Genomic DNA, 144,179 nt, shown 5'->3' with positions numbered 1-144,179 from the left:
GGCAGGAAGCAGGTGACACAGAGCAAGCACAGGGGTGAAGAGGCTGGAAGAGTGGACCTATTCAGATCTAGTTCAGGTAAGGCAGATTTAGATGAGAAATGGAGATCGCCATGCTGATGCTGTCGGAAAACTACACCTACCGCACACAGAGTGTCTCCTGCTCCTCCAAGCCCTGAAATACCTACAGCTTAATCTGAGCCAGATGTGCCCACAAACACATTCTCCCTCCTTCCTTGGGGCCCAGTATTTGTCCATGGAGGACATCCTTATGGATAAAAGTTTTAGACTGCCCCTGTGAAGAAAGCTGGGAGTCTAATTATACTTTCTTCCTTGCTTAGGTTTTAAAGGCACAGTGAGATGAACCCGGGAAATTGAACCCGAGGTTGGCAGAAATTAAGTCAGTCTGGCGCTTCCAGCTAATTCCTTTCTCTTAAAAGTCATGGTAAGACTGAATAGAATTAAGATGATTCTGGGCCAGGGAACTCAGGAATGTCATTGCTTTCCAAAATCAGAGACACTCACACCCTGAAGTCCAGAGAGAAAGTGCACTATGGATCAGTGGGTTTGGCTTCTAAAATCAATGCTATGAAGGCTGGGTGGTCGGTCAAGCAGCACTTCAACTGAATCCCCTACCATAAACAGCTTCAGACAGAAACAGGCCATGAGGTCTGATGTTTATCCTACTACTTCTAATTCCCAAGTCCTGGTGTCTCATTTCTCCACTCTCCAGACCACTGAAAGGAACAATGGAGCAAGGGAGAGGGCGCTACAACCAGGTCTACTCTGTGTGAAGGTGGGATGGTGGGAGAGAAAGCCAGAGAAACAAAGGAGGAACATGAACTTTTAATACACGATGGCTCCACAAATACAGACTCACTGGGGACTCAGTCAATCAGGACTCCTTCTACTCTGCTGTCCAATTATACTATTGCTTTAGTTTTTCAAAGCTTCCCAGAAAACTTTGTAGATTGTTAGAACTAGAAAAGAGCTCAGAGACAACTTGTCGGAAGTAATCAATTTTACAGAAGTAGACAATCAAAAATACTGTGGGACTTGCCCAAAGTCACGCAGCTCGTCAGTGGTAGAGCAACAGCTACAGTCTGGGTGTTCTTCGGCTGCCCAGCCCTTTCTACACTCCTGTCCCACCTGTATGACACTGTTTGGTGGTTCTTTCATAGATTTGATGGTTTTTATTTCCCCCTCAATAATGAGGCATTTACTGTATATATTTTTTAAAAGTCTTAAATATCTATGAGTGGTAAACAGCTTTACACAAGTCTAATACTGTGGAGTCACTGTGAGTGCACTCTGGAATAAATGATCAGATTTTGGCAAATGAGTTTTCTTCAGACTAAATACACAAATTCTCTGCAGGAGCTCAAATTGGGACATGTATTAATTAGCGAACGGTGCAGTTTTATCATGGATATGTCCCTAGGCTCTTCAAATACTTCCCTATAAACAAAAATCCTTGTTACTCTTACATATTATCATTTTGAAGTTCAAAAACAAATTAGGTCATGGATTTGAAATAGACCTTATAGGGGTCTAATTTCTCAGCAGGTGTATGGTTTAGCAGTGTTTAGAAGAAAGGACGGAGGGAGTGGAGGCCTGATGGGAAATGTGTGTCCCCAAAGCCTACAGCTCTAGAAGGTTTCACTCAGCTGTTAATTGCAAACCAAACAAATCCTCATCTTGTTCCAATTGAGGGGCTAAGTGTGTAAAATTTACATGTAAGGAAAGAGAAAAGGGGACCACCCAGCAGGAGCCCTTTCCTCTGCCCTGAATCCAGATCACCCTGAGTGATTTTACACTTTTTTATTATTACATCAGAGCCTTAAGGACATCAGGAATGCTGGGTATAACACAGAACTGATCTCTTTCAAACTGAGAGGTTTTGACATTATTGGCTGGTGAATATGTTAGGCAAAGAAAATGATGTGTGGATTGCCGAGATCTGTGATTTTTTTTTGAAAGATTTTCCTGAATTTTCAGTCTTTAAATGGGCAAGCCCTTCTTTTGGTCGACCGATCTGGTTCCTTTAGCAGGGTTTTTCCCAGCAGATGAAGGTCCCCGGGATGATCCCTCGTAGGGGCAAGGGCAGGGGAAAATCACTCTTGCACCTTCCACTCTCCCCAAACGTCTCTCAAACATTCAGGTAATGCCTGGAAAATAATGACATCAAGACCTTTGAAGGGGAAAGAATCCAACACACACTAGGCTCTCAAAGAGCAGAGAATTAAGATGAAAAAATAATCATACCAGTCTTGGTAACTGATATAATGATTTATTTGTTCACTGAGCAAATATTTATGAGCATCTACTATGTGTTAGGCAATCATAAACACAAAAATACATCTGTATCAGAGAAGGCTGGAATTTTTTGTGACAACCACCAAATTCCAAACTTTCAGCAGCTCAGCATGAATATTTCAAACCCAATGCTCAAGAGGCAGCCCTCCATTCCACAGCTACACTAGCTGGAACATGTGGCCTCCAAATTATTAATGAAGGGCACAAAAGGGTTGAAGGATGAATGGGATGCTTTATGGGCCAGGCTCAGAAGAGAGTTACATCACTTCTGACTGCAGCCCATTGGACAAAACTCTAGCACCTCCTAGCTTCTGGCAAAACTAAGAAACATAGGGAGCAATGGGATTTGTCGAGCACAAATAGTCTTTGGCACATATAATTACAGATTCTGACACATTTCACGTGGTAGAACCCCCATCTTCTCCAAGAATAAACCTATGAAGTGATTAACCACGAGACCCCTCCCCTTCCTAACAGTGGTGAAAAGGGAGATGACTTTCATCAACTTACTTCCTAGTCCACCCACTCTTCTGAGTGTAGACACAATTTGGGGCACTCCTTCTGACTCACATACATCTCCTGCCAGTCCACAACTATCAACCCATTGATTCTTGTTTTTCTATCATGATTCAGGTTCTTCACAAGTCTCACTCTGACCCATAACAGTCTCTCTCCAGTCACCGACTGGACTTACAGATTCTTTATATAACATATGTATATTCTTCACATACCATGCATACATTATTCACATAGCATGCATATATTCTTCACATAGCACATGTATATTCTTCACATACCATGCATATATTCTTCATATAGAATGTGTATATACTTCACATAGCATGAGTATATTCTTCATATAGCATGCATATATTCTTCATGAAGCATGTGTATATTCTTCACATAGCATGTATATATTCTTCATATAGTATGCATATATTCATATAGCATGTGTATATTCACATAGCATACATATGTTCTTCATATAGCAAGTGTATACTCTTCATATAGCCTGTGTATATTCTTCACATAGCATGCGTATATTCTTCATATAGCATGTGTATATTCTTCATATAGCACGTATATATTCTTCACATAGCATGCATATATTCTTCCTATAGAATTTGTATATTCTTCATAAAGCCTGTGTATATTCTTCATATAGTATGTGTATATTCTTCACACAGCATGCGTATATTCTTCATATAGCATGCCTATATTCTTCACATAACATGCATATATTCTTCACATAGCATGTGTATATTCTTCACATAGCACGCATATATTCTTCACATAGCATATGTATTTTCTTCACATAGCATGCTTATATTCTTCATATAGCATATGTATATTCTTCATATAGCATGCATATATTCTTCACATACCATGCATATATTCTTCACATACTATGCATATATTCTTCATATAGCCTGTGTATATTCTTCACATAGCATGTGTATATTCTTCACATAGCATGTGTATATTCTTCGCATAGCATGCATATACTCTTCACATACCATGCACATATTCTTCACATAGCACACATACATTCTTCATATAGCATGCATTCACTGAGCCTGAAGTAGATGCTTGAGAAATGGGAGCAGATGATTTACTTTTCCATCTCATACTGCAACAAATTCTTTCCTGCCTTTGCTTGCACTGTAGCCCCAGACTGGCATGGCCCCTCCTCTTCATGTATCTCAAGTCTTTCTAAGGCCTCACTAAAATTCTGCCACCTGCCTTAAGTTTCTGTCCTCATACACACTAACTTACATAATCATTTTTAAAAAAAATACTTCAGACTTCTTTTCATCAAAAAGATTATAAGCTCTTTAAAGGAAGGAAGAAAGCCAGGATTCATCTCATAGTTCCCCCAGCACCTTCCTATGGTGGTGGGTGCAGAAGCAGCTCTCCTGAACCTTCCAAGGGCACTGAACCACTTCCTTTATGTCACTCTGGAGAGCAAATTGTGCCCATAATTTTGCCCTGGAATCTGAGTGGCCCCAGAACACTCATGAAAAGGACTGGAAAAACAACAACAACAACAACACAACACAGGCAATAGGCTGAAGGAAGATAACATGAAAAAATGCATGTCTGGGCTTTCAAACGTGTTAGAGCTGGGTTCAAATTCTGATGTTTCTACAGTTGAGAGATCACAGGCAAATTACTTCTCTTTTCTGAGTCTACATCGCCCACTGAAAACATCCATTTGGAACATTTGCCTTTCAGTGGTGCTCTGAGGACTAATGGTGACATGTACATGAAGTTCTCAGTGCTTTTCTAAGTGAACCCTTAAAAATGCTTATACTTGCCTGGCACAGTGGCTCATGCCTATAATCCCAGGACTTCGGGAGGCTGAGGTGGGCAGATCACCTAAGGTCAGGAGCTCCAGACCATCCTGGCCAACATGGTGAAAGCCCGTCTCTACTAAAAATACGAAAATTAGCCGGGTATGGTGGCAGGCGCCTGTAATCCCAGCTACTCGGGAGGCTGCAGCACAAGAATCACTTGAACCCATGAGGCAGAGGTTGCAGTGACCCAAGATCATGCCACTGCACTCCAGCCTGGGCAATAGAGTGAGACTCGGTCACACACACACACAGACACACACACACACACACACACAACAGTGATATGGACCTGGACATTTTTCTCCTATTCTCTGTGTACTCTCAACCTGATGGTTCCTGCTTGCTTCTTTTTAAGTTTCTCTAACTTTACCTACGGTGAACATCAATCCTATCGAGTTTTTGAATTCCCTAGGAAAATGCCTCTGACTAAGTTACGTATGCAATACAATGCAACCGTGCTTCAGAGAGTTTTCTGGTCAGAATACTGTGAAGGTCACTGGCTCATCAATGGCTGTTTTTGGTTTAAATCTGGATCTCTGTCCAATCAACAGTGGCAATCATGTCAAGTTGACGAAGTCCAAAACTCAATGACTCATGTGTAAGGAATGGCCTGCACTTTAAAAAATAAAGAGATTATGTAACTAGCAGATACTGAGTTGTTGGTCTCAATAAATATTCACTGAAAAAATAAACGTGGTGATCTTTCACTGAGCTCACCATCATTGTTGGAATACCTCAGACACAAATAACTAGCAGAGCAGTACTTCCCCGGGCAGATAAATCACCTGTGGATCTCATTAAAACTACAGATTCTAATCCATCAGGTCTGGAGTGGGACCTGAATTTCTAACAAGCTCCCAGGAGATGCCATCATTGATAGTGCATGGACCACTCTGAGTGGTAAGGTAGAAGAGAACTGAATCAGTGACTCTCTCTTGCATCCTTCCTGCATAAGTGGTATATTAATGTTATTGGCAAATTCTTTTCCTGAAGCTTGAGAGAATAGAGTACCAACTTAAATTTTGTTTATAGTCCAAGTAGCAAAATTGAAAGAGGGTAATGCAGGACATTGGGTTACTTGCCTTTCCCAGTACCTGTTGTGTAACTGCACGCTTCATCTCTCTACATCTATGAGTACCTGTTCTTAGTGACTTAATATGTCCATTATCTAGTGTAATGCTTGCCACATACATAGTAGATTCTCAGCAAATATCTATTGAACAGAAATAAATTTCTCTTTGGTATGCCCTAAAATGCTTAGTGCACACAGCAGGCACTCAATAAAAGCTTGTTGAATGAATTAATAAAGACGGAAAGAAGTAATGACTGTGGTCCTGTGTAGAGTAAAATATTATTTCTCATCAAAATCATCTGAGCAAGATCATCTCTTAGGGCTGGATGGGCACTGAGGGAAATAACACTGATGTTAGACCAAGTCCTTGGAAATGAGTAGGCCTCAGCTGACAATCCAAATTGGTTTGGGTACCATCTGGTGCTATGATTGAAGCATTTTTCATGCTCACTAATAAAGAACTCAGACTGGCTTTAGGGAGGAATGGGTCAAACCAGTGACTTCTATGGGCTGAGCAGGGAACCAGCCCAGAGTGGCTGCAGAGGGCTGCCTCTTATTTGGGCTGCCATTTCCTCCTACCCATCGCCAGGAATGTGCCCTATAAGGAAACAAATGCAAACTCCAGGGAAGAGCTCCAGGGCCTAGGCTTTGTGAGGAGCCCACCAGGGAGTACCTGACTGCAGGCTGGAGCGTATGAAAAGCTCCTTTCTCTGCACTTGGCTCATAAAAGAAGCTTCATGGCTCCAATCCACCAACTCCCTGCAATCTCCGACAGCAGAGCCACTCCGAGACCTGCAGACAGGCAGGGGGACAAACGATGGGGAAATGCTGCCAATACGGGGAACAAAAGCTTGCTCACATTGCTGGAGTTGCACGGGATGTAGCCTAGGAGTTTTGCTTTCATGGAAAAGAAAACAAAAAAGAATATTTAGAGTCTGGGATGGAGAGGACAGAACAGAATTATTATTCTTCATGAGGAAAACCAGGGAAAACTGGAGGACATCACCAAAACAGAAGCGTTTTTATAGAGCCAACAAATTTCATTTAACAAAATGGTTGAAATTATGTATTCTTTCTTCAAACTTCACGTCTTTAAAATTAGATCCCCAGTGAAATTCTCAGAGAAAAACCATGGGAGCTTCTTTTACTCCCTCTTGTTTCTTTTGCTTTATTTCTTCTTTTCTCTTTTCTGCTCTGTCTGGAATGGGCTAAGGAATGGCAGTGCCTGTTGACAAAGAGATTGGTAAGGATCAGAATTGAAAGTCATTCTCAAAATTTAACTAGTAGCCCAAATTGAATTTAGAGAAGTGTCCTTAACTACTAATAACTAATAATAAATAGCAGTTTTTAACCACTTACAATGTGCCAGGAACTATTCATAGCACTTTACCCACACTAACTCAATTGTACAATCTACTCCTAGGATGGTATGGTATCGTAGGTGGGTACCATAATAATCAATGATATTTTAAACATGAAGAAATTGTAAAACAAAAAGTTGAAGTAACTGTCTCTGGGTCTCTCAGAGAGTAAGCCATGAAGTCCGGATTGAAAGCCAGTAAACCTGGCTTCAGAACCTGCTTGAACACCTCACTAGGCTGCCTCTGAGAAGGACCATCAGCCCTTGGTCCAGTCGCCATGGTGACTCCCTTCCATGCATCCCTCTCCAATCACTGGGTAGACAGCCTGACTTCCTCTGCCTTTGGTTTTGTCTCTGGACACCACCTCTTAATTATTCCCCTCTGTTTCATTCGTTGAAGTCAGCTCTCAGGCAAATGTCACCGAGGCTCCAGGGACACCCACCCGACAGCCCCATTCTGGTGTCCAAGTAAGCGCCTCTCTGTGCTCCTTCAACCACCTAATTTTGCCTCTCATTTAACCCATTCTACCCTCTTTTCTTCGTGATAATTTTTAATACCTATTTTCTGCACTTTATTTAGGTACTTGTCCATAATCATTCCACTGCCTTAAATCTACCTTATTACTCTCAAATCTTGGGTCAGTGTCTCCAGCACTATAATCTCCTCAAAAGTGGAAACTGTGGACATTCTGCATCTGTATTTCCCCCACAACATAGCAGAGATGTTGAGTGAATAAATAAATGAACAAATAAAACTACCATTGTCTTTCTTTACCTCTTATTCTTCTGATCCCAGAAAGTGGAAAATAATAATAATAATCTCATAGTTTAAACTTCTGGCAGCTAAGTAATGCTGGGATGAGTGTGGTGTGTGTATTATGAGGACATCAGGAACCTGAGATTATCACCCAAGTAAATGAGGCTCAGGGTTGACTCCAGTCCTTATTTTCTGCTGAGACATCTCTCTTCATTATCTTTTAGTCTAGGAACTCTGACCTCAATGACCCAATTGGAGTAGATTGCCGCTTAAGGTTTTCAGAAGTAAAAGTGTCATCCTTGGTGGGGAGGGAAGCAAGAGGGGAAGAGGAGGGTACTTGAAACAGAACTTTGGGACCAGTACAACTGCTTAGAGGCTCATGAAAACCAAAGAAAATGGAAAGAAAGAAGCATGTCATCTGAATTAAATTCCTGGAAGCCTCACGGGTTGTTTTTCTCTAGGTTTTCAGCACACAAGCTGGAAGTTAGAGGATGCTTCAATGTGCTCTCAGCTCAGGCACTCTGTTCTAACTGAGAGAATAAGAAGATAAACCTGTTCATCTCCCTCTGCCTTCCAATCAGTCTCTTACTTGATCTGCATTCAGCCTTCGTGTTATTCAGCATCCCCCCAGCAAGTTGTGGTTAAAAGAGTATAGGTCCTGAGGTTAAACAGTCTTCCATCCAAAGCCCTTTTCCAGAATTTGTTTATTATGGGATCTTGGACATATGATTTAATTTTTCTGGTCTGTCATAAGATGAAATGAGGCATCATAGACAAGTAGTTAGCTCAGCTCTGGCTCATGTAGTACTGAGTAATGTTGGCCAGATTCCCCACTTTTCTTCCAACGCCTCCAATTTTCTTCTTTGTTCTTTCCTTCTTCAGACCTTTTGTTCGTACATCTTTACAATCTCCCCTTAACGGCTTACAACTATTTTTTCTAAATTCTTAAGTTTAATTCCAGCTCCAAGTTGAAAGAAAAAGGAAACAGAAAAGTCATAAAGGTATTCAGCTTGAAAATTATAAATGGAAAAGCACTGCAAATCAGCCGTGGCCTGAAAGGAAATAAAATGTTATTGAGATTCTGTGAGTCTGGAGGCACCATCTGGGAGTAAAACTTGTGAAGAAGCAAATCAAATCAGTGTTTTCTTCATTCAGAAGATACTTTTGCCTCAGGGATCATAGCAGCCTTAAGCAATTTTGAGGGGTGGGCCCTGAAGCAGTGTGTATTAGAGAGGAGAGGGAACAAAACCTACTGTGCTGGAGCCCCTAATTAGACATGTGACTCCCACCAAATCAATTTGTCTCCCTCAGCCTTTGTTGCTTTGGCCAACCATCAAGCTCATGCAAGACTCCTACGAAAGAGCATAGCTAATTTCATAGCACTTGCTCTCCTGAATCTTATCACCATGAATATTCTGCAGGAAGGACTCCTGAGAATATACGCTATCAGGAAACTACCTTTTTACTTTGCTGCACTCTAGTAACAGGAAAAAGAATTACAAGAAGAGAAGATGTTAGGTAAGCAAGCTAATATAACATGTCCTTCAGGTTATAGTCTAAACTCAGGAACTACTCAGTTCAGTTTCCTATAACATCTCTGTTCGCAGTATGAGGAATGAGATATGCACAAATAACATATAAGGTAGATAAAGACTTATGCTTAAAGGAGGATGCATAGCAAGGAAGTTCCAAAGAAGAACAGCTCAGTCACTTCTAGGAGAGAAGTACCAGGAAGGAAAGCTTTATAGAGAAGGTAGTTTTTGAGTTAGAGCTTAAAGCCTGAACAGGATTTGTCAGGTGAAAATGGAAGGTAGAACAATCCAGCTGTGAGTACCACAAAAGCCAAGCACAGATGGGAAAGGATAGGATGTATTTTTAAAAGAGTGAAGAATTCAGCTGGGAAGGAGATAGAGAATATATAAGAAAATGATGAATGGAGGAATGGAAAAGGCCAGAGGAGGTGGGCAGGGAGGGTGCTGCATTTGAGATTATAAATTTCAACAATGGAAAGCCATAGAGTGGTGATGTGCGGAAGACAACTGAGTGTTCGCCTTCACATGGAGACTGATCTTCAGGGAAAAATATTTCCTCTCTCATATCCTTACACAGACTTTAAGTATTCTATGCTTTCCACTAAGATCCCACATTTATCCTCCCCATTTTATCATTGGATAGGTGAATTATTGATCTTAAAGTTGGAAGGGAACCCAGAGATTATGTAGTTCATGCTCCCACATTATTGATTTTAAAAGTTGAAGCCAGGCGCAGTGGTTCACACCTATAATTGTAACACTTTGGGAGGCTAGGCTGGCAGATCATTTGAGCTCAGGAGTTCAAGAGCACCCTGGCCAAATTGTCAAGATTCTGTTTCTACAAAAAATAAAAAAAAAAAAAATTAGCTGGGTGTGGTGGTATGTACTTGTTGTTCCAGTTACTTGGGAGGCTGAGGCAGGGGGATCACTTGAGTATGGGAGGTAAAGGCTGCAGTGAGCCACGCTTATGCCACTGCACTCCAGCGTGGGTGACAGAGCGAGACCCTGTCTCAAAAAAAGAAAAAAAAAGAAAAAAAAAAGAGAGAGAGAAGAGAAAAAAAAACTGAGACATAGAGAGCTCTACAAGGACTTTCAGTCAATAGAGGCCACATCTCTTGAGTCATACTCTAGGCTTTCTCTACCTCACCAGAATACATCTGATGATGAAATGACTTCTTCATTTCCCCTTTTTTTTCATTCCAGGGCTAGTTTTCTCATTAGCATTGTTAATGTACTTTGGAAACATGCCTGCTCTGCAATAGAGTAATGGCTTTGCTAAGCAGCAACTTCCTTTAAACCATTTTCCTTCTAAAGAGCAAAAAGAATACTTTGGCTCTCCTCCAAAGATTCTTGGAATATTTAATCTAGTGCGCTATCCAGAAAATGATGTTAAGTCAGCATGATATGCATGCTAGGATAGAGAAGAGTAAAGAAGGGGTGACCACCTAATAAAACACTGATAATTGGGTGAAATCATCTTTTGTAGAAGTCTTTGAAAATAGACTAGGGAATGCCAACCTATGCTTCATTGAGTTAGGTCAGAAGTTAACTGACTCAAGGTCAAGAAAATGAAAGTAAATGACATTGGTACTTTCAAGTCCAAAAGGATTTTTGTCTGATATGAGTTTTTATATTGGAACTAATTCAAGTCTTAAAATTAAAATTTATAGAATCTCAACATGATTAAATTCATTTATAACAGTTCATCATAGCAATTAAATAACATATTGTAAGAAATATGTGTATTAATTTCCAATAGCTGTACAACGTGTTACCACAAACTTAGTGGATTAAAACAATACTCATTTGTTATCTTACAGATATGAGCATGAAGTAACAAAGTACTCAGTGTTTCTCAAATCTAAGATCAAGGTGTCAGTTGGGCCACATTGTCCTCTGGTCCTCAGTATCCTCCTCCAAGCTCACACTGTTTGGCAACAGAATTAAATTACTTACTGTCATAGGACTGAGGTCCCCACTTTCTCATTGGAGCTTTCTTAGCTCTTTGGATCTGCCCTCAGATCCTAGTCACAAGACTTCCTCCATAGTGAGATTACAACGTAGCATTTGCATGTTTCCTGGCCCACAGGAAAGCTATTCATTTTCTCTTTTAAGGGCTCACCTGACTAGGTCAGACCCACCAAAGATAATCATTCATTTGATTAACTCAAAATCAACTGATCAGAGAATTTCATTACACCCATAATTCCCTTTCACTTTGTAACGTAACATAATTATGGAAGTGATATTTCATCATATTTACAGGTCCCATTCACACTCACAGGTAGGGATTATGCAGAGCATGTATCCCAGGTGGCAGAAATCTTTGGGACCATTTTAGAATTCTGCCTACCACAATTTGTATGTATCCTAGCCTTCCTTCTGGAGTATGAGCCTTTTCCGGACATGGATCAGAATTAAATTGTTAGTTGAGTTAATGGGAAAAAAGACTACTTGAAATTAGTTTCCCCAGGCTTTTAAATGTCTCTAGTTTATATCTGCTTGTGTTGAGATACTTTGGCACTAATTATAATTAAGCATAGATTTCCATAAATAAATGGCAGTTTGTAACAAAGATTTGCCAATATAGCTGACACCTTTAATAAAATCAGTGTCATGACTAATTTCTTCACACAGCTAGACGATTTAGCACAAGTATTTATTGAATACCAACTTTGCATGCACTGAGCAATGTGCTAGATTACATGGGGAACCAAATAAAAGACATCATCTCTTTTCTCAAAGAGCTCACAACATAGTAAGGAAGAGAACTCTAAAGCACATAAAGTAAAATTTAACAACACAAAACAGTTAATATTTATATCTACATTGAGTGATACAGAAACACATGGCAGAAACTTCCAGAGGTAGATCAAAGTTGGCTGAAGTAAGAAAAAGTTATAAAATTATATCCATTGTTAAAAACCAAGCAGGAGAAATTAGACTTGATATGTTAGAAAAGAGAGCTGTTGAAGGTTTCAATCTGTGACATAAAAAATGAAAGCTGTACATAAGGAAAGTGAGTGCGAAGAGGATTTTGTAGGGTGGATTGGAGCAGAAGAGGTTTTGAAATTCGGGAAATCACTTAGAAAGCTAATGCAGTAATCCGGATATGAAGGGATGAGGACCTGGACTATGTGGTAGTATCAGGACCAGAGGGAAGATTCAATAAGCTATGCTTTGAAAATATAACAGCATTTGGTCTAGGATTTTTACCTGATATGGGGGATAAGACAGAGTTGAAACTATAGTTTTAAATTTAGGTGGTCGTGGCAGAGATTGATGGCTATACATCAACACCCACTTCTGGTTTTGTTTTGTTTTGTTTTTTTCCTGGACAAAGTGATAGACCATATTTCCCATCTTCCCTTGAGATATGTGTGACCATGACACTGAGATTCAGCCAACATAAGAGAGCAGAGATTATGCAGCACTTCAAGATCTGAACTACAGAATCTCCTGCATGCAATCCTCCATGGACGGGGAGGGTCACCCTGCAGACTTCTCTCACCTTGTACTATGTATTCAATCGAGTCTGAACTATTATACATTTTTGTCTATTTATTTTAGAATTAAACCACTTTACCATTGACTTGGAATATGGTGGCACCACTAACAGAAGAAGAGCTGGGAAGAGGATGTTCATTTGGGGTTTCAGAGAATACTAAAAGTGGAAAGTCTTATAGGCAGCCAGTAGTACACAGCAAAATCAAAGCCTAAGAGAAAGGACTCAACAGTAAATAGAGATTTGTTATTTGCAAATTGAAGTTTGTTGACACTACAGAACAGGAGAATTCTCAGATGAAGAAAGTGTAGGAAAATGAGTAGAGTACTGTGTCTTAAATATTCACATTCTCATATCATACATAAAAGCATGAAAATGTAAGAATAAATATGTCAACTTAAGAGGAGGAAATATCACCATCTAAACAATACTGTTTTCAACTTCACGAACACAGTATGTCCTTCAATTTACCTAAATTTTGTTTAATTTTGCTGAACAATGTTTCATAGTTCTTGGTATACATGTTTTGTACTTCCTTGTTAAATTTATCTGTAAGTGCTTTATTATTTTTGATGCTGTTATAAATTTAAAAAAGTATTTCCTGGTATTAATTTTCAAAGTTCTGAAAAATAATTCAAAAATAAAAACATCATTTGCCTGTGTGAATATGTTCAGTTCTTGTGTTTATTACTGCTGTTTTATGTTTTGTCTTCTAAACCATTTGCAGTAAAACAACCAGGATCCTTCACTGCATGAAGAGAACAATTGTTAATGGTTTTATGCTAACTTCCGTTATGTTTATGTTAAATGTCATATTCATACATTGATTTATGAAGTAGTTAGGATAACTAGTCATTGTTTCTCCTGTAAAAAGTCTGTTCTGATGACATTTATTTTGTGTTGCCTATATTCGAGTCTCACATTTTGATAAATAAAAGTGTTAAAATATCTATCTATATACATATATTCACAAGAAGGAGTGGAAAAAGGGAGAAGAGCTAATAAAGAATTGAGAAAGGAGGGTTTGAGATATAGGAAAGCAACAAAGATAGCTTAGACGTAAAACCTTTTTGTTTCTGATGCATCTTCCACTGACCAACAACAGAGTAAGTCCAGATAAGAGCTCCATCATTAACCTAGGGACATGCAGTATGAACCAGCCACCACTAATTTATTGCCTAACTCTTTCATATTCATTTAACAGCCATTAACACTCAAATGAAGTTATTTAAAACAATGAATTGGCCAGAAAACAGATATCATTAGGGAAAAAGAAAAAGCATGACGTCAGGTTTATGTTAACATCATCACACCTGTCTTGACTAAATATTGACTTACACACATTTGAATATTTGTTTTACTTTGCCATCAGCATATCTTAGCATTTAACAACAACAACAAAAAATAAACATATTATCACAGTTGTCTATGTGAATTCCAACAATGTTTTGGTTGATGTTTTTCCATGAAATTGTTCAAGGTATATGGCTTCTATTAGCATTATATGGGCACAGACTCACAGTCAGTACCATAGACCAAAATAAATATCTAAAACCTAATTTTGACCTTGCAGTTTGTTCTATAGCAATCATTTTATGAAAGGAGTAATACATTTTGGTTTGTTCACAGCTTAAAAGTAAAACCCTGGCTAGGCATTATGGCTTACGTCTGTAATCCCAGCACTTTGGGAAGCCAAGGCAGAAGGATCACTTGAGCCCAGGAGTTCAAAATCAGCCTAGGCAACATAGCAAGATCCCCTGCTCTACAAAAATTAAAAAAAAAAATTACCCAGGCATGGTGGCACATACACATAGTCCTAGCTATTTAGGAGGCTGAGGTGGGAAAATTGCTTGAGCCCAGGAGTTTGAGGTTACAGTGAGTTATGGTCATAGCACTGCATTTCAGCCTGGGCAACAGAGCAAGTCCTAGTCTCTAAAAAACAAAACAAATAGAAAAAGTAAAAACCTAATAATGGGTGGAATTTAATTCTCAGTTCAGGAAACAAATATAAGTTATTTTGTTGTTGATAATAATTACATTTGGGGGTGATCATTAAAGGCAAAACGAAAAAAGTTCAAAGCAACAAAACTATATTTAAATTAAATGTCGATGGCACAGAAATGTCAAAAAAAAGAATAATTGCTGGGCCTGGTGGCTCATGCCTGTAATCCCAGCACTTTGGGAGGCTGAGGCAGGTGGATCACCTGAGGTTAGGAGTTTGAGACCAGCCTGGACAACATGATGAAACCCCATCTCTACCAAAAATACAAAAAAATTAGCCGGGCGTGGTGGCAGGCGCCTGTAATCCCAGCTACTTGGGAGGCCGAGGCAGGAGAATCACTTGAACCTGAGAGATAGATACTGCAGTGAAACGAGATTGCGCCACTGTACCCCAGCTTGGGCAACAAGAGTGAAACTCCATCTCAAAAAAAATAATAATAATAATAATAATAATTTCAGGTGGAAGGTGAAGAATATGATCATTTATATGTTTAAATAGCATTAAGATATTTTATTGATAATCTAGAATGTATCAGGCAGAGGTAGCCAAGTATTTAAAGAAGAAACCCTCAGGCAGACAGGAAAATGCCCATTGGTCAACCAGTCCACAAGGGGAGTGAACACAGCCTTTCAGACACTAGACCATATAGATCCTCACCCATTCTCCACTGAGACAATGTGTTCCCCGCATGGTGACTGGCGTCACATTTCACTTAGCTGGACGGGGAATAAAACTTCAAAAAGACATGGCTTATTTAAGGCCACATCTCCATGAAACCAAAGCAATGGATCATTGCAATCAATCCAGTCAAAAGAATCTGTCAAGTTGAGAAAATAAGCCAGATGAATTGTTTAACAATGCTGACAAAACTAGTGCATTACATGAGAGTTATTTGAGATGTTCACTCTCCCTTGGTGATTTTTTTTTTTTTGGCAATGAGTAACAACAGAGATCCTTGATATATAAGAAGACTTCACTTATTCTTTTTATCATGCAAAGCACCACTTTTCCTTTCTCTTCCTTTTTATACTGTATAACTTTCCCCCAACTTTCAGATAGACAAAATAACAATAATGGAAATGACTCAATGATCTTTTTAATTTCCTAGGCTCTTTCAACCTCTGTAGACCCCACTTTAATGCAAATCAAACTTGGGCGGACTGTACGTTACCTACTGAAAAATAGTTTCAATTAGAAATTTAATTACACTGTCTTGAGGAAATGGAAACGATAGTTTCTTTGAATTTTATACATTATGGAAACCTCCAAAGTACTATAAATCTGCTAATTGATTTCTGTACCTGTTATGTTTGATTAGGTGTATTTTATTGTCTTCTTGGTTTTAATTAACCCTGGGCTTGTCAAAATGCTTCCAACGACAAAGGATATATGATGAAGTGTGATAAACTCTATTAACAGAGGCTGACTTTTGTCAGTAATTGCTCTCCTGCACAAGAGTTATTAGAAATTAGCACATAGGAAAAAAAAGAAATGGTACTTTTGGTAACAACTTTTATTGGCAGTCATAAATCTGTGGATTGCCCCCTATGTGCTAGTGATAAGCAAATGTGAGTGACCATAGGGTCCTATAGAAGATCAATCACTCACTAGATGTCATATAAATATTAAGAGTGACAAAACAGCAAGAGTTATGAAGTCTGAGTGATAAGAGCAAAAATCATACCACCACCACTAATTGTTCGAATCAAAGAACTAGATCCAAAGAATGAACATAAATGTTAAAACAAAGCTACTAGAGTTGAGGCTGACCCAAAGCAGTTAATCAGTGTTTATGCAATTGATGGAAGAATGAATTAATCAGCCAATCAAGGAATTTTTCCAGATAATTAGCATTGTCTGTTATTCTAAAATCATTTTAACCATAACTTTCTACCATGCTGATCAATGCAGATCTTTCTGTTGAAAAAGAAAAGAGAAACATTTATATTCCACTAGTTACTGCTTTAGAAATGGAAAAGAGGGGAAGGGGTTGATTTGTTTGTTCAAACATAACATTGACTTTCGTTTTCCTTAAGGTCTAACATGGTAGTTCGATACCTGTAACACTTTTCCAGGCTTTTAATTCAGAAGATACGGGCAGAACCACTCCTCCAGAAAGGTATAGGAAAATTCTATTCAAGACTGGTATCATGGCAGAACCCTGAACATCTAGATGTGTGACATAATTTATTGTAATCAGAGGACTTTTCCTTATCAGGTTAGACAAATACCCATGATGCGTAGAACTTAGAAGCAAGCTCTGGGTAGTGGGGACCATGATGTTGCTAATAATCTGAAGGGAGCAATCATAGTTAGGAATATGGCAGCCAGCCTGAAGGAAGAATCTAGGGAGGAGCGCCAAAACTTATTTGTGGGCATGGACATAGAAGAGTGAATTTTCCGGATGGGTGCGTGAGAGGAAAGGGAATAGAGCAGCTAAGATTAGAAAGGTAAGAGGAGAGGCCTGGCACAGTGGCTCATGCCTGTACTCCCTGCACTTTGGGAGGCTGAGGCGGGTGGATCACCTGAGGTCAGGAGTTCGAGACCACCCTGGCCAACATGGTGAAACCCTGTCTCTATTAAAAATACAAAATTAGCCAGGTGTGGTGGTATGCTCCTGTAATCCCAGCTATTTGGGAGGCTGAGGCAGGAGAATCACTTGAAACCAGAAGGCAGGGGTTGCAGTGAGCTGAGATCATGCCACTGCACTCCAGCCTGGGCAACAAGAGCAAAACTCCGTCTCAAAAAAAAAAAAAAAGAGAAAGCCCTTCCATGCCAGGCTGAAGAGCCTGGAATTTGTCAGTAGTAGAGAGGCATCTGGTATGTTCCTGACTACTTGTTATGCACTACAGTGTGCTCCACATGCCAAATTAAGAGTGGCTTTGCCCTGAGAATCCTTCTAGACTGAGCTAGGTTGTCTTGTAGAGAGAATCCACAAGAGAAAGAGCAGAACAAACATGAGCAAGGGGTGTTGGTAGGGTTGACTGGTCTCCCCAGCTCCCCAGAAGCTGCAGAAGTGTCTGGCATCTAAGTTTAAAGAACATCAGCCCTTGAAGGTGAGATTATTGAGAGATGACCTGTTGGCCATTATACCACTGGCCCACAAGGACAGACATTACTATTTCTGCTTCATCACTGACACTGATTCCATGGACAGTACATGGCAGGTGAACCTGAGCCCCAAGAGCTAATGCAGCAATGAGCTGAGAAAGGAACAAAACACTGTGTCTAAAGAGTAGAAGAACAAGCCAAGCACCTCACTCAGATGGCTCCCTAATAAAGAACTCCTGAGGAGAGAGATGGCAATCTGAACCAAATAATGATGACCATTATTACACTGTGAGCCCATAAGGAAAATAAATTACAGCACAAACACTTTCTTGAAGTTGAAATATATGTTTTGAATTTTGAAATTCAGTAGATGCAACCCAAGAATTCTATATCCAGTCAAGATGGTAATCAGCTACCTACCAGGATAAGAGGAAGATATAGAAGAATTTAGAAAATATGTCACTCATATACCCCATCTGAAAAAAATATTAATAAAAAGGACTTTAAACAACTTTTGAATCCTAAGGAAAAACTTAAACTAGGGGAAAATTAAAAGGAGAGGAAAGAGAAGTGAGACAGGCACCTTGCAATATATGTAATTGAATGTAAAGGAATAATGACAGACTGATGGATAATCAGCAACATCACTGTTCAGATACAATTCTTAGAACAGAAAGCAGATGCTGTAGTGTAAAACCTAAAGACAGCTACCTCAGCCATACCTAGAGGTTGTAAAGGTGGGAGAAGCAAGAATGAGTTATAAAGATGTTATATTGTAGGGAAAAAGAGGAAAGGAAAATATAACCTAAAGATCTCATTGTATTGGGGTAGGGAAATCAGTGGATGAAGAGAGTGCCTTGGAAGGAGGAAATAGTTGGCATTTTGTTTTCCAAGAATAGTACATAAACATAACAAATGATTGTAGGCATTTATGAAATACTTGTTTAAGGAATAAATTGCAGGTGTTGAGAAACAGAAAAACACCATAAGTTGAATAGAAAATGGTTTTAGAATTTCCAAACAAGAGAAAAACTGAATAAATAGTGACAATTCAACTAGCATAAAAAATGTGAAACCCTAAATTAAACATAAAGTAGAATGGAAACACTAAAATTAAGTATATGCATTGTTTTCATTAAATGTGAATGTGCCAAAGTCCCTTACTAAAATATAGATTGAGTCTTTCTTGGTTAAGAAAAGACCAGATATATGTATTTTATGACTTTGTTACTCGAAGTGTGTGGAACTAGCAACACTCGCATCCCCTGAAGCCTGCTAGAAATGCAAAATCCCAGGTCCCACCCCGGACCCACTGAACAGAAACTTTTAATAAATGCAGGTCAGTCTTGCGCGTGTTAAAGTTTAGGAAGCGTTCATTTTATGATACATTTAAAACGATTTATAAAAGAACACTGAAAATAGAGCAGGGAGCAAAGAGGTACCAGACAAACACAAACAGAAAAGTTAGTGTGAATACTAATACCAGACAGGTAGTGTTTAAAGCTAATTGATAGATCAAAGAGAGAAATTGTGTGTTGATTTTTAAAAGCCCAATTTAGATTGGGCACAGTGGCTCATGTCTGTAATCCCAACACTTTGGGAGGCTGAGGTGGAAGAATTGCTTGAGTCCAGATGTTTGTGACCAACCTAGGCAACATGAGGAGGCCCCGTCTCTACAAAACCGTATTAAAAAAAAAAAAAAAAAAAAAAAAAAAAAATTAGGCTGGGCGCAGAGGCTCATGCCTGTAATCCCAGCACTTTGGGAGGCCAAGGTGGGAGGACTGCTTGAGCCCAGAGTTTGAGACCAGCCTGGCCAACATAGCAAAACCCCATCTCTACAAAAAATACAAAATCAGCAGGGTGTAGTCCCGGCTACTTGGGAGGTTGAGGCAGGAGGATCACTTTAATCCAGGACGTTAAGACTGCAATGAGTTGTGATTGTGGCACTTCATTGCAGCCTGGGTGACAAAGTGAGACCCTGTCTCAAAAGAAAAAAAAAACAACAAAAACTTAGCTGGGCATGGTGGTGCATATCTGTAGTATTAGCTACTCTCAAGGCTGAGGTGAAAGGATTGCTTGAGCCTAAGGATTCGAGGTTACGGTGAGCTATGATCATGCCACTGCACTCCAGCCTGGGCTACAGAGTGAGACCCTGTGTATGTTAAAAAAAAAAAAAAAAGCCCAATTTATTATTTTTTATTTGACCTCAGGTTCACAAAAATAGATTATTCATAATCCCTCATTCATGATACTTTCTCATCATTGATCCATTCACAGCCTACTTTTATTTAGTTAGCTGGATATTTTTATATCCAGTAGTTTTTTCATTACATCATAAACACCTGAGATACCCTACTCCAAACAAACAGAAGAGCAACAATAACCTATATCTAACCATACTCTCCCTCTCCTATTCTACCCCACTTCCTTCCACCACCGGAGTCCTGTACAGAACACACACTTGCTTTCCTTTTTTATATAATTCCCTTCCATCTATATGTTCTCAAATCACACACACACACACACACACACAATTCTTAACGTTATACAAAGGAATTTCACGTATAAAATCTTTGGAGATTTACCTTTTATTAATATCTTATTAATAAGATTCATCCATCTTGTTGTATGTTACTGTAGCTCATTTTTATTATAATATAACATTCCACTGAGCCATAGTTATCCTCCCATTCTCTCATTGATGAAATTTTGGGATTTTACAGGGTTTTAACTTTGTTAACCAGTGCTGTAATGAGCATTCTCATACATGCCTCTTGCTGTAGATATGGAGTGTTTCTTAGGTATATATCTAGGCATATAGGATAGGTGACTAACATTAGAAAATGATATCTGACTAGTTTTCAAAGTGTAGAGCACTGTATAAAGATTCTCTCTGTCCACATTGTCTTACACTGAATATTGTAGACTTTTAAAAAAATTTGTGTATCAAATGGGTATAAAATGGTGGGTCATTGTTTTCATGGTTTGCACACACCTAATGCTAATGATGGTAAATATTTCCCTGTATTTGTATTGGCTTTATGAGACCCTTTTCTGTAAAGTGCCTGTTCATAACTTATATCTATTTTTCTATTGGTTGTTTGCATCAAAGGCACATAATCGAACAGATCTGGTGAACAACAGTATGTAAGAGTATGGAGACAGCATGCTATAATCAACAAATTAAGTTTCATAAACACTCATATATGTATGTGTGCACGTGTATATGTGTATATGCAAGTGTATGTGTGTGCATGAAGAAAGGGAGAGAGAATTTTACCTCTTTAAAAAATAAATATAAATTCGTTGTATATGACCATGGAATATTTACAGAAATCTCCCATGTGACTGTCATAAAACAAATTTTAACAATTCTTAAAGGAAAGATTTTATAGAGTACATTCATTTTAATAAAATTACAAATAAAGAAAAGATGGCATAAAATCTCAGCTGATTAGAAATTAAGAAAAGTATCCTTATAAAGCCATTGATTCAAAATTGAAATTACAATCTCTAGAAGGCAATTAAGAGCGTGCTTTATATTTTAACCTATAGAAAATGTCTAAACTTCTACTCAGAGAAAAATTTTTAATAAATGTTACTTAAATGTTTAAGGTTTAGTAAAAATAAAAATGTCTATCTTAAAAAATAGATAATAAAAACAAAGGAGCTTAGTACTCAATTTAAGAACGTTATAAAGGAACAAAAGGATTTTTAAAAAGTAGTAGAGGAGAATGAATAAATACATGTCACAATTAGTCAGAACAAAAAATGTTGGAAAAGATTAATAACTCCAAAAACTGTTCATTTCAAAGAAGTATTAAATAGACTCTTCACAATTCTGTTTAAGGAGTGAAGTGAGAGAGAGAGTAAAAGTATAAAAACAAAAGGAAAAGGAAACATAATTATAGATAAGGAAGAAATTCTGAAAATTAGAAAATAATACAACATGCAACTCTGCAGGGCCACATTTAAAAACCTAGAGACATACAATTTACTAGTAAGATATAAATTAATAAAAATGACCTGAGAAGAAACAGAGAATATAAACAGGCCTGCACAACATAGAAGAGTTTGGAAAATAGTAAAAGTTGCATTATTTACCTTCAATATAATTTAAACAATATTGAAGGTAAATAACACAGCTTTAACAATAGCATAAACATAGAAAAACACAAATAATAAAGAAACAATGAAAAACATAGAAAGTTCTATAATTAATTGTATGGAGAAAGTCCAACTTTAATACTAAAATCTGAAAACGTTACAGAAATGAAGACCTGAATATGTCGTGGAAACTTTTAATTTTATGAGGAAAAAAAAAACATGAGCATCTAGTCAGACAAGAAAGAAAAGAAACAAACAAACAAACATCAATAATTACAAATAAGTAAAAAAAAGCCAACAAACACATAAACTGTTGACTACAAAGGGTAAGAAATATCTATGGACTCAGACTTCTCCTTTTAACATTAACTACTAGAAGATAATAGATCAGTAACTATTGAGTACAAAGAAAATCACTGTAACTCAAGAATTCCATATTCAGTGGAGTTGTAATTCAAATATTAAGAAAAAGATATTCACAGACATAAAAGGACTAATACCAATTCTGAAAGTGTTTACTTTAATTCATGTGCTACTACTTGATAGATGAATCAGTATAAAATAATAAAGATGAAAAAGCTGGAAGCATACACCAATCTAAATAATTGTTGAAGATATGTTTCAAAAAACGAATGAAAAGAGAAAATTTCTCATACAATGAAAAATCCAGGAGATAGAGGAAAAAAAAAAGATGTCCATTTTACTTTTTATATGATGAGGTTTGAATTTTAACTACTATAGATGATGTAACATTTAAGTCCCAAAGGCTTAGTCCTTAGACTCTTTTTCTTTTTGATCTATACTCACTTATTCGATTATCTCATCCAGTCCCTAGTTTAAATAGTATCAGTAGGCTGTTGACTTCCAAATTTATATCTCTAGAACTGACATCTCCTCTGACTTTAAACTTATAGATTTTTATCCATATCTTCATTTGGGTTTCTTATAGGCATCTCAAATTTAGTATGATCAAACCAAACTTAGGTTTCCCCATCCACAGTCTAAGCTCTCAGTCTTCTACGCACAATCCATTAGCAAATCCTGGTGTCTTTACATTTAATATATCCAGAATTTCACCATCTCTCATCACCTGTGCTGTTAACACCCTAGTCTACTTTGTTTACCTAGATTGTTATAAGACAGTCCTAGAAAGTTTCCTCCTCCTACAGATGCTCCCCACACAAGAGCTAGTAATCTTCCTAAAATATGCATTATATTCCTGCTCTGCTCAGTGTCTTCACGTATCCTTTAGAGTTATTCCAAAGCCCTTTGTATCCCTGCATAACCCAGTGCCCTTCTCCACCTTCTCTGACCTCAAGTACGACCATTCTCCCTGTTTGTTCTCTTGCTATAACTGCACTCAGATCTCTACACATGTTCCCACCACAGGCACTTTGTCATTTCTCTTTCCTCTATCAGGAACGCTCTTTCCCGTAGACAGCAAGCACAGCTTATTCATCTTTGGATCTTCACTCACAAGTCACCTTATGGGAGAGGTCCTCTCTAACCACCTTTCTAAATTAAAGCTCAGCCTTCATTTCATATCTTCTTATCCTGATCTATTTTTTTTTTGTCTTCACAGCACTCATTACTAATATATTATTTACTTTTGAATATTTATTGGCTGAATATTGCTAAAGGTAAACTATCTGGGCTTAGAAACTGCTGAATTACCAGTGCCTAGAATGCCTTGAACAGTGCCTAGCACATAGCAGCACCCAATAAATAATTTATTAAGCGAGTAAATAGGGTAATTACCAGTGCCACACACACACACACACAGAGCTCCATTCCTAAGAGCATTATTGACTGAATACTAATTCTGCAAGATAATTAGGAAGAGATATGTCAAATAAGCTTTGGAAATATAGGGTTAAGTAAAATTACTTGGATTCTTGATTCATTCAATACATATTTATGAAGTGAAGTGTCTACTATTTGTCTAAAACAGGCAGATATGGTGACTATTGGAAAGACAGACAAGTTCCCACTTTTATGGAGTTTATATTCCAGCTACAAAAACAGCCATAAATCAAATTATTACACATGTAACTATGCAATTGTCATTGTAACCAGTGCTACAGAAGAAAAGCACAGGATGCTCTAAGAGTTTAGAATGTAGACCTCATCTATATTCTAGGTTTCTGTAATGATATTATATTTAATTTGTTAACCAGAAGAATTATGAGAGATTATCCAGGTGTGTGGAGATAGAGAAAAGAGCTCTGGCAGAAGGAATCATTTGTGTGAAGTCCTGAAGCTGGAAGGAACTTGGTACATTCACTGAACTAATCAAGTCAGAGTGTCATGAGGTTAGTAGGGGTCAGAGTGTAGGAGTTCATGAGCTGGTGTTAAGAATTTGGAATTTGGTCTAAAAGCAAGGGGAAATCACTGAGTAGTTTTAAGCAGGACTTCTCATAGTCCTTAAAATAGGAGTATGAATTGTAAATCTCTAAGAAGCACTTTCTCAATTTATTTAATGACAGAAACTACTTTTTGTAGAACCTCTTGATGGTACTATTACCCTGTAATATATTCATATTCTGGAAAATATACAACAGAAAAGCGAAAATTATCAGGGAAAACATATTTTAAGTAGAAAAACGATAAGAAAGCATAAAAAGTAACATATATGAGACTTTACAGCTCAGTTGGATCCATGAATATGTAAAGATTCCATTGTCCTATTATAAGGCAAAATCCACATTTAGTTCCAAAGTCCAAATTCAATTTTGTGCTGTCAATAAAGATTAATATAATATGGCTACCATGAGACTAAAGCTTTCCACTTCTAATTATTTACCCAAGAGGAATGAGAACGTACTTCCACACAAAAACTTAAACACAAAAGTTCATAGAAACTTTATTTATAATACTAAAAACTGGAAGTAATCCAAATATTCATTAAGAAGTGACTGAATAAACAAACTGTGGTATATCCCATACAATAAATGTCATATAGCAGTAAATAGGAATGCTCTGTCTTTGTGCCACTGCACACTTGGCACATCATGCAGCATCCAGAACATAATAGATGATCAGTAAATACAGAAATAATTTAATTAACACAAATAATACATTTGTTTTAATGGACATATAGAACTTTGTATATAACCTAAGGCAAATATATATTCATGCAGTTGACCACAAAGAAAACGAACTCGAAAACTCTCTTAAGAACGATGCAGTTAAGCCAAAAAATAACAAAAGACGATGACAAAGTTGTAACAACTTGACAAAAAAATGTAAACACTGATTTGAAGGGGAAATAAAAGACCAAAAAAGGGAGGAGCAAAAATATGCAAATTCAGAAATGAAAAAATGTTATAATTACAAATATAGTTAAAACTAAAAAAATTTTTAAGAAAGTTTAAATACACAGTGTAACAATTAATTTGAAAAATATAGATGAAATAGACATTTCCAGGAAATTTTAAATTATCAAAATTGATTCCAGATCAGTCAGAAAATTTGAAAAGACCAATAATGGAGGATATTGGAAACATCAAAGAATTATATTAGAAAAGGAAAAAGCAAGCACAAACAGAAATTATACACCAATATCATTTATGAATTTAGATACAAAAAATCCAAATAATGCATTAGCAAAGAGTCATACAAGACATTTTAAAAAATTAATCATGATGAAGTATGGTTTATTCCAAAAAGGCTAGGTTGAATCAAAAATAGCAATAAATATTACTTATGTATTTTTATTAAATATTTAACCTAAGCAAAGCTACTGTTCAGTAGATTTTTACCTTTAATCTATTTATGTTACTTAAAAGAGAAAAAAATTGAACAATAATTATAAAATATGTATTTAATAAAAATAAACAATTTATAAAATTCTAAGTAAAATAATAATAGAACAAAAATGCCTAAAAACAATAAAGAGTTTGAAATAAAAATTAGTAACAAACAAAATTACATGTGGAAGTAGTGACCATATTTACTTGAAGATGGAAACTGGAGAAATGCCTGCTGTCATCACTAGTTAAACAGAATTCTAGAGTTTATGGCTAATTAAATAAAACCAACAAAAGACATACATGAATATGCATATGCATACACATATTTAATCAAAGAGATTCAATCAAAACTTAAAACAACTGGTCAGGTGTGGTGGCTCACGCCTGGAATTCCTGCACTTTGGGAGGCCAAGTAGGGTGGATCATCTGAGGTCAGGAGTTCAAGACCAGCCTGGCCAACATGGTGAGATCATATCTCTACTGAAAATATGAAAATTAGTTGGGCATGGAGGCACATGCCTGTAATCCCAGCTACTCAGGAGGCTGAGGCAGGAAAATCACTTGAACCAGGGAGGCTGAGGTTGCAGTGAGCCGAGATCATGCCACTGTACTCCAGCCTGGGCGGCAGGAAAAAAAAAGCAAAAAACAAAACTTAAAACAACTGTTAGAATTATTAAGAAGTTAAGAAAGTGGCTGGATACAAGATTAATATTAAACAGCTTTCTTTGATATTAACAAATCAGATAGAAGCTAAATTGAAAGGAATATCCTATTCATACACATCAACTGAATATGCATATGGTAACCAGAAATAAATAAATGTAAGAAAATGTGTGGGACTAACGAAGAATAGAACACAAGATCTTTCGTAATATTTGTATAATTCTAATATTTTTGCTGTTATTTTGGCATTTACTTTTATGCAGGCTATAAGACAGGAATCCAGCTTTTCTCCCCCTCAAAATAGGTAAATGGCCTCTGGTATTCACGCTATTTATTCCCTAACATTTTGAAAAATTAGATTTATCAAACAATAAATTCACATACATCTGGATACTTGGATATTTTTAAGCTACTTATGCTATGCTACTTATCTATTTGCATGTTTCTGAGCCAATATTAATTTTTAGAGAAAAATATTTGCTAGAAATTTTTAATCTACTAAAATAGTGGTTGATAACCTCTACTGTAAAACATAAATGAAAAATTATTGGGGTATTATTAAACAGATGTCAGAATTTTGAAGCCAGGTGGTCTTCTTTTGTTTGAGAAATCCTGTGTGTATGAGTCTAAGAAAGTGGATTCCTCACTGTCAGCATGTCCCCCCGACCCACTGCCTACCTTGCTTTTGAAACTGTTATTAAATAATAATGAGAAACTCATCTTAACAGGAAGTTTCACCTTCTATGTTCACTGACCTAGTTTGGAGCTCAGCAAGTTGTTGCTCAGCTTTTAAAAACACTGGTGACTCTCTCTAGAGGGTTTTAAAATACTAGTGCCAGGTGCTGCACATTCCTGCAAAAGCACCGCTCAGCATTTCCAGATGATTTCAACTCTTCCCTCGGCTGAAGCTAGCAGTTCTGTCAGTCTGTCCCCAAGGCAGCTAGGGGTCCCGCCAGGAAAGAAAAGAGTCTTGCTTATTTAATTTTGGTTTGCTTTAGAAAGCATATACACACAAATTTTAGTAAGCATCTATGAGAACTCATTTGTTAACCTAGTAGCTATTTCATTGTGCAAATATATATGGGCATCATCCTTCCTGTTTCCAAAGAGATATAACTGTACCCACGAACAGAACACATGCAGATTGGAAAGATTTCCTTTTATGAATCTAATCAGAACTTTTTTTATTATTCCATAGAATTCCTATTATTCCATAGAAGGAGCAGGTAGAATCTGGCATTCAGAAAAGTGACAAAGTTAAAAACTGGGCCAATTTACAGTGAATTTTAAGACAGGATAATGCAGACTTTCAAATCTAAAACTCTAAAATGAATCACTAGTTCAATGTATTATTATGTAAACTTAATTTCCTCTTAAGCACAACTTTGGATCTTATTTTCAAAGTGACTAATATATAAGAAAGGTCATGAAAGTTGTACATGGACCTTGACTTCAGTAACTAAATTTAGTTTTTTTCCACAATTATTTTTCAAGAAACAGTTGGGCTGATCACCAACAACTTCTATATTTTTGGCCAGATTCAAGTAATGAAGAATAGGATTGGACAGTGCTGTGAATAATTTTCTACCCAGGTTATCCAGGATCTTATCATTTGGGGGGATGATGGAACCCAGTGATAGTTGTTTTCAATCATGATTACGAATCATGAATTAGTGCTATCTACTTGTGGAAAACATAAATCGACAAAGTAAGATGATCTAATGTAATTGGCCTGTTTATTTTATAACATCTAATTGGGGGAAAAGAACATCATAATGTATATAGCAGCCCATCAGACAACGAATTTGGCCACCAAGATATCGGTATCAACATGAGAGCAAATAATTCACTTTGACAAATATTTATGGAATATATATTTTGTCTGGGCACCATATAAGGTGCAGGAGGTACAACGATTTTATTTCAACCATAAGAAGTTTACAATCTAGCTAGTGGGAAAGACACGTGAACCTATGAAGAGATCATCTTTCTGTAATATGGTAACTGACAAGTAAGGGAAAAAAAATTCTTGCAAAATTGTGATAAAGTGAAGTAACAGTATCCAAAAGGAAGAGCCAGACTCTGGAACCTGAGTCTTCCATGTATAACCTTGGACAAGATACTGAACTTCTTTAGGCTTCAGTTTTCTCATCTGTAAAAAGAATACTAGAACTTACCTTGAAAAAATTGTTGCATAGATTTAGAAGAGATTCTTTATGTGATGTGCTTACTTCTTAGTAGTCATTAAATAAATAGTAACTATTGGTAATATATGCTATTAATATAGAGAACATGCAAATCAAAACACAACTACTGAAAAGAGGAAAAGAAAAATTAACAATGTGTATGAAGAGATCACTCATAAAAGAATAAATACAAATAGTGTATTAGTCTGTTCTTATCCTGCTAATAAAGACATACCCAAGACTGGGTAATTTATTTTTTTTAAAAAAAGAGGTTTAATAAACCCACAGTTCCACATGGCTGGGTAGGCCTCACAATCATGGCACAAGGCAAGGAGGAGCAAAGTCACAACTTACATGGCGGCAGGCAAGAGAGTATGTGCGGGGGAACTGCTCTTTATAAAGCCATCAGATTTCATGAGACTTACTCACTATCATGAGAACAGCATGGGAAAAATCCACCCTTGTGATTCAATTACCTCCCAATGACACATGGGATTATGGGAGCCACAATTCAAGATGAGATTTGGGTGGGAACACAACCAAACCATATCAAATAGAAAATAAGAAAAGAGCATCAGTCAAACTTAACTTATAAAAAATAAAAACTAGAATGGTGATTTTTTTACCACAAAATTTACAGTTTATTTAAAATTAATACTTAACTGCAGCAAGACTGTCGTGAGATAAGCCATCAGAGGCAGCACCAGTGACAGTGCAGAAACTTGTAAGCTTTCTGAAAAGGAATTTGTCAACATGTATCAAAGACCTTCAAAATGTTTCTATCGCTATTGGCCCAATAATTCTACTTCTAGTTTAAATATGCCCATTACACTGTGCTCTCTAAAATTATAACTTTTTATAACAACCTAGATATAGAATAGAAAAATGGTAAAAACTTTATGCTACATCCATAAGATAGACCATCATGCAGTGATAAACATAAAACTTGGCAACAATTTTTTAATCATATAATTATGATTTAAAAATTAGGAGAGGCTAGGCACAGAGGCTCATGCCTGTAATCTTAGCACTTTGGGAGTTCAAGGAGGGAGGATCACTTGAGCGCAGGCGTTCAAGACCAGTCTGGGCACCATAGTGAGACCCCATTTCTACAAAAAATACAAAAAAAAAAAGTAAAGAAGGTACAAACTTGTTATTATCAGTGTAATCTTCGCTATGTAAAAATGTATGTGCATTAGTAAGCTATTGCTGCATAATGAACTACTTCTCCCCCAAAACTTAATGATTAATCAAAAAGCCATTTATTTCACTCATCATTCTGCAGGCAATTTAGGCTGTGCTCAGCTGGGCAGTTCTTTACATCTAGGTTTATCTCAGCTGGGCTTGTTTGGGCACCTTTGATTTTAGCTGGCATGGCAATTCGGAGTGGGCTACTCTAGAATGATCTCAGATTGGATGATTTATCTGTTCTTCAAATGATCTATTCTTCAGCAGGCTAGCTTGGGGTTGTGCTCATAGTGTATCTGGGCTTCAAGAGAGAGCAGAAATGTGCAAGGCTCAGAATAGGCACACCATCACTTACGCCACATTCTATTTTCCAAACTAAGTCATGACAAGAACTAAAGGGGTGGAAGGAAGAGATTCTATCTCTGGATAGAGGGAGCTTCAAGGTCACATATCAAGTGGCAAGAATACAGGCAGGGATGGAAAATTGGGGGAATTTTTGTAATTAAGCAATCATACCATGCATAGAGAAAAGTTTAGAAGATATTACACTAAAATATTGACATTGTATTCTGAATGGTAGAATTATTGATAATTTTTTGTTTTGTATACTTTTCTGTTTTTCACCTTTTCTATAAATAAGCAAGCTTTATTTTTATAAGTAGATAAAAATAAATATGTAAAAATTTTTACCCACTCTACATAAACCTGGTGATATAGACACATCAAAGTAATTGTGGGGTCACAGAAGGAGATATTTGGCATAGTCTGAGGTGGATGATGGAGAAAGCTTCTCGAGGGGATAACATTTGGTCTGGGCATTCAAAGAAGTATAAGGAGGATTTTGCTAAGCCAAGGAAGATAAGGGCGTTCTAGGACAAGCATACGTGTGAGAAACAACATATTGTTTAGTAAAATCAAAGAGCTAAAATAATGACAGGTAGAGATGACCCAGAGAGGAGCTGTGAGAAAATATAGAATGGGTCCAGAAGAGAAACCTGTGCAATTTGAGGGGAGAGAACTGAAAGGAAATGGGGAGGGCTGGGGGTTGTGCTGGGGGTAAGCTTACGTTTTACTGACTGAAAGTTAGCTATGGAAACCTAGCCCTTGAAACTCAGAGCTGGATAATTTTGAAATGGGATTCTTTTTATGGTCTTAAACATATTGTTATGGTCATGTCAACACTGGTGCTGAAGAGGGGAATTTGCTTATAGCTGAGATCAAAACTCCCAGAAAAATAAGGAGCAAAAGTAAAAGTAAAAGGTTGGCCATCTATTTTCTCAGCAGCATCAACTATCCCTCCTTCCCCTTTCGAAGCATAGAGAATCTGAGCAACTGCCTTGCTATGGAAGATTTTTAGAGCAGGATTAATCAGCACCTGCTGATTAAATTTTGGGCTATAAAATTGCAATATAGCTGTCACAGTTCTAGTGACTGTAGTCCATGTTATGTGTTTTCCAATGAAGTGCTTAATTAAAATGAATGCCTAGATATTTAAATTCCTTGAACCAATCAATCAGCTGGTTGTTTATGACTTAATCAAATGGCCCCATTTGTCCCTAGTGTGTTGTGGTATATAATGTAGTTTGTGGCTTCTAAACCAGAAGTTAACCTATACTCCTGAGAATTGAGTTCACAATCTCATGAGCACCTAACTTTATCAAAGGAGATAAATGCAGCAAAACACACTAACTGCTACGTTAATGAAGACATGAACAACAGAAGATAATGTGTGGTAATCCAATCACTGGCTTCAAAATGCCTCCTCTCCCAGTACATTCTCAACCCTTTCCTATTTTTAAGAAGTCTCAGGTTGGGTGTGGTAGCTCATGCCTGTAATCCCAGCACTTTGGAAGGCCAAGGCAGGAGGATCACTTGAGCACGAGAGGGTGAGATTGAGCCTGTAGTGAGCCATGATTGTGCCACTGCACTCCCACTTTGGGTGAAAGAGCAAGAGTTACAGAGGAAAGAAAGAAAGGAAGAAAGGAAAGGCAGGAAAGGCAGGAAAGGCAGGAAGGAAAGGAAGGGAAGGAAGGAAAAGAAGGAAAGGAAGAGAGAAAGAGAGAGAGAGAAAGAAAGGAAGAAAGAAAGAGAAAGGAAGAAAGAAAGAAAGGAAGGAAGGAAGGAAGGAAGGAAGGAAGGAAGGAAGGAAGGAAGGAAGGAAAAAAGAAGTCTCAGTAATTAAACATTTATGTTGCATGAAAAAGCAATTGACACCAGTGAAAAAATCCTTTTACTTCCTTCTGCAACTTTTTTTCTTTTGGCTTTTAATGATGATGGGCAGAGAACTGAGAGAAATGGAATTGTTTCTTTTAATGATAAATTAATTTTAATTGGCATTGCTAGATTTAGCAAATAAAAACTACAGGATGCCCAGTTAAATTTGAATTTCAGATAAATGGTGAATACCTTTTTAGTATAAGAATGCCCTAAACTTATATTTGTTTATTTGTTGTATTTTATTAGGCAACCCTAATTTTAAGGCTTTGCTAAGATCACAAAGTCCTTCTTTAGAGACACTATGGGACTACTAATAGGCAAGGGAGAATACAGACGTGAGGTAAGACCGGACCATGCTCAGTTATGGCAGAACAAACGCAGAACTGTTTTCTTGAGCCCCAAGTAGGTTATCTTCCATGAGGACACCCTAGTACACTTTGGCTGGGCAAGTCATTTGATGAATTTCACAATCTTCCAAATGAGTCCATGGAATTTTAGGTAGCATACCCAGAGAGAAATAAATTTCTTTAGACCAAACTACAAATTAACAAATTTGAGAGCCAACATTTTGACTGCTGGCAGCTATCCAGTCCAAATGTACAGTTGAGCATGGTGGCTCACACCTGTAATCCCCACAATTTGGGAGGCCGAAGTAGGAGTTTAAAAAAATCAGGACTTTATAAAAACACAAAAATATGAACTGCCAATGAAAATGTTCACTTTAAGAAATATAACTAACTTAGAAAGAACCCCCTATACATCAACTAGAGCAACCATAAAATAGAATTTGGACACTAATCTTCAATTTCTTCCTCATTAAAAAATTAGAAAAAAAATTTTTGCTAGATTGGTTAAGACAAGAGAAAAAATAATCTCAGTTGTAGAAACAACCAGAGTTTTCTTCTTCCATCTAGTCCTAATTTTGGAGATTCTGCCACATATTACATTCTGTTCTTGTCCCATACTTATCTCTCTGGGATGATGTTTCCATGTTTCAAGGTCTTTATTACTATGTAAAGATTTTTCTTAGTATCTATTTGCAATTGCTCCTTGTTTTTTTCTCAGCTTTAAGTCCTGAGTGTTTTCCAAGTATACTGCTAAGGAGGTTTGCTCCTTCCAATACACTCTGCCAAATGTGTGCTAATTACTTACCACATTAGGAATAGCTTCGCTATTTGTCTGCTTGGTGCTACAGCTCAGCTTTCTAGTCCTCACTGCCTGTGCAATCAGCATTCTTCTCCACCAGATCTATATACACCAGGGTGAGAGGAGGGTGTTTCTCACCTTTTGGGGAGGAAATATTTATTAAGAGTCTGATTTGAAAATAAATTTCCCACAGAACAGAAACACTGTTTCTGAAACACATTTCATCCATTCATTCCTCCACAAATTATTATTGAGCGCCTGTTATGTGCTAAGCATGATACTAGGCCCTGGGAACATAACTGTGAACAACAAAAAAATGTGGAAGTCTAGTGTGGAAGACAGCTATTTATACAACCATTCCAACAGTGTCAAATGTTGTTGATAGAAAATGATCAAGTTGACATGTGAGAACGCCACAGAGGGACTCTGAGATTAGGAAAGACTTTTTGGAAGAAATGATATTTAAGCTGAATAGTATTTAGTAAACTTAAAAGAGTGTGGAAAAGGGATGTATCAAACAGCACGCGCGAAGGTCCCTAAGGAGAGATGTAGAGGATGATATAATTGTGGAAATGAAAAGAATATAAAGGAGTCTTCAGTAGATCCATAAATATCTATGGAGTGCCTACTATATGCCGAGCATTGCTCTACAATCTGGAGGTACAGCTTTGAGTATTACATACACCGAGGAGGAGCTTAAATCCTGGTAGAGGAAGACAGACAACAAATAGGGAAGTATTAATAAGATAACCCCATGTATTGACAAGTTCATTTTAAAAATATAAGGTAATGAGATACAAATGAGTGGTTTGGGGGTAGGGCTGCTTTAGCTAGCCTTTAGCCAAGGTAGTCAGGGAACATGTCTTTGAGGAGGTAACATTGTGGTGAGGGCTGCATGTTGAGAAGCAGCAGCCGAATTGAGGTTTGGAAGGGCAAGAATGTCATGAGACAAGGAAGTTCTCAAGAGCTTTGAAAGCCATGTTAAGAGCTTAGGCTTTATCCTAAAGGCACTGGGAAAATAGTAGAGACTTTTCGGCAATGGAGTAATATTTTATTAAAATAGTGATTATTTTGGTTTTGTTGTAGAATCTGGATTGGAGAGGAACAAAACAGAATCTGGTGGGTGAGTCTGAGGAATGGAGAAAAACAATTGGGCCAAACAATTATAGAAGACAGAGTTGACAGGTGTGTTGATTGAATTGTTGTGGAGGATAAGGGAAAGAGGGATGAGGGAAGGCTTTTTTCTTTTCTATCACATGCAACTGGGCGGGCTGGTGGTAATATTTGCTTTGAAGAGGAGATGAAAATGATGAGTTCTATTTAAGAGGAATTGAGTTTGAGGTGCCTATAGTATACCCTACTGGAGTACCCAGAAGGCAGACAGATTCATGGGTCTGGGACTCTAAAGAAAAGTCTGGGTTGGATAGATGGACTTGGGAGTTATCAGAAGAGCAGACAATTAAAGCCAAGGGAGAGTGGGAATTATGAAAATAGAGCCTTGAATATAGCCCTAAGGACAACCAGACTGTGGCTGCTCAGGAGTATGACAGTTTTCCATGGTTGATATTATGCACACTAGACATCCTCTAAACACATCTCCTGGCAGTTGTTAAAATACCTGTCTAGTGCATGATGACTTTCATCCTACAAAAGTTATTAAATACCAAGCATGCAACAGGTCCTGCGTTAGGCAAGGTATAACACGTTAAGCATACCTCTAGAAAAGAAATGTGTAGAGTAGGCCAAGTATGTGAATAGGATAACAAGGATATGAGGATTTTCCCTGCATATTGATTAATAACAACAATAAAGAGTAATTGAGTACCTTTGTGTCAGGCACTGCATCAAACATTGAATGGGCTTTTATTCCTGAGCCCAAGAAGCTCACAGACAATGGCAGAGTCATTCAGATAGGAATTTAATAGTAGCACACTATGGTATATGAAGAGATAGGTAAAGGATACTGTGGGACATGGAAGAGAGGGTGGTGGAAATGGTCCCTATGGAGAAAAGATGATGATACAAGGTTATAGGCCAAATTCCTAACCCTAGGACACAGACAGGTAGTTTCAAGTAATTATACTAATCCTTACCAGTACTCACAAGGATAAGGCCCTTAAAACTCTCTAGGGTTCATAAAATATTTGTGACCTGGCGGGTATTTTGAAACTGTTTTCAAATACTACAGTACTAAAAGCATTATATGGTATTGATACAAAATAATTTAACTAAATGTCAGCTCACTACCTCCTAGCCCAGATCAGGTAGCTGAACAGGAATCTATGTTCTAAGTAGGAAAGCCAGAGACTGCTTTAAGGAACTGCTGATAACTTGTTCCCTGTAGCTGGGTAAACATGTGACATTAAATTTCTCTAGCCCAAAGATCTCTTACCTGTAATCTAGGTTAATGGATATGATAATTTCTACATTTTGAGATGATCCAGAAACAGACCAAGTATTCATGAGATCCTGAGTGTTCTTGTTACCCTGGTAGCACTAACATACACTTCTAGATATACCTTCAAGTCAGGCATTGCATTTGAAATACATGAGACTGGGCATTACATCTTGGGATATCTGTTGACTTATCCAATGAATTAATAACATTATTTGCACTACCAATGAATAAACTTATTGAATAGAAAGTACAAGCAAAACCATGTTTTTGGTGGGGCTGGCTGAGATCTCCATCTGATGGATGTGGATAAAGAAAAACAATAAGAAAAACAACACAGTTGACCTTTGGACAACATGAGGGTTAGGGCAGCTAACACCCCACACAGTTAAAAATCCACGTCTAACTTTTGACTCCCTCAAGACTTAACTACTAAAAACCTACTGTTGACCAGAAGCCTTACCCATAACATAAATAGCCGTGACACATATTTGGTATGTTGCAGACATTATATACTGTATTCTTAGAGTAAAGTAGGCTAGAGAAAAGAAAATGTTCTTAAGAAAATCATAAGGAAGAGAAAATATATACTATTTATTAAGTGGAATTGGATCATCATAAAGGTCCTCATCCTCATCTTCATGCCAAGTAGGCTGAGGAGGAGGATAAAGAGAAGGATCTGATCTTGTTGTCTCAGTGGTGGCAGAGGCAGAAGAAAATGTGCACGTAAGTAGATATATGCAGGTCAGACCCCTGTTGTTCAAGTGCCAACTGTATGTAGAAGCAGAACCCAAATAGCCTAAGGTTGGCATTATTAATTAGCAAAAGTTATTAGTAACCAGGTGATAAGGTTGCATTTTCTCTGGGGTAAGGAATTGTTTCTAATCCTAACAATGCGATGTTATTTAGAGTCTAACAATTCTGGCTGAAGCCAACATATTAACACTAACTCTGCCTTTCACATTACTTTTCCAGTCCAGCCTTTCCAAATAAATCAAGACATTTGTTGATTAACCTCAGCATAAATTTTCAGTTATTTTTGGTGTACTAATAGCCTACTCAAGTCACACAGGATTAAGTAAAGGGAAGGCAATAATGCCACCTTTGGACACACCAAAAGGGTTAATGAAGGACCAGCCAGACAGTTGAAGAGCTTACAGAGTGAGCCAAGAGAGAGAATGTAAGAGTGAATATAATGGCATTAGTTGAATAGTCTACAGAGATTTGGGGCTCTAAGGGCTAGACCCTGCTGTAGCAGGACCTACCAAAAAGATGTTCAGAGCAATTATTGCCCAATATAGACTGGAATATTCTGCTGACTTTTTAAGCACAGGAAGGTCAGACCCATCTGTTCCATCCTATGGAGCAATTTTGGAGTTAGGAAGTGTCTGTCCTTATTGTCCAGCTCCTTTAGTAAGAGATCCTCCTACTGAACAGCAGCAATCATGCCAGAAAGACCTAACTTCTTCTGAGTTTTGAGCTAGTTTTCTCTTTTGGCTGCCTTCTCATGAGCCTCAGGAATATGGATAAATGAAAAAGTGTACTTTTCATTCTCAAAAGTCGATAAATATAAACCTCTAACAGCCACACCAAACATTTTGTCTAGTACAAAAATGAATCTGGACATTTTACAATCACATCCATGAAATGGGAAGAGCATCACCTGCCCCTCTGAGCTCAGGTGCTGTATGAGAACTGCAGCCATCGTGCAGGGCACGGTTTTCTCTGAGCACAAGCTCTCTGAAGGCTGGTGGGATTCCTCCCACCACCGCACAAATCTCTGTTGCCAAGTAATGCCAATGAACTTCAAAAATCTAGAGCAAGCAAGTGTAGTTCAGTACATTTTTTAAAATTCAGATTCATTACCATAAAAATGAGCCACTTCTCTGTCGCAGCTTGCAATTCTCTCTGACATACAATTGACTGATCAGAAGACCTGTGCTTTATAGTAGGAGACTTTTTGCATCCCTCTTTGATCTGATTTCCCTCGATTTAATAGACAATTATAGGCTCTTTAAATCCCAAAGGTTCAGAGACAGCAAATAATTACCAGTAGTAATTTTAGAATAAAGTCAATCTAAATGAGTTCAGTTAAATTATGCAATACTAAGTAGTGGCTTTTTTAATTTTAAACAAGGACAGCTAACCAAAACCCCAAACAATCGTTATGCTGCCTCAAATTTTTCCTGACAGCTGCCTGTTAAACTTCTGACCTGTTAGTAAAAATCTGCACGCCATCTACCAAAGGGATACACACATGATTGCAAACTTCTGTTCTAAGGACATTAAATAAATTATTTCTTTAAGATCATATGGCAGATCTATAATTAATTAAACCCACCATGATATTACGGCAAAATAATTTAGCTTTTCTAAAAAGGTAAATGTAATTTGCCGATCTGGTATTTGGAAGAAAGCTTTGCCCAAAATCAATTCCTTTAGTTTCTAGAGAATAGAAACTAGAGGCAATCTCATTTTAATTATATCTCTTTATTGCTAACAAAGGAATGATTTATGCAATTAAATTAACTGGCTAGAAAATTATTCTCAGCTGGGCTGTCCTAATTCTTTGCTTTCTGAATTGCAGGCTCTTATACTTTCCTATGTAGATTAATTTTTCTGATATGCAAACAATGCCTCCTGTGTGCGTCTTTTCCTTTTTTTTTTAATTCAAAAGTCTCCTTTTCTTCTTGCCAATGACATGAGTAATATTTGTTGAATTGTTGGGCTTTGACTAGTTTTTTTTCTTTTTAATGTTGAAAAGATGAAAAAGATCTTTTTTTCCCAGTCTCATTATTCCAGAACAGAGCAAGAGTTGAGGGTTTCTTATCGGTGGTACTGGAACAGCAGCAGGAACATGGAAAAATTGGAAAAATGTCACACGCTGCAAAATTTGAAAGCAGTTTCAGCAGCTCCAAAAGTTGTAAATTAGCAAATGCTTTTAGGGTCATCTTTCCTCACTGCTTCCCTCTGTCTCTGCCTTCTCTACACCTCTCTACCCACATCCTAGTCCCTCTCTGTCTGTCCCCATTATTTTTTACAAAACGCAACCAGGTAAATAATGCATTACAATATCAGCAGTCACAAGTCAACATTTATAGAGTGACCTCAGTGAGCAGAACACTGAATGAGATTGGGTGGGAGTCAGGGTTACAAAAAAATTCAAACACACTCCTCTGTCCGTAAATAATTGATGATACAGGAGTCAATTTTTGGTACACATTCTTATGAAACAAGATTCATTTCTGTATTCATGAATTCAAGATAGAATGATGACATTATTTGGGGACTGACAGCATTATTTAGGGCCTAAATTAATTTGGGTTATTTTCAAATATTCTATATATGTTGTTACTCATTCTTTTTAAGATAGGATGAGGCAAGGAGCTGCAAAATAAGCAGGCTGGTAAATGTTAAGACAATGTTAAGAAAATGACAGTAAGAGATCAGATGTACTTTTCAAAATTGAAAATAGTAGCATGCTTCTCTGTGCATTCACCTTTACTTACTAGTCCAGGAATGGCAACCTTCCTTTGTAAAGGGCCGGATAGCAAATATATTTGGACTTATGGTCCATATGGTTTCTCTCATAGCTACTGAACTCTGCTGTTACAGCAGGATAGCAGCCACAGACAAAATGTAAGCAAATGATCATAGCTGCGTTTCAATAAAGCTTTATTTACAAAGTAGATAGTGGGCTAGTTTGACACATGGGCTGTGGTTTGCAAACACCTGCACTAGCCCCTAGCAACTGCTTTTTGCTTTGTCTGAGGAAAAAAGCCCTATCTATTTCAAAAATCAAAATCAGCAGGGCACAGTGGCTCACACCTGTAATCCTGGCACTTTGGGAGGCTGAGGCAGGAGGATCACTTGAGCACAAGAATTTGAGAACAGCCTGGGCAATATAGTGAGACACTGTCTCTACAAAGAAAAAAAAAATAGGTGGATGTGGTTGCACATGCCTATAGTCCCAGCTGCTCAGGAAGCTGTGGGAGGATTGCTTGAGCCCAAGAGGTCCAGGCTGAAGTGAGCTGTGATTGTGCCATTGCACTCCAGCATGAGTGACAGAGCAAGACCTTGTCTCAAAAAAATAAAAAATAAAAAAGCATTAAGTGGGCCCTAATATGTACAAGGCACGGTGCTAGGCCCTCAATCATGAATAACAGACAGTTTGCCTTCCAGAACCTCACGCTCTAGTAGATTAAACTTTTTAATGATTTAATGGTTTTCATGCATTAAACAGTTAATATTCAGTGGAATAAGTACTATGAGGAAAGTTGGGATTTTTTGTTTTTAAGTGCTGTGGGAGAAGAAAGAAAAAAGACAAACCACAAATAGAAGATATTTGCAAAGCATACAGCTGATAAAGGATAGTATCCAGAATTTAAAAATATACATCTTTGAAAGCAGTAAGGAAAAAAATAAGCAACCCAGTAGAAAAATGATCAAAAAATAAATAAATAAAAGGGGCAATTCACCAATGAGGAAATGTAAATAGCCAATAAACATATAAAAAGATGTTTACCCTCACTAGTAAACAAACAAAAAGGAAACCTGCAGAGCAATATCATTTCACATCCATCACATTGGCAAACATTAAGAAGCCTGTAGTCCCAGCTACTCGGGAGGCTGAGGCAGGAGAATGGCGTGCACCCAGGAGGCAGAGCTTTCAGTGAGCTGAGATCCGGCCACTGCACTCCAGCCTGGGCGACAGAGTGAGACTCCGTCTCAACAAAAAAAAAAAAAAAAAAAAAAAAAAAGAAGTCTGATTATTCCAGTGATGACAAAGATAGGAAGTAACTTAATGCTGCTAATGTAAAATTTGGCAGACTACTTTGGGGACCCCGTAATTCTACTCTTTGTTATATATCTCAAACTTTACCATGTATGTGCAAAAATAAAAATAAATGTTAACAAATTTTCATAGTGCACAGCATGTTTATAATAGCAAGAAAAAAAAGATAAAAAGCAACCTAAATATCTTTCAAGAGGAGTATGTGGCATAGCCATGCACTGAAATACCATTCAGAAGTAAAAAATGACACAGGATGAGCTACACATATAAAAGGAAAATTGGTCACAAATATAATGCTTATTTATTCAAGAAATACTTGAGTTCCTCCTATATGTCAGCCACTTTTCTAGGTTCTCTGGATATAGCAGTGAACAAAACAAAGTCCTCACTCTTAACTTGCTCCCATTGAGCAAAAACAGCAAGTTGTAGAATGTATAAAGCAAATCATTCAAAGTTTAAAACACGCAAACAATACTATATATGGGTAGAGTTACTTCACAGTGTCAGTAAAATTCTAAAAAAAATTCATGGGAATAATAAATTTATATTTCAGGATACTGGTTACCTGAGAGCAGTGAAGGGGCTTGTAATTGTGGAGGGCTATAGAAAGGGCTTCTGTTGCAATGCTAATGCTTTCTTCTTTAAGTTAGGTAATAGCACATTTATCATTATTTATAATTTATCATTATTCAAAATGTGGTAGTCTTGTATAATTCTGGAATAATTCTGGAATATACCTATCTTAAAAGAAAACAGAAATGTTTTCAAATCCATTCGTTATGTAAAGGTTTTGATTATTAAATGTTTCAATCAATTTTTTTAAAAAATTCAAAATTAACAGTCCCTTTGACATTCTGAAGATTTACTCCCAGAATAGGAATATTTGACTAGCTAATGACAGATAAAGTACATAATGGAGTTTTTATTCCATTGAAAACAGTGTTGGTTATTGTGGCTTGGTAGAGTATCAACTGATGCGTAGACTTCACTTCTGCTGTATCTGAATTTCTGGACTGAGACCCCAAGTCAGATGTCTATCATTTCTTAGAAATTTCCTTTTAACCAGGAAAAAAAAGGATAGGGACCTCAGGGAAAATAAAAATGAGGAATAATTTTAGCTAGAAGAGTTAGGGAAAACGTCACAATGGGCAATTAAAGGTCTGAACCTTAATTTCTAACCCTCTTTCACTACAACAATGATACCTGCAAAAGAGTTAACTTGCCTCCCAAAAGTGACTGCCGATCACCTATTATGAAGACTTTCAGGCAACACGCCCCCCCGGGGTTGATGGAAGCAGGGCTGACTTGGAAGGCCTAGCTTATCCTGCAGTCACTTTTGGGAGGAAAGTTAACTCTTTTGGACGTAGTTTTTACCTGTCAAATCACTGGAACTAGTGTAAAATAGACTGGTCTTGAGTCCTCAAAAAAAATTGCAATGAACAGACATACATAGTGCAAGGAAGTTGGTGGTAAATCTCAGACTGCTACAATAGAAATGACAGTGAGAAAAGATTCATGTTTGTCTTTCTTACATAGGAGTCTGAGCAAAAGAGCTAAATTGGTCTTCCCCAAATTTTCAGATTAAATCTCTAGAATTGCACCTGGCTTGTAGAGTTTAGGATATGGGTCCCTGAATTCTGGAAAAGTGGCTAATAAATGTCTGATTTCTTTTATTAAAAGTTGGAAGAAGGTCAGATCCTATTTGGAAGCAAGCAACTCATGATATTGTTCTAATATATGTTGAACTCAATGAGGAAACATTTGATGAAAAAAAATATAGGTCCAGTTTAAAGAAGACTTGAATGCCAACTAAGTAGTTCAGACTTGAACTAATGAGGTCATTGGCAGTCATTTTAGGTTTTTGGGCAAGTGAATCAACTGGTTGCCACTAAGAACCTATTTGAGCCAAAGTTTCCCATCTGTTTCACAGGAGATAATGAGTGCCTCATCTACTAAGTCGTGCTGTGATCACATTAGGCAAGTGTAACGTTCCAGTCAAGAAAAAGGTACATTGTAAGAGATGCACTAGCGTATTGAGAAGATATATTCAGCAGTGTGAGTAGACCAGTCAAAGGAATAATTCCCTAATTTTATATTACCTTAAAACATTGTCTACATGCTGGTGGTAAGGGTATAGAAGTCCCAGTCTCCAGTACAGGGACTGGGGAGTGTGGCAGCCAACTCTACAAGGTGGCTCCCAAAGAGCTCTGCCTCTTGGTATTTATGCTTTTATGAAGTTCCCCAAAACATACACATTGTACCATAGTTGGTCTATGTGAAGAGTCGAACACGGCAGAAGTGATGGTATGTCATTCCCAAGATTAGGTTATAAAAGACATTGTGTCTTCCATCTTGGTTGCTCTCTCTCTCTCTCTCTCTCTCTCTCTCTCTCTGCTATCTCTATCTGCAATCATTTGCTTTGGGGAAAGCCAGCTACCATATCAAATAGCTGTTTGAAGCCTGTATGGTGAGGAATTGAGGTCCTTTGCCAAAAGTCATTGGATTGAGCCATCTCGGAAGCAGATCTTCTATCCCTAACCAACACTTCAGATGACTGCAGCCCTGAAGGCCAGATTAACTGCAACCTCATGAAAGTACCTAAGCCAGGACTAGCCAGCCAAGCTACTTCTATATTCCTTGACCCTCAGAAATTGTGTGAGATAATAAACTTTTTGTTTTAAGCTACTAAGAGTTGGAGTAATTTGTTACATAGCAATAGATACAGGGATTTTGGCCAAAAGAAAGACTAATAATACCTGAATGAAGAGAGAGTCATTAAAAGTTTACTTTGTCCATGGATAATTCTTGAGAGCAGGAATTCTCTTTTTCACCTTGGCTTTTTCCAACACACTCAGATTGGGCCTGTGTGTAGTGCACTCTTAGTACATATCTATTGAGTTATTGAGGGAAGACCACCAGCTCTAAATACCGTGAAAGTAAAAGAAGCCTAACCATGGGTATAAGAGGAGGGTTGGGCCAAATAGGAGCTTCATGTAGAGCGCATGTCCAGAGAGATCAACCATCCTGGTTTGCCCTGAATGAAGGGTTGCCTTAAATGTGGGTTACTTAGTGCTAAAACTGGGATAGTCCTTAAATGTGGGTTATTTAGTGCTAAAACTGGGATAGTAAGAGGACAAAAGGAACTCATCTAAGAAAAACAGAGAGAGTTCAAGGGATACACTAACAAAAGACAGCCTATTATTTCTTTGAATATGGTAGGGTTTCTTCATGCATTTGTTCAGCACATATTATTTTGATTCTATTATGTGCTATGTTCTGTAGGTACAAAATGAATTATAATCTCGGGCTTGAAAGAGCACGGATATTGAGTTGTCCTGATTATGTAAGAATAAATTTGCCCTCCCTGCTAAAATGCAATTCCTCTCTAAAAACTTTTGAGAAGATATTGTTTCTGTAACTCTTTTTTTCCTACAAATCTAGTTTTAAATGATGGTTGTAAATTTCTCAGTACTTTGAGTCCTTTCTCCTTTGACGGGTGATACAACTGCTAGCAAAAAATGAACATTAGTATTCTAATGGGTACCATGTGATTTTTTTTCTTCCGGGTAGAGTCTATCTCTTTCAAACAGTAAAAGCTCACATAACACCTGTTGCAGTCATTTTTGTCGCTTTAATTTCTTTGGTTTTACTAGCAAAAATGGCCATTTCCAAAGAGTGCCAAGTAGTTTACATTTATTATCTGATTTAGTCCTTACAACAGTCTTGTGAAGTAAAGACTACTAAACTCCTCAATTTGAAAATAAGGAGCCTAAGCCTCAATGCCATTTTGTTTCATGCCCCAGTTTACAAAGCTGGTAAGTTGCAAACATGGAATTCAAATGTTTCTCTCTCAAAAATCCACATTCTGAACCATTGTACTAAATACCTCCACATAATAATTGCTAACATATGTAACGTGCTTGACCATGCACTGGGTGCTGTGCCAAGCATTTTACATCTCTCATCACCTCAGTCTTGATGGGTAGAGAACTTGGTGATGTAAAGGTAGAATCAATGACGAGAAGCAGGAAGGCTATTCAAAGTGTGGTTTGTGGTCCAGCAACCTCAGCGTCTCCTAGGAGATTTTTAGAAATGCAGGATTACAGGCTCCACTCCAACTTACTGAATCAGACTCTTTATTTTAACAGGATTTCCAGGTGACTTGTAAGCATATCAAAGTGTAAGAAGCATTGCTATGGAAGACCTGTGAAGAATCTGACCCCAGTTGTGGTTAGATTTCTCTAATGCAGTGCTTCTCTAAATGTTGATCCCTGAACCAACACCATCAGTTTCACCTGGGAACTTCATTGAAATGCAAATTATAGAGTCCCACCCTAGACCTACAGAATCAGAAACTCTGGGGCAATAATCCGTTTTACTCCTCCAGGTGATTCTGATAAATCCTGAGGTTTGAAAATCCTCTTTCTAATGTCCTGCAATCCTTACACCTATGCTCAAACAGAAGAGAGGAGTTAGCAGTGACACCCAGTGGAGCCAAGCGAAATTTGCAACTTTTAAAAATGAGCATACCTGGTTCTTTTTTACCCTGGTAGGATAAAACTGTCATGATCCTTGTTCTTTGCACTAAAAATACAAGGCTGACTTCTTTTCCTGAAAACTCCTTGCTTTAGGGTCTCATTCCCATTTTGTATATGTAGATATATTCTTTAATTCAGCAAATATTCATTCACCACTAACTAGGTATAAAGAATTGTGGCAGAAGTAGTGCAGAAGATATAAACCATATCAAATTGGCCCCAGAGCAGTCTAACAGCATCACCTACCATTTGAGTGTCTGAGGTGTGGCAGGCACTTTGCTAATTGTTTTCCAGAATTCACTCAGTGTTTTCACGCTTGAGATACACATTTGACCATTGAACAACATGGGGTCGAACTTCACAGGACCATTTATATGTGGATCTTTTTCAATAAAAGTTACTCCTAGATTGCCTGCCTCCCCTTTCACCCTATCCACCTCTTCTGCCTCTGCCTCCCCTGAAACAGCCATACCAACCCCTCATCTTCCTCCTCTTCCTCAGCCTACTCAACATGAAGACGAGGATGAAGACCTTTGTGATGATCCAGTTCCACTTAATAGTAAATGTATTTTCTCTTCCTTATAATTTTTTAACATTTTCAGTTCTCAGCTTTATTGTAAGAATACACTATATGATACATATAACATATGGAATATGTGTTACTTGACTGTTTACATTATTGGTAAGTCAACAGTAGGCTTTTAGTAATTTTCGGGGAAGTCAAGAGTTATACGTGGATTTCCACTGTGAGGAGGGTTGGTGCCCCCATCAGTCACATTGTTCAGCACTCAACTGTTATTTGTTATTCCCGTATTTGTTATACTAGAAGTAGTGTGAGGACTTATTCTAGTTTATGCTGTTAGTCACACAGCAGTTCTTAAAATAATCTCCAAGGATTATTCTTATTAGAATCATTTAGAATGTTTGTTTCATATGTAGAACCCCAGAAACCCACCAAATCAAATCTCTCGGGGGTGTGGCATATTTAGCAAGTTTCCCAGGAAAATTTTACACACACTACAGTTTGAGAACTGCCATACCACACTATATGGTCTCCATCAAAATATTGTGCTTTAAAGTATTATGCGTTAGCATCAAAGATTTGTAGAGCAGTGAGGAGAGATTATCAAGTTTGTATTTTAGAAAGTTCTATGTCATGGCAGTAAGAATGGATTAGAGGTTGGTGGTGGTAGGAACTTACTTTATAGGATTACCAGAAGAAAAGAATGTTACACTGAGAATCCCAGGTGATATTCTAGTTTCATTTCCTAAGAGATTTGCTTGTTGTATGAAATCTCAAATTCTTGTCTCAGAAAAATTCAATTTTAAGAGTTACACGGAATCTGAACTAGAAATCCTGAACCAATTACTAAGAGGATGATTTAGACCAAAAAAAAAAAAAATAATATATATATATACACACACACACACACACACGCACGTAATCTTTAAAAGATTACATATGTGTATCTTTAAAAGATTATATATATATATAATCTTTTATATATATATATAATCTTTTATATATATATATTTAGTTATATATATTTATTTATATATATATATATAAATAAAGAGAGAGAGAGAGAGAGAGATGGAGTCTCACTCTGTAGCCCAGGCTGGAGTGCAGTGGCATGATCTCGGCTCACTGCAACCTCTGCCTCCCGGGTTCATACGATTCTCCTGCCTCAGCCTCCCGAGTAGCTGGGACTACAGACGCATGCCACCATGCCTAGCTAATTTTTTGTATTTTTAGTAGAGACGGGGTTTCACCATGTTAGCCAGGATGGTCTCGATCTCCTGACCTCATGATCCACCTGCCTCGGCCTCCCAAAGTGCTGGGATTACAGGCATGAGCCACCGCACCTGGCCAAACTAATTTTTAAAAGATAATAAACATAAGGTCAGAATTGGAGCCTTGAGATGAGTCATCCTTTTAGCAAAATTTTAAAATAATCTTAGGATATGATTTAGAACCTATTTCAACTTTAAACAGACTATCTCTAAATTCTGACACTTTTGTTTTTTGCATTGTTACTATAATTTAAAAAATTTTCAGTTTTTAAGTTTCAAATCTTAAAATCCACAGCTATTTTAGCATTGGTTATGCAAGTTATGTTATGCCCCCTGGTGGCAATATGGAGAGAAAGATGAGAAGCATATTTCAATCAAAGGGAGAGAGAGTGCCAACTTAATTCAAGTAAGTGGCAGGCCCAGAATTTGAAATGGAATTTCATATAAAACTTTTCTGGTCTTACTAAAAATAGGAAACATCCCGTTAAACTAAAATCAGATGTATTAACTTCAGCCTGCAAGGTGCATATTTCAATTTCCCTTGCTTTGTCATAAAATGGATTAGCTCCTTGAAATATGTCAGTTGAACTTGAAATTAAATATTTGCTCTACATATAGCTAAGTACCTGAACTCATAAATGATAACTAAAGTCTGTGTCTGCACAGTATTTCCTTTAAGATCAGGCTTCACCACATGCCACATACCATGAGGCCACTTGCTTCTGCAGAGTATTGATTTTCCCACATTAATAAACTTTAAAAGATTACATGGTCCAAGTAGTCATTTTCAAGAAGGTGCTGGGGAAAATCCTAAATTTACTCAGTTATTCTTTAGTCAAAACAGCCAAATGTGGATTATACTGAAGACCTCTTAAATAAGGCTTTTTACCTCTTTGGGGGCAAAAATAGGAAGTGAAAATATCAAACTGCTGAAACATATGTCGTTACTCGGCATAAAAATATGCCTAAAAGATAACGTTTCTTGCTGGGATAAGATACACCTGGCCTCAAGGTTATATGCTTTGGTCATAGGAGAGAGATGGCTATTCCTTAAGTAAACATTTAAGTGACTACCAGGTGCTTGGTTCCATGCTAGAGGAGAAATACTAAAACAGATGAGTCACTGACCTTAAAGTCCAGCAAGGTGTAACATGTGTAAAAAGAATACAATACAATGATACAAATTACAGTAAAAATAAAAGTAAAAAGGAAAAGCTGACAGTTAAAAAAGTATTAGATTTGGCCAGGCACGGTGGCTCATGCCTGTAATCCCAGCACTTTGGGAGGCCAAGGCAGGTGAATCACTTGAAGTCAGGAGTTCAAGTCCAGCCTGGCCAACATGGCAAAACCCTGTCTCTACGAGAAATACAAAAATAAGCTGGGTGGGATGGCGTGTGCCTGTAGTCCCAGCTACTCGGGAGGCTGAGGCACGAAAATCATTTGAACCTAGGAGGCAAAGGTTGCAGTGAGCCGAGATTGTGCCACTGCACTCCAGCCTGGGCGACAGAGCAAGACCCTCTCTCTCTCACACACACACACACAAGTCTTAGACTTGAAAAACAAGTATTTTCCAGTTGAACAAAGGAAAGACATTATAAACTATGGCAAAAAAAAAAAACAAAAAACAAAAAAACAAACAAAAAAAAAACACATGTAAACACATTAAGGGTGAAGTACTGTGAATGCCAAATAGCACAGTATTGCTCAAGGACAAAGTTCAAGTGAGAAGTGACAAGAGAAAAGGTGAGAAAGTCTAGATTATGAAGAGTTTTCAAATTCCTGCAGGTTTACTTTATCCTATAAGGGAATGCTCCTAAGCAAAATAATTATCGTTCTGTTTATTAAGCAGTTAGGTCCAGAAAACTTAATAAGCATTTATGTCCTAACAATGTTTTAAAATAAAACACAAACTGAAAGAATATTTTTATTATTTTTACTCTTAACCAGTTACTAATTGGGTATCTGTGCCCATTGGGCACCTTACTACTACTCAAACCTTGGAATCAGACTGAACATCGTTATCTTCATTTCCTATTCTATGATTTTCATGTGATACTTGCTTACCTCCTCAAATTCCAAACCCAGCTCCACAAAGATATTGTGTCCAGAATTGGTGGGTTCTTGGTCTCACTGACTTCAAGAATGAAGCCACGGACCCGCACGGTGAGTGTTATAGTTCTTAAAGATGGTGTGTCCAGAGTTTGTTCCTTCAGACGTTCAGATGTGTCTGGAGCTTCTTCCTTCTGGTGGGTTCGTGGTCTCGCTGTCAGGAGTGAAGCTGCAGACCTTCGTGGTGAGTGTTACAGCTGTAAAAGGCAGCGCGTCTGGAGTTGTTCGTTCTTCCCGGTGGGCTTGTGGTCTCGCCGGCTTCAGGAGTGAAGTTGCAGACCTTCCCGGTAAGTGTTACAACACATAAAAGCAGCGTGGACCCAAAGAATGAGCTGGCAACAAGAGTTATTGCAAACAGCAAAAAAACAAAGCTTCCACAGAGCAGAAAGAGACCCCAGCAGCTTGCTGCTGCGGGGATCGGGCAGCCTGCTTTTATTCCCTTATCTGACTCCACCCACATCCTGCTGATTGGTCTATTTTACAGAGAGCTGATTGGTCCATTTTGACAGAGTGCTGATTGGTGCGTTTACAATCCTTGAGCTAGATACAGAGTGCTAGAGGGAAAAGTTCTCCAAGTCCTCACTAGGTTAGTTAGACACAGAGTTAGCTAGATACAGAGTACCAATTGGTGTATTCACAAACCCTCAGCCAGACACAGAGTGCTGATTGGTGTATTTACAAACCCTGAGCTAGACACAGAGTGCTGATTGGTGCACATACAATCCTCCGGCTAGATATAAAAGTTCTCCAAGTCCCCAGTCGGTTCAGGAGCCCAGCTGGCTTCACCCAGTGGGTCCTGCGCCAGGGCTGCAGGTGGAGCTTCCCGCCAGTCCGGAGCTGCACCTGCACTCCTCAGCCCTTGGGCTGTGGATGGGACCGGGCGCCACAGAGCAGGGAGCCGCGCCCTTCTCGGGGAGGCTCAGGCCGCGTGGGACCCCACCGCAGGGGGAGGAGCTCAGACATGGTGGGTTGCAGGTCCCGAGCCCTGCCCCGCCCGGAGGCAGCTAAGGCCCAGCGAGAATTTGAGTAATTTGAGTGCGGCGCCGGCGGGCGGCACTGCTGGGGGACCCGGTGCAACCTCCGCAGCTGCTGGCCAGGGTGCTAAGCCCCTCACTGCCCCGGGCCGGCGGCGCCAGCCGGCCGCTCCATGTGCCGGGCCCGCCGAGCCAGCGCCCGCACACGCCGGAACTCGCACGGGCCCGCGAGCGCTGTGTGCAGCCCTGGTTCAGAGGCAGGCCTCTCCCTCCACAGCTCCCCACAAGCAGAGGAAGGCAGCTTCGCCCTCAGCCAGCCCAGAGAGGGACTCCCAGGGTGCCATGGCAGGCTGAAGGGCTCCTCAAGCACCGCCAGAGTGGACGCGGAGGCCGAGGAGGCGCTGAGAGGGCTGCTAGCACATTGTCACCTCTCAATATGATGTCATTGAAAGAAATGTAGCATGCTTTAACATTGTAATTCTGAATGACCTTGAACTAGTAGTTTGTGACGGCGTCCCACAAATATCAAATATGTTGTTTCCTTTGGAAATTTAAAATATTCCATGATTCCCCTGTGAGTTCACTAATGTACCCTGGCAGGACAATTTGAAAAGCTAAAAAACTGCACAGATCACAGACACTTTCTAATTTGCATGATAGAATACTCGAATGCCTTTATAGAAATGGGTTGGAGACTGGGAGCCTGGTAAGATTATTGCCAGTACAGTAATGACGAGGATGCAACTTGCAACATAAGCAAAGGAGATGTGAAAGGGAGATTTGGGTACACTAATCTGTAGTTCTTGCTAACTAAATGGATATAAGGGAGTGAGGTGTAGTAGCATAAGAAAGTGGATGAGTCCCTTTCCCAACATGGCACAAGTGTAGCTGGTGATACTAGTAACCATAATATGTTTTTAAATATTTGATAATCATATTTGAATCTAATTGGTTTCCCTTTTTATCCTGTATTTTATATCATGCATTAAACCCATTATTCTGAAAGGGTCCATTATTAAGCTTCATCAGAATGCCAATAAGTTAAATACACCTACTGGCCATTGGATATGCAAGTCTGAAAATCAGGAGATATGATAAAAGAAACATAAATGTAGTTAAGTTTACAGGTGTTTAACTTGTGCTGGAAGCTGTGGGTATAGATAAAAATTTTCAAGGAGGAATATAGAGGTTACAATAAGGAGAGGCAAGGGTGGAAGCACACAGAACAGAAACACAAGAGGTGAAAACAGAATGAGGCTCTAGGGTGGAAAAATTCACAGGGAATTAAGAGAACCAACAGAGAGGTGTTACTGAGACAAAATGAAAAAAGCACTGGATTGGTAGAATTTGAGGAAAGCTTAAAAAGTATGCATGAAATTTTGGTAACTAGGAATTTTTTGGTGACCTTAGAAAGTTCAGAAGATTAGCATGGATAGAAATGACATTTCTGTGATGAACAAGGAATGAAACTAATTCACAAGTATAGATTAGGTTTTCTAGAGATCTGGTTGTGAAAAAAGGTGCAGTAGTTAAAGGTGGAGATAGGTTCAAGGGGTCAAACTTTTTAAAATACAAGAGATATTTGGTGATGTTTATACCTGTTACCTTGCCTTAGAGGCAGCCCTTTCTCTGAAGGAAAACTCATGAATATTTAAAGAGAAGCTAGGAAGGGAAAAGGCAATAGCTCAATTTTGTATCCCCATCTGTTCTTCCCCGCACACCCAGTTTTTGCTGCTCCTTCCATTCCAGGGCTTTCCCTTTCATTGAAAGCCTGGTCACTCCCTAAAATAACATTTTATTATCTCTGACAAAGGAAAGTACCTAGAGCTTCCATGACCTTAAATACTAATAGATAAGAGCTATCGAGTGTTTACCATGTGCCAGGCACTGTTTTAGTCACTTTACATATATTAACTCGTTTTTCTTGAAAAAAATGCCAGTCGCATCAATGAAGAAATTGACTACTAAACTCAAACTTTCTCTTTCAATTAACTACCTTGGAAAGTGTGGTACATTGAAACATTCTAGACTTCAATATCATACAGAGTAGAGTTCAAATTTTGCTTCAGCTATCTGATCTTTTAGGACCTTTATAATTACTTTATCTATGTAGTAATAAAAATATCTACTTAAGCAAAAAAATTGCTTAAGTAAGAATCAAATGATATATATATATATATATTTCAAAGGTAACTAGTTTTGTTTTACTCAAACTATTTACAACAAAGGGCAGAGTAGAGACATGAATGGCTGCACAAGTTATTTTAATTATAAATTAATAAAAGCCTACATTAAATTCATCTTATTAACTACTTATGAGAGTATATAAAAACTGATGAAACCAACATTTTTTGGTACTTCTGTTACTTCCATTCGCTTCAACTTAACTATTCTTTCTAAATAGAAAATTAAAAGATGGCAAGCCATTTGTAAAAAGACATGTAATTTTGTTAATCAGGTTGACATTTTGAACATCTTCCTCTTCAGTTCAGCTGTCTTCTCATCTATCTTAGCATAAGAGTCCTCTGCTGCCTTTTCAATACCGTCGTGGTATTTCTCCAAAGCAGTTTTCAAGTTTAGAAATATTTCCTAGGTAGAAAATGAAACAGAATAATAATTATTCCATGCAACAACCTAAACTACAAATGAGTTATAAGAATTCCAAGTTTATTCATATTTATTAATATTTTAAAGCCTAAACTCTTATGCACACACATACAAATGTGCATGTCCATGTCTGCTTTTATTAAAAATTCATTCTATAAGCTGTACAAACACATCAAAAAAGTTTGCTACTTAAAGAACAAAGGAGAGACGTGAGACAAATGGTTAGGATTATAATATATTAAGAACAAACATATTTATAATTATCAAGGAAAAATTTACTTTAGAGCTTTCCATGTTAAACATGGAAAATAACTACATTACTGTAGATAACTATACTCTCTGCATTTGACCCTGATTATCATTTAAAAGGTATGCAAACAGATTTAATAAGCAATCTATAAGACTGAAAAATATATTAATACCTTTTAGAGTTGTTTGAATAAACTGATCAGATAGTTCAAGCCTATATGGATGTGCTAAGAATTTTAAAAAATAAAAAAACAATTTTTATAGATTAAATAAGAAGCAAATTAGCCTGTACACATTTTCTTCCATTTCATACTTGTCAAATATAATATTGATCCTCCTTTCATTATTTATTTCCTAGACAAAACAATTCTCAAACTATAATATACATAATACCACAAGAAATTGGTATTTTACAAGGTTATAGGATGTGTTTTGCCACTGAAATAAAATAGCCATCTTTTTCCAATGGGGGAAGAAAAGCAGTATATGAATACAATGTTCTCAATTTTAAGTGTCTCTCCCACTAAATTTTTCTTAAGCCTATAATTTTGGCTACTATTTATCTTAGTTTAAATTCTAGCAGAGATACTATCTGAATAAATTACATAGATTATAATTTGATATAGTATAAATTCAGTGTTCCAAAAAAGAACACTATTTCCAGCAACTCTGCCACCTATGCAAGTTTGAGAGCTATTACTACAGATTAAGTGAATGTAAATATATGCTTAAGACTAAACATTCTCCAAAAATCCAAACATAGTTATTAAATCCTAACACAAAAATAGAAGAGTGTGTTTATATTTCTGAGATCTAAGCAGGTATCAAATTACTACAACTATGATAGAATATGAACCAATAGGAAAATAAATCAAAATTTTTGAAGGCTTTATTTCTTAAATCTTGTAGGAAAAATAAGGTGAATTAGTTGCTAGCTTGTGTGAATGCCATTATAAAAAAAAAAAAAGCACATTCAGCAGCTATAAATCAATTTAATTTTCTAGTTCTATATGAGTATATGTTTATTCATTCCAAAAAAGAAAGCTGAATAAATTTGGTAGAAAGATATTACTTATGAGAAACTATCAAAACTAAGTGTGACTAAATTAAGATATACAATCTGTACGTATCTGAACCAACCATTTCAAAATACCCAAAGGAATACTTTCCTTCTGAGAACAAATAACACTCTCAAGGAGGAGCAAAATCCTGCTGGTAGAGCCACAAGTGAATGAAACATTAAGGCCCAATTCCAGTGGCACAGGCGCAGAGACAAAAACATCTGAAGTTCTAAGCCAACCCTCACAAGATGTTTAATGGTGACAGATCGTATCCCTGACAAATACTATGTATTTCAGCATTTTCAATTAAATTCTATATCCAAGTGGAATTTTATAATATTAATCCACCCTAATTCACATATAATAAGTCTTACTGTGATGGCCTCATTGAAGCTAAATATTTTTAAACTCAAAGGCTAGTTCTGTGCTGTCGAATATAGCAACCAGTAGACATATGTGGCTACTTAAATTTAATAAAATTTAATTTAATCAAATGAAATTAAAAATTCAGTTCCTCAGTTGCACCAGCCACACGTCAAGGACTCAACAGCCACATATGCCTACTGGCTACAGTATTGAGCAATACAGAAGAACATTCTCATTACAGCAGAAAGTTCTGTTGGACAGTGTCAGTCTAGATAACTATCTCACTTTTCAAATCAGAAATATTTAAGACTATACACTATCCATGGAGTCTTATAGCCAGTGTAGCCATTTATCACATATGTATAAATTAACCCAATATATTATTGGGTACTTTGTATAAGTAGCACTGTAAATAGTACAATAGTACAATGAAAGACGCCAGTTATGCTTTCTTTCCTAAATGAACATACAACCAGAACAGACTGGATATTGAGCACCTGAAATATAGCTAGTGCAAATAAAGAACAAAAACTTTTTATTTTATTTCATTGTAATTAATTTAAATGTAAATGTAAATAGCCACATATTACTAATAGCTGTCCACTGGACAGCACAGATCCAGATTATTTGAAATAGACTGAGAGTGCTATAGTATTTGAGAGAGGAGAGAAAGATACTTCAAAGAAATAAAAGAAAGTTATGTGGAAGACATAATTTCTACTGGGCCTTAAATAATGGAAATGATTAGCTTAGATAGACAATTTTAAAAGTCCTAAGGTGGAAATCATTCCTGCCTTGTTCACAACTTACTCTCTGAATCAAGTGTGAAGCCTGACACCTAGCAGATACATTGGCCATTTGTTGAAATACTGACTGGGTGAATGAAGGAACTGAAGGAAAATGGTCCTTGTTTTGAACAAGAAAGTGTAGTATTGAGAATAATATTTTAGCAGGATAAATGTGGTAGTACTTAGTATTCAAGGCATATTTGATGCAGAAGAATCTAAAATCAAAGAAACTTGGCAAATGTTGCTGTAATCCATGACTACTACAAAATTATGTGATAGATGTATAATAGTAAGAGCGCTGTATGTATGAAGGGCTATGTACATGTATGAAGAGTACCACCATGTAAAAGCAATCATGAAATTAACTTGGTGATTATCTGGATGTCAGGATTATCTAAAGCAAGTCCAAAATTTCAATGTTTTGTGATAGAAAATGATGCCACTGAGAAATACAAAGAAATTTATGAAGAAGTTGAGCAAAAGAGAGAAAAAGAAAAGGGAAAGACAGAAAGTGAAGAAGAGGTCAGATGTGAGAAAATGTTGAATGTAATTTTAAAATATTATTTTTGTTGTGAGTGGCCAGAACAAGAAACATAGATTTTTGAAAGCTATCCAAATGAAGATAATAATTAAAACTAGAAGAGATAAATTATCTATGGGAAAGAACATTTAATGAAAAAAGACTATGATGATCACAAAATGCAACAGAACTGCACAAAGAACAATTTGGCAATCATAATATATCCTTTTTTCTTTTTCAAGGATGATTATAAAGTAAGCTAAGGAGAGTTCTTTGACACAAAGTATTTGATTTTACCAAAGTATTTAGAGACCTTCTCATTTGTGTAACAAATAGATATCACAATGTAGCCTGAATCAAGGTAGGTAAGAACAACTTAGCAAGTTGAACAATTGTACCCAAAGTTTTGTTCAATAGTTCTATGCCTCTAGGATGAAAAAATTGCAATGCAGCAAAGGATCTTGTTCTAGTAAACATTTTTATTTTGAAGAAAAATGCATGCAGATCAAATCTGAGGTGACACTAAGCAATGAGAAATAGTTACGGTGGAATGATAGATTTAAACTAACCTTGACATTTTGAAATCTAGGTTGAAATAAATAAAATAAAATAAAACCTAAAATAGTAAAATTCTGAATTAACAGTAACAGTTGCACTAAAGTATGGTAAAAAACTCTTAACATGGCAGAACTGTATGTGGAAAAGACAGAGTCCTTTAGTTGATCACAGGGTCAATATGAGTCAAAGGCAAGATGCTGCTGCTAAAAATCCACCCCAATATTATGCTTTATTAAAAATGTGCTTTGGGTCTTGTTGGTCACATCATTATTTTGGAAGATTGTGTTTAGCACTGGGTTCTAAATCTTAAGCAGAATAATGACAACTAGGAAATAGAGATGACAATAAATAGGACAGTAATAAATCTGAAAATGAAGCTATATAAAGAATGGTGGAAAACTGGGACTAATTATCCTGAATATGAGAAGGCTGAAAGAAACCATGATCATTATCCTCAAATGTCTGAAGGGTTATTAAGCAGAAAAGGGTACACATTTGCTCCACAGAGAAGACCTGGGCTGACTACAGAGTACAGAAAAAAATATTTTAAACTCAAAATAAGAGACAGAATTTTAACAATTAAAGCTGCCCTAGTAGAACAGCTTGGGTGACCATACCCATTGAAAACTATACCACTGAAAACAATTAAGCCAAGCCTATCAGTGGTTCTCAAATGCCACATTAAAAAACACAATTTCATGGGCCCCATTGCTGGAGATGCTAATCAATGTGTTTGGGTGAGGATTTGTTCATTTTAAAATTCCTCACTGAATTCGAATACACAGCTAGTTTTAAGAAACACCATGCTAGATGACCTTTCAATTCTATAAATATTTATGGAAAGCATACTACACATAAGGCAGCATTCTAGGAATGGTTTGACATGATATGCTAAGGTTAACATTAGACAGTTGCTACTGTTAAGAAATGGAAAATGTAACTGGCAAGACATACAGGCATAAAACTCAAAGTAATATAAGGTAGGCATGGGTATCTCATAACTGACAGACAAAGATGCCTCGAATCTGAGTTAGTAACTAGTTACTAATTTGTTAGTAACTGGTTCACTAACTGTTCCTAGACCACGTTATAACATATAAATATTTGTTGATTAGATTTGGTTAAGAAGCAGGATTAAATATCTGCTAAGTCTTTCTAATCGCCATACTAGACAGACTGACTCTTGGTGAATATCAAGTTAAGAGGCAGGAAAAAGAAAAGTAGTTGAGGTATACAAAAACAAAAACAAAAACAAAAACAAAACAGAAAAAAGCAGGCCAGTGTATTGGGAAGACCATGGAAGTGAAATCCCAATCATTTTATTTCTTTTACATCCAGTTCCCCTCTTCCTTTCCTTGCTCTATTCCCTTTTCTTTCCTTCCTTTTAACATAGCCTTAAGAGAATGCTCACATGTGCAAGTGCTAACAACACAATTTTTCTGAGGGATAAGGTACTGAGAACAGATAAGGGAATTGTGTATTGTGGCTCTGTTAGTATTAAGAATTTTTACAAATTGGGTGTGGATAGCAGAAAGTAATGGCAGCAGATGTTTAAATATTTATCAGGTATCAGCGGTTTTAGAAATCTGTATGTAAGTTGTCAATGTAGACAAGGTAAAGAATGAAAAAAAAAAGAAGCTAAGGGATTTTGCATAATAAATAGCAATTTTTTGTGGTTTCTGGCAGAGCAGTTTGAATTATTGTTCTGGTAGAACACTCTTGAAGATATAAATCAAACTCAAAAGATAAGGAGAGAATAAATAAATAATAAATATATCAGAAATAGACTACTTGTTAGAGACACTGGCAGTTAAAAGGATAGAAACAGGTAAACCTTTTATGTTTAGCATTGTACTAGCATTTTTAAAGATAAAAATGTAGGAGACAAGATGCCTGTTCTCATTAAACTTAGGACTGTTTATGAAGCTTTACAGTAAATATATTCAAAACAAGAATAAAGAGTAAATAATTTTAGGTATCATTAAAAGTCTCATTACACACAGAGACCAAGTAAGCTGTTTTGTTTCAGTTAACAACTCAAATACATATGAGATTATCTGAAATTAACTTCTTCTGAACACATATTCACCTGGGACTTCAGTTTCTCCCTTTCAGCAGCATCTTTTAGTTGTTGAATTCCAAGTTTAATTTTTTGGATTTCTTGATTAATTGTGGTTACTCGTTCATAGACAGCACCTCTTTTTTCTTGAACTTTATTGCAATCCCTAAAAGAAAATCAAGACAGCTAATATTTAATCCTCCTCAGTAACTAAAAAGGCAAACACAATTCTAGTTTTGATTCCACAGTGACCATGTGTCAGTATTTGTTTGACAAACCTAAAACTCTTCTCAAGATATAAAAGCAAAGGCACGAAAACCCCAAAGAGTGGTGCTATAATCACATCATAACATAGCATGAATCATTTCTCTCAATATATTAATGAGATTTTTTTTTCCTCATTGGTGAGTCAGTGAATGAGTAAATAAATAAATAAACACATTTTTTAAATGAAGATTTTTTAAGTTACATTTCCCCAGTTGTGCACACTTAGGTGTGAATCAGTTTAACTTTTCTACAAGGCAGTTTGGCAACAAATATAAAATCCTTAGGTTCTGCCCTTTTTCATCTGCATGAGGCAGTATGAAGGAAACACTCAATGATCGCTAACATACCTTTTAGGAACTGAAGGAATGACATCATAGACATATCTGGGGCAGGTATTTTAAAAACACATTCTTACAACTGATGGGTACTTCACCAATAAAGGACCCTAACATACTGGCTAAAAACATACTTGCATACTTAGGAAAGTATTACTTCTTACCTGAATATAAGACTTTTTCTCAAAACACAAATGCTGTAACTCTACAGACCAGCTGGACTATAAGATAGGCCAGTTAGTTCATTCTGATGCAAGCTAAACCACTATCTCTAAAGTGCACTGAAATAATCAGTAACATCAGAACCCTTCTGAAGAATGATGCAAAGGAATTGGAACTGTACATCTAGGAAAAGAGTAGCTAAGCCATCTCTATATCTAGACCTAGCAGTATAAGTTTTATAATTAACTCATCTGTTTTAGTCAACTAAAGGTGAAATAAAGATAAAACTGTTTAAACTCTTTTTGAAAACAGAGGTTTTGAAATCCTGGGGGAAAAATGTATTTGCTTTTCATAATCGCTTTCTAATACACTAAAATTGAAAACAACTTCATACTCAATTACTGTGCGTTTGTATTGCTTAACGTCTTCATGTTTCTTATTTATTTTGAATTGTGCTGTGGCAAGTTTTTCCTTCTTCACAATCATCAGTCTTTTGAACGAATTTTCTTCAGTCTTCAATTTCTTCAGTTCTGACTCATCACTCTCAATTTGGTCCTCTAGGTTCAGGCTCTGTATTTTATAAGAAGTATTTAAAGTCAACATAACCAATGAGGATTTATAAATAAAATGAAAGAGTATTTTCTAGGATGAACTATAATTAAACACAATTTTTAAAAGAGATAAAACTCTAAAGCCTGAAAGCCTGGCAGAAAAATGCAGACGAACCAGAAGAGACAACAGGGAGGCACCAGAGATACTGAGAAAGGACATGACAACTAGAGAGGTATTTTCATCACGTTATTCTATCAGCATAGACTGAAAGGGAGACATGTTAAGAAGATTAGCTAAGAGACTCGAGTTGAGGGGGTTAGGATCTGAACTAAAGTAGTAAAAATAAAGGGAAAAGGGTAGGTGTGAGAAACAATTCAAAGCAGTAGATACACATCTCTTTTGGGTGACTCGATGGCAGATGAGGGGACTATGTAGTTGGGAAAGAATACCTGGGGCAATCTCACCTTCTAATCCCTACTTATCTCAAAAAGGAAATTGTTTATCAAATGTAATGTTAGTTATCCTGGAGGCGCAGTCTGGATGAAGATGATCAAGTTAAGAAGTAAAAAAGGATTTTCAAGCTTGTAGCCTGAGAAACTGCCATTAGCTCTCATTTCTTCAGGGCAGAGGACTATGTCATAAACTTTAAATTTCTCCATAGGTCCTAGATACAGTGTTGGGCACTAAGGTGGAACTTTCTTTCTGATGCTAACATCATTTCCAACTGGTAGAACAAATTTAAAATCCCATGACAGTAGTTCATTCCCCTTATCCATGGCTTCACTTTCAATGGTTACAGTTACCCCTGGTCAACTGTGGTCTAAAAATATTAAATGGAAAGTATTAGAAATAAACAATTCATCAGTTTTAAACTGTGTGCTGTTCTGAGTACTGTGACTAAATCTTGCACCATCCTACTCCATCCCACCCTGGATGTCTGGGTGTGTGTGCTTTTGAGATAGGGCTTCACTCTGTCACTCAGACTGGAGTGCAGCGGAACGATCATAGCTCACTGTAGTCTTGACTTCCTGGGCTCAAGTGATCCTCCCACCTCAGACTCCCAAGTGGCTGGGACTACAGACATATACCATCATAGCTAGCTAACTTTTTAAATTTTCTGTAGAGATAGCATCTTGCTATGTTGTTCAAGCTGGTCTCCAACTCTTGGTCTCAATGGTCCTCCCTCCTCAGCCTTCCAAAGTTCTGGGATTACAGGCTTGAGCCACCATGCCCAGCCCTGACCCTGGAAGTGAATCATCCCTTTGCACAGCAGATTCATGCTGTATACACTACTGGCTCTCTAGACATCAACATCCAACTGTCAACATCATAGTGCCTTGAGGATCTAGGATCACATGAAGCAGATGATCCTCACTCTGATGTATGGTCAGAAGGTTAACAGCAGCCTAGCAATATCTCACTTCAATTATTTATCTAGGCATTTTATCATCTCACATCATCACAAGAAGGGTGAGTTTAGTACAATAAGATATTTTGAGAGAGAGACCACATTCACGTAAATTTTATTACAGTATATTGCTATAAATGCTCTTTTATTAGTAATTATTATTAATCTCTTACTGTGCCTAAGTTTTAAATTAAACTTTATCATAGGTATGTATGTATAGGAAAAAACATATATATAGGGTTTGTTACTATCCACAGTTTCAGGCATGCCCTGGGGGTCTTGAAATGAATCCCGAGGATAAGGGGGAGCTACTGTACTATTTTCCAAAATATACACAGCAATGTATTGGGTTAGTTATTATTAATTTCATCTGAAGGTTAAAAATTGGGTCTTGCTACTGCTATATTTAAAAAGAAAAGTGTCATTTTCATAGCATACACTGCCACATCTATTATATTGTAGAATGACCCTGCTTTTCTTTAGGAAAACAGTAACAAAAAGTGAAAGCAAAATCCAAAGAACTATAGTAAACTGTATATAACAAAGACATAAAAATTCCATACAATACAAACCTCCTTTAAGATACTGGCTAATTTTTCCCTATTATCTGAAAGGTCCTGTATTTTCTTTTGATATAACTGCACTTCCAACTGACATGAAGGCAGGCAGTCAACTGAATCTCCATAGATTTCATATTTCTCCACCACTTCTTGCTTTGAAAGACAAAAAACAAAGACCACAGTTTGATATTCTTCTTAATGAAGCTGCAGTAATATCAATTTGTTTGCTCTTAAATAATTTCTGCATTTAATACTGAAACTTAAGAGCAGGGAATAATTAAATTTCTAGGTCAGTAATACAGCACTATTATTGACATGTGTTTAAGCACAAATAATTGTTTTTTAATTGCCAAGTATCTTCAAACAAAGGAAAATTGCCATAATTTTACTAAATTACTCGATGAAATACTTTCCAAAAGTTATTAATGATGATATTAAAATAGTTTATTTTGCTAATATTCAAACTATTTCTGATTACTCCTGGGCTATCAATCGTATTACTCATAATCTTCCTATTCATTTGTATAATAACGGCTACTACAGTTAATTCTTTTAAAAAGATTAACTCCTCATCTAAAATTACAAAATGAACATATATTTCCTACAACCATGGTAACAATACAAAGACTCCTTCCCTTATTCTCACTAGCCTACCCCTCGATCTACCTTATTTTTTTCTTTTTCTTACTAATTTGTAATCTTTGCAAATCATGGATATAATCCCTCTACCTGTCATATGCACTGTAATTATGTTCTAGTATGTCTAATTTTCTCTAAAGATTTTCTGTTTCCAATCTTAATTTAAAAAATCTATCCTAGTCCAAGATTATATAAATGTTCTCCTAAAATCAGTAAAACTTAAATTTTTTAAGGTAAATTTTAATACATATAAAATGTATTTTTGTAAAAGAGCAAAGTGTAGGCCCAACACCCTTTTCTTCTAGATGAATAGCTAATTGAGCCAGAACTGTTTCTTAAATAAATCATCCTTTTCTCATTAATACTCAAATCTATTTCTGGATTCTCATTTCTGTTCTGGTGATCTTTGTCTATTCTTGTGTGATAATCTTAATTTTCAAGAAAGAATTGGATAACAAATTCAAAGACAAACCACATATGTTTTTTAAATTAATAGTTTTAAAACAATGCTTCACAAAAGATGGTAAATTGTCTGCCCACTTCTAAGTTTGTATTGCACCACGTCAATCCATCTCCTACATAACCCATAATCTTGAACATACCTTACTCCCTACTACCTCACAGAATTCACATATGCTGTTCCCTCTGCCTTTCATGTTCCTCCATACACAATGAATTGGGCCTTGGTACTGCTATGTTTAAAATGAAAAGTATCTTTTTTTAATGCTAGCATCTGAAGAATGGTAGCATTCTTCCTTCCCTCTTCCACCTGTACTTCCAGCCCAATACTAAACTGGGCTCCCCTTATTACATTATTTCAAAGCACTCTATACTTCCTTTCCTCTTTCTGATACTATTAATAGATTTTAATTTTTCAAGCAGTTAAGACATTCACAGCAAAATTAATCAAAAGGTACAGAGATTTCTCATATACCCCTATCCACACACATGCATACCTTATACTTTGTCATAGTATATATTATAATTTATAATTACAATTGTTTGTAAAATTACTTAATACTTTTCTCCCTTGTAATAAAGTAATTAAATCTCACGACCCAGCATTTCTGTTTTGATCTCCCAGAGCAAAGGCTTGTTGCATAATTGAACATATGTCTTGAAATTATATTTAGTTTCCCCATATCCACTCTAGAGAAAAGCTACAAAGAAATAAGGTTAAAAAAAGTTTAAGAGGAAGTATAGATAATTCAGAAATCCAAAAAATAACAAGAATTTGCTTTTTTTTTTTTTTTTTTTTAAAAGATACAAAAGCATTAAAATAAAAAGAAAACTCACTCTGGCGTTTTTAAGCTTCTGGACCGTATCTTTCATTTTTTCTTTATAATTTTTTAGCTTCTCTGGAGAATCCACAATTTTTGTTTTCAAACTCTCTTGTATTTCTTTCAAAGAAACCACTGACAATTTTAGTTCATTCTGTTGAGAAAACATTTTTATATATTATATATAATAAACTTGGTGATTTACCATTCTAGTATAATGGGAAAGAACAAAGAAATTAGGTCCATGTTCTCTGTAATGGGGGTAAAATTAAATTCTGAACACATCACTTACCTACTTAATTGCTCACATTTGCCTGTAGGCCAAAGATCAAGCTCCTCCTTAGCAGGACATTCAAAGCCTTTCATTACATGGCTCTTACTCTCATCCTGTCTAGTCTCATCTCCCACCAGTTCCCTACTGCACCCTACAATCTGGTAATTCTGATCTTATGTTTAGACAAGTATAAGTGATCTTTCTTTGACCAGTAGGGTCCTCCTAGAATATCATTATCCCACTCCTGTCTACCTGCTAAATGTGTACTGATCCCTGAAAATCCTGCTCCCATTTTCTCTATGTTTCTTCTTTAAATAGTACAATTTGTACGTGCAACTCTATAATTATGTACTTAATATGTGTTTCATAAGACTGAGCAAATTGGAGTTGTGAAAATGTATCTTGGTTTTCCAAGTACCCAAATAAAGTTATAGCACTGAGAAGGTGCTCACTACATGCTTGCTGAATGAAAACAAATTCCCTTCTCCTGAATTTCAAAAATGAATGTAACTATTCAAAGAATCGAAGTGAAGGGTGGCTGGAAATTATCTTGAAAGTTTGTTGTTTTAAGTCTGAAATTATGTCAAAAAAATTCCTATGAATTTTCTTCTCAGATATTTGTTGGTAAGTTGTATTTACATTGTCTGGGGACCCTCGATGACTCTATGTACTAACAGGAAAGATTTTCCAGATATATTAAGTGAAAGAACCAATTCACAGATCAACATATAAGACATAAATACATTTCTATAAAAACAGAACAAAATAGTGACACGATTATGTGCCTCTATATGTGTATACATATGGTGTCGGAAAAAGGAAGGGAATAGTATTACCTCAAGGTAAAATGGGCTGAGAGGAGACCTTTCACATTTCGTACCCTTCTCTCTCTCTCTCTCTCTATATATGTATACTCCTCTCTCTATATATACATATATATACGTGTGTGTGTATGTAAAGAGAGAATATTTCATAACAAGAATGTATTACTGTGTTGTGTAATTTGTCTAAATATTTTTAACTTAAAAGATTCTTTTTTGATCAGCTAACTCAGAGGCCAAAACTGCATGTTCGATATAATGTATTCCTGTAATTTCTGTATATTTTGTTATTTCATTCTTAGAGTTCTGCAAATCACATTATCTACTCTCTTTTAATGCTCTACAAGATTAGAGGTTATTTTCCTTACAATAGTGTTAACTTTCATCACTTTTCTCTTCTTTATAAAAGGTCTAAACTTGATAAGTACAAAGTGTTTGTTTTAACTTGGATTTAAATGGGACAGAAATAAGTAAATAATAAAATTGAGCAATAGTAAGTACTACTTAGATGAAAGCATTTCCCAATTAAAAAAATGATAGAAAAATAAGGGAAATATAATACTGCAGTAAGTTTCTCAAGGATCTAAAGAATACATGCTAAAATAATAAGGAAACTATAAAAGTACAATGAGAAAATATAGTATTAAAAAATAATCTGATGAATAGGGCAGTCCTTTCTATGTACATAATTAAAGCCAAAAACCATAAAGGCCTTATCTATAAATTTTATTACATAAAAACATAAACCTTTTAATGGGCAAAAAATATATAAATTTGACAGACAAATAAATGGAGAGCTAAAATCCCTAATTCATGGAGTTTATTGAAAAATAAATAAGTGGCCAGGTGCGGTGGCTCACACCTGTAATCCTAGCACTTTCGGAGGCTGAGGTGGGTGGATCACTTGAGGTCAGGAGTTCAAAACCACTCTGGCCAACATGGTAAAACCCTGTCTCTACTAAAAATACAAAAAAATTAGTTGGGAGTGGTGGCAGATGTCTGTAATCCCAGTTACTTGGGAGGCTGAGGCAAGAGAATCCCTTGAACCTGGGAGACAGAGGTTGCAGTGAGCTGAGATCATGCCATTGCACTCCAACCTAGGCAAAAGAGTGAGACTCCATCTCAAAAAATAAATAAATAAATAAATAAATAAAATAAATAAATAAGCAAGGTACACAAACAAGTAACATACAAAATAAGAAATTACAAGAAATCACTAAGCAAGATGGCCGAAATCACTAGAATTAAAGCAATTAAATTAAAATGAGATTATTTTGGCCTGGCGTGGTGGCTCATGCCTGTAATCCCAGCACTTTGCGAGGCCAAGGAGGGTAGATCACGAGGTGAAGAGTTCGAGAGCAGTCTGCATAATATGGTGAAACCCTGCCTATACTAAAAATACAAAAATTAGCTGGGCATGGTGGCACGCGCCTGTAGTCCTAGCTGGTCAGAAGGCTGAGGCAGAGCTGCTTGAACCCAGGAGGTGGAGGTTGTGGTGAGTCAAGATCACACCACTGCACTCCAGCCTGGGTGACAGAGTGAGACTCTGTCTCAAATAAATAAATAAATTAAATAAATAAAAATAAAATGAGAATTTTTTTTTTTCAATATAACAGTAACAAAGATTTTAAAAGCCTGAAAACATCCAATTTTGGCAAGGGTATAGGGAAAGGGACAGTCTCTTATTCTACTGCTAGTAATATAAATTGGTATCTTTCTAGAAATCAGTTTGGCTGCATTGGTCAATTTTACATGTGTATTTCCTATGACCCAAAAATCCTAAACAAAAAAAATTATTTTAAATAAAAGCAGCGTGTTGCAGAAAGGTATGTATGTACATATGTATGCATATGATACACACATACATATATTTCTGTTTAATAGCAAAAAATTAGAAGCAATGTGAAAGTCTATCAGTAGGGGATTAAAAGGATCTACAAGACGGCACATACATATAATGCACAACTAGAAGCAAGCATTAATATAATGAGGATCTATTTAAAACTCATACCTGTGTTATATTGCTAAATGGGGAAAAAAGCAGGTAAGACGTATTGAGCCTAATATCATTTATGTAAAATTACACACGTATATTTACATATACATAGCAAATACAATCTTTGATATACATCAGAATGTATAGTGAGCTTTCAGGTGATTTTTACTTTCTTCACACATTTCTGTGTTTTGGTATTTTTTAAAACAATAGTCATCTATTATATTTAAGTTGAAAAAGATTGCTTCATTTTGAGGGAAAAAAGGGAGAAACATTTGACAATAATAACACACACAGCTAAAATACTCCTCTACACAATATATTCAAACTTTAAATGCTAGTGAAAAGAAAAGATGTTTACCAAACGCTTGGTTTTCTCTGAAATATTTGACTTCTTTTGGGAATTTCCCTCTTGCAGCACTATCTAAGAGAAAAAGCAAACACATGTTTTATAATGATTCAAAACATTTAGATTTAGCCACTCACTGCTGTCTCATAAAATTAAGGTAAGAAAGGAGTTAAATGTGTTAGATCAGATATTCTTTAAACTTTCTCTGTTCATGATGCTCCTAAGCCAAAAGAAATATCTAAGAGCTCCTTTACTAAATAGTTAAGTCCAAATAACGGCCTAAGTATTTATGTCCTAACATTGTAGCCCTTTGAAAAATAATACATATAAGTTGAAATAAAAATTTTTTATTTTGTTTTTAAATAACCTCGAGTACTTCCTAGTTAGATGTATGTACCTACTGGGCACTGCATACATTCATGTACCTTGGAGCGTATATTTCAGATTATAGAATTCTCATTTCCGGTGTCACAGTGATTTTTACATTGTACTTGCTTTTACCACAGCAAATGCCAAACCCCAGCTTCACAAGGATATGAAAGGAATGTGACCAAAAATTGAAACTGTGAACTTCCTTGAATTCAATAAGGATATGACAGATGCTGAGTACTACAGTGGTTCCCTTGAAAATTCAAGATACTTTGAGGCATTCTTGAGAGTTTACTGCAGTATCCAGGGCGCCACAGTACATGGTTTGGAAGCAGCAAAACTAGACCTAGGAAAACCCTAAAAAATTATATTCAATAAGACAACAAAAAACTTTGCCAACAAAACCCATCATGGTTCTAGATGGTTGAGAGAAGTATATATCCATTATAAGGGGCACAAATAGGCACAGAAATATATTCTATTTCTTTGGTAATAGAGAAAGCAATGTGCTGTTACCTCCACTATATGTCCCACCACATCTACAAACAAATTTTATTTTTTAAAGTTTAAGGTGCCCCACAACAGATACCGTTTTCTGATGAAAATCCTGATTTAGTGATTGTTGTAGCTCCTGAATACCATCTGAAAGTTGCTTGAACTCTTCTTGCTCTTCAACTGGAACAGAACTTAACACAGCAAAATAGATTAAAATACCGCCCTTCAGTTTTGAAAGGCTAAAATGAAATACCTGTCCTCAAATAACTTAGATGAAGAAATCGTCTACTTTTATGTTTCTGAATTACACCCTTTCATGTGGCAACCATTTAAAATGAATGATCTGGCCTCTACTACAGGCAAAAAATAAAAATCAAATGAGCTCCTTCAGTTTTCTACTATCAAATCTATGGATCCATCCACATACATACCTACCCTTTCTAACTTCACTCCTAATAAAATGCATATTGTATTCCTTCTGGTAATGCTGATTTCTCTACCTCTGTACTGGCTATCATTGCCTCACATCTCTTACTCCCATATCATCCATTCTTCCACTACTAGTCCTTCCTTACAACACTTACACGTGTTCAAGTCTCTTCTATATGAATGTTTTCAAATTTAGTTTTTGCCTATCTGATATATTAGCTGTTTTTATATAAACTCCCTGTTTAAAGCCTTTGTCTATTTTTTTTTAAAGTTATACTTTTTCCTATCAGTTTATAGGGCTACTTTATAGTTTTGTATATTATATTTGTATATTAGGAATATTACATGGGTTTTGTTATTAGAGTTGTAAGGCTTTGTGGCATGTGCTGCATATATTCTCTCCACTTTGTCATTCTTCTTTTGATTTAGTTTGTGGTATCTTTTACCCTGTTACAGTCTAATGTCTGCCTGTCCCCAGTCTTTTCAGCTTACTGCTGCCTGTAAAGGCAATTTTAACCAGGGGCAGGTTAGAAAATCTCTCACCTAAAATAGATAACCTCAAAGACATCTCTATAAATTAGAAAAGATTTCAAAAATCCTGCTCAAAATCAATACATATATGAGGAAGGCCAAGAAATCACAACTGTTGAGTGATTCTTTTCCCTACATTACCTATAAGTCAAAAACAAAACAAATAGACAAAAAACTCTGTTGTAGGAGTAAACATTGGATGGAATCAACTGATCTGAAGGAACATAGTCCAGGCAGTTACTGCTCACTTACATAAGATGATATTCCAGACACAAATTAGAAGAGTAAGCTAAAGGCTTTAAACAAATCAGGCTAACACATCAACAACAGAAAAAGCCAAAGGATGTATGACATAATTAAGAGTTAGAAGAAAAACTAGTTTTTCTTTTTTCTTTTTTTTTAGAAAAGGCAAACTCAAATACCCTGCTATTTATTAAGGGAGATAAAAGAGACTTAAGGTGGACTACAGGGTTGTAAAATACTACTTACAATTCATTTTGCATTTTGAAATTGCATTTATTTTACTTGTAAATCTCCCACTTACTCAAGTCTCTCCAGTTTCATTAATGCCTCCTGGTGTGCGGCGTTTAACTGTTGCATTTTGTCCGCAGAGGATTTCTATTAAAGCAATTTTAATCATCTCATATTAGTGCATTTCAACACAATCAGAGTGTCCAAAATGCTTACTCATACTATAGTTTGAACCATCAGAAATAAGAAATTTAAGATAGAGTTAGGCCTTCATGACAAATGAATTAGGAATTTCTTTACTCAACACAAATGTCGGGCTCTCATCATAGGCACTGAGCTCAGTACTGAGAATTCTCAAGAAGACTAACTTATAGGCCTTGAACTTAAGTAGCTAAGTCTCCTTGAGGAGCCAGATACAAGAATAAAAACCCACAAAATAGCTTGTTGTTTTTAATATAATGGGAACCAACAAGAGTGACATCTAACCCAACTTGGGTAATGGCTGGGAAGAAGGGTGATAGGACATCGTAGAGGTGATAGATGTCTGAGGTGTGTCTTAAAGATAGTGGATACTTAACCAAGCAAAATTATGAGAGTGTGTGTATGTTGGCACATGAATGTGGTAAGCTTTGAAGATTATATGATGTTTAGGAGGTATAAGCTTAGCATGATTTGTGCAAAGAAGTATGGATCCATATAGCTCAGTGAAGCTGGAGCCTAGGGTCTAAGTGTTTGGAGTTACTCTGGTGCTTTTCTAAGAGTATGGTACCCCATTACTGAAGACAAATGGGAAAAATCACACAGATGACTCATAATCTTCCCAAATTCTCTAAATTGTTGATGAAAGGAAAATGAGTTTCTGTCTGTTAAAGAGATTGCCTTGGACTGAATCTGAGCAACCATGATAACCACCACCACAAACAGTCCAATTATGCCATTATTTAAAAGGCAATATAAACCTCAAATATGTCCATTATTTAATAAAAGCTACATTATGCAAACTTCAAAGAAAAAAATGTAAACATATCAATATTCCCTAACATTTCCTCATAAAGGAAAACAAGCCTCAGCTACAAGATTTTAAAACAAGCAGAACTCAGCCTCTCCAGAATGTTACCAAATTTCAAAGAAAATACGATTCTGAGATATGCTTTCCAGTAACTAAAATCTGCAAGTTTACAGAAATATAAAAATGAATTCAATTCTAAAGGCAATACAGCAATTTGCTATCTATGGCAATCATTTCAAAACAGATTATAAGTTCATAAATAATGTTACTGATCTGGCATGTAACCCCAAAACATATTTAAATCTTACATATTGCCAAAGAAATTCCATATACGTCTCACGGCATGCTTCTCTGAAGTGAATAAAGTTGATAATGCCACTTAAAAACCGACTCGTCCGTTTTGCTTCTAAAATAGAAAGCAACACTCTTTAAATAAACCTTTGAACTAACATAACATGAAAATGAAAATTCATCTTCTTCCACTATATATTCTGCTCATAATATATAAAATAAAACTGTATAGGTTATAATAAAGTGTAGAAAATCTGCTCAAACTTAAAGGTAAGAATTATCTTTGTATTAATAACTTAAAAAAAAAAGGCAAACCACTTTTGGTCATGAAGAAATAACAGAAACCAGAATTACCCTCCCATATTAAAAAACTAGAAAAACAAATAAAAATACATGAAGCAACAAATTTTAGATGCTGGACAACAGGCAATACAGTAGAGCAATCTCTAAGAGAAACAAATGAGGTGAACTCTATTACTGCACCAGCCTATGACTGAAGAGTTTTCAGGCTGTACTCCAGAGAAAGAGAACACAAATAAAACTTGTGAATCTTGCTGGATCAAGAAGACAGAGTTTAGAGTTAGTAGAAGCCAAAGCAACTAGGATTTATGGAACTGAGTATTGAGACGAGGAAACTGTAAATAGAAAGAGTTCTGGAAATCTGTAGAGGAATTCCCTCAAGTTCTCAGTTAAGTACTAATTAGTTCATGAATAGGAAGAAACTACTGAGGCCAGGAAAACAATCAAAAATATTTAAAGGAATAAAAAAAATCCAGCAACTAACAATGTAAAATTCACAATGTCTGGCATGGGCTAAAAATAACCAGACATGCCAACAAAAAGGACAACATGATCCATAAGAAAATATAATCAGTCAACAGAAACATATTAAAAAATAACACAAATAAATAGATGATAGATTTAGTAGATAAGAATGTGAAAACAGTCTTTATAAATAAATAAAGGGGGCAGAGAAAATAATCAGCCATATGAAGAAATAAAAGGAAAGATATTTTTAAAAAGATCTGAATTAAGAGTTGAAAAATACCTGAAATAAAAATTACACTGATAGGAATAACAGATTAGACCTAAAATAAAAGGATTCATGAAATTGAAGACATAATAGAAGTCATCTAAAATAAAGGCCAGAGAGAAAAAAATGAATACAATATCTGAGCTGAGAGACAGTATCAAGCAGCATAACTAATGTGTAATTGGAATCCTACAAAAAGAAGGGACAAAAAAACTTACAGAATAGTTGAATGTTTTCCAAATTGTATAAAAACAATAACCATATCCAAGGAAGTGAACAAACCTAAATGGGGGGCAGAGATGGAGGGGGAGGGAAGAAAGAACAGAAAAACAAACAAACAAAAAACACCGAAAAGTCACATTACATTCAAACTGCTAATAACTAACTTAGAAGGCAAAAAAAAAAATCTTAGCAGCAGCCAGAGGAAAACAAAACACATTATAGAGAGAGAAACAAAGATAAGAAAAGCAACAGACTTATCAGAAACAATGCAAGTCAGAAGACAATGGAGCAATATATTTAAAGCACTGAAAAAACTGTCAACTAAGAATTCTATATTGTAGTCCCTCAGTATCTGCTGGATATTGGTTCCAGGATGCCTACAGAACCCAAGTCTGTGAATGCACCAGTCCCTTACACCAGGCACAGTGGCCGGGTGCGGTGGCTCACACCTGTAATCCTAGTACTTTGGGAGGCCGAGGCCAGTGGATCACGAGGTCAAGAGATCGAGACCATCCTGGCCAACATGATGAAACCCCTTCTCTACTAAAACTACAAAAATTAGCTGGGTGTGGTTATGTGCACCTGTAGTCCCAGCTACTAGAGAGGCTGAGGCAGAAGGATCACTTGAACCTGGGAGGTGGAGGTTGCAGTAAGCCGAGACTGTGCCACTGCACACCAGCCTGGTGACAGAGTGAGACTCCGTCTCAAAAACAAAAACAAAAAAACCCGAAAAAACAAACAAAACAAACACACAAAAAATGGCATAGTACAGTCAGCCCTCCATATCTGTGCATTGTGCATCTGCAGATACAACCAACTATGGATTAAAAACTTGACTTTTCATATCCACTGAGTGCTTAAGAAAAATACCTTTTATTTATCCATTTCTCTTTCTTTCCTTCTCAAAAAGAAGCGGGTCTCACTGTATTGCTCAGGCTGGGATGCAGTGGCATGATCATAGCATAGCTCCCTGCAGTCTCAAATTCCTGGACTCAAGTTATTCTCCCATCTAAGCTGCTGGAATAGCTAGGATTACAGGTATCCATCACCACACCTGGCTCATTTTTAAAGTTTGTTTTGTAGAAAAAGGATTTTGCTATGTTGCCCAGGCTGGTCTCAAACTCCTGGACTCAAGCAATTCTCCCACCTTGGCCTCTCAAAATGATAAGATTACAGGTGAGAGTCACTACACCTGGCCTCAAGAAAAATACCTTTCAAAAATTAAAGTGAAATAAAGGCTTTTTAACAGCACTACAAGAAGTGTTAAATAAAATGCTTCATGTGTAAGAAAAATCATACCAGATGGAAATTTGGTGTACTTAAAAGAATGTGAGATAACATAAAAGACATTTTTCCTCATATAAAAAAAACCTCTTTAAGAAAGAAATCATATCAAAAAAATGAATGCACTTGTATGTTTATTATAGCACTATTCATAATAGCAAACATATAAAATGAACCTGTGTCAATCATTGGAGGATTAGATTTTTAAAATGTGGTGTGCACATACCACAGAATACTACTCAACCACTAAAGAAATAATGTCTTTTGCAGCAATATGGTTGGAACTTGAGGCTATCCTAAGTGAAATAACTCAGAAACAGAAAGTCAAATACTGCACATTGTCACTTATAAGCAGGAACTAAACAATGGGTACACATGGACATACAAAGTAGAACAGACATTGGAGACTCCAAAATGTGGGAGGACAGGAGAGGGATGAGGGCTGGAAAACTACTGATTTGGTACAATGGTCACTACTTGAGCGATGGGTGCACTAAAAGCTGAGATTTCATTACTACACAATATATGTATGCAAGAAATCTGCACTTGTACCCTCTACGTGTATTTTTTAAATGTCAAAATAGAAAATCCTTTAAAAGATAACTGTTTCACACAAATCTAATATCGATTAAGGGGTTTATGATATCTTTAAAAGTAAAATTTATGACACAATAGCACAAAGACCAGTAGTGGAGAAAATAAAAGTATATTATTGTAAGGTATACTATATTTGAAGATAGATAATGGCATGTTAAAGATATATACATATATACTAAAACTTGGAGCAAATACCATTTGAAAAAGACATATAGCTGATAAGCCAATAACAGACAAGGTAGAATATCTTTTTCATATATAGTATTATATAAAATAAAATTTATTTTAATAAACCAAAATAAGGCACGAAATGGAGAAAACAGGACTAAAGAACAGGACAAAGAGAAAACAAATAGTATAAAGGTGGATTTAAGCCCAATCATATCAATAATAACATTAAGTGTAAATGGTCTAAGACTGATTAAAAGACAGCGATAGTGATGTTGAATTTAAAAAGAAAGACCCAACCATATGCTGTCTACGAGAAACCCATTTTAAATATAAAGACACAAGTTACAAGGATGATATGGCATGGTTACACTAATGAAAAGAAAACCTGAAGTAGCTATGGTAATCTCAAATTAAGTATATTTCAGAGCAAAGACTATGTCATCAAGAGGATATAGCAATTGTAAATGTGTGTGCTTCTAAAACTAGAGCTTCAAGGTACATAAAACAAAAATTTAAAGAATAGACAAAACAGACAAACTCACAATCATAGCTGAAGATTTTAACATCTATCAACAGTTTAATGGAACAACCAGCAAAAAAAAGTCTGTAAGGACCCAGTAGGCTTGAACAACGCTATTAATCAACTGGATCCAATTAACATGTTTAAAACACTCCACTCATCAACAACAGTGCTCATGGAACTTTTACAAGGGTAGACCATGTGGTGGGCTGAATAATAGCAACCAAAGATGTTCAGGTCCTACTCCTTGGAATTTGTGCATGTTACCTTATTTGCAAAGTGGCTTTATAAGTATAATTAAAGATCTTGAAGTGAGAAAATTATTATAGAATAACTAGGTGGGCCCTAAATGCAATCACAGTGTCCTTATAAGAGGAAAGTAGAGAAAGATTGGACTATACACAGAAAGTAGAAAGCAATGTGATCATGAAAGTGGAAAGAGATTTAAATATGCTATACTGCTGGCTTCAAAGACAGAAAGAAGTCATGAGCTGAGAAATGCAACCCTAGAAGCTAGAAAAGGCAAAGAAACTGATTCTCTCCTAGAGCCATCTGAAGGAGTGCAACCTTAGTAACACCTTGGTTTTGGCCCAGTGAAACCAGTTTTGAACTTCTGACCACTAGAACTATAGGAGAATAAATGTATGTTATCTTAAGTCACCAAGTTTGTGGTAATTTATTACAACCACCATAGTGAACAAATACAGACCATATTCTGGGTCATAAAATAAGTCTGAATACATCTAAATGGATTCAAATGATACAAAGTATATTCTCTGATCACAAAAGAAATAACTTAAAAATCAGTAACAGAAAAAATTGTGGGAAAATCCCCAAATATTTGGAAAGTAGACAACACACTTATAAATAACCCGCACATGAAAAAAAGAAATCAAAAGGGAAATTAGAAAATATCTTGAACCTAATAAAAATGAAAATACAACATATCAAGGTTTGGGGGATGCAGCTAAAGCAGCACTAGAGGTAAATTTACAGCAATACATACTCATTAGGAAAGAAGAAAGGTATCTAATTAATGGACTCGGCTTACTGCCTTAAAAAAAAAAACTAGAAAAAAAAGAGTAAATGAAACCCAAAATAACCATGAAGAAAGAATAACAATAAGTTCAAAATTCAATAATAATAAAAAGACGTATAATATAGAAAAGTCAATTAAGTCAAAAGGTGGTTCTTTGAAAAGTGATAAGCTGAAAACCAGACTGGTTAGGAAAAAAAAAAAAAAAGAATAAAGAAACAAATTATTAATGACAAAAATGAAAGGGAAGATTTTATTACCTACCACAATGACATTAAAATAATATGGGAATATAATGAACACTTTTATGTTAACAAATTTGCCAACCTAAAAATTCCTTTAAAAATATAAATCACCAAAGCTAACTCAGGAGTTTTGACAATAAACAACCAGAATAGCCCTTAACCTATTAAAGAAATTGAATTCTTAATTTATCCCAGAGAGAAAACTCCAATCCAAGATGGATCCACCAGTAAATTCTGCCAAATATTCAAAAAAGAAATAAATAATACAAATTTTACAAAACAATTCCCAAAAACGGAAGAGGGAATCTTTCCAAATGTATTCTATGAGACTGGTATATCCTGATATTCAGATCAGTCACTGCAGTGACATTGCAAGAAAACTGCAGAACAATATCCATCATTAACACGACAAAAACACTTAATAAAATATTAGCAAATCAAATCTAGCAATATATTAAAAAATATCATAACCAATCAGGGAACATCCTGAATGCAAGGTTGGCTTGATATTCAAAAATCAAACAATGTAATTTGGTAGATTAAAAAAGAGAAAACCCATGATTATCTCACTAGAGGCCACAAAGGCATTTAATGCCCTTCATGATAAAAACTCTCCATGAAATAAAGTAAAAGTTGCACGTTCTGATAAAAAAAACTAAGAAAAATCCTACAACTAATACTTAATAATGAAAGACTAAATGGTTTCCCCCTATGATCAGGAACAAGGTAATGATGACTGCTGTCATCATTTCAATTCAACATTATACTAGAAGTCCAAGCCAGTAAAAAAAATAAATAAATGAATAAATAAAGGCATCTTGATTAGGAAAAAAGTTTGTTCTCAAACAAAGACTGAGAATTGTCAATAAGGAAAATCCTAAGGAATCTACAAAAAAGAAAAAATCTACTCAAATAATAAGTGATTTTAGCATAGTCAATATACAAAACTCAATTGTATTTGTCTACACTAACAATAACTAATCAGAAAATTTTAATTTACAGAACCATTAAAAATTTGATTTAGGCATAAATTTAACAACATTTATTATACAAGGCCTGCACTCTTAAATTTATAGAACATCATTATGAGAAATTTAACAGCCTTAATAAATGCAGAGATATAGCATGCATATGGATCAGAAGACCCAATATTATTAAATTGTCAAATATCCCCCAAATGAACAATACATTCAAAGTAATCTCAATCAAAATGGCTTTTTCAGGGGGAAGAAGAGTAGAAAGTGACAAGCTGAAAATACTAAAATACATACAGAGATGCAAAGGACCAGAATAGCCAAAATAATCTTGAAAAAGACGAAGAAAGAGAAATAACACTGATTTCAAGACTTACTATAAAGCTAAAGTAATCAAAGTACTGCTTGACATAACGATAGACATACAGATGAATGCAGTAGAATAGCAAGCTCAAAAATAGACACATATAAATATATAGTCAATTAATTTTTAATAGACTTCCTTTTTTAAAGGAGTTTTAAGTTCAAAGTAAATCTGAACAAGAAGTAGATAGTTCCCATATACCTTGGGTCCCCACACATGTACAAACTCCTCTCCACCAACTTCCTTCACCTGAGTGGTATATTTGTTACAACTGATGAACTTGCACTGACACATCATTATCACCCCAAATCCACAGTACACATTAGAATTCACTCCTCGTACTGTACATTCTGAGTTTTGACACATGCATAATGACATATATCTACCATTAGAGTAGCATACAGAGTACTGCCACTGCCCTAAAAATCCTTAGTGCTAAAGGGGTCCTATTCATCCCTCCCTCACCCCTAACCCCTGGAAACCACTGATCTTTTTACTGTCTCCACAATATTACCCTTTCCAGAATGATATATAGTTGTGTAGGCTTTGCAGACTGGTTTCTTTCACTTAATAATATGCATTTAATGTTCCTCTATGTCTTCTCATAGCTTGCTAGCTAATTTCCTTGTAGTGTTGAATAATTTCTATTCTCTAGATGTACTACAGTTTATTCATTCACCTAGGCTACTTTCAAGTTCTGGTAATTATGAATAAAGTTGCTCTGAACATCTATGTGTAAGTTTTTGTGTGAATATAAGCTTTCAATTCACTTGGGTAAATACCAAGGAGCATGACTGCTGGATTGTAAAGTAAGAGTATGATTGATGCTGTCCTCTCTATAGTGAGTGAGTTCTCACAAGATCTGGTCACTTAAAAGTGTGTGGCACCTTCCCCCTTGTGCTTTTGCTCTGCTCTGGCTATGTGACATGTTTGCTCCCCCTTTGCCTTCTGTCACGACTAAGCTTCCAGAGGCCTCCCCAGAAGCAAGCAGATGCCAGTATCATGCTTCCTGTATAGCCTGCACAACGGTGAGCCAATTAAATCTCTTTTCTTTATAAATTACCCAATCTCAGGTATTTCTTTATAGCAATGCAAGAATAGCCTAATACATACACCAAATCTCTTAACTTACAATAACTTGAGGGATAAATATCAAAGTCAAATTAAGGGACAATTAAAGCTAGAATTTTACATTCTGATATAACATGACTATTCTTTTAATGATAAAAGACAATTTCTTTACAGTAAATAGTAATTGCTATATTTCATAAAATTGGTATGATGAATCCACTATGCAACATCATACTTACACATTCTTGGTACTCATATTCTCAAATTTATAGAACATTTTTAAATGGAAAGAGTTTCTAAAAAATCAAATAAACAGCTTTTCTGTGGCTCTTAAAAGGAAAAAAAAAAATCCAACATGATATTAAAAATTCATACTTAAAAATGGGATATACTTTTTAAAGGCAATTTCCTTGAAGTTGTTTTTCTTTTTTTTTTTTTTTTACATTTACTGATGGAAAGGTGAAGGTGAAATGGTAGATTGAAGCCAGACATTAAAATTGTTTTGAATTCTCACTTACTTGGACATAGAATATCAGCAGTCTCAAAGTCATTCACCCGACAGATGGGCAAAAATGAGTCCCTTGAAGATGAAGTACAAAAAGACTATTGAAAAGTATTTTGCACATTAAATACTAAGCCATAGGATATAAACATCTTATTCTCAGAAAGAGATTTCTGGATATACTTCTTAAGGTCAGGGGATGAAGCCAGAAGTCTACTATAATGTATAACCCTACAGCACTGAAATCTATTTTTTCTGTATATTAATCACATAGTCATGCAATACTAAAGTATAGTTATAGATTCTAATAAACAGTACATAAACTTGGTGACACTAAGACTCTTTTAAGAACTCAAACCTCTTCACAAAGATGGTAAACAATTTTAGACTTACAGTATCTTACAAGTTCAACTGAAAATATGCTGAGAAAGTGGCACAGTTGGAGGCAGTTCTGTTTGGTGGCAGTCTACAATTTTGAAATTTTGAATGTATATGGGATGAAATGAAGAGGAACATAGTAGGTATTCCTTCCCAAAGAAAATTATGTCTTTAAGAAAACTTAATGCAATATAAATATGAATGTAGACTAAGACAATAAAATCACTCTTTACTCACAGATGAGTAACTAAATTGCTGAATGGTAAGAAGCCTTCCATTAAATGTGGATACATGACTTCAGAGTTCACTGGCATCTAAATGCAAGAAACCACAAAATCAACCGTACGCATTAGACAAAATGAGAAAAATCTTCAGCTAAGATCAAAATATATTAACTTATTATCATTAAAGACCTTAATATATATTCTAGTATAAATACAGAGTTTTCATTATTATTAATGCTAAGTTCATAGTAGGTGCTTAATAAAGATTTTTAAATGAATTTTTAAAATGGAATAAGGTTAGCATTTACTAAATATCAGGTACTATGCAAATACTTAATTTGCTAAAAGCTCAGTTGCTTCATTTCAATTGTTTCAATCTTACTGCATATCTTCTACTCTAATTTGGGAGTTCTTCCAGAGAAGAGAACAATAGGAAGACTTAGCTATTGTTTATTATAGTCTCTGAAGACAAACCTAAAAATTTTTAACAACTGCATAGCATCAATAATCTGTGTCATTTAAGTCTTTTACTATGGTTTTCATCTTACTAAAGCTATGGATATAAACCATTATTATGCATAAGATCCCAATGTAACTGACACTAATTTTCTATGTCTTTTAATTTGTTAAAAATAAAGTCAATAACTTCCCATCATAAAAGCCAGTATGCATTGTAAGCAGAACTGCAGCAAAACAAAAAAACAAACAAACAAAAACACCCCCATAATTTTGCCTCATCTTAAACTCACCATGTAAAAATGCTCCAGTCGAATTCCATATACTATTTGTAAGGCTCTCATGTAGATCATGTGCAAGACTTCAGGCTACAGCAAAAACAACTTTGAATATTCTGATGCATAACTCTAAAGTTTATCATAATGATGATAAACTCATACTATCATCATTACCATACAGTATTATAGTCAATGAAAGCAAAGAAGAAAAAGGCAACAAAATTACTCCATTTCCCTTGAAATACTCCTTAATTTTTCCAAATTTAACACAAGATGCTTAGTTTGCTCATACATAAGTGGTCAAGGTATCAGCTGTTTAAGAATGAGAGGGCAAGTATATCCAAATCCAATCCAAGCAACCCAATCCACCTTAGGAAATGGAAGAAGAAGAGTTAGTCTTTCAAACAGGCTGTCAGGCATGTGGCAGAAATAATGGCACATTGAAAATGTGTGTGTGTGTGTGTGTGTGTGTGTGTGTGTGTGTGTGTGTGTTTTAAAGAACACAGGAAACCTTGTTTGCTGCCCAGATATTAAGGTTTCCTTAGATGTGAAGTTTAAGGGAACCCTTGATCAGGAGGTATAAATGTAATAGGGTTATATATTATTTTAAAAATTGGATCTTCTAAAACAGCAGTTCCTAAATGCAGGCGTGTGAATCTGTTCTGATCCATGTAGTAATACAACTGTATTGGGTGAGCAGAAAGACGAGAAATATAGGGAAAACGTGGTAATCTTTTAAGAAAGCTGAATTTACTCAGTTTGAAGACATCAGTTATTCTAAAAGTATTTCTTCCATTTTCAAGAATCAAAGGGGGTAGCGATGTCAGAAAGTTTGAGTTCTACATCATTAAACCAGATTTTACTATGTTATCACTTCAAGTCCAACACAAGAAACTGGAAGGAGACTTTGGGATTTTCTGTGACACATAAATAGTTCATTTTGTATTTAATAACTAAAGATAGGAAAAACAGTACCTGTCAAAACAAGTCAATTCCCCCTGGGGCATAATGCATGAAAATTAATCTGTAAGCTTCCAAAGAGGATTATTTCTAAGCATTTTTTTGTGGTTGAAAACCACTTGGAATAAGTTCCTTCAACCCCTACCAATAAATGATACTCTCAGACCACCATTCCAATAATAATAAAAAATTGAATATACTTTAATATGCTTTAGAAGCTGGTTTTCTTTTTTTTTTTTTTTTAAAGAAAATGACTATATTAAAGAGTTGAATCCTAATGGGAATGTAGAAGTCACCACACATATAAACTTGGTGTTATTTTTAAATTACACTAGGTGAGAGATTCTCTCTCGATGAAAATGGTCTCTATCAAATAGGAGGGCATATCCCTTTCTTGCCACACTATAGACCTAGTAGCTTACTTTTTTCTTAAATACCATTATCCACATGCAAACATAACCACCTTTTACCTTTGGATTTGGATAAAGATCATTCTTGGTGAGGTTTTTACCATCAGCTCCTGTTAAGATCTTATTGCGAATATGAATCACAATCTCAGCTACATTGTATCTGGGGAAAGACAAAGTTTCCATCTTGGAAGTTTCCTGTTAATCTGAAGGACGAAAAAAATATTAGAAATATCACATAATCAGTAGCTCTCATTATCTGGAAACTAATAAATATTAGGACAAAATGAAAGAGCCAAAGTTGAACTATTCATAGTAGTGTTAACTATCATCAAATATCTTAGTAAAATAAAGACAAATATTTATCTATGTATCCTAAAATTACTTTTATTCTAAGGTGACACAGTTATTTTCTACTAATTTTCCTAGTGTTGTTCTCTTTTGTAGGAAGAGAAAAACACATTTAGGAAGGAGGACTTTGGTTGAATACATAGATGGGAACCATGTGCTTTTCTTTTACATGTGAGGGCCAAGGAGCTTAACAAGACCAATCCTAATAATTAATTCTCAAAGCAAGGCATATAGGCAACATTATCAGCAGAAGCCATATATAAACAACAATAATATAGAGCATAAAAAATTGTATTCAGTTTTGACATCCTATTCAATACATATATAGTGAGATGGCTAATCAGGTTGTAGATGCAAACAGAAGAGAGAAAAACAACTGAATAAGAATAGATTATATAATTGGTAGCAATTCCTATCACCAGAGTGAGAACTTCAAGAAAACGAAAAACCATATCTCCTAATGTCTTCATGTAGTGAGTTATTCCTATCTGTGTCCCCCTAGAGTAGTAGTTCTCTAACTTTATCCTCAAGGGCACATCTGGCAACGGCTGGAGACATTTTTGGTTGTCAGCACAGGAGTGTGGGTGCCACTAGAATCTAGTGGGTAAAGACCAGGGATGCTGCCAAACGTCCTGTGATGTATAGGGTGGCCCCCACAGCAAAGAATTATCCAGTTCTAAAGGTCAATAAATGCTGATGTTAAAAAACCTTGTACCTGTAATCTCAGCACTTTGAGGGGGACCAAAGCAGGTGGATCGCTTGAGCCCAGGAGTTTAAGACCAGCCTGGGCAACATGATGAAACCCTATCTCTACAAAAAACCTAAAAATTAGTCAGGCATGGTGGCCTATGCCTATAGTCCCAGCTACTTGGGAGGCTGAGGTGGGAGGATCACTTGAGACTGGGAAGTAGAGGTTGCAGTGAGCAGAGATTGCACCACTGCACTCCAACCCGGGTGATAGAGACCCTGTGTCGAAAAGGGAAGGGAAGGGAAGGGGAGGGGAGGGGAGGGGTGGGGAAGGGGAGGGGAGGGGAGGGGTGGGGGAGGGGAGGGGAGGGTGGGGGAGGGGAGGGGAGAGGGGAGGGGAGGGGGGAGGGGAGGGGAGGGGAGGGGAGGGGAGGACAGGGAAGGGGAGGAAAGGGAAGGGAAGGGGAGGGGAGGGAAGGGAAGGGGAGGGGAGGGAAGGGGAGGGGGCAGGTGAGGGGAGGGAAGGGGAGGGAAGGGGAGGGAAGTGAAGGGAGGAAGAAAGAAAGAAAGAGAGAAAGAAAGAAAGAAAACCTTGTCCTAGAGCCTTGCATTTAACCCTGTTATGATACTAGTTGCAACGTACCAAAACTATGTTTAAAGAACTCTGACACTACATTGTGAGATTCCAGGATCTTTTCATTTTCTTCGTATCTCTCCCTGTAACCACAAAAATAGCAGTAGTAACAGCAAGAGGGAAATGAGCAGCAATAGCAGCCACTGCTCAGCCACTCCCTTAAATACCTGTTGTGTTACCTTCAGATCCCCTACTCTCCAGTGAAGCAAAATGATCTTAGAGACCCAATGTGAATATATTCAATTTTGCAAATACATTGAAATGGCCCACAATTCTGAGAATCTATTTCTTTAGGCTCCTAATGTTTTTCAGAATTTTAGGGTTAAAAACGGGAGCTTTGGCAACTTGCCTAACCTCTAATAAATGGAAGCCATTTTAAATAATGATTAACAAATAACTTCCCAATTCAGTTTGAACATGTGACATCATCACAGAATTCACTCTCAATGCAACTTTTTCCCACTTTATTATGATTCCAAATTAAATAACTCTTCCTTACAGTGTGTGGAAATATGTTTTGTTGTAATTTTACCTCTCGGTCCAGTCACTGCAACTAAATAGAATATATTAATCTCTGTTTACATGACACCATTTTCAAAAATGTGAAGAAAGCTATTACACCTCTGCTAAGCCCTCCCTTTTTTAAAGTAAGTATAATTTGTTTATGTTTGGCTATATGTAACTTTAAAATACTCCTTATAACGACATTGTTTTAGAAACTACTATCTTATTCATCTTCCTGTAACACACACTATTTTGTAAATGTCTTCTTAAAATGTAGTGCCCAAACTGAATACGACATGGTCTGTCTAGGGCACAGTATTAATGGCCTCTGCTGTAGCACTTGTTGATCAACTGAAACTCCAAGAACTTCACCATGACCATCTTGTATCAAGACGGCTTCTCCCTGTTCTTTTTTTTCCCTCTTTTCCTCTTTTTTGGTCACATCTGCTGGGTCACTTGTGTTCTTGTTGTATAAACTGATCATTTGAACCTTAAGCAAGAATTTGGACTTTCTACCATTAAATTTCATGATTGCAAGCTTTCCTGTTAGAGCTAGGACCTTTTGTCTAATTTTTTTTTTCTTTGAGGCAGGGTCTCAGTTTGTCACCCAAGCTGGAGTGCAGTGTGGCACAATGACAGCTCACTGCAGCCTCGATCTCCCAGGTTCTAGCTATCCTCCTGCCTCAGCCTCCCAAGTAGCCAGGACTACAGCAGGCACACACCACCACGCCCTGTTAATTTGCGTGTGTGTGGAGATGGGGTCTATGTTGCCCCGTCTAGTCTTGAACTCCTGGGCTCAAGTGATCCTCCCACCTCAACCTCCCAAAGTGCTGGGATACAAGCATGAGCTACCTTGCCAGGCCATAGAGCTGGGATCTTTTGGATTCTGATGCATCACATATCAGATGTCCCCTTTGGCATAAATATGCATTCTACATTTTCATGTAAGTCATAGACTTAGAGGTTGTTTATAAAAGGACTGGACCAAAGAAAGACTTCAGAAAAAGTCACTTTTCCAAAGAACCTGCATCTGAATTACAGAATATTGCAATAGAAAGCATAGGTGTAAAGTATCTTCAAAATTATTATCACTCGTTCCTCTCTTCTCTAATATTTGGCACTCTACTATCAGATTAATCCTTATAAAAAACACTTAATGCATCATATAATATTTGTACGAAAATACTTCAATTACCTTACCCACATCAAATTCAAATTTTTCTGCTAGGCTTCCAAAACCTTTAATAATTGAATGAAATTTGTGCTCCAAGTTAGTCTCCTAACTTTCCCAAACTTCCAGTATTTCCTTTTGGAACCTCCTCCAATATCCAAATTCTATCATTCTTTCGGAGTACCATTTCAGTTACAATTTATTCATTAACGAGAGATGAAGAAAGACACTTTCCAACTACACAGTTTGAGCTCCTGGGTGGGATAAAGTATATAAATGACTTCATATATACGCAGTAATACTCTGTCTAACGAGTAGCAGAGATTAACTGCTAATTATTCCTCTGGTTTCTCACTTACTTGCAGCACCACGATGCTGAGCAGAGTAGATACTAAAAGTATTATCAGTTAAATTTTACACACTTTGTTTTGTTAAAATAAACTATTTGTGGACATCACAGTTCCAGGAGGCAGAGATTAAACAAAAATAAACAGAAATGACTCCCAACTTCAATGAATTAAGTAAAACGTTCCTTGAACTTTAAAAAGGGGAAAAAAAAAATGATAGCGTTACGCATGCGTAGTGCTATATATACGCTGCTCTCTTCCTTTGAATTTTGAACGTGCATTGAAAGTGATATTTTTGTCCTTTCATTCATGGTTTTGGATTTGGTTAAGAAACGTTTGGCAACGGAGATGTGTAAAAAGCTGACAAGCATCTGCAGCCAAAGAAGCCACATCACCACCTCCTTTCCAAAAATCACACATAAATGTATGCCTAAGTTGAACAATTTCAGCTCAAGCTCGTCTTCTTTGGTCTATGCTGCACCAGAAAACACCCATTAGTTTCTTAGGAACTGAACTCTGGTTGTTTCTGGGACTAAAATCAAATAAAAAGTAACGATGGGCCCGCCCCTCACCTCCCAGGCGCTAGTTTCTTCCGCCTCCTCCCACCGCTGAGCACAACAAAAACACCGCCAAGCCCTGCGTCCCGACACCTGCCCGCGCCTTGGGATGGCGAAGGTGTCCGCAGGCTTCCTTCCTCCGTCCTCTCGCGCTCACCTACAGTGCCGGCCGCCGACAGGAAGGCGGCGAGTTCGAGGAGCAGCTACAAGCAAAGTAAAAAATCAGCAAACGTCGACCGTTGTCACTTTTCAAACTTGCCGCCTCCTACTGGAAGTCCCGCCTCGTTCCGGCAAGCCCACGTCCAACCGCGACGGATGCCGGTTGGGCTCAAGAGCCGCCAGGCAGGTGGGGCTGGAGTTGTCATGGAATGGGCAGGGCGCAGCGCGGAACCATTGCTCGCGGAGCTGGCGCCGAGTCGGAACCTCGGACTGCGGGAAGTGGAAGCGCCGGGGTTTCGGGGAAGAGACCGGGGTTGAGCATTTATAGCCCAGCTTAGCGTGACTTCCGCCGGCGTTGAGCGCGTTTTCTGGGTCCGAGTTGAAGGGCAAAAACCAAGTGGAGGAAACTTCACTAAGTTCAGGGTGACAAGGGAGGAAGTGCAGAGGTAATTTATAGAATTCCAGAGTAATAATAATTTGTTGAACATTGATTATGTGCCGGGTTCTGTTAGATGTTTATCAGCATCATCTCATTTAGATTTCATTAAAGGGGAGAAAAGGGAGAGTGGAGAGATACTATCATCCCCTCAGGTGAGGGCTCTGAATCAGAGAATGCAGTTATCTGCGCACAAGTAGCATAGCTTCCATGTGAACACACATCCTCTGACTCTGTGCTCATAAGCACGACTTCAAGAGGTGGAAGGAACGTAACATTCATCTGGTCAAATCCTCTCGCTTTTACAGATAAGAAAACTGGACTCAGTGAGAAGTGATTTGTTAGAAGTTATACAGTAGGTGGTACTGTCTAAAGTAGAAACCAGGTCTCGTGATTTTAGCTTCTCCCTCTTCGATCAGCCCTCAGGAGGAGCCAGGAACATCAGGTGCTTTCCACCACTGAACTGTTCCCCAAACTTCAACATTCCTGAGTGAGTTGCATTCTTCAGATAAGGGGCCCTGAAATCTGTATTTTTTTACATGGTATTTTGTTTGTTTTGGCAAGAATGGAAACACTGCACTTAATACAAGTTAGGAAACCACGGCAGGCCTAGTTATCAGGGGAGAAAGCCATTAAGTTTTATTGAGGTTTGGGACACGAGAGGACATAATAGAACTTGTATCTGGTCACAGGGTATAGCATCATCTGGTGACAGTCGTGTGTTGGATGGGGAACCTGAACTGAATTATGTGAAAAAAGTGCTAGAAAGCTTGTGTTGAATGTAGACAAATACCGGTGCTTTGTCCTGTGGGTTGAAGGACCAAACCTGATAGTGAAGTCTATACCAATTTTAAATAAAAATACATTTCATATTCATTAGTTCAGGGCTTTTATCTTTCAATGTCTATTTACTGATGTAAGTCTCAAAGTCGGAATCTAGTAAGACTCAAAAGGAGGTTAAGAAAATAGATTTTTAAAAAATATTAGAGTCAGTGAGGAAAGCAGAAAAAAGAGACCTGTCTTATTGACACTTGCCAAATCAAATTGATTACTTATACGTGCATAACTTCCACCAAATCATATGTCCTTAGAGGCAGGGAAGGGAACCATAGTGTAGTGACTGAGAGCACATCTCTACGGTCAGAGGGAGCTGGATTGAAATCCCTGATTACACCATTTACTACCCAGGTGGACTTAGGCGAGCTATTTAACCTAACTGAGCTGGTTTCTGCATCTTTAAAATAGGGATAACAGTTCTACTTTATAGGGTATCATGAAGATTAAGTGAATTAGTTCCCGTAGAGTGCTTAATTAAGTGCTTGGCAAAATTATGAGTACTTGATAAATATTAGCTGTTATTTTGACTGTTATTATTTATACATGGTCCCTAGTAAAATATCTTGCAAGTGGCAAGTGCTTAACAAATGTCTAAGTTGTTGTTGAGAATCGAGACAAAAAAACCAAGCGATTTATGTGAAAGCCAAGATTAGAATGGAACTTGGAGAAAGAGAAAAATGAGGCAAAGGAAGAAAAGAGCAAGATGACGATTTTGTTGTATCGACAATAAATATTGTTTATTTGGGGGTTAATATTACTATTGATGTGATAAATAGTTATATTAGAAGTACATTATTTGTTTAAAAAATGAGTGTTTATTCAAATTAATTAAATAGAAGGTTAAATCTGACTTTTAAAAACTTTTCATTGCCTGATACTGGTCAGTGTAAGATAGAAGGTAGAACATCAGAATTCTCACCCTAGACATTAGTCTAAGAGTTTTGTTATCACCTATAAAAACACTGACAATTGCAGAAAACTTCAGTGTTCTTTATGATTGTAGCATCATAATTTTATACCCTCACATGTGCTACATTTGCCCTTCTATTTCATTTTCCCTGTCAGCCCTCCTGCTAATACCTCCCTTCACAGCCTAGTCTACATGGTTTATCAGCATCCAAACTTCCTGTGTCTGATGCCTCTGACCCAGGTGCCTGTCAAAATCTTGTCCCTGAATCTTGTCTATAAATCCTTAACTGGAAACACTGGAGAAAATGACACAAAGTGACATATGACAGATTGTCAGTCTCTATCTTCAGCTCTTTCCCGGATTCCTGACAAGCCCTTAATTTATCATCAGTAATTTCCCTTTCCTGTAACTTTCAGTGATTTCTCACAAACTTTACCCTTTCCTCATTCCTCTTCCCAGCCTAAATTCCTCTCTTTAATAGAAAGTGACCAGAGTAGTCTTAAAGGTATGTTTCAAGCACATAACACGTTCATATGCATCTGCAATTTGTTGTGTCTATTGCCTTTCTAATTTTAATTTCATGTTCCTTTTCTAGACTGCACTTTAAATTCTGGATGACAGACCTATCAGGACTGAGTGGACCTTTGAGTGACAAGATGGGGGGTGTTCCAAAGAGACCATGGCAGCCTGCACCTAGGACTTTATCTTTTTTTTTTTTTTTTTTTTTTTTTTTTTTTTTGGTTTGAGACGGAGTCTTGCTCTGTCGCCCAGGCTGGAGTGCAGTGGCCGGATCTCAGCTCACTGCAAGCTCCGCCTCCTGGGTTTACGCCATTCTCCTGCCTCAGCCTCCCGAGTAGCTGGGACTACAGGCGCCCGCCACCTCGCCCGGCTAGTTTTTTTGTATTTTTTACTAGAGACAGGGTTTCACCAAGTGGTGATGCTGTGATATCTAGTGCTTTAAACAAATCTCTTTTTTTAAGTGACAGGGTTTCCAAATTGTTATATCTACTTTGTTTAACAGATCAATAGGGACAAAAAGTTGATTCACTTGGTCTAATGTAGGAATAGGTGAAATACTGATTGGGTCCTACACTCTACTTGCCATCAGGCACCCATTCTTATGAATAGAGATTCCGTAGGGGCCACAGACAATCCCAATACTTTTTTCCCAGTTAATTGAGAAAATTAAAGCCATCATACAATATATAACTTCCTCCCTCTCCACTTCTGTCAATGCCACATATAGCCACCTGTCTTATTTGTCTGTCTCAGAAAATGTAACGTACTTCCTCCACTAATGTATGACCACTGTTTCTTGTTCTAGACCTCTTTTCTGCATTTGGTGTCATTGATCAAACCCTCCTTGAAACTCCTTTTGCATTTTTCCCATCTTTTTCTACCTGTCTCATGCTTCTTGGGGGTCTTTTTTTCCTCTGCCTACCCATTAAATAGTATTTCCCAAAGTTCCAACCTTGAGTTGTTTTCTGTCTGTGTCTTCCCTGTGAGGACTATCTACTCATTGTTTTAACCTATTTGCTCATGGATTCTAAAACTACTGCTATTCCTAACCTCTTCTTTGAAGTTCAGACATTTGGGAGGCTCATGAGCCCTTCAAACTCTTTTTGTCCTTTGCTTTCATTTGTACTCCCAATTCTATCTCATCTCACTGCCTCCAGCTGTAACTACTACCACCCCCACCTACACCACCAAATCCATCTTGTAAGTAGCAGCCAGAATGACCAGTCTCAAATGTAAATCTATTTCACTTGCCTCCTTAAATTTCTGATCTCCCTCCACGGTCACCTTCAAGATAGTCCACCTCCATGGCCTGGTGTGCTAGGGTCTTCATCATCTTGCCACTCTTTTCCTTCCCAGTCTTGTTTCCCTTTCCAGTACCATCTCCCATCCTACCCACTTCGCATTCATGAGGCTGCTTTACACCTGAGACCTTTCACATTCTTGTTGACTTTGTCTGGACTGTCTTTATTTTCTTTGGCTGACTCTTCTTTATCCTTACTAATTTTTTAGGGTTCTTCTAAGAAGCCTTTCCTTATTCCATAGTCTGAGTTAGTTGACTTTTCTCTGCTTTCTTGACATTCATGGATTCATTCAGAAAATATTCATTGAACCCTTATTTTATGCTAGATACTAAGCTAGATACTGGAAATGTAATAATGAAAAAGCAAATATGGCAATAACCAATCTAATAATTTCCTGACAGAGTTTACGTTCTCATAGGGAAAAAAATAAAAAAAATCAAAAAAAGGCAGTTCAGTCTTACTGGCTCCATGCTTGAGAATAGCTAGGAATTGAAAGGGTAAAAGACAAGTGTTCTAGATAGAGGCTAACAATGTTTATGAAGAAGAACACAGTCTAGGAACTGAGAGATTCTAGACAGGGGTGGAGAGGCAAATAGGGACCAGATCATGAAGAGCATTAGTGATGATGTAACAAACTTTGGACTCCTTCTTAAGGCTAATAGTACCTTTGAATGGTATCAACATGATTAGGTTAGTATTTAAATGATGAATCACTACTCTGAGAAAAAGAACTCAAAGGGTGGCAATACCAGCAAGAAGGAAACCAGTTAGGAGATAATTGTAGTAAACCAGGGAAAGAAAGATGGCAGTTTATACTGGGGCATTGCCAGTGTGGGTAGAAATAGATCTCAGAAGAATTTTAGGAAGTAGAAATGGCAAAACTTGGTGACTGGCTGAATTGTGAGGGCAGAAATGGGATAAATCAAGGACAGAGTTTCAACAAGCTTTAGTGAAGACAGGGACTACCCCATTTGCTGTCATGTATTCACAGCTTAGCACAAATCTTTATACGCTGGAGATGCTTGATAAGTACAAATGAAATTTTCTGGCTTGAGTACCCAGATAAATGGGATGCCAGTCTCTGATTTAGGTAACATAGAGGCAGACTCAGTTGGGAGGTAACTGGTGATTCAGTTTTGAACATGTCTAGCTTAACATGCCTGTGAAACATACCATGTCCAGATACACGGCAATTGGATGAATGATTCTGAAACTCAAGAAGAGAGGTCTGAGATGGATTCTTTGCATACTTAAAAAAATAAAAGTTTATGTTATATTGAAATGATCTGTTTTGTGCCTGTCTCCACTATCACACAGGTCTGGTTCTTAATGACCTTTGATGTTCTAATGCCCAACGCCATGCCTGGTACAAACTGCACACCCAATCAGTGTTTGTTGTTGAACTGAACTCCTTTTGAGACATGATGCATCTAACAAAGTAATAGTAGTAGCTTCTGAGGAGGGAATCTAGCAGGTCAGAGTGAAAAAGAAATGTTCATTTTGTTGAATATATTTTAGTTCCTTTTGCCTTTTCCTCCAATGTATTTCTATTTCATGAGAAATAAAAAGATGACATAAAAAGTGTTCTAGTAGATTTATATGGACTTAATACCAAAAGCAATACTCCAACTATGTTCTAGTCACTATAGAGTAGAATATTAACATGTTATCTGATATTATATCATATTAGCTTTTTTTTTTTTGAGACAGAGTCTCAGTCTGTTGCCCAGGTTGGTGTCATCATAGCTTACTGCAGCCTCAAACTCTTGTGCTGAAGCACCACATTACGTTATTGATTGGTTTACAAATTCTGTGGTTGTATTATTGATGCCATCATTCAATTCACTTATATGAATTAGGAATAGTAATAGCAAGAGGTAGTGAAATTATGAACACACATTTTATAGTAAGGGCATGAGACAGAAAATCTTTGAAACTATGTACTGTATTATCAGATATATACAAAATCTACAAAAGCAAACAAGTGCCATTGTTTTATGCCTGCGTAACATTTCATACAAGAGGAAATAATGATACATCTCTCCTATCGGCCAGCATTTCTGGCTTGCTGACATAGGTAGCAACATAGGTAGCATTTAATATTCAAAACCCTTTAATCACGAGTATCAGAAAGCACATCTTAACTGTAGTTATAAATGGAAAAGTAAAAATGCATAGTGCTTCTATATATTTTTGAGTTAGTATTGTAGTGTATAATTTTATATAAATGGTTGAGGCCATAGATATTTTGAAAGTACACATTAGTATTTAAAGAAAATAGTAAATTCTAGTAACACTTTTGAATATACAGCATATTCACTGGGTGGCGCTGTTGCATTAATGTTAACCTTACATATTTTGAAAGTTTTATTTTGTTTTCTTTTATATAAGTAAATTAGAGTGATAAACATTGAACAGAATGTTCTGGATAAAAAAAAAAATAGATTCTAAATTTATTGGCATTAGAATACATGTTTAGAGCCCAGGCTTAAGAAGAAAAATAGCATTGAATTCAAAATAGCTATCTGCTTTTTATTACCCTTTAATCATTACAAGCCTGTTAATCCACTTGACTTCTCAGCTGTGTTCATCTTTTTTAGTGGATTTGAGAACTGAGCTGTACATTTGTAATACAGTATCTTTGTTAAGGACTCACATGGAATTCTTAGTTTGGAACTATAAAGTACCTATTCTTTGCTAATTTGTGATGAACTCTAAATAAGATCTGAGGAAGCAAAAAGTTGCTATATTATACTCTAACCTCTCTAGTATCATTTTCCCAACTTTCCCAGCAAGTTCTATTATTTTAATATAGTTAGTATAGAGAATCTTAGGAATTATCAGCTGAAACAAATTAAATATTCTTCAAAATTTTTGTTTAATGTGACTTTTTAAAATTCAATTTTCTTTTGCAGAGATGGGGTCTCACTATGTTGGCCAGGCTGATCTTGAACTTCTGGCCTCAGGCAGTCCTCCTGTCTTGGCCTCCCAAAGTGCTGGAATTACAGGAATGAGCCAACTTACCCAGCCTAAATTCAATTTTTATATTCTGGATATTTTCAATATCCATATTACAATATCTAGTGCTATTTTTCAGTTATTTCAAAGGAGTTAATGAGATTCTCAGGAAAAATACTGATATTAATGTATTCTAATTTTTTTATTTGAATAGTTTTTGGAGTACAGGTAGTTTTTGGTTACATGATTGAGTACTTTATTAGTGATTTCTGAGATTTTATTGCACCTGTCACCCGAGCAGTGATTGTACTCTAATTTTTAAATTAGTCAGTTATAACACATTTTAGAAAGGTGTCTTAGTTCATTCAGGCTGCTTTAACAAGCTACCACAAACTGGGTACCTTATAAGCAACAGAAATGTATTTTTCACAGTTCTGGAGGCTAGAAAAATCAAGGCTCTGGCAGATTTGATATCTGGCGAGGGCTTGCTTTCTGGTTCATACATGACATCTAGCTGTGCCCTTGCATAATGAAAGGCATGAATGAGCTTTGTTGGACCTCTTTTTTAAGGGCACTAGTCCCATTCATGAAGGCTCCTGTCATGAATTAATCATTTCTCAGAGGCCCCACCTCCTAATACCACCTTGGGAGTTGGAATTTCAAAATACGAACTTTGGGGAGACACAAACATTCATGCCATAGCAGAAGGGGAATTTTTAAAAAGTGAAACCCATAATAACTCACAAATCAGAAAAGTTTGGGGATAAGTAGGTTTCTTTGTTGTTGTTGTTGTTGTTTTGTTTTGTTTCATTGGTGTTTTGTCACAGTTCTGGTGCCATGTTATTATTCTCATGAATTCTTTATGATAGTGATTTATATTGTCTAGAGTGAATTTTCTAATATGGACCCTTAGGAGAAAATCGCTTCTAAGTTCTCTACATCTTTTTCTAATTCTGTTTTCTCAAAAAGGGGTCTGAGTCTATGCATTTCTATATAAGTACCAAGTAATATTATCTCATTTCATCTTTAGTCTTTGGAAAAATCACCCGCCAGTTTTTCTTTACTCTTTATTAAGCAAATTCAACCTGGCAAACATAGGTTGACCATATATATTCAAAATTAATACCTGAATATTGTTCCTGGGACAATCTGTTAAGATAATTTACATTTATTCACCTTTTATACAATATTTTATAATAATGATAGTGCATATTTACAGAAGATGTACCAGGCGCCAGGTCTTCTCCATGTATTACCTTATTTAATTATCACAACAACTGCATGAAGTAGTTTTTCTTCCCATTCCATTTATAAACACACACACACACACACACACATATACACATATATCATATTTACTTTAAGAAGACTGGAACAACTAGCTCAAGGTCATATATCTAGGAAACCAGGAAGACAAAAGTTGAACCCCAGTAATTAATGTTAGAAGCTCTGTGCCTAGCTCCTCTACTGTGCTTCCTAATTTCAAACCCTTACACTGGAGGAGGCAGTGTTAATTTTTGTAATCTGTGCAGCAGACCCTTTTTATGTTCTACAGATTTTATCCCTGAATCCTTCTAGAAAGGATTATATGCCCGGATACCTACTATTCTACCACTTCCCTACAGTACAACACAAAATACATAGACCTGTGAAGGGTTCCTCAGTTCCGTGGGGAAGAATTTAGTTGATTGGATACTTTGAATTTCTTTGCTATGCTTTGTTGTTCAAGGGATTATGTGTCTCTCTCCCTCGATAAGCCTTTGGGTGGGTTGGCAGTCACACACAGACCTTCTAGGCCTTCAGAAATGTCTTACATATGTATTTTCTCATTCCTGACTCTTTTACATTCTTCTGGCAGCCTCTAGGGTCTCCCCTATCCCTTTCCTAGAACCTGTCACTCCAAAGAGAGAATAAAGTTCTCAGTTTTCTTCCTTTGTCTTAAACATTTCACAGTTTAGTGATTTGTTGATTGCTAGTTGCCTCTTGTTCCGTTCATTGACTAGGGCTCGTCTAAAGATTTTCTCCTAGAGTTAATATTAACTAAAACAAAACACTTCTAACTATTTATTCTACCCTGATGATTAATTTTTTAAAGAAAATAACTATTTTTCTACATAAGGAATTTATAATAACATAATTGTGCCATTATTTCTTTAGAACAAACCAGACTATATTGTGTTAAGAGCCATTTCTACCCTGATTGATATTGAACTATTTACCTGAAGTCACTGTTGATCCCCTTACCACAGCCCAGGTGTAACGGTGTATGGGGAATTAGTACATTTTATTTCACCCTGTTATATTTTTATTTTAGGTTGAAAGACAGAAAGCAGAATGGGAAACAATGCAGGTGGTTAGCTAAGTAGAAAGTAGAAATTTAAACTAAGATTCTAATCTCAAGATAAATCAGACTTGGCAGGTATTGCAGAGATTTTGTGTGGATTACAAATACAGCAGCCATCACGCCATCAACCAGACTTCATGGAATACTTGCACTTGTCAGACCCTGTGTTTTCACAACCAAAAGTTAAGACACATTACTTACCAGTACAAAATAATGTTTTCACTTTGGATTCTTCCCTGTGTGAGAAACTATAATGCTCTTATATCTGCTTGAGTCCAGATTCCTGTCTAGTAATCCATTTTTCACATCGTCACAATCTACCTTTTTTATCTGACATAATCATCCAGTACTGTTTAAAATGTATTCTCTGCTTTAATCAGGCTAGCTTCCTTACACAATCCTGGTTCATATAGCTGTCGTTTTTAGTAGCTTACTTCTACTCTGTGCGCCTTGCTCCTTTTCCATTTAGGATTCCCTTTGCCCTCTTTTCAACCTAGCCAAATTTAGTTCGGCTACCACTTCTTTCACCAGTCCTTCAGTTTCCACTTCACTTCATACAGATCTTTCTTTTACTTAGTCTCCCATTATATATAACTACTATCTCTTCCACATAATTATTGTATTAGCCGTTCTAAACACTGCTATAAAGAACTGCCCAGGACTGAATAATTTTTAAAGAAAAGCGGTTTAGTTGACTCACAGTTCTGCATGGCTGGGGAAGCCTCTGAAAACTTACAGTCATGGTGGAAGAGGAAGCAGGCATGTCTTACATGGCAGCAGGTGAGAGAGCAAGTGAAGGAAGCCAAGTGGGAATAGCTCCTTATAAAACCATCAGATCTCATGAGAACTCACTCACTATCATGAGAACAGCATGGGAGAAACCACCCCCATGACCCAGTCACCTCCCACCAATTCCCTCCCTCAACACCTGGGATTACAATTCAAAATGAGATTCGGGTAGGGACACAAAGCCAAACCATATCAATTGTATATAAGCAAGTCTTGTTTTATTACACGTCACTTTATTATGCTTTGCAGATACTGTGTTTTTGACGAATTAAAGGTTTGTGGCAACCCCGCATTGAGTAAGCCTGTTAGTGCCATTGTTAACAGTGGCATGTGCTCAATTTGTGTCTTTGTCATGTTTTGGTAATTCTCTCAATATTTTAGACTTTTTAATTATGTATCTATTATGGTGATCTGCAATCAGTAATCTTTGATGTTACTATTGTAATTGTTTTGGGGCACCAAGAACCACACCCATATAAGAGAACAAACTTAATAAGTAAATGTTGAGTGTGTTCTAACTGCTTTATTGACCGGCCATTTTCCCATCTCTCTCCCTCTCCTTGGGCCTGCCTATTTCTTGAGATACAACAATATTTGAATTAGGCCAATTAATAACCATATAATGTCCTCTAAGCCTTCAAGTGAAAGAAAGAGTCAAATGTCTCACTTAAAATAAAAACCAGAAATGATTAAGCTTAGTGAGGAAAGCATATCAAAAGCTAAGATAGGCCAAAAGCTAGGCCTCTTGTGCCAAACAGCCAATTTGTGAATGCAAAGGAAAAGTTCTTGAAGGAAATTAAAAGTGCTTGTCCAGTGAACACACAAATGATAAGAAAGCACAACAGTCATATTGCTGATATGGAGAAAGTTTGAGTGGTCTGGATAGATCCAATCAGCCACAACATTTTCTTAAACCAAAGCCTAATCCAGAGCAAGGCAGTAGCTCTCTTTAATTATATGAAGGCTGAGAGACAGGAGGAAGAAGAAAAGTTTGAAGCTATCAGAGGTTGGTTTATGAGGCTTAAGGAAAGAAGCCATCTTTCATAAAAGTGTGATATGGTTAGGCTTTGTGTCTCCACCCAAATCTCATCTTGAATTATAATCCCCCTAATCCCTTCATACTGCTATAAAGAACTGCCTGAGACTGGGTAATTTATAAAGGAAAGAGGTTTAATTGACTTACAGTTCAGGTTGGCTGAGGAGGCCTCAGGGAACTTACAATCATGGCGGAAGGCAAAGGGGAAGCAAGGCACGTGTCAGGGGAGAGACCAGGTAGAGGTAATTGGACTCTGGGGGTGGTTTCCCCCATTCTGTTCTGATAGTGAGTTCACATGAGATCTGATGGTTTTACAAGGGGCTCTTCCCCCTTTGCTCGGCATTTCTCTTTCCTGCCGCCTTGTGAAGAAGGTGCCTTGCTTCCCCTTTGCCTTCTGCCATGATTATAGGTTTCCTGAGGCCTCCTCAGCCAAGCTGAACTGTAAGTCAATTAAACCTCTTTCCTTTATAAATTACCCAGTCTCAGGCAGTTCTTTATAGCAGTATGAAAATGGACTAATACAAAGTATAAAGTGAAGCAGCAAGTACTAAGGTAGAAGCTGCAACAGATTATGCAGAAACTCTAGCTAAGATGATGAAAGTGACTACACTAAACAACAGATTTTCAATGTAGACAAAACACCTTCCTTTGAAAGAAGATGTCATTTAGGACTTTCATAGCTAGAGAAGAGAAGACAGTGCCTGGCTGCAAAGCTTCAAAGGACAGAATGACTCTTGTTAGGGAAAATGCAACTGATGACTTAAGTTGAGGCCAGTGCTCATTGAAGATTCTGAAAATTCTACAGCCCTTAAGAATTATGCTGAATCTACTCTGCCTCTACTCTGTCAATGGAACAACAAATCCCGGATGACAGCACATCTATTTAAAGCATGGTTTCCTGAATATTTTAAGCTCCCTATTGAGACTCTGTTGAGAGCAGGAAAAAAAGATTTATTTCATATTACTGCTTGTTAATAATGTACCTAGTCACCCAAGAGCCCTGATTGAGATTTACAAGGAGATTAATATTGCTTCTTGCCTGCTAATACAACATCTATTCTGCAGCCCATGGATCAAAGAATAATTTCAAACTTCAAATCTTATTATTTGAGAAATATACGTCATAAGGCTAGACCTGCTTCAGTGGTTCCACTTATAGATATGGCAAAGTAAACTGAAAACCTTCTGGAAAGGATTCACCATTCTAGATGCCATTAAGATCATTTGTGATTTGTGAGAGGAGGTCAAAATGTCAATTTATCATAATAGAAATTTGGAAGAAGTTAATTCCAAGCCTTATGAATGACTTCAAGACTTTAGTAGAGGAAGTACCTGAAGATGTGATGGAAATAGCAAGAGAACTAGAATTAGAAGTGGCACCTGAATATATGACTCAATTGCTGCAATATTAGAATAAAACTTGAGTGGATGAGGAGTTGCTTCTTGTGGATAAGCAAGAAAAAAAAGGTTTCCTTAGATGGAATGTATTGCTGGTAAAGATTCTCTGAACATTGTTACATTGTTGAAATGACAGCAAAGGATTTAGAATATTACAAAACTTTGTTCATAAAGCAGTGGCAGGGTTTGAGACTACTGACTCCAATTTTGTAAGATGTTCTATAGGTAAAATGCTATCAAATACCATTACATTCTACAGAGAAATCTTCCATGAAAGGAAAAGTCAATTGATGTGGCCAACTTCATTTGTTGTCTTATTTTAAGAAATTGCTGCAGCCACCTAAACCTTCAGCAACCACCAGCCCCTGCTTTTATTTTGTCACCCAAGTGGGAGTGCAGGGGCACCACCATAGCTCACTGTGACCTCTGTCTCCCCAGCTCAAGCAGTCCTCCTGCCTCAGCCTCCCAAAGTGCTGGGATTACAGGCATGAGCCACTGCACCCGGCATATCGACCACCACCCTGATCAGTCAGTCAGTAGTCATCAATACCAAGGCAAGACCCTCTATAAGCAAAAGATTATCACTCACTAAAGACTCATGAGCATTAGCATTTTTTAGCAATAAAGTATTTTTAAATTAGGATTTGTATATTTTTAAACATAATGTTATTGCACATTTAACAGACTATAGTGTAGACATAACTGTTTATGTGCACTAAGAAACCAAAAAATTTGTGTCATTCCCTTTTTTGTGATACTCACTTTATTGCAATGGTGTGGAACTGAACCTACAATATCTCTGAGGTATGCCTATACATAATTATATACTATTTTATATTGGTTTTGAGTCATTTCATGCATGTAAATTTGAGTGTCTTAATTAAATTGCAATACCTTTAAAGTCAAAGACTGAGTCTTTGGACTGTGTATTCTCATGACAGTGAACTATTGACATGGCTCAAGACGTTGACCCGTTTTGGTTCCTGATGAAGTTTTGTTAATTTAAATGAGAAAAATAAGGACAGTGAAGTAAGTTTTTTTATAAAACTAAATTTATTTGGTTTATAAAACAGTTTAATATTATACCCTTCCTATATTTTTTGTGTCAAGTTATCTCTTTTTCTAGATGATTATAATAGATGATAATTTTTAAATGTTTCTATTTGTCAAAGTACAACATTGTCAATCCTGTGTCAATGTCTAACTTTTCCTTGTACTCATTCAAATAATCTCATAGTCGGAGCTTATTAAATACTCATTGTGTCACACAATATCCTGGTAAACACTGAAATGGGGAGGGGTTACTTTCGTTCTATTTTAGAGTGGCACAGTTTCTATGGTATAGTGACTAATCTGAACTAATATGTAAAAGATTAAGAATCACTTGAGAATCATTTTCAAAGAATAACTTTTTTAAATGTAGCACACTGCTGACTTGTGTAAAAATTAAGTGTGTTGCTGAACTTGTTTGAAACTCAAATTTTTGGACCCCACCCACAGACCAACTGAATCAGGATCTCTGGGTTTAGGAACTTTAAACTCACACTTTAAAGTAGTTCTGCAAGTGATTAGGATGCAGATGCTTCACGGAGTTAAGAACAACTGCTATCCTAGCAGGCTGATACAGATATAAGTTTCTATCTCATTTCTGCCAGTTACTGGTCATTGTTTCCTGGATAAGGTTTCTAAACATCTTTAAGTCTCAGTTTATTCTTCTATAAAATATGGTTACTAATAAGGCTGCTGTGGTGAAGGTTAAATGAGATAATGGATATAAACTAGTGTTACAATGAAGGTGGTCAATAATTATTAATTTACTTCTTTTCCTTCCTTTGAAATTCCGTTGTACTTCAGTGATGGGTAGTGTAAAGAGTTTCTGATTCATGTACTAGACATTGCTTTTGGCCGCAGATCTCATCACTGAACCAATCATGTGTTACTAAAGCTCCTTTTCTTTCTTTCTTTCTTTTTCTTTTTTTTTTTTTATTACTCTTGAAACCAAAGTTATCTCACTTGCTATTAAGTTGCAGAAGTACAGTACTTTCCTAATCCCCAGGCTTCTGCTTCTCCCATCCTTAACCCGCATGGGACCCAGTGGAAGAATTAATGGACTAGAAATCGTTTGGGTATTGATTTCCTACTTAGTAAAATGATGGACTTTTTCACATGATTTGATATATCCTTTCTGTTAAAAAAAAAAAAAAAGTTCTCACTTTCATGTCACACATAAAATTGAGAAGACATTATTAAGTTCTCCCACTATTTTACCACTTGCCAATGTAGGCTCCTAGATTTATGTGGAAGAAAATTGTTTCATTTCAGAGAAGAAAATAAGCAGAGAATCTACTAGAATCAGTTTTTACTTGACATTGTCATCTCTTTGACTTAGAAAAGGGATGTGGTAGAGAGAGATAGCAGCTAGAGATCTAAGGGCAGGAAAACCATGCTTTGAGGAACCTTATCCCATATCAGAATCTCAGTAGCTCTTCCCTGTGTTTCAGCCACACCTCTTACAGGAGTTGTTCCCAAGTGGGAGGTGAGCTCTTTTTATATATTCAGAATATATATAATTCAGAAATTGGGAGATTCGAAGTAAGGTATAATGCATCGGTTTGCTAGGGCTGCCATAACAAAGGATATTGGAGTGGTGCATCTACAAGCCAAGGAATGCCAAAGATTTGCCAGCAAACCACCAGAAGCCAGGCAGAGGCATGGAACAGATTCATCCTCACAGCCCTCAGAAGGCATCAACCTTGCTAATATCTTGATCTAGTACTTCTAGGCTCCAGGACTGTGAGACAATGAATTTCTGTTGTTTAAGCTACCTAGTTTGTGGTACTTATCTTCACATGGCATTCTTGTGTGTATTTGTATATCCAAATTTCTGTTTTTTAATAAGGACATTGATCATATTTTATTAGGGTAAGACCCACCCTAGTGACCTCAGTTTAACTTGATTTCCTCTACAAAGACCCTATTTACAAATAAGATCACATTCTGAAGTGTTGGGGATTAGGATTTCAACATATCTCTTTTGGAGGGCACAATTCAACCCATAAAACATGGTTCACAGCATCATGAGCCAGAAGCCTTCCTGGGCAGGATCTATATAAATAGCCTGAGGGCTCAAACCGGGACAAATATACCAGCTTGCCTCAGAACAAAATGCAATTCCTGGATTTTTACCTCCTTTGAAAACTGAGTACTAATTACTTATTTTTGTATTACCAATGCTCTTTTAGTGCAACATGCTGAGTACATGTGATTCATTTTATTTTTCTTAGAAACAGAGCTCTTAAAAAGCACTGTCTGGATATCTTCAGAGGGAAAAAGGAGAAAGTTAATTGAATCGGTGACACTTCAGATCTCTCACAGAGGAAGGTAAGGTTTCAGTCAACAACACATAGAGGATTATCCTCATTTACCCAGGACTGACAATGTGAATTCTAAAGCTGTGCATGTAGTGAATATACAAGATAAAATTGAAATAAGAATAATGGAATAGCAGTTTAGAAATGATTAAAATGTGCCCAAGCCCTGAGTTTTCAGATAACATGATAGTTTTCTAATAGTGAACATGTTTAAGATGTATAGCCATAAAAAAGATTTAAAAAAGAAAGAAACAGATGTATAGCCAACTTTTAATAATCTGTGCTATACACTCCATAGCAGGTCTGAAGGTAGCTGTATACCAGCAGCAGAAGGTGTACCCTGGAGCACAGTTTTGGGGCAGTACTCCCAGCTGACCAGCTGAGGACTAGTGACCCTACTTAAGAAGAGTTGGCTAAGAGGATAGTCAAGTGAAGGGAATGTGCTACAAGAGAATCATGGTAGATAGAGATGCCTACAAAAGGGAGTGTCTGTCTTCTTGTTCCTTTCTGATCTGTAGAACCTGCAGGTTCACTGTAGAGCTCCCATTGGAGCACAGTGGAGCATGAAGAGAGAATCCTTAGGAGAGCTTACCAAGGAATTTAGGGGAAGAGTGTGTTTACAAACATGGGGAAAAGTATTTACTTCTCATTTAGATGTTCTGCAGGCAGAAAGCTTAGTAGTGTAGGCTGTATTTGTAGGGCTGCAAGCCACCAAAGTAAAGACTACTTGGAAGAGAACCAATCTTTTCTGAAGCTCTGTGTGAAAAGATACAGTGGTCGGGGTGGGGTGCAGAATCTCTAGAGCAGCTCATACAGCCACAGGGCAAAGAGAGGGAACCCCTACACTGAAAAAAAGATTGCAGCAGGGATGGAGGGCTAGTACTTTTAGGACAACTAGACACTTCTGAGAGTGAGGACTTCTGAAAGTGAGGACACCAAACCAACAGAAGCCACCAGGACAGCACACAGCCATTCCAAAATTCCAAACCAGGATCATTCCAGAAAAGCTTTATATCCCAGTCTAGTATATGGATGGTTTTGTAAGATGACCTATGATTTTTCTGTTCCTCCTTCCTGCCCCTAACTTCAGAGAAACAGACCTGGAAAGAGGGAAGGGAGGAGTGAAAGAGCGTGCTATACTTTACCTTCTCCCCTTCTATTTTAAACCGGACAAATCTATATTTTAATTATTAAAAGTAACCAGAAAGTTATATGGTCTGTCCAGGATGGCATTAAAGAAAATGAGAGAGAAAAGTTTAAGATAGCATGGTTGGAGACAATAATTGGAAGAAACCAAGTACTTCAAGTTATATAACGCCCTGTCTTATAAACACTCTCGAACCAATAATAATGCTATTACTGGAAGACATCTTCAGTGTTGAAATGCTACACATAACTGAAGACTACTTGTTAGAGCAAGACCTTAAGAACTTCTTTACTGACTATTCCCAACATGTGGCGCTGGTAATCATTAAAGAATCATTGTATTGGCTGTTAAACATCTCGGGATCCCCTGTTTAAATCAAATTAACAAAACACTTATTTAACAAATATATATTGATTGCCAATTATGAAGTAGATGCTATAGTAGGTGTTGGCAGTATAAATATGAAGAAGACATTGTGTGTGCATATTAATATACAGCGAATTAAACTTCAGCCAGAGAAGTACTATACTAGAAGGTTGACAGAAGTGTGGTGGTAGCTCCCAGGAGGAAGCAGTTGGCATCCTTGGAAATGAGTAGTCTTCACAGAAAGTATGACATTTGACCTGCTTCTTAGAGGAGATGCATATTAAACCTATTAAATCCATATCAGCCTTTAACACCTTTGCTCAGATTAGTTTCTTGACCTGTTTTTCCACCTGGTGAGCAGATAAGAGCAGGACAGGAAAGTTCTGATGAAAGGAAGAAGTGCCACAGAGAGAATGCCTTGCAAGGAAAGAAGCCGGGCAGGCAGGATCCCCTGAGTATCCTAAGGAGAAGTACCAGCGATTTAGGGAAGAAAATTGCTGCCAGAAGGGCAGGAAATAAAAATTATGACCTAGATCATTTTACTTATGTCTTCTCTGGTTCTGTGAATATATCTCGGGTGTCCTTTTATAATCACATTTCATTAACCAGGCAAGATTAATCAGTGACCAGATAGGACAGTCACTGACTCTCAAGACCTTATGCTTTGAGGCCGGGCGCGGTGGCTCAAGCCTGTAATCCCAGCACTTTGAGAGGCCGAGATGGGCGGATCACGAGGTCAGGAGATCAAGACCATCCTGGCTAACACGGTGAAACCCCGTCTCTACTAAAAAATACAAAATATTAGCCGGGCGTGGTGGCGGGCGCCTGTAGTCCCAGCTACTCCGGAGGCTGAGGGAGGAGAATGGCGTGAACCCGGGAGTCGGAGCTTGCAGTGAGCTGAGATCGGGTCACTGCACTCCAGCCTGGGCGACAGAGCGAGACTCCGTCTCAAAAAAAAAAAAAAGACTTTATGCTTTGAAACAATGTGTACAAATGTATAGAGAGACACGTAGACCAGCGGTCTCCAACCTTTTTGGCACCGGGGACTCTTTTTTGGAAGACAGTTTTTCCACGGGATGGGATGGTGGAGCAGGAGTTTTTGTTAGGGGCGTTGGATGTGTAGGGGGTTGGTTTCAGGATGAAACTGTTCCACCTCAGATCATCAGGCATTAATTAGATTCTCATTAGTAGTGTGCAATCTAGATCCCTCACATGAGCAGTTCACAATAGGGTTCACACTCCTATGAGAATCAAACATGCGGCTGATCTGATGGGAGGCAGAGCTCAGGCAGGTGGTAATGCTCACTGACCGCCACTCACTTCCTGCTGTGTGGCCTGGTTCCTAACAGGCCACAGACCAGTACCTGTCTGCAGCTAGGGGGTTGGGAACCCCTGATTGTATACCAGTAAAACAAGGGCTGATAGAGCTGCTAATGCCAGCCTCAAATGAGTGAATGAGCAAATACAGAAGTACAGTTCAAGTATACAGAAGTTCTCTTCATCCTTGTAGCTCTTTGAAGTTTTGATGATTCTACTTTGTATTTTTAAGTTCCAATTTTAATGCAATGTGTGTAATTGAGTGCTAGTTGTGTAATTTGGAGCAAGTCTCTGCAAGATCTCTTTTTAAAAAAATAATCCAAAAACTAGAAGATTGGACTAAATTACCACTATGATTCTTTTCAAAGCTATCTTAATTTACGACTATTTGAAGTTACTTCAGTCAGTGCTAATGATACCGTAGTCACAGATTTGAACCACTGAGATGCAATTCACTTATTTAAAAACTACTTGATAAGGGTTTGTTGGGAGGATTGCTAGATAAAATATGGGACACCTAGTTAAATTTGAATTTCACATAAAGAATGAAGATTTTTAATGTAAGTATGTTTCATATATTTGAATATGTAAAAATATCCAAATATACTTAAAATTTATTTGTTCTCCATTTGAAATTAAAGTTTAACTATGTGTTCTTTCAAAATATAGCATTCTTACATCTATGTTAGCTTCAATACAGAAGCTACGCTCTGTGGAAGACAAAATGGTGTATCAGTCATAGATCCTTCACTCAGTCTAGAGGGGCAAATGAGAGTCAAATATTAATAATGATATTACAAAATGAGTTCATGAGAAATACCCTTAGAGAGTGCTATAAAGGTTTTGCAGGAGGGACAAATTACTTCCAGCTACAAAAGCAAGAGAAGAACTTGAGCTGGGCTGAGAAAGATGGCAGGATCAAGGCTTCTGAATGTGGTGTGAGGAAGAGGTAAGGTCATTTCCAGTAGAGTGAACGGCTTGAGTAAAAGCATGGAGATGGGAAAGCACAGAGGAAGAGAGGAGAGCTAATCATTTGGTTTGACTGTGGCTTGATTGGGTAAAGGGAAATTAAAGCAGAAAATATTAGAAAGGGAAGGCAGGGGCATACCAAGGGAGCCAGAGGTAGGAGGGATGAAGGCTAGAAATCTGAATAAGCAAAGGCATTTGATTTGATGCTTGAAGGTTTTTGATCCAGGGTGACACTGCATGCCAATAGCGACAAGGGAGGGTGTAAAGAATCATCCCAAATGAATCACTTCCAAGAAAAACTTGGAAGTGTAGTTTTTAACACATAGCTTAAGAAACATATTAGGTGAAAAGGAAATATAGGTAAGTGGGAAAATCACAAGCTTAGGTATGAAAAGATTCTGGGTTCAAATCTACATTTTCCTTCTGTATGATTGTAAGTTATTTCCTATCTGAAACTCAGTTCCTTGCATATACAAAAGACTACAAATGCTCTCATTATGCTTGGAAGTTATAAGTACCACTGTATACCTGGCATATATTAGGAGCTCACTAAGTACTAATTGCCACATGAGTTATTATTTACTTATTACTTATTCTCCTCTAGTCTTCAGAGTATCTTATTTTATTGTAGCAGGTGAAGATGCTCCCAAGAGATTAAAAAAATTTTTTTCAAAATATTTTTATTTTTATGAAAAAAATCTTTTTCTTAAAGTAAAAAACAACATATCTATCTGAACTTAAAAAAAAAAAAAGGAAAAATTAAGAAGCCAGTATTTGGAAAATTTGGTCCAAATACTTACTTTAAATTGGTTTCTTCAATACTAGAGAAAGCAAGATTTTCTTCCTAATTGGTATATCACATGGTTAAACCAGGAACCCTGGGAAAAGCTGGGGTATCTTTCGATAATTATGAAGTGAAAGCAAGAATTTCTATTTAATTATTTACAGCCTGACCAAATAGTATAGAATTTAGGTCAGCAGGTGAACCAGGGAGTCTCACGAATCCTGTGTACTTAAAGGAATAACAAAGCAGGGGGCTCATGGCCCATGAAAGCCAGAGTGAAGGGGAGAATTGAGCAGTAATAGGCTCATTTTTTTTTTTTCTTTATAAAGACTTATTCTGGGCCTGGCGTGGTGTCTCACGCCTTTAATCCCAGCACTTTGGGAGGCCAAGATGGGAGGATCAGTTGAGCTCAGGAGTTTGAGACCAGCCTGGACAACATGGTGAAACCCTATCACTACAAAAAGTACAAAACTTAACTGGGTGTGGTGGCATGCACCTGTAGTTCCAGCTACTCAGGAAGCTGAAGTGGCACAACCACTTGAACCCAAGAGGCCTGGGCTGCAGTGAGCTAAGATGGTGCCACTGCACTCCAGCCTCAGTGACTGAGCAAGACCCTGTCTCAAAAAAAAAAAAAAAAAAGACTCATTCTGAATAATTGCCCTTGTTTCTGATTTTTTTCTCTAGAATTCTGATTTTTTCCTCCATCTCAGTTGTGTCTTTGTCCATTAAAATAGGCCACAATGATTGATGATACATTTGTTCTCTGACATAGCACCTAGAGGAACGGTTACCAAAGTGTCCTGTGCCGTGTCAAAGGCTGAAATAACCACCATTGCTGAAATTATGTGTTTATAGATAACACCTCCCTATTTTGGCATTTTTCTTTCAAAAATGAATTATCACCAGTACCTGCCTTTATTCATATATTTTCTCCTCAACCTCGTTGCTGAGTATCTAAAATAGATTTGCAGCTGAAGAACTACTCATTCCCTTGTCTTCCCATACCAGGCCTATAGCCTGCTTTCAAACTTATTCCTATGCACAGCACAACGTGAGCTGTATCTTAGGTTTATTCTCATACTTCGTATTCGGAGTCAATAAACTTGGTAAGTGCACAGCTGTGACACAGTAGGATTCCTACAGGCTTTAAGCAAATGTACGTGATTTTATCAGTCCCAGAAGACTAGCCCTTGAGTGATTTGCTTGGGTAACATTTTTGGCAGTGCTTCTTTCTTTGTTTTTGTTAATATTCTGGATTCATGTTTGTGAGACTCTCAAATTTATTTCAGATTAGATGAAGGTGACCTTCCCCTTCGCCAAGCAGAATCTCCCATGAGACTCATGAATCCTCTTTAGGCCAATTACAGCTATCACTTGTTAACTATTGGAGTACCTTCAGTCTTAAAAGAGCTGCTAGAAAATTAAGACTGCAACATGAAAGAAGAGCAAATGGTCAGGCATATCACACATTTTTATCAAGTGATTTGGTTTAGGACTTGATAACCTGGTTAGTACTTGTGCACTGAGAGACATTTTGAATTTAAAGTAAGATGGAGAAAGTGAAGGAAGCTAAATTACCGAAGATAGAAACACAATCAATCATATTCAGAACAGAAACATCTTGGGCTTGATGTCTGGGAACAATGAGAAGATTAGGCTGCTTTAGAACTTAGCTCTCATTTGTTGTGGTGACCTCCACCTGCAAGAGGACACTCTCCCATCCCAGTGAGACTGAGGTGAGAATCACAAGACCACTGCCCTCTATCTCATCTTTTCTCCAAGCCTTAGGCCATCATGGGATTCACTAACATCATTCACACGTCAGGAATGATATATCAGAGTGATCCCCTCTTTCCTGCTCATCTTTCTGCCTCTAGAAAAGACAGAATTTCACTGTTTACCTCGGGAAACATGAAAGTTAACGATAAATATAAATGATAGATGAAGCAAACATTGAAAGCTATAAAGTTGAAAGTAGGACCTAATACCCTGTGGTAATGTGTGCTCCTTTTTAAAAGAAAACACACATGAGTCATTTTAGAAAGGTTGATTTGTGCTACCTCTCCAAAATATTCTCAGAATAATTGCAGAGAAAAATTGTGACAAAACACTAGAGGCACCATTGGTGAAAGAAAACTGTATATTCTTGTCTTTCAATCAGGAAAGAATAATATTTACTTGATCGAAATGATTTTTTTCCTCAGAAACTGTAGTACTGGCTATTAGAAAACAGATAATTTAAACTATCATTTCTCAGAATGTTTTATCTCCATGACTCATAGATAGTTTCCCTCCGTGAGGAAATATCCCAGTGTTTGTTTTTGAGTTGTCATCAATACAAAGCAGCAGTACCTTCACATATACTGTGTTTCCAGCTTTTCAAAGCATTTTCACTTGTTTCTCAATTGTTTATTACAGTAATAACCCTGTGTTGACATTATTAGCTTCATTTTACAAACGAGGCAGCTCAGATTCAGACATTAAGGGACCTTCACAATATATTTAGCTGATGGTGGCAGAACCAAGGCAAAACCCAAAGTCCTTGCCAAAGGCCACCTCCATTTGTCTTCAATGGACTCCCTGAGTTTTTCATTGTTATTCTTCTGTGGTATGGCTGAAGCCCTCCAAATTTGGAAAAGACAAGCAAGTACAAGATAGGCACTTAGATTATCATTCCTCAACTGGCTTCTCCACAGGCTTTTCCTCCTAATATATAAAAAACAGCAATAAAGGACAGAAGACTAACATTTTAAACACTGAACTGTTGCTCAAATTTACTCCTCCTGTATAATATAATTTGTTCTTATAAGGTTGTAAAACTGCACTGCCTACTTAAATTGCATGTTTCACATGTCTATACTATTCAGCTCCTTTTCTCATCTCTGTGGTGCCTACCCCCAACATACTACTGGCTAAACAATTCCCATGAAACAGTGTTTGAATTTAAGAGGCAGGATTGCAAGAAACACAAATGGCCATCCTCTCATATATATGCTTCTATCACAGAAATTTGATTGTTCTCTAAAGGCAAGCATGGATTTTTTTTTTCTTCCAGCAGCTTCAAGGTAATTATCTACTTAACCTGCATAGTAGCAGTTGTTGGGGCTCAGAAAACCTGAAAATGTACCATTTTGGTATGCTAATTATTTAAACTAAGGGCACTTGGGAAACAGCAAATACAGGAAAGGGCTCTCTCTGAACTCCCTTAAGTGCCTGAAGATAGAGCCTCCAAAAAGTAACACAATTATCATAGGTATCCTCCCTGGGAGTCTCATCAGTGAAGGAAGATTAATTCACAGGAGACACCACCCTCCAGAAAGACTTTGTCACAAACTATCCATCACCTCTTCTTCCGATGAGATCCTTGGAGACAATGTTTATTACCTGAGAGATGTTATCTGTATAACAAGACAACCTTTGTTCTCCATGCATTCCCTCCTCTTACTCCCCTGCAACTTGTAGAGACACCACCGCCCATAAACCACCAACCCCTACGTCTTTCTTTAGCTCGGGATTCTATAAAAACTTCTATCATCTGGCCCCTCTTCAAGTCCTCTACTTTGTGGGACTCCTATGTGTAATTAAAATAGCTTTTCTCCTACTAAACTGTCTACTGTCAGTTTATTTCGTAGATTCAATTATTGAACCTTCAGAGGATAGAAAATTTTCTCTCCCCTACATAATTATAAGAGTAATTTGGAATTTTACTTGTTGTTTTATATCATTAGTTATCTTTATTTATATACACGCATATGTCCTCTCACTCTATCACTCCAAATGAAGTGATATGCACATATATATATATAAAATACATATTTCATATTTCTATGTCCTGTTTTCCCTCCATCCCTTGCATTTTGCCTTGTGTATTGTTAGTGTTCAAATAAATATTTGTTAAACAAAAAGGAAATGAAAGAATGAAAAGTTCTACAAACCTATCAATAGTAAACAATAGTGGCTGTACTTTTCTTTCAGAGAAACAAGTCAACAGTTTTCAAACAAAATCAGTCTTGGAGATATTTCCTAATGACTTAGTGTTATGCCCAGACCGTTTATTCCCCGAAGAAGACCACCAGAGTCCAGAGTCAAAGCTAAGCAGCAAGGATCTTTATTACAGGTTCGAACCTGGAGCTCTCACTTGCTCGTGAAACGAGACGGGCAGGAGAGCTCCCCTACTGAGCTCCGAACAATGTTATATAGTCTAAGGAAAGTAGGCATAGGATCATTATACAAATTAGAGGTATGATTGGCTGGAGTTTGAACAAAGCGATTTGGCAAACTATGATTGGTTCCCGCCATTTCTGATATTTCAGTACAACCCTTGAGGCGGAAGAGCAGTTTTACACAAAGGCAGTTAATTATATTGCATCAGGTTGCACGACCAGTTTATGGCTATCTTGCTTAAACACACCTTGTGACCTGGCTATCTTACTTAAACATTCCTTGTGACCTGGCCTCAGAAAGAGAAACATGTACTTACAGAACTTACGAAACCTCTGGTACGTGCAAAGATTAGAGAGCAGAACAAGGGTGTAGCGGGTGGGGGGCGGGTACACATCTATCTTTGTGTCCTTTCATTTCTCCCTTCTCATAAGTAACTGGATGTCCAATCTTGGATTTCCAGAGTCTTATAATATAGCCTCACTTTCTGGGTGCAGGAGAGGCTGGTGATGGCTACGGAGGACCATTAGTTGGATGGTATCAAACCTTTCTCTGACAAATTGTAAAATTTTATTTACCACACAGGGGCCTATAGTGAATAGAAGTAGTAAAGACATTAGGGGGCCTAAAAGGGGTGCCAGAAGGGAAAACATTGAAGAGCTCCACCAATTGTTAGTGGCTGTAGTGAATTGTTGCTTTTTCATTTCTAAGCTTAGTTCGTGTAGGCGTTGGACTCTTTCCTCAACTAACCCTGACTCATTTATATAGAAACAGCATTCTTCTTTGAGGAACATACAGGTACCTCCTTTCTCAGCCGTGAGTAAGTCTAAGGCTCTGCGGTTTTGAAGGGTGACCTGTGCTAGGGAGGTGAGCTGCCGCTGAAGGGAGGCTAGGGAATAGGCGGAGTCTTCCATAGCAACAGAGAACTGTTGTAACAGCTTGTCGTTTTCTATCATGGAGTGTTGTAGGGCCCCTCCTGCTAACCCCGCTGCGACGACAGAGGTGGTTAAGGATATTCCGGCAATTAGTGGTAGAAAAACTGCTCGTCTATGTCGCGCAGTTTTAGTTGGGGCGGTCCCTGCCCAGCCTATGAACTCTGCCGGGGTTAGCAGTGTCAGTCGGGGAACTAGGGTAACAGGGATACACAACTGTCCGTCAGAGATGCTTTTGGACAGAGTTTTTAACAGAGTCATATTACACCAGAAGAACACACCAGGGGGAGCATATATGGGACTATTAGGGTATGTAGCCGATTGGTTGCAGAGGCTGTTGCTAAATGCTGAATAACAATAGGGGTATTTCTCTTGGTATGGGTCACGGTACAGGGCTACATCGGGTATCGTGACTATCGATGAGTTAAAACCTGTATAGTTTGTGGGAGGGGAGGATAGAGGAACAGCCGTTAATGGTGGTCTTCCTAGGGTTGCACACATAAAGCAAGAGGACAGGTCGCCTAAACCAGTGAGGCTGGCGAATGCTAGCCCTTCCCGTAATAGAGTTAGCCAGGAGAAGGGCTGCAAGTCTTGTGATAACTTGGTTTCTTGCCTGTGGATTTGTTGAAGGGTTGAATCTGGACTAGACTTCTCCACAGATATAAATGGCTACTGGGCCAGGTACTAGTTGATGAGTAATATACTCCCCCATGTTGTGGGGTTGTCCACCGAGAGTCCCATGGGTCTCTAATTATCCAAGTGTAAGTGACGGGAGACTCAGTTTTGTAAAAATACCACCCTTGTCGTTCTCTCCAGTATCGGACAGAGTGCGTCTTACAGTAGCTATATGGGCAACCTGCACTCTGGTGCCACCAATAATTTTTACAATTATATTCAGTTTGATCATATTCAAAACAGATCATGGGTGTTGCTGGTTGGGCAATCTGGAACCTAGTGAAATTGAGGTAAACTATAGTATTACACCCTGAGGGGGGGCAGTCTGTGCTAGCTAGCAGTTTACCCGCTTGGGGGGTTTCCCCGGGGTGAGTTTTGTTTTCATAGAGCCAGAACCTCCAGACATAGGGATTAGATGGCGCAGCAGTGAGGAGAGTCAGATGCATAAGGCATAAAAGCATAGGTAAGCTAGACATGGTTACGGCTATGGGGATGACGGCGCAGGGTTAGCTTTAAGGGATTGTTCTTAGCTTTGTCTACAGTCCATGTAACCGGTGCTCCAGACGGCTCGAGAAGGTCGGATGTTGGGTCCACTGGTTTGACGTGTGTGTAGTGGATCCACGAAGCGATGCCTTCTACTTTGAGAGCGGTGGGAGTAGTCAGGAGTACTTGCAGTGGTCCTTTCCACCTGGGTTGAAGAGTTTCTTGCCGGTGGCACTTGACTAGGACCCAGTCTCCCGGCTGGAACGGATGAGGCGTCGGCGGAGGTCCTGCCTCGTACAGTTCTCGTAGTCTGGGCCAAATTTCCTGGTGAATTTTCTGTAAGGCTTGTAAGGAGAACAGGAGCTCAGAGACATTTTCAGTTTCAGGTTTGAGTAAGTCATCTTTTAGACTGGGGACCAGGGGTGGGGGTCTGCCATACATGATTTCATATGGTGTGAGGCCCAGTCTGTAAGGGGTATTTCGGGCCCGGAACAGAGCGTAGGGGAGAAGTACTACCCAATTAGCGCCAGTCTCCATGGTCAATTTAGTTAAGGTCTCCTTCAGAGTCCGATTCATCCTTTCTACCTGTCCTGAGCTTTGGGGCCTATAAGCACAATGTAATTTCCAATTTGCCCCCAGAATGGAAGCCAAATCCTGACTTACCTTAGCAACGAAGGCTGGTCCATTGTCTGACCCTATTTGGACGGGAAAGCCATACCTGGGGAGGATTTCTTCCAAAATTTTCTTTGCTACAACCTGAGCAGTTTCTCTCTTAGTTGGGAGCGCTTCTGTCCATCCTGAAAAAGTATCTACAAAGACAAGTAAGTACTGATACCCATATTTTCCAGGCTTTATCTCAGTAAAGTCTATTTCCCAATAGATACCAGGCCTAGTTCCTCTACACCTAATTCCTGTGGTGGTCTGGGTTTGGGGGCAAGCGTTGTTTAGTTGGCAGGCTTTGCAATTTGTTGTGACATCGCTGGCCAGTTCAGCTATGCGCCTGATTCTAAACTTGGCGTGCCTGATTAAGTCCATCATTCGCCGGGCACCCAGGTGGGTTGTCCGGTGGATGTGTTCCAACACCTGCCGTCCTAATTTTTCTGGTAGGATGGTTTGGTCATTTATATCAGTCCACCACCCATTCTTAACCTGTTTTAGTGGAAGCGTGTTCATCCATTCGCGATCCTGTTCGGTATAGTCGGGAAAACATGGCAAATTTCGCGGGCCAGGATCGGGGAGCTGGAGCGCGAGGAGCTGACTGGGAGCTTTTGCTATGCTCCTTGCGGTTTGGTCGGCTAAGAAGTTGCCTCGAGCAATTGGCGTAGTTGGTTTCTGATGCCCAGGGCAATGTACAATAGCCAATTTCTTTGGTTTCCACAAAGCAGTTAATAGAGCTAGGATCTCTTGCTTGTTTTTTATTTCTTTGCCTTCGGCTGTTAATAGTCCCCTTTCTCTGTAGATGGCCCCATGTATGTGCGCAGTAGCGAAAGCATAGCGGCTATCCGTGTATACTGTTAGTTTTTTCTCTGCCCCTAGGGTGAGGGCCTGTGTAAGGGCTATCAGTTCGGCTCTTTGGGCCGATGTCCCTGGAGGCAAGGGTTCCGCCCAGATTACCTCAGTCTCTGACGTTACAGCCGCTCCTGCATACCGCTGGCCTTGGTGGACATAGCTGCTGCCATCAGTGAACCAGGTGAGTTCTGTGTCGGGGAGCGGACGATCTTGCAGGTCCTCCCGCACCCCATGCACCTGAGCCAGTATCTCAGTGCACTCATGGGACGGGGCGTCCAAGTCTGGATTTGGCAGCAGTGAAGCAGGGTTTAAAGAGGTTGGGGGCAGAAAAGTTATTCTGAGGGGGTTTAACAGCAGTCCTTGATAGTGGGTGAGCCGGGCGTTACTCATCCATCGGTCCGGCGGCTGCCGGAGGACGCCTTCAATGGCATGCGGGGTTATAACGCGCAACTCTTGCCCCATGATAAGTTTATCAGCGTCTCAGACCATTAGGGCGGTCGCCGCGATTATCCGGAGGCAGGGTGGCCAGCCAGCAGCCACTGAATCTAATTTTTTTGACAAATAGGCAACTGGCCTCTGCCAGGGGCCTAGGTACTGTGTTAACACGGCTTTTGCAACACCCTTACTTTCATCCACGTATAAGTGGAAGGGTTTGGAGACATCAGGGAGCCCCAGCGCGGGGGCTGATAACAAGGCAGTTTTGATTTGCTGAAAGGCCAGCTCAGCCTCTTCCGTCCAATTGAAGGGCTGCCGTTCCTTTGTTGCCTGGTATAGGGGCTTGGCTAACTCAGCAAATCCGGGTATCCATAACCTACAGAACCCTGCCGACCCCAGGAATTCTCTCACTTGCCGTGTTGACTGGGGTCTAGGGATGCGTAGGACTGTTTCCTTTCGGGCTTTGGTTAGCCAGCGTTGCCCCCCTTTTAATAGGTACCCCAGATAAGTTACCTCCGACTTGCAGATCTGAGCCTTTGTTGCTGAGGCTCGGTAGCCTAGCTCCCCCAGAGTCTTCAGGAGGTCCTCAGTCCCTCGAACACAAGTTTCCGGGGACCTGGCCGCTATTAAGAGATCATCAACATATTGCAAAAGAGTTATTTCAGGGTGTTGCCGCCGGTACTCACCCAGATCTTCATGAAGGGCTTCATCGAACAGAGTTGGCGAGTTCTTGAACCCTTGTGGCAGTCTGGTCCATGTTAGCTGACCGTTGATGCCCCTCTCAGGATCCGTCCATTGAAATGCAAAGAGTTCTTGACTTTTGGGAGCCAGAGGAAGGCTGAAGAAAGCGTCTTTTAGATCAAGAACGGTATACCACTGTTTTTTGGGATGTAAGGCACTCAGAAGGGTGTATGGATTGGGCACAGTGGGATGTATGTCCATGACCCTTTTATTAACTTCTCTTAAATCCTGTACTGGCCTGTAGTCCGTACTGTTGGGTTTACGAACAGGTAACAGTGGAGTATTCCAGGATGAGTGGCAAGCCCGTAGGACTCCCTGGTCTAGGAGTCGGCGGATATGGGGCGTAATTCCTTCTCTTGCCTCCAGGGGCATAGGATATTGCCGAACCCGAACGGGGTCCGTCCCTGGCTTAACTTCCACAAATATGGCAGGTCGATGTTTAGCTAGCCCCAAGCCCCCAGTTTCTGCCCACGCTTCAGGGAAACGCTGGAGCCAAGAGTCAATTCCCTGATCAGGGGGCTTTTGCTCTTGATGGAGTCGGTACTCATCTTCTAAGGTGACAGTCAGGATAGATATTGGCCTGTTTTGGGAATCAGTTATCTTGGGCCCTTCTGGCTCAAAGTGGATTTGGGCCCCCATCTTTGTCAGCAAGTCCCTCCCTAGTAGAGGGCAGGGGCTCCCTGGGATGACTAGGAAGGAATGGGAGACTTTTCCCGTTCCTAAGTCTACAGTCCTCTGGGTTGTCCAGGGGTATTTTTTGATGCCTGTGGCCCCGTGCACCCAGGATGTTTTCTTAGACATTTTTCCAATTGGTTTGGTTAGGACTGAGCGTTCCGCCCCAGTATCGACCAAGAAGCGAACTGGGGACCCCTCCACTTGCAAAGTTACCCTGGGTTCGGGGAGGGGGTCCGAACCCCGTCCTCCCTAGTCAGAGTCTTGGGTAACGAGTACGGAGGTAGGGTTAGCTGGTCTCCGTTTCTTTGGGCAGTCTTTAATCCAGTGGCCACGTTCCTTGCAATAAGCACACTGATCTTTTTCTAATCCTTGCCTAGGGCCTTGCTTTTTCTGCTTTCTGTTTTGGCCATTTCCTGCCTGGGGGAAAGCTGCTACTAAGACTTTGGTCATTTCTTTGGTTGCCTTGAACTGTTTTTCTTCTGGAGTATCCCTATTATTATAAACTCGCTGGGCCATCTGAAGGAGGTCCTGAATCTGCTTTCCCTCTAAACCTTCTAATTTCTGGAGTTTTCTTTTAATATCTGGTGTTGCCTGGTTTACAAAGGACATTACTACCGCTGCCTGATTTTCCGGTGCTTCCGGGTCCATAGGGGTAAACTGTCTGAAGGCTTCCATTAATCTCTCTAAATACACAGCGGGGCTTTCTGTCTTACCTTGTAACACAGAATATACTTTAGCCAAATTGGTGGGCTTGCGAGCTGCAGCCCGGAGACCCGCCATTAGAGTCTGGCGATAAATGAGCAGTCGTCCCCTACCTTCTGCCGTGTTGTAGTCCCATCTGGGCCGGGTCAAAGGGAAAGCCGCATTAATGAGGTCAGGATTTGCAGTTGGCTGGCCGTCATCTCCTGGAACCAGTTTTCTGGCCTCAACTTGGATTCTTTCCCGCTCCTCCATTGTGAACAGGATTCGGAGGAGCTGTTGACAGTCATCCCAGGTCGGCTGGTGAGTAAACATGACACTGTCTAACAACGAGGTTAGATCTTTGGGATTATCTGAGAACCGAGCATTTTGGGACTTCCAATTGTATAAATCACTGGTGGAAAAAGGCCAATACATGAGACGGGAGAGCCCGGTATCATCGAGCGATCCTATTTCTCTGAGAGGCAGGGCTACAGTGGAGTCAGGGAGTCGGGAAGCTTGGTCCCGCTGTACACGGCCTCGTGTTCCGCCGGCCGGCCCCCCCAGGTTACTTTCACTCTCGGCTGCTTCCGCTTCTCGGTTTCCCTCTACGGAAGCACCACCCTGGGGGACTGGGTCCTGTGGGATAAGGTGCTGATATGGTGGGGGAAATGTGGGTTCTAACGTTAGGGGGTCCTGGCTGTCCGGCAGCACAGGGGCCGAGGGAGCAGAGGGAGTCTTTTGTCTTGTAGGTCGCGTTACTAGGACTTTGCAGGGCTCAAGGATGAATGGAGTTATCCAGGGTGGTGGGTTTTCCACAAGATCCTGCCACACTAGAATATAAGGAATTTGATCAGGATGTCCTGACTGCCCTGGCAGGAAAATCTTAGTTTTTACCTTAGTAATAATAGAGAGACAGAAAGTTCCTTCAGAGGGCCACCCTACGCCGAAAGAGGGCCACTCCGCACGGCAGAAAGTAACTAGCTTTCCCTTCTTTAGTTCTACGCTTAAGTTACGCCCCCGAGCCTTCACATCCTTAAAATTGGTAACAAGGAGTGAGAGCGGCGTGCTCTGGTTGTTGCCCATCTTTGGACTGCTCCTACAAAGAGAAGGGGGGACGAAAATGAGTGTGAAGCAGAGGGGAGTATCCGACAGGTCCGGTCCTGGAGGGGGAAGAAAAGGTTTTATGTTTCGTTCTGGGCTTACACTTAACACTTAACAATAACGGACAGACAGTAATAACGATGAGCATTCGCGAGCGCGTGTCGGACTTCCGACCTGAGTCAGACGGGGCAACCAAGGATGGAGGCCCCCAGATGGGCACTGGGGAACGTCTCCCACCAGTCCCGAGTGGCTGCCTTCTAGCGCGTCCGCCAAGACCGTGCCACTTACAGAACAGACCAATACAGATTACAGATTACGGATTTCGCGAAATTTCAGGGAGACAGACAGAGACAAAGACAGAGACAGTGACAAAGCCGGCTTACCTACAGATTAAGATCCGTTGACTTGGGGGTCTGGTGGGCTTGGGGGAAATCCCGGACGAGCCCCCATTTGTTATGCCCAGACCGTTTATTCCCCGAGGAAGACCACCAGAGTCCAGAGTCAAAGCTAAGCAGCAAGGATCTTTATTACAGGTTCGAACCTGGAGCTCTCACTTGCTCGTGAAACGAGACGGGCAGGAGAGCTCCCCTACTGAGCTCCGAACAATGTTATATAGTCTAAGGAAAGTAGGCATAGAATCATTATACAAATTAGAGGTATGATTGGCTGGAGTTTGAACAAAGCGATTTGGCAAACTATGATTGGTTCCCGCCATTTCTGATATTTCAGTACAACCCTTGAGGCGGAAGAGCAGTTTTACACAAAGGCAGTTAATTATATTGCATCAGGTTGCACGACCAGTTTATGGCTATCTTGCTTAAACACACCTTGTGACCTGGCTATCTTACTTAAACATTCCTTGTGACCTGGCCTCAGAAAGAGAAACATGTACTTACAGAACTTACGAAACCTCTGGTACGTGCAAAGATTAGAGAGCAGAACAAGGGTGTAGCGGGTGGGGGGCGGGTACACATCTATCTTTGTGTCCTTTCATTAGCAGTCAACAATTCCCAGCTCAAAAAATTAAAAAAAGATAAAACAATACATTACCTTTATCATTATGAATGTCTTCAAAAATAATTTGTTCATTATAAATTTAGTTATGATTTAATTGTTTTGTGAAACCATTGGGAATATATTTCATTTTGTTTCTTGTTCTTGTAGAGAAGAAAAACTAATTTTCTCTGTACTCTGTAGTTCTTAACTGCAATTCCTGGTAACAAAAGACAAATCAACAAGCAGAAGTTTATTAAAATATATACTTCATGTTACATGTTACATGGGAGAAGATCCAGAGAAATGAGTTCATCTGTGCAGCAAATCTCAAAGAAAGTTTAAACTTTAGGATAAATGCCATTGTTTTTTGATACAAGAAAGAAGGATGCAGGGAAAGACCCAGCTCAGAGGAGATGACTAGGAAAAGTATCTTAAACAAAGGTAATGGGGAATCCTAATTAGGGAAAGGGAGTCAGGCTGGTGGGACCAAGGGAAAGCAAAAAGAAAAAGCAGATAAGCTATAACTCTGCCTTTCTTCGTGGTCCAGAACACATAGCTCTCCTACACAAATAACTCACAATCTTCCTGTGTCCAGCTATCACCAGACTCTGTTGATCAAAAAATGCAAGTTAGCTCACTGCAACCTTGACCCGTTATCTGTGTTGCACAAAGCCCTCTTCAGCACACAGCACAAGCACTATGCTATAAAATCACCAACAAGCCTTTGTCTCTTTGTAGTCAGCTCCTCTCTTGCTGATTTGCCCGCGGCTGTCTTACAATGTGTTTTCCTACTTTCTCTAGTAAATCTGCCTTTCTTTACCTCCAATTGTGTTGGTAAATTATTTTAACCACCCATCTGGCACCGGCCCCAGATAGTCACCATCTGCAACAGATAAGGATGATTATGCAAATTTAAGTCAATACCTTTTCCATTTTGTTTAAGAGTCATTAGTGATTTAGTGTCCTTTTCTTCCTGATGCAGGGAGAAAGACCCTTACAAATAAAGTTTTCTTTTACAGATGTAAATTTCTCTTTCTAAAAAAGTAACTTTTTAGGGCCGATTCTGTGTCTGGTATTTCTCAAAATAACTCATTCAAAATAATATGTCAAAGATTTAGGGTGACATATTCTGTTCTTCTACAGTCATATTTTGGGGTAATGTACTTTGAGCACTGCCATATTCCTGTTTAAAACTTTCCTGAGAAGTTTCACAATCCAGAAACTGAGTTGGTAGATTATCCCATGACCTAGGGCTTTTTTATGAAAACAAAAGGAAAAGGTTAATAGTTAGAATAAACTGTAACCTAGTCTTTTAGTTTGGAGTGCAGACAGTCAAGAAAGTTTCTAAATGTTTGCCTTAAAGCATCTTTTGCAGTTTGAATACCTCCAGTGATGGCTGAGTGGCCCACAGCAACAAGCATGAAGGTTGTCCATACATGAGCTGTTACGATGATTTATCTGTAGTTTATATCAAGTAGTCCAGTTTTAGCTCACAGGGCTTTAGTAAAGGGGCAGTCTTTGTTTTTTGTGATTCCATGTCAGAAAGGTGGAAGAAAATTTGAAATGTTAGTTTTAAGAGTTTTGCAAAGTCTTAGCCAAATATTAGAAGAATTCAGGGTCAGTTGAAGTTTATAGGTAGATAGCAAAACCTCAGAGACAATAAACAGGAGTAGAGTCTAATAACAGGTGTACCATAGTTTTCTACTGGAACATAATTTTTCTGTCTACAGCCACCCCTACTTCTGCCAAAGATAGTTGCAGTAAGAATAATTAGTTTACAAAATAAGTCTACTGTTGTCATGTCCTGATTATTTAAGTAAGTATAGCAAGAGTAGTGATTAACCATAAAGGCTCTTTTTAAGTTGGCTTCACTGGAACTTTAATAAGAAATCTCAGATTGGACTTTTTAAAGCATCATAAGACTAAGATGCCAACCCAAGAACTTGCCATCAGATATTGTAGCAGGATAAATTTTTTTTCCTGTCACTCCTTTTTCTGTACTCTGCCTATCTCTGTGAAAAGAGAGAGTTGATTAAAAAAAAAGATTGATATTCAGCATAATAACAGGCAGTCAATATTAGCAAGAGTAAGGGGTTTTGGTCTAATAAATACCATGTTTTAAAGAAATTAAGACTTCAAAGCCTCACTGGAAGATTCACAATATCAATCTGATGTCACCCCTCAGACTGAAGCCAGGATATTTGCTTAAAACCTTGATGCCTTTGAAGATTCCACTTCAGGATGGATTCAAGTACTTGGCATTGGGTGTGGGGATAAACAGAGGATAGAAAAAGTATAAAGAACCTTGGAAAGAGAGAGGAAGACCAGAGGGAGAGAGAACAATGTGCATGTACTCATCTGGGAACCAATATTGTGTAGTGGTTAATGCCAGCTTCTCTGACCAGGTTAAAATCAGCCACCTTGTTAAATGAGGAATATAATAGTCATAACATCAAATAATTATTTTAAGGGTATAAACTTTCCCAAGAAGTTTCACAATCCAGAAACTGAGTTGGTGGATTATCCCATGACCCAGGCCATTTTTATGAAAACAAAAGGAAAAGGTTAATAGTTAGAATAAATTATAACCTAGTTTTTTAGTTTGGAGGGCAGCCAGTCAAGAAAGCCTTAAACATCTTTTTCAGTTTGAATACCTCCCCTGCTAATAAAGATTTCTTTTATTAGCAGTGTGAGAACAGACTAATACAGTTAATTGGTACTGGTAGACTGGGGTGCTGCTATAAAGATACCCGAGAATGTGGAAGTGACTTTGGAACTAGGTAAAAGGCAGAGATTGGAAAAGTTTGGACAGCTCAGAAGAAGATAGGACAATGTGGCAAAGTTTGGAACTTCTTAAAGACTTGTTGAATCACTTTGACCAAAATGCTAATAGTGATATGGGCAATAAAGTCCAGGCTGAGGTGGTCTCAGATGAAGATTAGGAGCTTATTGGAACCTGGAGCAAAGAAGACTCTTGCTATGCTTTAGCAAAGAGTCTGGCAGTGTTTTGCCCCTGCCGTAGAGATCTGTGGAACTTTAAACTTGAAATAGATGATTTAGGGTATCTGGAGGAAGAAATTTCTAAGCAGCAAAGCATTCAAGACGTGATCTGTTTTTTTTTTCTGAAAGTGTGCAGTTATATGTGCTCACAGAGAGATGGTTTGAATTGGAACTTATGTTTAAAAGGGAAGCAGAGCATAAAGGTTTGGAAAATGTGCAGCCCAACCATGCAGTAGAAAAGAAAACCCCATTTTCTGGGGAGATATTCAAGCCTGCTGTGGCGTAAGTAGCAGAGCATAAAGGTTAGGAAAATTTGCAACCCAACCATGTAGTAGAAAAGAAAACCCCATTTTCTGGGGAGAAATTCAAGCCTGCTACGTAATCAGCAGCCAAATGTTAATAGCCAAGACAAATGGGAAAATGTCTCCAGGGCATGTCAGAGATCTTCATGGAAGCCCCTCCCATCACAGACCCAGAAGTCTAGGAGGGAAAAATGGTTTCATGGGCCAGGCCCAGAGCCCTGCTGCTCTGTGCAGTCTCAGGACTTGGTGCCCTGCATCCCAGCTGCTCCACCTCCAGTCATGACTAAAATGGGCCAAGGTACAACTTGGACCATGTTTCAGAGGGTGCCAACCCCAAACTTTGGCAGCTCCCATGTGGTGTTGGGCCTGTGGGTACGCAGAACACAAGAGCTGAGCTTTGGGAGCCTCTTCCTACATCTCAAAGGATGTATGGAAATACCTGGATGTCCTGGCAGAAGTCTGCTATGGGGGCAGAGCCCTCATGGAGAACCTCTACTAGGGCCATGCAGAAGGGAAATGTGGGGTTGGAGTCCCCACACAGAGTCCCCACTGGGGTACTGCCTAGTGGAGCTGTGAGAAGAAGGCCACCATCCTCTAGCCTCCAGAATGGTAGATCCACTGACATCTTGCCCCGTGCACCTGAAAGTACCACAGGCACTCAATGCCAGCCTGTGAAAGCAGCTGTGGGGGGTATACCCTGCAGAGCCACAGAGGCAGAGCTGTCCAAGGCCTTGAGAGACCACTCCTTGTATCACTGTGTTCTGGATGTGAGACATGGAGCCAAAGGAGATTATTTTGGAGCTTTAAGCTTTAATGAGTGCCCTGCCAGGTTTCAGACTTGAAAACAAAGTGCCTGTGACCCCTTTGTTTTGGCCAATTTTGCCCATTTGGAACAGAAACATTTACCCAATGTCTGTACCACCATTGTATCTTGGAAGTACCTAATTTGTTTTTGATTTTACAGACTTGTTAGGTGGAAGGGACTTGCCTTATCTTGATGAGACTTTGGACTTATACTTTTGGGTTAATGCTAGAATGAGTTAACACTTTGGCGGACTGTTGGGAAGGCATAATTGTGTTTTGAAATGTGAAAAGGACATGAGATTTGGGAGGGACCGGGGCAGAATGACATGGTTTGGCTCTGTGTTCCCACCCAAATCTCATCTCGAATTGTAATTCAAATTGTAATCCCTAGGTGTCAAGGAAGGAACCTGGTGGGAGGTTATTGGATCATGGGGACAGTTTCCCTTATGCTGTTCTCATGATAGTGAGTTCTCACAAGATCTGATGGTTTAAAAGTATGGCAGTTCCTCCCCTTGCTCTCTCTCCTGCCACCGTGTCAGATGTGCCTTGCTTCTCCTTCACCTTCTGGCATGATTGTAAGTTTCCTGAGGACTTCCCAGTCATGTGGAACTGTGAGTCAATTAAGCCTCTTTTATTTATAAATTACCCAGTCTTAGGTAGTACTTTATAGCAGTGTGAAAATGAACAAATACACTTTGCTTACACCATATACAAAACTCAACTCAAGATGGATTAAAGACTTAAATGTAAAACTCCAAACTATAAAAACCATAGAAGACAACCCAGGCAATACCATTCAGGACATAGACATTGGCAAAGATTTCTTGATGAAGACACCAAAAGCAATTACAACAAAGCAAAAATTGACAAATGGTATCTAATTAAACTACAGAGCTTCTGCACAGCAAAGGAAGCTATCAACAGAGTAAACAGACAACCTACATAATGGGAGAAAATTTTTGCAAACTATCCATTTGACAAAGGTCTAATACCCAGCAACCATAAGGAACTTAAACGAAGTTACCAGAAAACCAAAAAACCCCATTAAAAAGTAGGCAAAGGACATGACAAAACATCTCAAAAGAAGACATACATGTAGCTGACAAACATATGAAGAAAAGCTCAACACCATGATCATTAGAGAAATGCCAATCAAAAGCACAATGAGATACCATTTCACACCAGTCAGAATGGCTATGACTAAAAAGTCAAAAAGCAACAGATGCTGGTGAGGTTGTGGAGAAAAACGAATGCTTTTACATTGTTGTTGAGAATGTAAATTAGTTCAGCCATTGTAGAAAACAGTGTGGTGACTTTTTAAAGACTTAGAGGCATAAATACCACTTGACCCAGCAATCCCATTACTGGTATATACCCAAAGGAATATAAATCATTCTATTATAAAGACGCATGCATGTGTGTGTTCAATGCATCACTATTCACAATAGCAAAAACATGGGATCAACCTAAATGCCCATCAATGATAGACTGGATAAAGAAAATGTGGTACATATACACCATGGAATACTATGCAGCCATGAAAAGGAATGAGATCATGTCTTTTGCAAGGACGTGGATGGAGTTGGAGGCCATTATCCTTAGCAAACTAATGCAGGAACAGAAAACCAAATACTGTATGTTCTCACTTATAAATGGGAGCTAAATGATGAGAACAAATGGATATATGTTGAAGAACAATACACACTGGGGCCTGACAGAGGGTGGGGGGTAGAAGAGAGAGAAGATAAGGTAGAATAGCTAATGGATGCTCAGCTTAATACCTGGGTGATGGGATGATCTGTGCAGCAAACCACCATGGCACATGTTTACCTATGTAACAAGGTTGCACATCCGTCATATGTACCCCTGAACTTAAAAGTTGAAAATTTAAAAAAAAAATCATTTCTATTTGGGCTTGAAAAGTAATTATATTGGCACATCCATGCCTTTTATCCCAACAGGTTCTTCCTACCCACTGCACAAACAAAATCAATTGCCACAGAGACCATGTCATTGCAGTGAAGAAAAATTTAATTAACACAAGGCTGGCCACACCACTCAGGAAATGGAGTTATTACTCAAATCAGTCTCCTCAAAGACTTGGAGAGTTTTTCAAAGACAGTTTGGTGAGCAAGTGGCTAGGCTATGGGGAGTGCTGATTGGTTGGGTCAGAGATGAAATCATAGGGAGTCTAAGCTGGCCTCTTTCACTGAGCCACTTCTGGGTGGGGCCACAGGAGTTGTTGGTGCATCCAGATGGAGCTATCGGTTGTCAGACATGCAAAAAACCTGCAGTGCTATCTCAAAAGACCAACCTTAGGTTATGCAATAGTGATCTTACCTGCCGAAGTAATTGGGGAAGTTGCATATCTTGTGACCTCTAGAATCATGGCTGGCTATCATTTATATCTACGCATTAGCAGAATTCTGGCTCCTCTATCTTCCTAGCCTGGTGGTCTGTCATTAACTTCACAAAGGTGGTTGAGTTTGGGGTAAGTACTATTACCACTTAAACTGTAAACTAAATGTCTCCCAAAGTTAGCTTGCCATAGACCCGAAATACTAAGGGCAGCTTGAAGGGTAAAGGCATGATGGGGGTTGGCTAGATTAGATCCCCCTCGGCCATAATTTTCTCACTTATAAATTTTGCAAAGGCAAAAATTCACAACACATTAAATAAAATAAGGAAACTTCATTAGAGATTTGACATAAAGTAGCATAGAGATTTTATGATTCTACAGAGAACCTTTTTTTGGTTTTGTTTTTATAAGTGGGCTTATTTATCTTTCTCAGAATGGATGCCCTGAAATGATGAAACTGTCTGCAGTACTGGGAATTCACATGATATAAACAAAATCTTTTGATTCAGTTAATTAAACCAGTGAAGTCTATGTAGTAGGAGAACAGTTTGACTGAACTGTTCTGTTATTTTAAATTATTAAACTCCTGTGGTTGGCATTTACAAATAATGTTGGCCTTTTTCTCTCTAATGCTAAATCCAAGGAATTTACTTCAAATAATATTTCTTATTATAACCACCAAGTTTAGGATTGTGTTATAAATAAAATACTTTAGATTGGTTGATCTCATATAATATCAAATGTATCCTCTATTTAGTGAAGATATGAAAGAGGAATCAAGAGAAGCACGTTTTCTGATATTTGAAATCCAGTCTTTTTTCTTCTAACTATGGAAGCCCTAAAGTGTGAGATCTTTGAAATATTCATCTTTTTTTTTTTTTTATGAGCTGCAGGTGTCTTCTGGATAAGATAGCTAAATATGGACTGCTTGCCATGAGAGAGAAAATGTGATATTAATGTGGGGTTTATTTTGAGAGAATAAACCCCTGCTGGCAACAAATAAAGGCATAATTGGATTATTCTAAAGAAACTTCTCTATAAACACACTGAGATGACTTAGTAAACAATGAAGAAATGTTATGCAATAGTTTTGGCGAGAATTATACAGAAAGCAATAATGGTCAAATATTGTTTGTAAGATTAAATATTGAAGAGTTGTCATTTGTGTGGGGTAATACCCAAGGTTTGTTGCCTCACACCAAGGATATCGAGGACGTGGACACAAACAAGGAGTGAGTTTAAGAGCGGAGGATTAATAGGCAAAAGAAATGAGAAAAGCTCTCTCTCCTGCAGAGAGAGAGGGGCTCCCAGCTGTGTCTTGCTCTTCTGTGGTGAAATGCATGGGGTTTTATTGAGAAGCTTGAGGAGCTGGTGTCTGATTTACATAGGGCATGAGAGATTGGTCAGACCTGGTGTGCTGTCTGCATAGCGTACAAAGAAGCTGGCCATCCCACCCTAATCTTTTATTGTGAAGATGGGGGTCTCATGTTGCCTGCTTTTTTTTTACTGCACATGTGGCAACAAAGAAAAGGGAAGAGGGGACCTCCATGCTGAATATACCTGGCTTCCAGGTATCCCTTTTCTATTGGCATAGCTGCCAGCATTTACCTATGCAAGCTTTTAGCTTGCTTACCTATGCTTGCAGCTTGATTTCTCAGGCTGCTTTTTGCTGGAAAAGAAATAATTTGGGGGCTGCTTTTTATAAAATGGAAACCTTACCGAGGACTCTCTTACCCTCAGTATCTGCCTAAATAATTTCTAGCTCCTGTATCAATGTGAAATGGCTTATATTTGCACTGAGCTAGAAGATAATGAAATTATATAATCAGAATTTTATATCAGGAAGGGACCTAAAAGATAAATTAACCCAAACATAGCATTTTAACTATAAAATATAAGATTCCGAAAGATTGACTTTTTCAAAGTCAGATTAGTTTGGGTCATGGTCAATATCACAATTCAGTTTAATGGAACAGAAATATATTGAGCACTTACTATGTGACAGGTTCTTAGAAATTCAGGGAACAAATATATTTAAAAAGGTGAATCCTACCTTTGATCTTACTGTCTCATTAGAGAACTATTCCTTACATGTGTTCTCTAGATTTGAAAACTTAGTATGGTATTATAGTACGATGATAAGAGTATACAAAGTATCTGATTTGCTGTTTCTGAAAAGCCTTTCTGGAGGAGATGGCACATGAGTTGGACACACCAAGAAGGGTAGGAAAGGCATTCCAGAGAAAGATAACTGCAGGAGCAAAGGTGTAGCGGTATTGTGTATATATGAACAAACAAGCAGAAAAGGGTGGAGGCAGGAAGTGGCAAGAGCTTTGCTAGGTAGGAACTAAGTCTTATAGGGCAACATTGACAGGCACTTGGGTTTTATTCTATAGAACAGTAATATATGACATTCAAAGGATTTCAAAACTGAGAATATAAATGTGAATTTATTTGATATTCTGGTTGCAATATGGAGAAAAAGCGACTGCTTAGGAAGTAACTAGAGTAGCCCAGGAAAGAGGTGATGAGGCCATGATCTAGAACAGTGGTCATACTGGAATATGCTAACATAAAAATGCCAAGGAGGGGAAGATTCAAGAAAGATGAGAATTGTCAGAGTTGAGGAGTCTGTTATTACTTTTAGATTTCTAATTGAGTGGCTGTATAGATGGTGTTGCCTAAGTATTGGAGCAAAATAGATTTGCATTTGTAATAAAACAATAAATTTCATTTGAACACAGTGAGTTTGAGGTGCCTGTGTGGCATCCAAGTTGATATGTGCGGAAGGACATGTGAGGCTAAAGTTCATGATAGAGTCAGACTAGGGCGATATATGTGGGAGTCAGCAACTTAGTTGAAATGATGAGAGTGAATGAGATCACTAAAAGATTATATAAATAATGAAGCCTATTGGCCCTGCTAAAAGCCTGCAAAACGCACACAAACACATACTTACTGAGAAATGATCAGAGAGGAAAAAAAGAATCAATCGAGCATTTGTATATATGCTGAAGAGAGAATTCAATTTCAAGAAGTGAGTGGTTAACATCAAATGCTTCAGGGAGATTCAAAAAGATTTTGAAAATCATAGTTGGATTTGATCATAGGGGCATGTTTGGTAATCTTTGCAGAACCATGTGCTGCACATCACGTTGCACAGTGGAACAATAGATGACTGGCAGTGACTCCCAATCCAGAGCTCTTTCCAGTGTACCACATTGTCAAAACTTTATCTTAAGCTCTTTCCTCTCTACTCTCTGCCAACTACCTGAAGTCCATTTGCAGATTATTATGTCTTTTTGTTTAAATACAATAGAGAATTATTGAATGTAACTTCAGAGCTTTGTGTTCAGTGCTTTTTTGGATCTAAATTTGTAGGTTCTACAGTATCCATTACCTGAAAAAAAAAAAAAGTGAAAAGTACCAAGGTCAAGAAAGACCTTATAAAAACTGTAGTGTGCTTTTAAATTTAATTTCTAGAAAAAAATTAATATGTTTTCTGGCTGTATGTTTTACAATATGTTCAACTATCAAGATTATTAGAAATATTAAAAATCACTTTTGGGACTTCCAAGTTACAATGACAGACTAAAGGCCTCCCTTCAGGGAATGCAGTGCAAATTACAACTAAATTGTGGCATAACTGAAGAAAAGTCTGTGAGGAAACCTTAAAATATAAAGGCAATCCACTCAATGCTGGAACATTAGGACAAATTAATGAGAAAGCTGTGGTGAAATGTAATAAAGTTCATGGAAAGTGGCTGCCCAAATAGGACACCACCAGCAGAATTACGTAAAGATGTAAATAGGTTGAATGAATATTCTGTTAATTTAGGTAGTATTGGAGGAGTCATATTAAAGACAAACATAATGTCTTACCCATTCAGAAAGCATATGGAAGAAATTTGGCAGGTGGACCTTTGGCCCAAAAGGACTAATAAGTTTATCTCAGAAACTTCATGCTTTTAGCCACCAGTTGCAACATACAATCAAATGGCATGGGCCAAGCAAGTCCATTGCACAGGCTGAGAGTGGGTAATGATTATTTCAGACATCTGCCAGTGTATAAATTTACTTAGGAAATGAATGGCATGGTCCTGAAAGCTCATGGTGATTCTTTAATGAACCAGTGAGAGCCAGGAGTGTGAATGCGTGAAGGAGCATGAGTAGCAGGGGTAGGGGAATAGGTGAAGTCCTGGGAGTATGTCTATAAAGCCCAGTGTCCAGATAAAGGCTATAAGGAGAATAAGGCTCAAAGGGGAACTGTTCTGCTATTTTCTTTGTCCTAGCATTCTACAAAGAGAAACTGTCTAGTGTTGAGGCAGAGTAAAGGTAAGAAGGGAAACACAAACAATTTTGCAGTTGTTGACCAAAAATCAGAAAATTTATCCATAGGAAAACTTTGGAATACATAGTTTCAGTATGAACAATATTACTAATTTTTTACTTATTGCACAGGAAATAAATGAAAACTGAGAGATATGATCCGAGAGCAGAGGAACAATGAAGATCTTGTGAAAAAGTGTTTTGAAATAGTACCTACATTTAAGCTTTTATCTTCCCCAGATTGACCCCACTTCACACACTTTGCTTTCACAAAATGCATTTCCTGTTCAAAGATAAGCTATAAACAGCACAGGGAATATGTATAATTACTATGAAGAAAGGAATGAAAGTAAAGGATAGAATAACATTATCCCCTCTCAAAGGAACAAAAACTTAAAAAAAAATTTTTTTCTAAATGTACCAAAGAATTTGCATATGGTACTGCAAATATGAACTAAAAATAAGAAATTAAAAACAATGAGTATTGAGCTGGCAGAGATTACAGAAAAAATGGAAGATAAAGGTAAAACATTACCAAAAAGGAAAGTAAGAAGCATCAAAAAGTATCCAAATTATTTTTGAAAATATGATAATTGATAAAAAGAGTATGCTTGATAAAATACTATAAAACAAAACAAGAAACAGTAAAAGGAAAATGAGATTAGGGAGATAATCATTTTATAAAATAGACAAATGACATCAAATATAAATAATAAAAAGATAAAACAGGAAAAAATAATGAGAGACTTTACATATACATGTATACTGTATATTATATGTGCATAAATTAATTTACCTATGTAATTAAATGATATTTACATATATGTGTGTGATCATCCTCAGTATCTGTGGGAGATTGATTCCAGGACTCTCCCTACTCCCCACTCCCTGTGGATACTAAAATCTACTAATGCTCAAGTCCCTTATGTAAAATGGCAGTATTTACACATAACCTATGCACATCTTCTTATATATTTTAAATCACCTCTAGATTACTTATAACATCTAATACAATGTAAATGCTGTCTAAATAATTATTGTACTGGTTTTTTATTTGCATTATTTTGTCATTGTTTTATTGGGTTTTTGTTTTTTCCAAATATTTTTGATCCATGGTTGGTTGAATCTCCAGATGCAGAACGCGTGGATATGGAGGGCTGACTGTATATATATATATATAGAGAGAGAGAGAGAGAGTGGAGTGTGTGTGTGTGTATGTGTGTGTGCGTGCGCGCGCATGCATGTGTGTGTGCATAAATACTTGTATGAGTCTGTTCTCACACTGCTATAAAGACATACCTGAGGCTGGGTAATTTATTAAGAAAAGAGATCTAATTGGCTCATGGTTCTGTGGGCTGTACAGGATTCCTCTTCTGGGAGGCCTCGGGAAACTTACCCATAGCAAAGGCAAATGGGAAGCAGGCACGGTCTTCACATGGCCTGAGAAGGAGAAGGTGCTACAAACTTTCAAACAACCAGATTCCTTGAGAACTCTATCAAGAGAACAGCAAGGGTGAAGTTTGCCCCCATGATTCAGTCACCTCTCACCATGCCCCTCCTCCAACACTGGAAATTGAAATTCGACATGAGATTTGTGTGGGGACACAGAGCTAAACCATATATATATATATATATATATATATGTATGTATGTATGTATTTTGTTGTTGTTGGTTTTTGTTTTGGTTTTGAGACACAGTCTTGCTCTGTCGCCCAGACTGGAGTGCAATGGTGCGATCTCCGCTAACTGCAGCCTCCGCCTCCAGGGTTCAAACAATGCCTCAGCCTCCTGAGTAGGTGGCATTACAGGTGCCTGCTACCACACCCAGCTAATTTTTGTATTTTTAGTAGAGATAGGGTTTCACCGTGTTGGCCAGGCTGGTTTCGAATTCCTGACCTCTAGTGGTCCACCTGTCTTGGCCTCCCAAAGTGCTGGGATTACAGGCACGAGCCACTGTGCCCAGCCCATGTCAGTACTTTAAAGGGGATTGTCCTTGGCAACTTGTCCAAGGAAAAGTTAATACAGAATAATTTGCTGATATGGTTTGGTGGTGACCCCACCCAAATCTCATCTTGAATTGTAATTCTCATAATTCCCACATGTTGTGGGAGGGACCCAGTGGGAGATGATTGAATTACGAGGGCGGTTTCCTCCATACTGTTCTTATGGTAGTGAATACGTCTCATGAGCTCTGGTGGTTTTATAAGGGGTTTCCCCTTTCACTTGGCTCTCATTCTTTCTTGCCTGCTACCATGACTGTGAGGCCTCCTCAGGCATGTGGAACTGTGAGTCCATTAAACCTCTTTTTCTTTGTAAATTACCCAGTCTTGGGTATGTCTTTATCAGCAGCATAAAAACTGACTAATATTGTTACCATGGGACATATCCTAGTGAAATAACTTGAACTTGAAAGAAATAATGAAACAGGGAGGGGAAGAGGGGGAGGGAGGGGAGAAGAGAGGGAGGGACAAAGAGAGGGAGCTGGAGAGGGTAAGAGTAAAGGAAAGAGGGAGGACAGATTCTCTTGGAGATACATGATGTCTTGCCCATCCAGAAGACATAGATTGCCTGCAAAGTAGAAACAAAAGTTACCTACAAAGCAAAAAAATAGGGTTGGCCCCAGGATTCTCTAAAGCTCTATTCACTATGAGAACATAGTAGCAGTCCATAAAGGATCTGAGAGAAAGAAACCAAGACTTAAGAATGTTATATGCATTCATGAATTTTATATCCCGGTAATCTCAATGGAAAAGATATGCTCACAGTAAGAAGAAAAAGACATTTAAATAGTGTCTGCACTGTGAAACTGAAACAACAAACATTTAAAATGCACATCTAAATAAACAAGTAATTGAACAGTATCTTAAGACTTAGAGTAAGTGACACTGTAGCCATGAGCATTAATAGATAACTATGAAAAATAATCAAATAGGGACTTTATGAATGAGGCATATGGTTGCTGAATGATAACAAGAGATGGGCTAACAAATCTAATGGGCACGGTTGGCGAATAAACTGGTAAGTGAAATGTTGGGCCAAGGATTTCACTTATTATGCAATAACAAAAGAGTTATAGGCCAGATTCTCTTAAAACAGGGATTCAGGCTACTATTTAATCATAAAGAAAAAGATCCAAAATACACTGTGACATTTTTTAAGCCCATTGCAGAATGCTATCTGTATTAATTTTGTATTGCTACATAACAAGTGACTATAAACTTAGTAACTTAACTAACACATGTTTATGATCTCATAGTTTCTGTTGGTCAGGAGTCTGGATATGGCTTAAGTGAATTTTCTGTTTAGGGTCTCAAGACTGCACTCAAGGTGTTGGCCAGGCTGCATTCTCATCTGAAAGCTTGCCTGGAAAAAGAATACCTCCAAATACACTCGTTATTGGCAGAGTTTCATCTCCTTGCAGTTATGGAACATAAGGCTTTGGCTTCTTATTACCTCTTAGCTGGAGGCTGCCCTCAGCTCCTAAAGGCTGTTTTCAGTTCCTTGCAATGTTGAGTTTTCACAACATGGCAGCTTAATTTATCAAGCCTCTAGATGAATTAGGAGAGTCAAGGAGTCTCTAGAGTGAGTCTGCTAGAAGATCAAGTCTTAAATAACGTAATGTAATTATGAGAGTGACATCCCATCACCATTGCCATATCTTATTGTTTAGAAGCAAGTCATTGGATTCTACATACACTCACGGAGTGGAAATTTCATGGAGGTATGAAATCAGGATACAGTAATGATAGGGGAGACATCTTAGAGGCTGCCCATCACAGAATCTGTACTATTATCATGATCATATATAAAAAGATAATTATTATTCCATTTTAAGTGACAAATAATTGTACATAGTCATGGGATATAGAGTGGTATTTTGATACATGTTTACAATGTGTAATGATCAAATCAGGATAATTAGTATATTTATCACCTTGAATATTTATCATTTCTTTGTGTTGTGAACATTCAAAATCCTGTCTTCTAGGATTTTTAACACATACACTAAATTATTGTTAATAATATTCTCCCTACAGCGTTACAGAACACTAAAACTTATTCCTCCCATTTAGCTATAACTTTGTAGCCATTAACCAACCTCCCTGTTTCCTTTCACCCCGTTATCCTTCCCAGGCTCTAATAACCACAATTCTATTCTCTAGTTCTATCTCATTTTTTAAATTGCAACATATGAGTGAAAACGTGGCATTTGTCTTTCTCTGCCTGGCTTATTTCACTTAATGTACTCCAGTCTCATCCATGTTGCCATGAATGACAGGATTTCATTTTTTATAGCTGAATAGTATTCCGTTATGTATATATACCACATTTTCTTTATCAGTTCATCTGTAGATGGTCATTTAGGTTGGTTCCATATCTTGTCTATTGTCAATTGTGCTGCGATAAACATGGGGGTGCAGGTATCTCTTTGATATACTAATTACCTTTCCTTTGGATATGTACCCAGTAGTCTAGTAGTAGGATTCTTGGAAAATATAATAGTTCGATTTTTATTTATTTATCTGTTTATTTATTTAGGGACAGGTGTGTCACATTCTGACCCCAGGCTAGAGTGCAGTGGCACCATCATAACTCACTGTAGCTTTGAACTCTTGGGCTCAAGTGATTTTCCCACCTCGGACTCCTGAGTAGCTGAGACTGCAGGCAAGTGCAAACATGCCAGGCTAATTTTTTTTAAATGTTTTTGTAGAGACAGGATCTCACTTAGCCTTTACTTGTCTTGAACTTCTGGCTTCAAGCAATCCTCCTGCCTCAGCCTCCCAAAGTGCTGGGATTACAGTCATGAGCCACCACATCTGGCATATTTTTGTTTTTTGATGATAGTTATCCTACCTGGAGGGAGATGATATCTCACTGTGGTTTGAATTTCCTGGTGATTAGTAATGTTGAACATTTTAAAATATACTTGTTGATCATTTATATGTCTTCTTTTGAGAAATGTTTATTCAGATCTTTTTCCATTTTAAAATCAGATTTTTGTTTGTTTGTTTGCTGTTCAGTTTTTTGTATATTCTGGATATTGATAATCTCTTGTCAAATGAATAGTTTGCAAATATTTTCTCCCATTCTACAAGTTGTCTCTTCATGCCATAGATTGCTTTCTTTGCTGTACAGAGCTTTATAGTGTGATATAGTCCTATATGTCTATTTGTGTGTGTGTGTGTGTGTGTGTGTGTGTGTGTGTGTGTGTGTGTGCTTCTGAAGTCTCACCCATAAAATCTTTGCCTACAACAATATTCTAAAGCATTTTCCTTTTGTTTTCTTCTGGTAGTTTTATAGTTTCAGGTCTTATCTTTAATTCTTTAATTCACCCTGAGTTGATTTTTGTATACGGTTAGAAATAGGGGTCTAGTTTCATTCTTATACATGTGGATATCCAGCTTTCCCAGCATGATTTATTGAAGACACTGTCCTTTTCCCAATGTATGTCAATGATACCTTTGTCCAAAATGAGGTGACTCTACAAACATGGATTTATTTAGGGGTTCTCCATGCTGTTCCATTAGTCAGTGTATCTTTTTTTATACTAATGCCATGATCTTTTGGTTACTATAGTTCTTGATATGGTTTGGATGTGTGTCCCCTGCAAATCTCATGTTGAAACATGATCCCCAATGTTGGAGGTGGGATCTAGTGTGAGGTGTTGACTCATGGGGATGGATTCCTCATGAATGGCTTAGTGCCATCCCTTTTGTGATGGGTGAGTTCTTGCTGTTAGTTTACATGACAGCAGGTTGTTTAAAGGAGCCTAGCTGGCCCCCTCTTTTCTCTTGCTCCTGCTCTTGCTATGTGATATGCAGCTCCTTGTTTGCCTTGTACCATGCTTGTAAGTTTCCTGAGGTTCTCACCAGAAGCAGATGCTAGCACCATGCTTCCTGTACAGCCTGCAGAACCATGAGTCAAAATAAACCTTTTTTTCTTTATAAATTACCCAATGTATTAGTACATTTTCATGCTGCTGATAAAGACATACCTGAGACTGGGCAATTTACAAAAGAAAGAGATTTATTGGACTTACAGTTCCACATGGCTGGGGAGGCCTCACAATCATGTCGGAAGGCAAGGAGGAGTAAGTCACATCTTACATGGATGACAGCAGGCAAAGAGAAGGCTTGTGCAGAGAAACTCCCATTTTTCAAACCATCGGATCTCATGAGACCCATTCACTATTCCAAGGACAGCACAGGAAAGACCCGCCCCCATGATTCAATCATTTCCTACCTGCTCCCTCCCACAACACATCGGAATGCGAGCTACAGGATTAGATTTGGGTGAGGATGCAGAGCCAAACTATATCACCCATTTTTAGGTATTTCTTTATACTAATGCAAATGTACTAACACAGTTTTGTAGTATACTTTAAAGTCAGATAGTATGATGCCTCCAGTTTTGTTCTTTTTGTTCAATATTGCTTTGGCTATTCAGGCTCTGTTTTGGTTCTATATAAATTTTAGGATTTTTTTTTACTTTTGTGAAGAATGCATTGACTCTCTAGATTACTTTGGGCAGGAACTGCACTGAATCTGTAGATTGCTTTGGTAGTATGATCATCTTAACAATGTTGATTCTTCTAGTCCATGATCATGGGAAATTTTTTTTTCACTTTTTTTGTGCTCTTAATTTATTTCCTCAGTGTTTCACAGTTTTTGTTGTAGAGATCTTTCACCTCTTTAGTTAAGTCTATTTCTTGGTATTTTTTAAAGCTATTACTAATGAGATTCCCTTTTTGATTTCTATAGCTAATTTTTTAGAGTTTTTAACATGAAAAGGTATTGAATTTTATGAAATGCTTTTTTATATATATATTAAGATGATTATGTGGGTTTTGGCCTTCATCCTGTTGATGTGATTTATCATATTTATTGAATTGCATACATTGAAACATCCTTGCATTCATGGGATATATTCCACTTGGTCCTGATGTATTATTTTTTTGATGTTATTGGGTTTTGTTTGCTAGTAATTTATTGAGGATTTTTACAGCTATGTTCCTCAGGAATATTGGCTTGTAGGCTTTTTTTTTTTTTTTTTTTTTTGTGCCTGTCTGGTTTTGGTATTAGGATAATGCTGGCCTCCTAAAATGATTTAGGAATAATTCTCTCCTTTTCAATTTTTGGGAATAATTTGAGAAGAATTGATATTAGTTCTTCTTTAAAAGTTTGGTAGAATTCATCAGTAAAGCCATCTAGTCTTGGACTTTTGCAGGGAGAAGGGAAATTTTTTATTACTGATTCAACCTTGTTATTCATTATTGTTCTGTTCAGAATTTCTATTTCTACCAGGCTCATTCTTGGTAGGTTATATGTATCCAGGAATTTATCTATTTTTTTTTCTAGGTTTTCTTATTTGTTGGTGTGGTTTTTCATAATACTCTCTAATGATCCTTTGTATTTCTCTGGTATCAAGTTATAATCCCTCCTTTTTCATTTCTGATTTTATTTGTGTCTTCTCTTTCCTTTCTCAGTCAAGCTAATGGTTTGTCAATTTTCTTTATCTTATCAAAATCCAGATTTTCATTTTGTTTATCATTTGTGTTGTGTTTTAAAGTCCCTGTTTTGTTTAGCTCTGCTCTGAACTTACTATTTCTTTTCTTCTACAAATTTTGGGGTTGGCTCCTGCTTGCTTTTCTAATTTCTTGAGGTGCCTTGTTTATTTGAAATCTTTCAGTTTTTTTGATGTAGTTGTTTAGTGCTATAAACTTTCCTCTTAGTACTGCTTTTGCTATGTCCCATAGGTTTTGATATGTGTGCTTTTATTTTCATTTGTTTCAATACATTTTTTAAATTTTCTTTTTAATCTCTTAATTGACTCAATTGTTGTTCAGGAGCATTTTTTTTTATGTTTCTATTATTTGCACAGTTTCCAGAGTTCCTCTTTTTATTGACTTCTAGTTTTATTCCATTGTGATCCAAGAAGATATTTGATATTATTTCAGTTTTTTATATTTGTTAATATTTGTTTGGTGACCTAACATGGTCTTTCCCGTAGAATGTTCCATGTGATGATGAGAAAGATGTGTATTCTGCAACTGTTGGATGAAGAGTTCTATAAATGTCTACTAAATTTATTTGGTCTATAGTAGACTTTAATGTTTCTTTGTTGATCTTCTGTCTAGATCATCTGTCAAATGCTGAAAGTGGGCTGTTGAAGTCCCCAATTATTGTTGTATTAGGGTCTAGGTCTGTCTTTAGCTCTAATAATATTTGCTTTATATCTCTGGATGCAGGTATTTACAATGTTATAGCCTCTTGCTGAATTACTCCCTTTATTATTATATAGTGACCTTCTTTGTCCCTTTTAACCTGAAGTTTATTTTATCTGGTATAAGTATGGCCACTGCTGGGTGTTTTGGGTTTACATTTGCATGCCATGTTTTTTTCTATTTCTTCACTTTCAGTCTATGTGCATATTTACAAGAGAAGTGAGTTTCTTGTAGGCAGCATATATTTGAGTTTTGTTTTTTAATTCACTTAGCCAGACTATCTTTTAATTGGAGAATTTAAACCACTTACATTCCAGGTTGTTATTGATAGGTGAGGACTTACTCCTATCACTTTATTAACTTGTGTCTAATTGATTTATTTCTTATTCCTTTCTTACTCTCTAATTTTTTGTCTTTGTGATTTGGTAGTGATAACATTTGATTTTTTACCCTCCTTTCATTTGTGTATCTGCTTTACTAGTGAGTTAATACTTTTGTGTTTTCATGATAATAGAGATCATTCTTTTATTTTCAGGTCCTGAAAATGATCTTCCTTGAGCATTTTTCGTGGCCAGTCTAATGATGAATGTTCTCGGTTTTTACTTGTCTGAGAAAGATTGTATTTCTCCATTTTTGAAGGATAGATTTGTTGGGTATAGTATTTTTTTCCAGCAGTTTTCTCTTTCAGCACTTTTCACAGCCTGTAAGGTGAGAAATCTGTTAGTTTGATAGAGATCCCCTTATATGTAACTTAATGTTTTTCTCTTGCTGTTTTTAGAATTTTATCTTTGTCTTTGACTTTTGACTATAATGTGCCTCAGACAGGACCTTTTTGGATTTAATCTATTTGGGAATTTTTAAGCTTCCTGTATGTGGATGTCTATATTTTTTGCAAGACTCAGAAAATTTTCTGCTATTATTTTATTAAATGGGTTTTCTATGTCCTTTTCCATCTCTTTTTCTGAAATTTTAAACATTTGCATGTTTTTTTGCAAATGTTTAAAATTTCAGAATGTAGGCTTTCTCTATTATTTTTGTTTTTTTCTTTTTGTCTGGGTTATTTCAAAAGACCTCTCTTCAAGTTTAGAAATTCTTTCTATTGCTTGATCTAGTCTATTGTTGAAGCTCTCAATTATATTTTTAATTTCATTTATTGAATTTTTCAGTTCCAGGATTTCTGATTGGTTTTTTAGTGATATCTATCTTTTCATTGAATTCTCATTTGGATCATGAATTGTTTCCTTGATTTCTTTGAATTATCCATTTGTGTTCCTCTCATGTTGGACCCCTGTTGATTCTAATAGGGATGGCACCATGTCAGAGAGGCCAAAGAAGAGACCCAGAGACAACAAATGAGACACAAGACTTACTAAGTTGGACTTTATTGAAGGTGCAGTGGTTATGGGCTTGGCAGAAGAACCATTACCATTTGTAAAAATCATCCAGTTTATGTAGCATTTTCACTTAGCTTTCTTCACCCTGCAACACCCATTTAACCCAAAACAAAAGGCCTTAATCCTCTGTATGTCCTACATTTTAAAGGATGAGCCAGGGGTTTAGTTGTCATTCATTGTGTGAACCAAAAAGTATCTGACACAAGTATCAATCAATTTAGAAAGTTTATTTTGGCAAGGTTAAGGATGCACTTGTGACACAGCCTTCAGGAGGTCCTGACATGTGCCTAAGGTGGTTGGGGCACTGCTTGCTTTTATGCGTTTTAGAGAGACATAATGCATCAGTCAATACATGTAAAATGTACATTGGTTTTATCTGGAAGGGTGGGACAATTCCAAGCAGGAGGTTCCAGGTCATAGATAGATTTAAAGATTTTCTGATTGGCAATTGGTTGAAAGAGTTAAGTTATTATCTAAAGACCTGGAATCAATAGAAAGGAATGTCTGGATTAAGGTAAGCAGTTATGGAGACCAAAGAGACCAAAGTTTATCATGCAGATGAAGCCTCCTGGTAGCAGACTTCAGAGAGAATAGATTGTAAATGTTTCTTATCAGACTAAAGGTCTTCGTTGATGTTAATCCTGGTCAGCTTTTTCTGAATTCCAAAAGGGAGCAGGATATAATGAAGCATGTCTGACTCCAATTCCTGTCATGACCTGTGTGTACTAGTTTCTTAGGTTAATTTTGGAATGCCCTTGGCCGAGAGGAGGGGTAGGTTCAAAAAGCTGGAATTTTATTCTTGGTTTACAGTCTTCCCCTTCTGGCCAAGATTTGCCAGAGTCAACATTAATGGCCACCACATTTTTATTTTGTCCCATAGCATTGCCAGGGTGGCATAGCTGCTGGCTTCAGGTTCATCTTGTCCCTTGTTGGGATGCTTATGGCCAAGAGACTTAGAGTCAAAAGATAGCCAATTTAAATGTTCTAGGTCAGACAGGAATGGACATGGACAGCCATTCATTAACCTTTAAAAATGTGTAAGTAATATAAAAACCAACAAACAAAAGTCAAAGCAAAGCTACAAAATTGACTTATCTTTAACTTCTATTTGTTGAGCTACTATAATCTTGGTTTTAGTTACAGACTTATAGCAATTAGATATGCAAACATAAACATCATTATGAAAAAAAATTTTTAATATATATTTATCTGCACAACTCATAACTGGGAGTATTATACCCAGTAAGTATTGTCATGAGTATCTTTATCCTCTCAGTAATTATTTTTTTTAATCCTACAGGAAGGAGGAAATTATTTATGGCTGAGATGGATAAAAATGTGCCTCATAGCCAGGTGTGGTGGCTCACACCTGTAATCCCAGCACTTTGGGAGGCCTAGGCAGGTGGATCACCTGAGGTTGGGAGTTTGAGACCAGCATGACCAACATGGAGAAACCCTGTCTTTACTAAAAATACAAAATTAGCCAGGCATAGTGGCACATGCCTGTAGTCCCAGCTACTCTGGAGGCTGAGGTAAGAGAATCACTTGAACCTGGGAGGTGGAGGTTGCAGTGAGCCAAGATTGTGCCATTGCACTCCAGCCTGGACAACAAGAGTGAAACTCCAAAAAAGAATGTACCACATAATAATGCAGGAGGTAGACTCTTATTTTACCAGCTATTTAGGCATCTGTGTACCCATTCTTGATTTAGAGGATTTGGAGGCTCTGAAGGGCCTGAACTAATTCTATCCCTCAGAACCAGCCCTTACAATTTCCATACATATGGTTTGAAAATTGTACTTATTTCTTTCCTTACTTCCTTTCTTCCTCCCTCCCTTACTTATTATATATCCTGAGCATCTATTTTCTTTAAAGTAATCTTTATTCAAATTAGCCCTATTTCTGCCATGATGTAGTGAGAAGATTAACATCCTCTCCTGAAAAAGCAATTATAAAGCTAAAAAGAAATGTAAAAAAATAACCATTTCAGTTCTCTGGAAGTAACCCAAGTTTCCAATAAACTGAATAACATTTAGTCTTGACATTTATTCTTGAAAATTACTATATCAGCTTTGTTGGCATAGTAATTCAACCAGAGTAGGACAGGCTGTGAAAATCAACAACTTAGCTGCCACTGCTAGAAGGTGTCCCCCCTTAATCTGGACTTTACTATTTAAAGTGTTGATCTCATACAATCTCATATTCATAAGAGTGAACAGGATGAGCCAGCATCTTCACTAGGCTGATGTTATAGCCCTGTTTGGGGACCATGCGATGGAGTAGCAGATTTGCCAGACATTTAACAGTGAAATCTTGGACATGAGCTAAACATGGGGACACTAAGAAGATTTATTGCATGTCGTAGGTTGATCGGAGGCCATGGGTAGCAGGGACTGGAATGGGCTCAAGCCTACCATACATCCCTAGAAGACAGAGCCATGCACACAGAGGAGATGTGTGAAAAGTTAGGGGTTTATAAAAACCAGAGAAGACTTGAGAACAGCCTAAACTTTTTTGGTTTTGTACTTGAGACAGGGTTTTGCTCTGTCTCACAAGCTGGAGTGCAGTGGCATGATCACAGCTCACTGCAGCCTCAAACTCCCAGGCTCAAGTGATCTTCCCAACTCAGCCTCCTGAGTAGCTGGGACTACAGGTGTGCACTACCATGCCCCGCTAACTCTTTATTTGTTGTAGAGATGGAGTTTCCCTATGTTGCCTAGACTGGTCTTAAACTCCTTGGCTCAAGCAATACTTCCACCTTGGCCTCCAAAAATGTTGGGATTACAAGTGTGAGCCACCATACCAGGCCACCTTGAACTTTGAATGCATCTCTAGCTCTGAGGTGTTTTTTAACACTAACCAATTCAATTATCTTATTCTCACAACAACTTGATATCCAACAATTCAATTCAATTCGGACACTATCTACCTGGAGCTAGCTTCAGATCCTTCACTTAAAGGGCTCAGTCCCACAAGAGTGCCCCCAATTCAAATGCCAGTTGCAAGTTTCAGGCCAGGTGTCCTGACAAACAAGTTATAAGTTGAGAGTTCCCACATCCATCCCCAGGTTCAATAATTTGCTGTAACAGCTCACAGAGCTCAGGAAAACACTCTACTTACATTTGCCTGCCAGTTTATTAAAAATAATACAAATGAATAAGCAGATGAAAAGGTGCACAGGACAGGGTCTGAAAGGGATCCTGGCACAGGAGCTTCTTTTCCCTAAACTTGGGGTCTACTACCCTTTTGGCATATGAATGCATTCACCAACATAGAAGCTCTCTGTGTCTTATTGCTCAAGAGTTTTATAGATTCAATCTCTAGCTCCCTTCTCTTTTCCCAGGAGGTCAGTGGGTGGAGTTGAAAGTTTCAACCCTCTAATTTCTTGTCTCTCTGGTAATCAGCCCTATTCTGAGGCTATTTGGTAGTCTCACTCTGTCACCTGATTAGCATACACTCAGGTGTCATTATCAAAATGGGCTCCTTATGATAACAAAGGCACTTCTATCACTCAGGAAATTTTACGGGTTTAGGAGCTCTGTGTCAGGAACCAGGGGCCAAGACCAAACATATTTTTATTTCCATGCCAATTCACACACAAATCCATCAGCAGAGACTAGACACCTTACTGGCTCTGACCAATCTTTGGCTAAACATTAAGCTATGCAGACACAATGGTGACCTTAGTAAGCCAGGCTTAACTATAAAAACAAGAAAAAACCCAAAGACATTATCAACCATACATTCCAGAGAATCAGATTTCCCAAATTTAATCCAGGCAAGTTACTAAATGAGCAAAACATTAACTACAAATCTCAGAGGAGAAAATAAAGATCCCAAGATACTGGTATACAATATATTATCTGAAATGTCTTGTATTCAATAAACAAGACAGATAGAAAGAAGCAAGAAAGTGTGGCACATACTCTGGAAAAAATAACAGTTCATATGAACTGTCTCTGAGTGGTCCTATATGTTAGATTTAGAAGAAAAAGTCTTCAAAGAAACTATTCAAAGAACTAATGAAAATGATGTTTAAATAATTAAAGGAAAGTATGATAGCAATGACCCCAATGATCGAATGAAGAGAAAATTTCAGCAGAGATAAAAATCATATAAAAGAACCAACTGGAAATTCTGAAGTTAAAATATTACTAGAATATTTCATAAAAATAAAAAGTCAAAGAATCAGGAAGATATAATAATTTTAAGTGTATTTCACCTAAAAACAGTGTCCCAGAATATGTGAAGCCAAAAAACTAAGAATTGAAAGTATAGACAGCAATAATAGCTGGAGATTTCAATACGCACTCTTAATAATTGAGAGAATGCCTAGACCGTAAATTGGCTCGCGTAAAGAAAATTTGAGCAATGCTATCAACCAACTTAATATAACTGACATTTACAGAACGCTCCACCCAAATAGTTCAGAAACATATTCTTTTCAAGTTTATTTGGAAAATTCTGCAGATAGATGACATACTGGACCACTAAATACATCTCAATGCATTTTTTTGAAGAAAATTAATCATATAAAGTATGTTATCTGACCACAACAAAATTGAATTGGAGATCCATAATAGAAACAAATCTGGGAAAATGTCAAATATATGGAAATCAAGTGACATACTTATGAAAAAAATAACCCTCATGATTCAAAAAAGAAATCACAATGAAATATTTTAAAATATTGTGAATGAATGGAAACAAAACCACAGCACATCAAAATTTATAAGATGCAGTTCAAGCCATATTGAGAGGGAAATTTATAGCTTTCAAAAACTGTATCAGAAAGTAATGATTTGAATGTGCCCCCTAAATTCCATGTGTTGAAAACTTGATTCCAAAATTCATATGTTGATAGTATTTGGAGTTGGAGCCCTTGAGAGATAATTAGGATTAGATAAATTCATCAGGGTGGGTCCCCCATGATGGGACTAATGTCTTTTTTTTTTTTTTTTTTTTGAGACAGAGTCTTGCTCTGTCACCCAAGCTGATGTGCAGTGGTGCAATCACTGCTCACTGCAGTGTCGACTTCCCAGGCTCAGGTGACCCTCCTACCTCAGCCTCCCAAGTAGCTGGGACTTCAGGTATGCGTCACCACACCTGGCTATTTGTTTGTTTGTTTTGTATTTTTGTAGAGATGAAGTTTCACCATGTTGTCCAGGCTGGTGGCCTCCCAAAGTGCTGGGATTACAGATGTTAGCCACTGCGCTTAGCCTGGGACTGCTGTCTTTAGAAGGAGAGGAAGAGCGACCTGAGCTGACAGGCTCTTGCCCTTCTGCCTATCCACAAGATGGCCCTTACTAGATGCTGGCATCATGCTGTTGGGCTTCCCAGATTCCAGAACCATGAGCTAAATGCACTTTAAAAAATAAAAATTACCCAGTCTTTGGTATTCTGTTACAGAAACAGAAAATTGATTAAGACAGTATCATGTCAAAAGCTTAAACTCTTACCCTAAAAATTAGAAAGGTGGAATCAAATGCAAAGGAAATAATAAAG

General features: G+C 37.7%; 2 protein-coding genes and 1 non-coding gene across 8 annotated transcripts; 1 reads left to right on the top strand and 2 right to left on the bottom strand.

Moving 5' to 3' along the window:
* Positions 1 to 20,148: 20,148 nt before the first annotated feature.
* On the bottom strand, positions 20,149 to 20,219 carry LOC123571089 (small nucleolar RNA SNORD113/SNORD114 family). The gene has a single exon (XR_006695257.1). It is a non-coding gene; the product is annotated as a small nucleolar RNA SNORD113/SNORD114 family (small nucleolar RNA).
* Positions 20,220 to 52,060: 31,841 nt separating this feature from the next.
* Positions 52,061 to 85,502, bottom strand: NUF2 (NUF2 component of NDC80 kinetochore complex). 3 transcript variants are annotated; one of them, XM_005539832.4, is made up of 15 exons: positions 85,390 to 85,502; positions 82,663 to 82,736; positions 81,045 to 81,187; positions 79,630 to 79,704; positions 78,894 to 78,970; positions 78,295 to 78,356; positions 70,277 to 70,374; positions 69,033 to 69,106; positions 67,623 to 67,719; positions 66,677 to 66,739; positions 63,241 to 63,378; positions 61,318 to 61,458; positions 59,180 to 59,355; positions 58,052 to 58,187; positions 52,061 to 52,402 (listed from the first exon to the last, which is right to left on the bottom strand). In XM_005539832.4, exons 3-15 carry the CDS (start codon positions 81,165 to 81,167, stop codon positions 52,268 to 52,270), a joined length of 1,395 nt encoding a protein of 464 aa, XP_005539889.1. In that variant the 5' UTR covers positions 81,168 to 81,187; positions 82,663 to 82,736; positions 85,390 to 85,502; the 3' UTR covers positions 52,061 to 52,267. The 3 variants fall into 3 exon arrangements, with proteins under 3 accessions (XP_005539889.1, XP_005539888.1, XP_005539887.1); XM_005539831.4 differs by lacking the exon at positions 82,663 to 82,736 and having other exon boundaries at positions 85,248 to 85,502; XM_005539830.4 differs by lacking the exon at positions 82,663 to 82,736.
* Positions 85,251 to 139,866, top strand: LOC135972020 (uncharacterized). 4 transcript variants are annotated; one of them, XM_074000558.1, is made up of 3 exons: positions 85,251 to 85,837; positions 101,204 to 101,300; positions 137,816 to 139,866. In XM_074000558.1, the coding sequence occupies exon 1, from the start codon at positions 85,342 to 85,344 to the stop codon at positions 85,717 to 85,719; it is 378 nt and encodes a 125-aa protein (XP_073856659.1). In that variant the 5' UTR covers positions 85,251 to 85,341; the 3' UTR covers positions 85,720 to 85,837; positions 101,204 to 101,300; positions 137,816 to 139,866. The 4 variants fall into 4 exon arrangements, with proteins under 4 accessions (XP_073856659.1, XP_073856732.1, XP_073856774.1 ...); XM_074000631.1 differs by lacking the exon at positions 137,816 to 139,866 and adding an exon at positions 86,136 to 86,317 and having other exon boundaries at positions 101,204 to 101,339; XM_074000673.1 differs by lacking the exons at positions 101,204 to 101,300; positions 137,816 to 139,866 and adding exons at positions 86,247 to 86,317; positions 88,170 to 88,283.
* Positions 139,867 to 144,179: the final 4,313 nt, after the last annotated feature.

The sequence above is a fragment of the Macaca fascicularis genome, chromosome 1 (assembly GCF_037993035.2).
Source record: "Macaca fascicularis isolate 582-1 chromosome 1, T2T-MFA8v1.1".
In the NCBI taxonomy this organism is placed as follows: domain Eukaryota; kingdom Metazoa; phylum Chordata; class Mammalia; order Primates; family Cercopithecidae; genus Macaca; species Macaca fascicularis.
The sequence above is the reverse complement of the archived record's forward strand: the minus strand, read 5'-3'. Positions and strand labels throughout refer to the sequence as shown.

Bases quoted from the DNA above. Each gene is read 5' to 3' on its own strand.
- NUF2 (XM_005539831.4), bottom strand. From the start codon at position 81,167: ATGGAAACTTTGTCTTTCCCCAGATACAATGTAGCTGAGATTGTGATT. The intron at 63,379-66,676 runs GTAAACATCTTT...TTTTCTCAACAG, and splicing joins CAGAGAAAACCAAGCGTTTG to AATGAACTAAAATTGTCAGT. The intron at 59,356-61,317 runs GTTTGTATTGTA...TATAAAATACAG, and splicing joins TAGCCAGTATCTTAAAGGAG to AGCCTGAACCTAGAGGACCA.
- LOC135972020 (XM_074000558.1), top strand. From the start codon at position 85,342: ATGGCGAAGGTGTCCGCAGGCTTCCTTCCTCCGTCCTCTCGCGCTCAC.